This window comes from Corythoichthys intestinalis, chromosome 1 (assembly GCF_030265065.1).
Source record: "Corythoichthys intestinalis isolate RoL2023-P3 chromosome 1, ASM3026506v1, whole genome shotgun sequence".
Lineage (NCBI taxonomy): Eukaryota > Metazoa > Chordata > Actinopteri > Syngnathiformes > Syngnathidae > Corythoichthys > Corythoichthys intestinalis.
The window spans coordinates 54,646,418-54,770,337 of NC_080395.1; the positions used below are offsets into that span (position 1 = coordinate 54,646,418).

Sequence of the window (123,920 nt, forward strand, 5' to 3'; positions counted from 1 at the left end):
CACGCTAAGAAAGTTCACACTCGTTTTTTTTTCTGTTTGTTTGTTTGTTCTTAACTGTCAGTTTTCATCCTTATGGTATGTAATATTTTATGCGCTGTAGTTTATAATATTATCATTTTAATATGTATGATACATAAACAAACAAACGCCTGTTAACTGTGAAGTATTTTTTATGCATATTAATGTGGTTGGTTTGGTCAGGTTCCAAATGCACTCATATTCCAGTCCGTGGATTTTCTCCTTGTGGTTGTGGAAGGAAAACTGGCCGGTCTGGCCAGAAGGTGAGAGAGGGTCCAGCTGTCTCCCTGGGCTGGAACTGACTGAGGCCCCCTCCCTCCGCCTGCCCACCCCATCACCCACTTTATCCTGGGTTGTGTCTTGGCGTCGCCAGGGGCAACTGTCATCCCTAAATCCCCTCTGCTGTAGTGTGAGGCCAGGTGACTAGAGGGCAAACATCGCTGATTGGTCCAACAACAACAATCTGGACACTTGGGCTCGCAACAGTAGCAGACTGGGGAGGAGAGGTGCGCGGGATGGAGGGCTGCACAAGGGCAAGAGAAGATGGTGAAAGGCAGCGGGCAAGACAAGCCTCAGGCTAGGATAGGGCAGAAAGAGGAGAGCTCCCATGTCTATTGTTCATCTGATCCTATTAATGATATTTCTATCCTTGTGATCTGCTAAGTATTAGTGTGTCTGGACAGGCAGTAATAACTGTTTTATTTATTTTGTCATGACTTGATTGTCTTTTTTTGTTGTTGATTTGATTCTATAACTCATGTACTGTATGTATTGATGACTGATGACTCCATGAAGCGTGTACTGTATAAAGTCATTCAATTGGGTTAACATTCACTTTAACATTTGAAGTTTTACACCAATTTCTAGCCTCTATTGCATCCACAGCAGCCTTTGTTATCACATTGTCATGTGATTGAACATGTAAAATAAAGACACTCTTCACAAATTCACTGTGGTCTGCTGTATACCAAAACTACCTTTAATACAAGAGACGACAGGAGCACTGACTGCACGCGAAGGCAAAGTTAATTACGGATTCTGAAGAGCAATTAAAAGTCCCAGTCACGCTGAGCTTTGTTTCAAGGTTTCTATTATTTGGTGGGACTGCGAGATGGGGAAAGATAGGACGGGAAGCCAACTAAGATAAACATGGGCTGAGATGATGCTGGATAACCAGTTATCTCAGCTTTCACATGCCTTTCAGCTTTGTCCTTCTTTTACCCTCATTCCACTTCCTCTATCTCTGCCTTTCTATCATTTTAGATCTCTCACAAGTAATCTGTTTTTCCCCACATTCCTTGTCCCCATGTCGTCTTTCAATTTAACATGCTCATTTCCGCTATCTGATTATATCCCACTCCCTTCTTCCTATGCAATACTGTAACTCCTTTATTCCATAGGAAGCATGCCATATCTCAATGTGCTACCAAAGCAAAACCAAAACTCTTTCCCTCACCTGGATGAAATATAAGGACCATTACAAGCATTCTGTGTTCTTACTAACAATGATAAATACTTGCGGCTAAACATAAAGTAAAATAGTGGAGATAGTCCACATGGGAAAGGACGCTGTCAAAATTATACATTAGCGTGCACATTGTAGATAAGTAGCTGCGAGACAACAGATGGATATGTCTAAAAAAGCCCCAAGCTCCCAACATCAATCAGGGGTTGAGACTGATTTTAAAGGAGCAAACACGTTTCAGTTCTACAGATGAAAGTTGTTTACAAGATAGACCCAGGAAAATATCTTACCGCTAATTTGACATCCACTTAAATGACAATTACAGTGTTCTTCTGTAAGCGGAATGACTAGCAATTAAGCAAAAGATCTGTATCCAGAAATTCATTCCAATTAATTTGCATATGTGTACATTAAGCATTTGAGATGAACATTTATGTACACTTTGACCAAACAGCTGCTCGTTGCTCAGCTCATATTTCTAACATGCAGCAGTTCATCAGTTCATTTCTTGCTGTGTCAGTCCATTTCGCATGTGCGTGCATGTGTGTGTGTGCACGTGCGTGTGTGGCAGATGAACATGGACTAGTGTATGAGCAGAGCCTGATGACAATGACAGGAGTTGATGAGCAGATATAGCTGGCTGCTGATGCCCTGACCATATGGACGAGCATTGTTGTGCCTCCCCCTCACTACCACAGATGGTGCCCGCAGCAGCACAACACAACAAAACCTAAGCTATTGTTTTACCACTAGCAGTCATAATAAGGGGAAGGAGGGAGAAGGACAGAGAAAATAATTACTTCTGCAGCCAGGAAAATCTGTCCTTCTTCCGAGCTGGTGTCCAGAAGGGCAGATTCCTGAGAGAAAGAAGCCAGAATGCTTGTTGGTAATTGACTGATATGGTAATGAACCCCTAATTATACCCAGTACACGAGCGTAGAGAGCCGCCTACACGGTGACTGCCCCGTGACCCGCTTTATGACAAACTGTCACTTCTTTTTGCCACATCACTCGATGGCCTATCAAATGTGACCCCAAAATAGACAAGTCAAATAATATGTCAACTACAAAATTTCGGATAATTGCATATACATTTACATACACATGAAGGGTATTTACAAACACATAGGCATACTGTATGCTTGTACACCATAGCATCTTAAAGTAAATGTGTCAAGATCTACGGAAGTGAGTAATAAGCATCGGCTCATACATATTAAGAAAAGTCAAACTTACAAAACATAAATTTATAGTTAACGGAAGGGTCACCATGGCAAAATTAGAACATGACAGTCATTAATGAATTGAATTCTAAATAAATATCATAATTTCAGATTCTTCACATTTCAATTGGCCCCAAGGGGAAAAAAAAGAGGGGGGGGGGTCGGGGGGCATGTCACTTCTACGACTCATTCATTCAAATTGGTTTCCATTGCAAGGAAGGCATTCATGGTCTTGTTTTACTTTTGACTGTGATTTGAATAGTTGTACAAATGACTCTGCAGGGCTGCCAAATTAGAACTGCCTTTGACGGAAAGCAATTTGAAAGGAGTCCCAAACATGCATATACTTGAGAAGTAAAAATCATGACGGTGGCCCTAAACAGTTGGTAAGTTATTCATAATTTTTTTGTGATTGGTGACATTGATCCTTACTAAAATATATTGCCCAAAATACAAGACAAGACGGACAAGACCTGGAATAAATGACTACCATTGGAAAAATGGTTTCTCCACGAATATGCTAGTCCTGCTTTTTTTAATTTATTTTTTTTAGAACTATGATAGTGGAGAAAATAATATTTTTATTCATTCATTTTCCATGCCCGTTAACACAGAAAATAACAGGTCACAGGCGCTAGCTACCATTTTGGCGTCAATGTGACGAATGTTATACCCACGCTCTTTTGCACTGGAATTAGCCTCCGGACTGAGAGCCAAGAGCCAAAGAATGCTTATCAGTTTTGGACTGCGAGGCAAAATAAAACGAACTAATGATGTACAGTGCCTTGCAAAAGTATTCGGCCCCCTTGAATCTTGCAACCTTTCGCCACATTTCAGGCTTCAAACATAAAGATATGAAATTTAATTTTTTTGTCAAGAATCAACAACAAGTGGGACACAGTCGTGAAGTGGAACAACATTTATTGGATAATTTAAACTTTTTTAACAAATAAAAAACTGAAAAGTGGGGCGTGCAATATTATTCGGCCCCTTTACTTTCAGTGCAGCAAACTCACTCCAGAAGTTCAGTGAGGATCTCTGAATGATCCAATGTTGTCCTAAATGACCGATGATGATAAATAGAATCCACCGTTGTGTAATCAAGTCTCCGTATAAATGCACCTGCTCTGTGATAGTCTCAGGGTTCTGTTTAAAGTGCAGAGAGCATTATGAAAACCAAGGAACACACCAGGCAGGTCCGAGATACTGTTGTGGAAAAGTTTAAAGCCGGATTTGGATACAAAAAGATTTCCAAAGCTTTAAATATCTCAAAGAGCACTGTGCAAGCCATCATATTGAAATGGAAGGAGCATCAGACCACTGTAAATCTACCAAGACCCGGCCGTCCTTCCAAACTTTCTTCTCAAACAAGGAGAAAACTGATCAGAGATGCAGCCAAGAGGCCCATGATCACTCTGGATGAACTGCAGAGATCTACAGCTGAGGTGGGAGAGTCTGTCCATAGGACAACAATCAGTCGTACACTGCACAAATCTGGCCTTTATGGAAGAGTGGCAAGAAGAAAGCCATTTCTCAAAGATATCCATAAAAAGTCTCGTTTAAAGTTTGCCACAAGCCACCTGGGAGACACACCAAACATGTGGAGGAAGGTGCTCTGGTCAGATGAAACCAAAATTGAACTTTTTGGCCACAATGCAAAACGATATGTTTGGCGTAAAAGCAACACAGCTCATCACCCTGAACACACCATCCCCACTGTCAAACATGGTGGTGGCAGCATCATGGTTCTGGCCTGCTTTTCTTCAGCAGGGACAGGGAAGATGGTTAAAATTGACGGGAAGATGGATGCAGCCAAATACAGGAACATTCTGGAAGAAAACCTGTTGGTATCTGCACAAGACCTGAGACTGGGACGGAGATTTATCTTCCAACAGGACAATGATCCAAAACATAAGGCCAAATCTACAATGGAATGGTTAAAAAATAAACGTATCCAGGTGTTAGAATGGCCAAGTCAAAGTCCAGACCTGAAACCAATCGAGAATCTGTGGAAAGAGCTGAAGACTGCTGTTCATAAACACTCTCCATCCAACCTCACTGAGCTCGAGCTGTTTTGCAAGGAAGAATGGGCAAGAATGTCAGTCTCTCGATGTGCAAAACTGATAGAAACATACCCCAAGCGACTTGCAGCTGTAATTGGAGCAAAAGGTGGCGCTACAAAGTATTAACGCAAGGGGGCCGAATAATATTGCACGCCCCACTTTTCAGTTTTTTATTTGCTAAAAAAGTTTAAATTATCCAATAAATTTTGTTCCAATTCACGATTGTGTCCCACTTGTTGTTGATTCTTGACAAAAAATTAAAATTTTATATCTTTATGTCTGAAGCCTGAAATGTGGCGAAAGGTTGCAAGGTTCAAGGGGGCCGAATACTTTTTCAAGCCACTGTACTTAAACATATGCAGAAATGCGAGGGGTGTAGTCACTTTTGTGATACACTGTATACATTTTAATAAATGTTTTTAACCACTTCAAATGTAATAATTATGATAATTATTTTAAACATATTATTGTCCCACCAAAACATTTTTAAACAAGAATAAAATAGTAGTAGAAAAATGTTTGGCTTTATTAAATGCGTCACTGAGTGAGTCTACTCAAATCCGCTCGGAGCTGCTCACTTACACATAATGAGTTGCCAGAGAAACTGTTTAAAAAGTTAAATGATTTTTGAAGTTTGCTGTGCTTCAGAAGGTCGTGACTGGGAAGATCAAACACATTCATCCGTCAATCATCGTTAACTTTAATAAACAATTCCAGTGCACATGCACTACCTGCCTGAAGAACAAAGAGCAGGGAGAGGGAGGGACCGAGAGGGAAACTGCACCATTGGCTTGAGGGCTTGAAGTTTGAAGCGCGAAGTAGCCAGGGATGACTGTACTTTTTTTTCTTCGATCAAAATATGTGTGTATATGACTGCTTAGGTGACAACTCGCATGTAAACAAAATCGCTTTTGCAATAGTCTGGGAAATGGTGTGTATAACTGAAACTGCAAGCGATCGAAGACCCTTGAATTGTATTGGATTATGGCAGATTTTGTACTATTGGCAAATATTCTATGGTCGTTATGCAAACCCATATCATATCGTACTATCATGAAATGGTGATTTACACAACTACCCAGTATACTATAGCATAGCATAGCAGCATGCAACAAACAGTCCTTAAATTTGTCAGTTATTACAGATTTTTTAGATTTAAAAAAATCAACTTGCCTGCATTGGACGGAGAGCTGCTCCCTTTTAAGATACTTTTTTAACTCATTTCACCAATGCTATATTTAATTTTCATTGAAAATTTCAAGCTATAGAGTATTCAGAAATTCATATATTTCTAGTAGTTCGTCTTTGGCAAGTTTGTTCAACATTCCTCACACTTCTTTCTAGCTGTTTCATCATGTTGACAGTGCAGGAGGTTGGTGATGCAGGAGTTGTGGTGTGAAATGATCTTGCTCATTCGGTATTCAGCAAACGTCATGTCCAACAGGCAACAAACAACTGTACAGCAGTCACAAAGGTGCCTTTCAAAATGTTACACCCGGAATTTGCTAAGAACTGCAAGAAATAATCACGAGGTACTGTCTGTTGTTTCCTCAGGAGACATTTACTTTTGTGGGTAAAATCTCCCTCTGACACAATCAATCTCACATGCCTCAATCAGGAATGGTGGAGAGATCACAGATAAATACTGTCACTGATGTGATCAGCAAGGAAATGTTTGAATACTGTAGTTAGAAAAATTATGTTTAAGAATTTTTTTAATCATTTTTTTAAATTCATAAATTAATATTCATAAAAAATAATATTAGTTAATATGGTTCTCCTTTATATTTATTAATACAGTATATATATTTAATCATACTGATTTATTTTAGATGACAAATGATGAATTTATTAAACTATACAACATATTAAACCAGCTCAGAATGAATACATTTGATATCTATCTTAAGGGAACCATGTATCGAAAGACATGTAGTTCTTAAAAGATAAATGTTAGTAAGACTTCTCATAATTTTATATTAAAACCCCTCATTTTTGTTTCAATAAAATTTGTAAAATTAGTTTAACTAGTTGGTCGCCATTGTTGTTTATTTGCAGGGCGGTGACGTCGGAACTCACTTCCACAGTGTCACTCTTTAACTACATATATATGTTGGTTCTGCCCTTCCAATTTAAACCCGAGTGGAACATTTCGTCAGGTTCGCTAGTGACAGCACTCTCCTGCTCCGTCGCTAGAGCAGGAGAGTGTTTGATGTCAAAAAAAATGTTTGCAGATCTTAATGGTAAACTATTGTGTGATCCAACTAATGCCAATATTATTGTGGAGATAGTTAGCATCCAGAGCTTTGAAGTGCTTTTCATATGATTAGAGTATACAATGAAACACAGCAGTTTGATTATTTTTGCAGACAGCCCGTGCATCACAGCACACGAAAACGTTGATGCAGTTTGCCTCTACTGGGACGTCTAATGGCGTCTAATGATGTTTTTCTGCTTATTTTTGTCACGTAAAAGCGCTGTCCATACTGTTGATCATCCTGCCTTTGTTGTCGGATTTATCAGATTCAGATTTACTGAATCATCAGACTTATCAGATGTTGATTCCAGGAGCAACATCTGATAAGTCTGATAAATCGGCAACATGGCCATGTGACGTCACCGACCTGCAACGTCAACAACAATGGCGACCTACTAGTTAAACTAATCTTATGAAATTTTATTTAAAAAAACATTAAGAGGGGTTTTTAATATGAAATTATTAGAACTCGTATTAACATTTATCTTTTTAGGAACTACATGTCTTTCTATCCGTGGTTCCCTTTAAAAGCTCATGTATCAAATTAACATTGAAAAAGACTAAAACAGTAGATATTTTACCCAAGTCATAATTTGTTTAATAAAAATCAAACCTCATATCAGTTATTCTTAGGGTTTTTTTCTATTTAGTTCAATGTAATAGGCTTTGTTTGTGACAAAGGTAAATATGCTCAAATAGTTAAATACATATTTGTGAAAATATTCCGAGCCTATCTAAGGAATGCAGCCTGATCCATAGTACCAAAACCATTGGTGGTTCTATATAACAACGCGTGATTAGCTCTTAAAAGCAAATTACTGTATCACACAGGCTCACATTGGTATGCATTCAGGTTAGCATTGTCAATAATTTGAATACAGCATATTCTATTTTAGATGTCTCAGTATAACACAACAATATACTGTATACATATTCTTTTGAATAAATACCCAAACATGGGTTTGGATGTTTCCTATCATGTATCAATACCGTGCAGTTCTGGGTCAGACTTGGCCAAAAAGGGTCCGCCCACCAACCAGATGGCCTTGATCCAACAGGTGGTCTCTTATCAGGGGGTGGGCCTGAGAAGTCTGACATCTGCCATCTAATCAAGACCCTTACACAAGATAGTCGGAAGCATCACACTTTCCAACTTTTGTGTTTCCTCCATGGACTGGACATATCTTATCTACTGCTTGTACATCTGAAGGCTCCATCTCCAATGCTGTGTGTTTCCCCAGTAGCATTTCGCACTCATCACAGCCTAGTGTGTGCTCAATTCAAATGCTCAGACTTGAAACACTAACAAGCGGTTAGCATCTATTTTGAATGTAATCGTTACGGGCAACACATTTTCATCGCTTTCTTAATCACAGATTATTGTGTTTGTTTGGGTATGAGCACATTAATACAGTATTGTGGGCATTATTGTAATTGTTTCCTGATGTTTGTCTACTATGACTGCTCCTATAGCAGCCTGAACATGAAGCGACATAATGGCAATGGATTGCACTTTTCAACTTAATGGTCATCATTAAAGAAAATTGTGTAGTTGTTTTTTTTTCTTTTTCAAAAGGAAATTCCCATTGCAAGGACTATAATAAATTACATATCTTCTCCATTGCTCCTACAAATTGAAATGTTATGTTACAATAGTAATTCAGATCTGCTGTATTCCAGCTGCTTACAAAGTGAAAGGCAAGGTAAAATTCTCAGGTTACATTTCTATGCTATTCCGACTCTGTGATTTTATATCATTTTTTCAGAAAACAATCTATTTGTCAGAGACACCATGGCACAAGTTCTGCAGTTTGCAGAATTATGGTCCATGTGCTGTCAGAAAAGAGTGTACTGTGACCTCCATGCAAAAGTTCAGCCAAACTCGGCACTGAAGATGAATTATTTATCAGGCATCAATGCCATTCATGCCTACCTTTTAATTGACAGGTGTCTAGGTGAGTCCATATGGCACATGTGCATGGAAGCACATATACAAGTAGGACACACACCAGTGCACACACTGGAAGGGAGGGACGTGCTCTGGGTTCACAACAGATGATTCACACTGCGTATCTGTGTGTGTGGTGTAGGAGAGGTCTCGTTAGCACTACAAGTGTATGGCTAAATTAGTCTCCTCGATCCCCCCCATCACCTGCTCTCAGACTCTGCAGCTGTCACCCAGTTATCTGTCTCTGGATTTATTTATGAGAGGTTTAAAATTGCATTCCATATACAGTATATTCATGCATCTGCTCCAATGAAGTAGCTCATTCTTTGCTAGGATAGTAAAATATCTTATTATGAATAAGTAATATAGTAGTTCAATTCTTGAATCCTTTTCTTTAAAAAAAAAAAAAAAAAAATGAATATTTGGACCACTGAAGTTGTTTGCCATACTGTATTAGTAAGAACAATATATGAATAGATGTCATTATAATTTGTAATAATTTTACTACAGGTGCGTTTCAGGTCACTCAAGATCACCTTACATCAGAAGTATCAAATTCATACATCTACACAACAAATTGATTAATACTGTACCTGGTTTTAAAATCAGAAGCTAACAAAATATTTCAAAAAGAATTCAATTTATTTTAAAAGAGGAATTGGTAATAAACAGATTTTAAAATATTAACATTTTAAGTACAAATATCATTCATTTATTTTAAATATTTGCTATGATTTACCATTATTACTATTATTATTTATTTTTTTAATATTTTAACCCTCTAGTGCATAGTGGTCACTACCGAGGACAACGACTGAAAAGTACCTTTTTTAACTGCATAGCAACCTCAAGAGTGCTCTCTGCTGCCATACTCCATTGAGGTCTATTCAGTGGTCAGTGAGTGTAACTGCAAATAAATATCCGCTGAATCCAAGATAGCCTGCCAACCGGTGTAAACTACAACTGGCATATCCTGTCAATACTTATATGCTCGAAGAGCTACAGTGGTTAAAAAAAAAAAATGATGATATACAGTAACATCAAGGGAAAGATAATATCTGGAATATGAAATGTTTGTGTATAATAAAGTGGTACCTCGACATACGATCGCTTTGACACACGATCTTTTCAACATCCCATGTAAATCTTGACTTGGCATTTGTTTCTACATCTGACGACATGCTCGAAATACGACAATTTATGACAGCGCCGCAATTTCTTTGTTTTCCCGCAAAACGAACACACAGCAGATTTTCTTGTGAGAAATCAACATGGGTTCCAACAATGTTAGGAAAAAGGAAAAAGGTGAGGCTTACCCATTGAAATTAAGATGGAAATGTGCGTGTCCGTGCACTGGCTCGACAATATGGCCATAGAATGTCTCCTATTTCAACGGTCCTCCTGCGACCTCCGTTCGACAGTCTTTATAAGTTAAGGTGACAATTATAATTGTGGTAACATCGGCAAGGAAGTCGCCAGCTTCGCCAGGTTTTAATCATTTATTTCAGAACTTGTGCAGCGCAACACTCCTTCTGTCCCCTGCAGTATACGCCAAAAACAAAAGTACATTAAAAGTGAAACTAAAATCTCTCTCTCTTTTTTTTTTTTTTTTTTTTTTTTTTTTTTTTAACAAACTAAAATCTCTACTGCACACCCCTATCTCACTGTGACGTCAGCCACGTGGTGCGTTCAGGTGCAGTACGCAAAACACATCCGCCACATTAGAACCCGATTCTTTACATTATTACAGGAATGATTAATATTATATTATTATTCCGATTTTTATTTGTAATTTCTTTGTTTTGCTCTTTGTAATTGCTATTTGCAATGGTAACAGCAGTAGTTATTAAGGATTTAGTGTAGGTTTTGGGCTGTTATTCTTATGGGAAAATCCTGCCCCACATACGACCATTTCGACTTACAATAAAGGTCCTGGAACGAATTGACTTTGTATGTAGAGCTACCACTGCATATATAAATTTATGATTAATCATGTGTCCAATGAAGTGGACATCATACAATCACTAGTATATTTTTGAACACATGTCACATAATTGTGTCACTGTTTTTATGACTGTTTTGGTTGTAAGTTAGTTTGTAACATTTATAAGCAGTTCATTTAAAATATAGATTTTTGTGCAGATTAGCTGTAGTTAGCATTACTATATTCATTTTATCATAGCTGTAGTTTGCATTACTGTATGGATTTTATCATATTTCGTAGATTTCAAAAGCAGAAAAGAATAAGGCAGTTTACAGAATAGCCCAGGAATAGCCCAGGTGTAGGAGTCACAACTAGAAGTGTCATTGGTTATCTTATCCAGGCCTATACTTTGTACCTTTAGACAAGTTTCCTGAGCGAAACATGGGCGGCGCCATCTTGGACAATTTCTGCTCCATATTTCCGGTCTAGTAAGAACAACATGAATTGCGGTTGAAATAAGCAGTGTGTTGACAAAGTTAAAACTGCGAAATAATAGCAGAGGAACCCACAGACTCTCCACAAATGGATTCAGCACGACGTAAATGAGTCTCTGAGACTTTCTGTGCTGTCCTGGAAGCGCCTAAATATATATGGTTGGAAGTGAAATGTTTTCATCAGCGACCAGCTAGTAGCTACAATGCGCCAATGAGGGTCTACCTCGCCATACGAGTTAAATCGAAACCAGCTGCAAACAACGAGTTAAGGATATGATTTAAACCTGAGGATATACCTAAAAGATTGCATGATTGTTGTTATTACTTCGCTGATCATTCGTCGACAAAATTATAACAACCTACCAGCCTGTGTTGATTTGAGGTGTAGATTGATACGCCGGCCATTTGAGTGATCAAAATGAGGTGAAATTGTTAAATTATATTACAATTCCCGAATGCAGAAGGGCTGACACAGATTTTGTTGTTGCAAGGAAATACTACAAGGTATGGAAATATACAGTGCCTTCCATAATTATTGGCACCCCTGAAAAAGATGTGTTTTTTAGCTTCTAATATTATTTTTTTTTAATACAAATAATATGGGACCTTAATGGAAAAAAAAAAGAAAAATCCAACCTTCAATACAAGTGCATTCATTCAGTGGGGAAAAAAATCCCACATAAAGAAAAAATTATTAAATTATTTGACATCTTGGTCTCATCTGACCAAAGCACACGGTCCCAGTTGAAGCCTGGGACCGTGTGTATTTTTGTGTGAGACCAAGATTGAGCTTTTTGGCAACAAACACTCTAAGTGGGTATAGCGTGCCACGAAAGATGCGCATGCCGAAAAGCACCTCATACCCACTGTGAAGTATGAGGGTGGGTCAGTGATGCTGTGGGGGCTGTTTCGCTTCCAAATGCCCTGGGAACCTTGTTAGGGTGCATGGCATCATGAATGCTTTAAAATACCAGGACATTTTAAATCTAAATCTGTTGCCCTCTGCCCGAAAGCTGAAGATGGGTCATCACTGGGTCTTTCAGCAAGACAATGACCCTAAACATATGGCCAAATCTTCACAGAAATGGTTCACCAGACACAAAATCAAGCTCCTCCCATGGCCATTTCAGTCCCCAGACCTTATTTTGTTGGCAAAAGGGGGTTGTACAAAGTATTAACACCGGGGTGCTAATAATTGTGACACACATTATTTGATGTCAAATAAATTTTTCTTTATGTGGGATTTTTTCCCCACTGAATGAATGCACTTGTATTGAAGGTTGGATTGTACTGTTTTTTTTCCCATTAAAGTCCCATATTATTTGAATATATATATATATATATATATATATTAGAAGCTAAAAAACACATCTTTATCAGGGGTGCCAATAATTATGGAGGGCACTGTAAACAAAAATAGTATGTCATTGTTTTTTATTGCAGATATTGATCACAATAAAACATTTGGACAACATGATTCCATTTCTTGTTTTATTTAAAACGATTGGTGCATGTGCAAAACAGGTCAATAAATCACAAATTATAAAACTATTAGAAAAATAGCATATGAGAATGTGATATCAGACAGCAGAGCTCCGGAGCCTCGCCAAACTTTCACTCGACATTACAGAGACCCTCAGCGGCCTCTAGATGGGCTTTCTTCCACTGTCCTCGGTAATTCCAGCTCCAATAGCGTATATTTAAGTTGCTGCAGTTAAAAAGCTCGTAGTTGGATCTCGGGATCGAGCCATCGTCCCATCCTCTTGGCCGCCCCCGGGAAGAATGCACGTAGTGTCCATATACAGTATGTCCATCGACGTACAGTAAGTGTTGATGTGAGGCACATTAACTTGCCTTCCCTTGCTTAACAGCATTTTCAACCTGTAAGCAAACGAACAAAAAAGTTGTAACACTTGCGTTTATTCGTTGACATAATTGTGCCATCCTACATCTACTGATTAGCAACAGGCTAGCAGCCACAGCAGTACAGTAGTTGAAGTAAATACTATTAAACATCATCATAATTACAAGCATCATTGTAATAACAATATCAAAGGCAACAAGTTGTTTCACGCGCATTATTTTAGCTTCAGTGTTTTTGAAAATTCAGGTATAGGAAGAACATACCTTACATAACACAGTGGCAACAAAAACACCCGGTCTTTGTGGTGGCACGAGGTTGGTTCCATATCTGCCTTCATGAACATGTTGTCCTCCCTTGTCGTGATGATGGCAGATGGATGCAGTTTTTCCAAATTGTCTTTTTTAAAGAGATTTTGATGAGTAATGTTACTCCAGCGTCACTGTTGTTTTGAATGGAGAAATTCTAAAGCAGACGTTGCTAGCAGACATGCGGAAGTAAAGTGGAAGTAACCTCGGAAACTTGTCTATAATGTTGAAATTTTCCCAAAAATGTTGAAACGTTTATCAAAGCATAGAAGGGATCAATGGTTTCTATATTGACAATAGAACACACAGAAGTTAATTCATTTTTGATAGCAAATTTACATTGTTTTATGTTGAGTGTGCAGTTGCATGGAGTCTGGATTGGACCTGACTGTAACTTCATGAAAAAAATACTATTTTTTAAAAATAAGAAATCGAACAGTATTTTCATGTCCTAAAATGAATAAAAACACAAAAATCTAGACCAAGGATTTCATAATTCATGCATCAGAGGGTTAATGTCCTTTGGATCTAGCTACAATTAAGGGCACTGTAAATAAAAGTGACATGACTTAACAACAATCTGCAGGAAGGCTGGCATCGACTTCATGTTCCTTGCTAAAATACCAAAATTGCATTGGACATCTAGTGTCGTCAATGGCACAACTGAAAGATGAGCATTCACAGCACTGGATGTCTTTCGCTATTTAATGATACCTTTAAATATGAGGACCAGTATCTTCCATTTCACATGGTGTGTAATGGGCAGTCAAGATATGTTGCTGTAAAACTGGCGTGATGTGACTTTTTATGACGGGAACTTAAGAATCCAAAGTTTCAAACTAGAATTCTTCAGTGAGAAGTTACTGCTATCAAGACGTGGTGTGAGTCATGATGGGTGTATGGTGTTTGGCCAGAATGATGGGCAGAGACTGCAGATGAATTGGATGTGAAAGTAGGCAGAACATGAATATATGTGGATGTGAAATGAAAAAAACTTGAACGAAAAAGTTTACAGAGTGGATTTTGTGACAATGAACATAACTTTCAAAAAGAAATGACTGAATAATTGTTTGTTTTAAGTTTTTTTTTTTTTTTTTTTTTTTCAATTAATATAGTAGGGGAAAAACAACGTGCTTAATCTCGAACTTTTAAATTTTTTATTTTTTTAACATGCTCTATCTACTTCAGATGTTTGAATGAAGCTCCCCCTAGGTGACAAAGAGCAAAACGCTTTGAGTGCATGATACGACTATATATTGCGAATCTTATCATGGCTTAAATATTTTATCCTCTGTTTGCCTGATAAGACATAAAAAAATGTCCTTTTCCATCACAAGATTGGATAAAAAAATGTATTGGCTGTTTATTTTCTGACTGTTTTAATACTGGAATTGTTATTTGACTAAAAGGTGCCAAACTAAGTGAAATGAAATCAGACAATCAGTGAAAAAAGTAATCATGGGTAAAAGGTCACACAGGTCACGACCCTGCTAGTTGTGTCAATATGATGTCACCAGCTCAGGACCTTTTATTGACGGTCAAGTCATCTGTATCTGTCATGTCAAAGAGCCAAGGCATATGGTCACATTTCAGGAGAATAGACATCATTTGTTTCCATTTCTACATAGCTTGGTTTAAAATGTCCTACTTTTATTATATGTCCCCTCCTTCACTAATTGGCATGTGACCTTGCTCCCACAGCCAAGAGACACCCTCTCAGTACTGCTCCAATAAACAGACAATTACAAGAGAGGAAGATGTATCTGGCGGACGTGCTTCACAATAGCAAAGCGTTTAATTTCTGATTTCACAGTCGTTTGGAATAGGAAACTGGGGGCCAGGCCAAACAGCAGTCTCTTTCCCAGACACGCACACACACATACACAGTTCTTTTCATGACCTACTGTTTTTAAACACCATGTAATTACATCTCTAAGCTTCGTGTCATGGCTCCCGTTTTCAATTTAATGTATAGATGTAATGCAGTGTGGCTGGAAGAAAACATCCATCTCTATCTGGCTTTTTACATGCTGCTCATAACTGAATTGCATAGTGAATAATTCAATTTGCAGCCATATACAATCACAAAGTGTTGTGGAGAGTAACCACAGTTTCAATGCACGTCTAATGGATTGATTCAGTGATAACAGTAGGCTGGACTGAGTACAGTAGTTTTCCTCCATGCTTGTCTAACCACAGTACAGCTATAAAGACATAGATCAATATGAGCCACCAGTAGACCAGATTGAAGCCTCTCTTCATTCACATATTCACACCAAGTAAAAATCCTTTAATCCTCATCTTTGGCTTGCCTTCAGGTTCGTTTACAACAACTAATCCAGTCGCGTGCCTCCCATGTAGGGCTCAAACATTGTTGATGAATAATAATGTGTTCATTTTTTTGTGTGTATTTAGTAGTCATTTTTTAATGAATATCAATACTTCTGTGTTATTGGAGTTCCCACTCAAACAGTGGCATCAAGGGTTCTTCATAATATCCATCCATTTTCAATATTACTTATCCTCATGAGGGTCGCAACCAGAGCTGGGGTCTACGTGCATCAGACCACACCCTGAAATGCTTGACAGTCAAAACCTGGTGTATTTATTTATAATGTGGCATTGTGTGAAAAAAGAATTTCAAAATCTCTGTATTTAGCGTATTTTGTATTTATTTTAATGCCTTGTTAGAGAAGGAAAGAAAGAAACAAAGTAAAATAGAAATATTTAACCATTTCATGCACGAATTATGATTTTTTTTTGTTTTTTTCGCTTAATGTTTTTTAAAAATTCATATGAAACAGTGTTTTCCAATTTGCAGGCCAGGGGCCAGTTGCGGCCCATGGAACAATATTTTGACATTCAATTGCAGTATTAGTGTTCACTTAGTATTTTGCGATGGGAAATAAAAAAACAAACAAAAAAACAAACAAACAAATAATATAAAATAAAAAAGATTAATTGAAAGACACTTTTTGGGGGAAAAAAATATTTTATTTAAATAGTAAGAAAGAATACGATATCTCGTTTGCCAGTGAATTACTGTAGACCAGTGGTTCTTAACCTTTGCTAAAGGTAACCCCATGAGTTTCACAGGTGCATTCACTGAACTCTTCAGAATTTCATAATAAAACCATGTTTTTTACGGATTCAAAACCTAGAAAGCTAACATCGAACTGAATTCCTGTTCAAATTTCTTCCAGATTTCAAAATTACTACAATTAATTTTGCCTTTTGCAGTTGATTTTCACGTTGGGAAATGAAATGAAACTCACTTAACTTCACACTGCTCCTTTAGTTGTTTTCATGTCTACATTCTTTTTTATTGTCGCATCCTTGCATCACATACTATTTTCATGGCGTAAAATGATGCAAATGTTTTTTGTTTTATCAAAATTATCTACACAGTTCACGCTGTCTGTAGGTCTGTTATACTTCCTCATACCAAGTGCCAGTCATACCAAGTGCCAGTCAACCTTTGACACAGCATACCGATCTCTTCTCCCATTAGAGGGCTAGCATTCAAAAGAAATGGAATAAAGCCTCTAAATTGAGGCAAACCAGTCTAAAACCTCGTCTAAAACGCCGCTTTGCCTACATTTAGTGAGCGTACAAATAAGGCTCTCCGTTTCTAAACCTTCACCGAACCCCTGAGGCTTACTCACCGAACCCTTGGGGTTTGATCGAACCCAGTTAAGAACCACTACTCTCGGCGCATGTAGTGTAAATACTGTAAAGAAGCATTCACAGTCACAATCACAACAATGAAAAATTCCAAGTCTTCAATTAACAAAACATGCAAGTTTTTGGAATGTGGGAGTGCAGGATCCCCCTTTATTTTAATGCATCACACACCGAGGTTGTGGGATGGATGGGACCTGCCTGGGGGGGGGGGGGGGGGGTGTCACATCACAGTTGCCTCCACAAGGCAGGCCCCCCCATTCTCGTACCTCTTTTAATGCACCACATACACCTTACTCCACGGGGTAGATTCAGCAAGGGGTGGTTGGACAGAAGGCTGGATAGAACCTCCATGTGCCGGTCCTCCTGCCCTATTTTAATACATACACAGCACTACCCTCCCCACACAGTCCCATCAAGGTGCTGGGTAATGTCTGTCAGTCGGGGACCTGGCAGCCACAGTAATAGGGTGGTAGGTAGGTACCACACTTTTCTCTATGGCATGGCCTCCTCTCTGCCTGGGCTGCCGTCCGCGGGGGCGTGGGGAACGGGCCTCCACTTCTCGGCGCTCTCCTGCTTCCACCTTCCCCTCTCTTTTCTGCCTGGGCATCCTCCCTGTGCTCCGGCGCGGGTGCTGGCTGGGTGCTGGTGAGCCGGCTGGGTCGCCTGCTCCAGGTGGGGATCCTGCCCTGCCAATGGGCTTGGTGGGCCACTGGGGCTCCCCCCCGTTTGCCGTGCCGGGTGGGGGCTGCGGCGGTGGCCCGTGGGCTGGGCTGTGCTCCCCCTCGTCCCATCCCTGAAGGCCGGTTGATGGCACGGATGGCCTGGGGGACCACCCTGGATCCCGGTGGGGATGACAGCAGCCCCCGTGCTGGGCTGCGGGAGGAGAGATGGGCTGCGCTGGCTCGCCCCCCCCCCCCCGGTTGGCTCGAGAAGGGCCAGGGCCCCCGGGCGGCTCCCGCCTGCATTTCTACTCGTCTGCAGGACTATCACATGTCTGATGAGATTCGCACTTGACTAGGTGTAATTAGACACACTCAAGTAGTAAAACTCGGTGTCAGGATAAGCGATCAGATAGCATAGAATAGGATACCAGCACACTCAGACTCACAAGGGATTTATAAAAATACTGGGTTCTACACCTTACATGGCTGATATGTGTACACTCCACCCCTCCCAATCTATTATCTTTCTGACTCTCCCCCCCTCTTATTTTTTTCCCTTGGTCATCATCAGGCCCCACACATGGTTTCAACTGGAAATACAACTGGCTAACGATAGCACCAACATATTTCATAGTTAGTGCAGGGGTTCTATGTATTTCTTGTTTTTGTTTATACTTCTTCTTTGTCTCCTTCTTTTCTGCTGTGCGGGTACTATGTATTTCTTGTTTTTGTTTATACTTCTTCTTTGTCTCCTTCTTTTCTGCTGTGCCCCCATAACTCCTTCCTGTTCGCTCATTTCCACTAATAAACGAGGCATGTTGAAAGATCACAACTCCAATCTGATACAGTAAAACTGTTCAGAACAATCGGACACTCAGATTTCTATTCTCTGTGTCAAGCAGAAGAACAGGACAGGTAAAAAAAAAAAAGGGGTGTGGGAGGAAACCAGAATACCAAGGGGAAAACTATGCGAACGGCTGCAATCGCCACAAAAATATTGGCTTACCAAATTGAAATTTCAATACCTTGTCTTATAAAAAGTTAGGACATATTTGTCTAGCCACAAAGGAGAGTGGTTCCCAATCTGTTACTGAGTGGTTTGAGTGGTGCTTATGTAAAACTCAATTTGCGTCCTTGTAGGTAGTGATACTGCTTGACTGTGAATTCACAATCATCCTTGTTTGAAGAATATTAGACTTAAAACACTTTTTATTTTCTCCTGAGATATGTCCAAAATAAAGCATTCATTCATTAATTCATTCATTCAATCATTCATTTATTTTAAAAATCTGTTTACTTTCTCCACTGCGTTTTCCTTCTGTTTTGACTCTCCCCGGAGATACAGTACACTCAGGCTCTTCACTTTTTTTTGTCCATGTGGTATTGTTCTCTGTGTCTTTGTGTGGGTATTATTTGCCGCCCAGCTACATCTGCCAGCACTGATCCATTGTCCAGCAGCGTGCCACACAAACAGACGTCAATTAGGCAGCGTGTCGCAGTGTGTGGCAACTTGATTGCTTTGGCCCAGCCCCTGCTTCAGCACCTGTCTCAAACATCCTTTGATGGGCTGTAACTTAAGTCCTGTTCAACTCACCCGTTGCTAAAAATAGCAGGATGCAGGCAGGTCATGCTCGGCAAATGATCACTTGTCTTTTTACAGGTCAAACTACTGTAGAAGACTAACAACAGTGTAGACAGTTGTGAGGTGATCATTGTTTAGACGTCTCGCATATCCTGTTGAAAATAGTCAGTGGATGTCTAGAATATTGTTAATGTGGAAGATCTACCACCTTTTCAAGCACATCCTTGTCTAGCACTGCATGTTTTGTAACTTTAGTTACTGGACACTAAACTGTAAGTGATAGCCTGATAATTAACCCCCCCCCCCCCCCCCTTTGTACTATATCATCGCAAAATAACCACAATTTCATTAACACTTTTGAGTATGACCTAGTGCAGGCCTCTCTTTGTTTAAATTACTTGTACAGTATGGGGCTGCTGCTGCTACAATATAATTCAATGAGAGACATACGTTCTCATGCTATAGACCCTACTCACCCACGTCACAGAATGACGTGTCGCTGTATCCGGCCGCCATATTGTCCGTCATTGTTTATTCATATTCTCAATGGTTTCAATTTGTCGTGCAATTTATAGTGCAATTCATGGAAGACCCGGTGCTTTCAGACGCTGTAAAATCATTGGATGCGTTGCATAAAAGGCGTTATGTGGAAAAGCTTCAGTCTATCCATTCGCCAGATCCATATTTGATGCCTAAATCGATATTTTTCGACCCGCTGTCTTCGCCCTCTTTGCCTGACATCTGCTACCCTGATATCTACAACTATCTTGTCCACAAAAAAATCAGCCTGTTATCACGAAAGTTTGAAAAACTTTAAGAGCAGCACTCTAAGCAACATTACCCCGTGTGACCCTTTACTTCCAATTTTCTAAAATGGCGACAATCAATTAAAAAAAAGTTGACTGCGATGGCTGACGCTTCAAGGATAGGTGGATACTGGACTATTTCTTCAATAAAAAACGCAACAACTGTGTCTGCCTCATTTGCAAAGAGACAGTCGCTGTTTTCAAAGAGTTCGATGTGACGCAATATTACCGAACAAGACACGCGGACATGTACGACAACATTACAAGGAAGATACGCAGCGAGAAATTATAGCAACTTGAAGCTAGTTTAATTTCACAGCAGCGGTATTTCGCAAGAGCCCGAGTGTCGAAAGAGAACGCCACAAAGACAAGACTGTTGAAATTATGAATTAAAAAAAATAATAAAGCAAATGTGACACACAGAAGGGATTGCTAAAATTTGTTTAAATATACTGTTCTGTGTAAATCAGCCAAGGTAGCCCCCCGCATTTTTACCACACCAAATCTGACCCCTTTGCAAAAGGTTTGGACACACCTGTTTAACTGATGATCCGTAGACGAGGCCAGCTTTTTTCACTTGGTACCAGCTAAATATTATTCAAAATGTAATGATGGTGGAAGAAATAAGCATCTTGAATTTGAAACTGTATGTTGTCAGCAATTAGCCTCGCAATGATCTTAATTGTGGTTGTCAGCCCAAAACCCTCTAAATATATATTAAATGCATCTTACCAGATATAAAATGACTACTACATACTCTGTGGTAATCGTTTGGAGCCCAGTTTTCTCGTCGAATTGCAGCAGTCCAGCAGTCGGAATACGGTAGAACTTCAAGTCTCTCCGTCTATCTTCTCTGTTATTGCAACCAACCGCCACACACGACTTCACCATTTTGATTAATAATGTTAACGAGCAGAAAAACATGCCATAATAGGAGGAATTTACGTAGCGGTAATGCGTCAACACGACCAGTAGACGGACAATATGGCGCGGAGGCGTGGTTGTGACGTCATGTGAGTAGGGTCTATTGAGCGAAGAAGTGAAAATTGATTGGTGATAGTGTGTGTTTGACAGGATTACTAATCAAATTGATTCATCCTACGCTTCAAGCAACTATTTTTAACATTTTTATTTTAATATGCCATCATACAGAAAAATCAAACAAGAAAAGCCAAATCACATAAAGCAAATCAACAATAACTTGAAAATCCATATTTTCTTCATACAAATATTAGACAATTGAATATTTCATGTGTCAACAGTTAATCCTTAAAATAATTAGCATTCACAAAAAGAAAAAAATTGCATATGTCAACATCAATTAACATATATTTCATCTATGTTTACACGGATGCTAAATATGTTGTTGCACAAAAAGATACTGTTAATCTGTCTGCAAACTTCATGGTTTAAAAGAACCGCAGCTAATTAACTGCACACCAGTACAGGAATATATTTTAATATTGATCTCTTTCTGTCCCTGGGGCATTGTCTGAAAAGTGTGTGAGTGCAAGTGGGTGTGTGCGTGCGTGTGCAAGTGCGTGTGTGCATGCAAGAGTATGATTATGAATATTTTAAGAGCACATTTAACATGGCGAAGCCAGAGCAGGCTCTGTGAAGGATTTGTGCCCACTCTTCAGCTAATGACCTCAGGCGCTTCCAGCAAAGCTTCTTCATATTTTAAAGAAAGTCGATAAAGCTGCAGCCCAGTCAGCAGCATTAAGATTCATACAGACGCCACAGGGACCCTGAAAAAAATTAATAACACGCGTGTCTAACAATCCGTCCTGCAATTTAGTGGAGTAACTAAGATCCCAGCACTCAGCCTCAAATGCAAAGTAGCAATGAACACATAGATGAGATAAATTCTGAACACGCATTCCTTACCTCTCAAGTCAACGTAGTACAAACACAGTTTTGCTCCCTGCAGTTCCTTTAGGTCTCCTTTCACACACAAACTCTTGAGCAGTCCAAGAATGCACTTCCTCTATACGCTATTAGCTATCGAAACAAGATAAATCAATTTTTTTGTTGTTGAGATTTTTATTTCAGCGTACATGATGAGTCCTCTTGATGCAAGATCAATTGTGCAATATCCATCTGAAATAGCTATTTGCAGTTTGTTTTCTCTCGACTAGTGACACTTTCCTGTCAGCCATTCGGACAGTGTCCATGGACTGAGGCACTCACATGAATGCCAACTGTAGGTACGTAAACAGTTAACAAAGACAAAAGTGAGCGAGGACAAATCACATCAGATGTACTCAAATTTATGCGCGTAGTTCGGGTGGCATATGTCCTTCATTGCAAATGTGACAAAAAGTTAGTCTTGTTAAAAAAATTAAAAAAAAAACGCTCTATCAGATGCTATATGTTTTAGGGCTGGGCGATATGGCGTAAAGTAAGTATCATGTTAAATTGAGCAGATTTACCGTGATAACGATAAATGACGATATATTCGCCCAAGTGCACATATTTACAGTAATTTGAAAATCTGAATCAATACGTGAAATGCAAATTAACTGTTTCTCGTTGATTTATTTACCAGATTTCAATTTAACATATTTACACAATTTTACATGCAATCTAAACATTAAGTATATAAAAAAATCTTGTAAACCATAAGAATTCAAATACGAACATTTATAATGGTTTGTATGACTTGAACAATGTAAAACAATATAAAAATCAATACGATGACTGTGCAAACATGACATTGTAACACTTACAAACTTACAGTTTGATCAAACCCTTCAAACAGACAACTTATTGTTAATGGCTGCTGTGACATAATTACTCAACACAAGTGTTTACTTCAAGGTTTCAGTTTTTTTTCCCCAGAGCATTTTTAATACATGCATCCCCCACACAGACACACACACACACACACACACACACATTAAAACTATATTGCTCATTTGCCAATAAAACATTTCAGATTTTATCATGGCAGTATTAATGACACAGAATGAAGCAAGCACATTCAGAAAAATAGCTGTGGCCATTAAACGGTCATATTATATAGGCTTCACTGTTGCATTATAATTTATGCTGAATGCTTTACCATCATAAAAGTTATCAAAGAAATCACACACAGATACAAAATAACGCAACATACTAATTGCTATATGCAGTCCGTGCCCAATCCCCTCATTAAGTTCAGCGGTTTCGACAAGATTAGAGCTGCTATCCGACTCCATCACGCTCATTTTATAGCATTAGCTAAGCACCCTCTCCTGAAATCGTGAGAACCAGGGAGGAAAGCGGGTGAAAGCCCGTTTGGAGGCCGCCAAGGGTCTATGTAATTTTGGGGTGAAAGTTTGGCGAACTCCATCACGTTTGCTTGTAGCGATAGCCGCTAGCGTTAGCAGCTAGCGTTAGCCTACCGGGCTTCTGTTCATTTGAGTTCCTGATAACCATGTGACTTCATACGTAAGCACACTGACTGCTTTCTTGAAGGGGAATAAACATAGCTGAAAAATACACAGTCAAAGCGGGATGAAAAGACTATTTACCGACATGGTCAAAATTACGTCGGTCATCGTGAAGAATTTCGGTAACGGTAAATTTTCGGTATACCGCCCGGCTTTAATATTTTTACATTATTTATATTGTCCAGTACCTGTACATACAAGATTTGAGTCAACAATACTGTATATCATGTTTTTCCCCAAGGATGTGTTTTGGACAATAGGTGTGTAGTGGGCATCACTTAGAACGGGGACAATCGCACAGCGGTAAGATCAGTCCACCGTGACAGACTAGACAGCATATGGCATTGTCTCCTGGAGAACAACACAGCACCCAAGCTGCCTGGCAGTGGTGGGAGTGCATGTGTGTGTCTGTGTGAAAGGCTGTAAGAAAAATTGATGTTGTCTTTATGGCAAACAAGTCAAATATCAATTCTCCCATGAAATTTGCTGTACATCATGAACAAGTCATTGAAAAACAGGGTAAGGCATTGTACAAATGTAGCAAAATACTGTGAAAAAAAGAGAAAAAAACAAATATATATATATATATATATATATATATATATATATATATATATATATATATATATATATATACATAACGTAATTGGCGCTTATGCAATTCTGTACCTCCCTGAATGTTGGCAGGCTTTAGACACTTAGACAGAAGGCAGCGATCCGATTTAGACTCAAGCAGCGGAAGTCCTGATCATCTGCTTGGCAGAATAGTTTCCATTTCCTTGTGTAGGAGTTAAAAGGGAAAGGAGTGAATCAATAAGGTTTGAGTGGAAAGCCATCAGGAAATTCTAATGCATATTAGAGCCAGAAGGCCAGGAAGCTCAACTGCATTTATTTAGGGTGAGTTACCTTAAGACTACAGTTGAATCAACTTTATTCCGTCCATTTGACCACTCTGAATACCTCTGTTATTCACAGAACAAGTAAATAAAAATAACTCGCTGCAGACAAATAATATGTATCTAGAAAGGATTCCTTGTAAGTTTTTCTGGAGATTTTAGTGCAAACTGGATGAAAAACCTTCAGGCAAATATACCTGCTGTCTAAGCTGTTTGAAAGCAAAATTCTATGCCAACCCAAACAATTTAGACCTGCAGCATATAGCCACTTCAAATCCTCTGGCACAGATATCTCCCGCTCTCTCTGAGGCCACAATGAGAGGCTTGTTTAAGCAGCTCATCAGCAGCCTGGTACCCCATATGTGCCTCACACCCCACGATCCCCAGTGGGTTCCAGCTCTGTTCAATGATACTATCTCATCTGCCAACATGGAGCACTTGGAAAACCCCCAATACCTCCTCTGGTTTGCCTCGTCTGCCCTTACTGGCTAATGTTATGAACTGGACAGCTAGTGGACTTTGTGTTTCTGCCAAAAATAAGGGCCTAAATAACATTAGTCAAGGTAGAGATATCATTTCAGCCCAACTAAGGTAATGCACAACTGCCTACGAAAACAGACAGTACTTAAATGATCATGTTTTGACACACAGATTGACATATTTGTCAAATAACCAAGGTGTCAGTGAACCTTCTAGGCCAGTTCAGACATGTGTGGTGAGAAGCAGTCAGACAGTGATGCTGGGTCCAGTGTCATAGCGGAAGTGTGTCTGCAGGTCCCGCACGCCGGCGGTCCGCTTATACCCTTGCCACCGCACATATGTTTGGGACATGGAACAGTTGGACGTGGCCGATGGCTAAAATGGGTCAGGCAGACACAGATGGAGAAAAAAACTCCCACTAGATCATTGTCAGATGACTTACATCCTCGAAAAAAATGCGAGAATGTGTGAGATTGTTGTTGTGTCCTTCTACAGGGTTACCAAAAAAATAATTAAAAAAAAAAAAAAGTCTTACACCTCTTTACAGTAATTCATTCAATCTCATAGCAGCCTCCAAAGAGGAAGTTGCACTCAGTGTTGTTTGTCTCTTAACAGAATTACTGTACATGAAGGGGGTCATTAAATATTCATCACATTGAAATTTTTTGGATTTAGTAATATTTAGACAAGCGGAGGATTGTTGTGTCTATAAGGGTGTTCAAATAGCTTGTCACCTTGAAGGAGGTTTGTCCTCTCGTCGGTGTTGTTCAAAAGGAGAAGAAATATAATTACTTCTACCATTAACAGACAATGTATAAACTGACATTTGTGATTGGGGTTGCTGACTTGGCCTTGCCTGTCAAGTTTAAAGAATACAACAATAAAAAAAGCTCAATAACAATTAACAGCAGATAGCCGATAAGATACAATATTTGACACATACACTTATAATATACAGTGGTACCTCGACATACATTCAATGTAAAATTTGACTCGCCATTGGTCTCGACATGCTCGACATACCACGATTTATGACAGCGTCGCAATTTCATTGTTTTCCCGCAAGACGGACAAGTTCAGTCAGATTCCAGGGATGTCTGGCATGAATCACTGTCTTCAGGTCATGCCACAGCATCTTGCAGCATCGTGACTTGGCCACTCCAGAACGTGTATGTTGTTCTTCTGAAACCATTCTGAAGTTGATTTACTTCTGTGTGTTGGATCATTGTCTTGTTGCGGCATCCATCCTCTTTTTAGTATCAACTATCTGACGGACGGCCTCAGGTTTTCCTGCAACACATCCTGATAAACTTTTGAATTCATTCTTCCATTAATGATTGCAAGTTGTCCAGGCATTGAGGCAGCAACACAGCCACAAAACATGATGCTCCCTCCACCATGCTTCACCTTGTGGATGAGGTGTTGATGTTGGTGAGCTGTTCCATTTTTCCTCCAGACATGGCGTTATATGTTACTCCCAAACAATTCCACTTTGGTTTCATCAGTCTACAAAATATTTCGCCAAAACTTCTGTGGAGTGTCCAAATGCCTTTTTGCGAAAATTAAACGAGCAACAATGTTTTTTTAGACAGCAGTGGCTTCCTCCGTGGAGTCCTCCCAGACCACAATTCTTGGCCATAGTTTTACATATATTTGATGTGTGTACAGAGATATTGGATTGTGCTAGTGATTTCTGTAAGTCTTTAGCAGACACTCTAGGGTTCTTTTTATTACCTCTCTGACTATTCTGCGCTGAACTCTTGGTGTCATCTTTGGTGGACAGCCACTCTTTGGGACAGAAGCAACAGTGCCAAACTTTCTCCATTTGTAAACAACTTCTCTGACTCTCGATTGATGAACATCCAGACTTTTAGAGATGATTTTGTATCCTTTCCCAGCTTTATACAAATCATCAATCCTTAATCGCAGGTCATCAGACAGATCTTTTGACCGAGCCATAATGCACATTTGACAATGCTTCTCATCAAGACAATTCTTACCAGGCACACACCTGACTTAAATTGTTTGGTAAAAATTGGTTTCAATTGCTCTTTAAGTCTCCTTAGGCAGAGGGTTCACTTACTTATTTTTCCCCCTTCTGTTATTATTTGCATGCTATCCCTTTTCAAACATGAAAACCTATAAATGTTTGGGTGGTTTTAGTTAAAGCAGACACTGATTTTACATCTGTGTTATTTTAAAAAAGATCAGATCACATTTGATGGTGATTTTATGCAGAAATGTGAGAAATTCCAAAAGGTTCAGATACTTTTTCATACCACTGTATTATTTTGATTTGTATTTATAATATATTTGTTTTGCTATGTGTAATTGCTATTAGCAATTGTACCTGCAGTATTCATTAAGGATTTAGGGTAGGTTTTTGGGATGTGGAACGAATTAATCGAATAACAATGTATTCTCATGTGAAAATCCCGATCAACATATGACCATTTAGATTTACAAACCAGGTCCTGGAATTAATTAAATTTGTCTGTAGAGTTACTACTGTACAGTAAAATAATACACCATACTGTACTGCAACATATGATACCAATATGTTACCAAATACATATGCAAGAGAGCAAAACACATTTCTGAGAATATGCAAAATGCAGATTGAGGATTAATCACACTTTCCAACACAAAAAGGGAGGCCACAGAAGAGCTACTTAGCAATAAGCTGGAAAATTACCCTTCCTTCACCTTTTCAAATCACAATCATCACAAATGACATGTCTCACAAAGGTGGTAAAGTGGAGGTCATCTTCACACAAAGCAGCTCCACACTTTCCCTGCAGTCCGTGTCACAGATAAAAAAGATTCTCCTCAAACGTCCTTGGTATGCCTAAACCATTACAAGAAAACTGATGCGTGGCAATAATCATGGAGGTGAGGTCCATCCATATGTTCATTATTGCTTATTTACTGTACGTGATCGTATAAAGCCATTTTCTGAGATGTGAATGTAATGTTGGGTAAAGTCATTTTCACTGCCTTTTGTGAGTCAGTGGTAAAAATTCCATTGGGTCTGAGGTTCATTTTTATGTGTTCAGTCAGTGCATTCATAATATCGTGCATCGTTCACCTCAACTGAAACATCATATCACATGCTGTGATTGCTGCCATGCATTGATACGTATGTGGATGACACATGCTTTGTATGGCAGTCATATGTTAACAATGAATCCCTTGGATTAAAGTCAAGTTTGCATCTACAGCATTGGAATAATTCATCGGCCACTTTTTACCCCGGAGGAGCCACAGGTAGTTGATGAAGTGGCAGTGCCAAGACTCCCAACTGGCGAAGACGAAGCGCAGCTGCCGGGAGTCAGCACGGCCAGATGCCGTTGCTGATGTACCATGTGTTCCAAGCAGGGCAACAGTGTGTTTGTGCGAGAGCCGGGTGGGAGGGAAGAGTGCGAGACGCTTGCCAAGACATTCTCACGCTGATGCCAACCTGACACATGCTCGGGTAGTCCCCGTGGTTCACGGTACCATATCAGCCTCTCTCACCAATCTGGAGGGGGTCCTCTCTTTCTCAGATGCAGCCCTTTGCCAAGTTAGATGCTGGCACCTGCTCGTTCTCATCCTGCACGCCGTTTCAGGTGGTCCTCGGCGAATGAGTGTTGGCAGCAGGCCACCACAGATATACTTGGTACGCTCATGCCACTATGATATTTCCTTACCCTCCAATCCTTACACCATCCTGTCCATATACACTGTACTGTATCTCTAAAAAGTGCGCCACTTCTGCTCCTCGAATCTCCTAATGTCGTGCCAACACATCCTTCTGTAGCGAATCTATTGATGGCTACGATTCCTTTGCCCGCAAGACAAACATATGGCTCACTTCCAGGAGACAAATCCCAAAACATTGATCGTTTGTTCACAGGAGGCATCGTGCACCCCTTCTCAGGTTGTATCCTCGTAAAACACGTCACCGCCATCTCCAGTAAAAATACTGGACAGCAATAATCACGACGAATGAAGGGCTTTCAAGAAATAACGTTATTACTGATGTAGCATAGCATCCTCTTCAATAGTGAGCCGCACAAACGGCAAGGGCTGGTCTATGACGATACTATTCCTTAAGAGCGGAGGGGTTCTCAGATACAAAGACATCATATTCATTAGGAACATGCCATCATCGTTTGTGGTGTAGGGGGTTTGTCGGGGAAGCGAAAACTTTTTGAATGTGTGCCATGTCTGTACCATTCTTTTATCTGAGGCCCTCGACTGCCAGCTGGCGGCTGAATGTGCCCACTTGCACATTGATGCCAAGCTAGTTGGCACACTGACATGTGATGTAAAGCCAAATGTGTCTTTTTGCGCTGGCTACATATATGCAGTAGCCTACTCACACCTCCCAGCTCATGCACCCCCACCCACTCTTTTCTAATGAGCACCTCCCCACTACATCTGTAGCTCTTCACAAATGGGAGATGTCTAACACAGTATTGCTGATACAGTTTGAAATACAAAAACATTTTTAAAAAAGCATTTTTTGGGTTAATTCCGTTTCAAACAGAATAGATGATCACATATGTGGACGTCAGGTCTCAATTATGAGTACCGTATTTTTCAGACTATAAGTCACATTTTTTTTTCATAGTTTGGCTTGGGGTGCGACTTATACTTTGGAGCCACTTATGTATGAACTTATTATAACATTATTATATCATTTCACATATTATTTCGATGTTTTGGAGTGACACTGATGGTTTAGTAAACTTGTTAGCATGTTCTTTATGCTATAGTCATCTGAATAGCTTCGTTGGACTGTCCTATTCGCCCATCTTAATATGTGAACTGCTAGCGTTTGATCATGTACTGTATTTTGATGTGCGAATAAACTGAAACTGAATAACTCTTAATAGCTATGTTACATTAACATACCGGCCACGTTCACATTTCGTTGTTCATGCATCATGTAACATTATAATACTGTACACTTATTCAGCATGTTGTTCTGTATTGTATTTTTGTTTTAAATTGCCTTTCAAGATGACATATTAATTTCCCCCCAAAATGCGAAATACTCCGGTGCGACTTATGTTTTTTTTTCGCTCTCTATTGCGCATTTTTGGGCTGGTGCGACTTATACTCAGGTGCGACTTATAGTCTGAAAAATACGGTATATCATTATTTTTCTTTTATTATTCATTGTTGTTTTTTCTTGTATATGGTGGAAAACACTCAGGTGACTTGAAGTTCCGATCTGAGACCCCCAATTTGGCCAAATTTCCAAAATTGTCCGATATACATGTGTACGGCGTCATTGGAAAGCTTAAAATCTCAATTTTCTAGGGAAAGAAACATTTTATTTGGAGGGCATTTTAAAAAAAATGGAGGATGCCATGCTTTTAACAGGATATTATCGCGTACTTACTTTTCTTCGATCCAAAAACTCCATGTAGCATGTATCACCAAGTTTCAAGACACAGCTGTGAATGGCCACAGCCGGATTTTGGGGGGATTTTATGGGTAAAACATTATAATAAAACAAGGGTCGCGATGCAGTAATCGCAGACATCAAAGAGTGGTCGAGTTTTTTTTTTTCCATACATTTACCCTTTAAAACATTTTTTTTCTTCCAATTTTCCTTGGTTTGGATCGATTATTTATCATCTAACATATCAGAGAAAATGCAACAGTAACAAAAACAAAACAAAAAAATACAATTTAGCGATAGTTATGAGGTAGATATCAGTGACTTATTTTTTTTTTAAACGAAATTTTAGACATCAATTAATGATTCCAAGCTAAAAACAACAGACATTTTGAATAATAAATATAATAATAATTACTTACTTTTTATGGCTGTGTTGAAACAAAGTGGTTGCGCAACGTCTGTAAACCGTGGTTTCCAGGGTAAAACGGACAAATTAAAAATAGTTCGGGGGCTCAATGGGCCATAAATCTGCTATGGCCACATATAGACATATTGTTCTATTAAACACAACAGTTATTTTGGCTTAAAATACAGCAGTTTATTTTAAAGAGGAGTGCAAGAGCAGAAACTGCTTTTTCAGTCTTGTCTGTGTTTTCCGCCATATATATTATTTTTACTAAATACATATAATCATACATTATTAAAATGTTAAATTTAAACAAAATATGAATAATAAATATTATGAAAAATAAATAAAAGCTGAAATACACTCTGGTTATGGCTCCCCAATAACATTCTGTAACATGCTTCCTATACAGGCTGATACGTAACTTATAAATGTTTTTTAAATTAACTAATTGCCTGCCATTGATATCGATAGTCTTCCAATTCACTCCTAACCCTGGGAGGACTATCTTTGAATGCCTATGTTCTAGTACTATTGACCGTGCAAGTCTCCGGTCCAGTCCATTTTTACTACGAGAGTCTGGCAGTCCCAAGCAAAACGGATTGGGCGACTTCAAAGGCAACCAATGAGTTAAATGAGTGCCGTGTAAAGTTTAAAAAAAAAAAAAAAAAATTAACCAAAGCATAAAGTTTTTTTTAATTTTTTTTTTAACCAAAGCATTTTATGTTATTCATGATTGACTACTAAAAAAAACAGCATGCAACTGAAAATATGAACTGTGCTATACCTCCACTTATTTTTCTTTTTCTTTCTTTCTTTCTTTCTTTCTTTCTTTCTTTCTTTCTTTCTTTCTTTCTTTCTTTCTTTCTTTCTTTCTTTCTTTCTTTCTTTCTTTCTTTCTTTCTTTGCTTCTTTATTGTATTTCATTTTATTTATTTATTTTTTATTTTTTTTTGCAAATGTAAAATTAGAAATACACCATTTCTTGTCGACTGCAGTAGTCACAAAGTGGAAAGCGCTTGATACAAGGCGGAACCATTTAAGAACGTGTCCGTGTTTCATGCCGGCACCATAATTGATTACACCGTCCTTCTCAGTGAAAGAGCACCGGCTTCTAAGGTAAGGTGAAAATAAATACACTTTACAAGGTGGCTTGCCAACAGCGGTGATATTTTTTTCCCCTAAAGATTGCACTCCTTATAAAAATACTTTTAAATTTATATTTTTTAATAATGCAAAACATCGTCGTAAATTGGTTTACTGCACTGAAAACCTAAGAAATAAGGGAGGACTAAAGAAAAAGTTACATGAGAGTTACCCTGGGACATCTTTTATTTTTCTTACCATAATCCTTTTGTTATTTACTACATCAACATGCATAAAATAAATCTGCCATACAGGTAATTAATAGCAGGTTTTAGGATTTGAAATAAGCTACTACCATCAACGTAAGATGCTTTTTTAAAAATAATAAAGCATAATTTAAGATGATCTTCCCTGTTTATTTTTCTGTAATCTGTGTGTAGCTTTAGATAATAATAAACAAATAATTAATTTTAACTATTATTATTATTTTATTTTTTATTTTTTTTTTTGGCTGTAATTCTTTTACAATGGTTCTGCTTCACAGTTCTGGTTGGGGTTCTATTCTTGACCTCAGCTTTCCCATGTGGAGATTGCATGTTACATCCTGACTTGTAGGAGTGGGAACCTCTTGGTACCTCACGATACGATATGGTTTGTGATACAAAGCTCACGATAACGATGATCTGACGATATGGCGATACAATGATTATCGATACATTGGTCAGGAAATCATTCTAGGATAGTCTAAAAACAACTAATAAACAAAAAGAAGCTACTGCTGTGAATTGGAATGAGTTTATCACTAGTAGACGTTCAATCCGTTTGAAGTGGGAGGGATGGCAGCGAATGAACGAATGTTCATGAACGAATGTTCATTCGCCGCCATCCCTCCCACTTCAAATGGATTGAACGTCTATGGCCGTCAGTACCAGCCAATGCCAGGCAATGAGGTAATTTTGGGCCATTTAAGGTGATTTACATGTTGATTTTTAGTTACTTCCTGTTGATTTTGGGGTATTTTATGGATCGCTTCCTGTTCATTTTGTGTTACAGAACGGGAAGTGACCTGGGAATCACCCAAATTAATAGGCAGTGACTCAAACTCAACAGGAAATTTCCTGGAAATGCCCTAAAATGAACAGCAAGTGACCTATAAATGCCCTGAAAATCTTACAGAATGACTGTGAATGCTCTGGTTTCGGATGAACGAACGTTCCCAGTCTAAATGGATTGGGTGTCGAGCACCTTCAAGGCAGCCTTAGAGTTAACTGAGACACTATTATGGTGGAAGATTTTGGTAACAACTTGTTTGTTCCTTTCTTTTGTTTTTTTTAGACTGACACCTTTTTAAAATGATATCTCGATTCATGCAGGAGCATATCGATAACCTTTTGGGATACAAAGTATCACGATATATCACCATTTTGATATTTTGTCACACCCCTACTGACTTGTGTAGTTTTTTTTTTTTTTAATTATTTTTTTATGAATTCTGTTTCCAGGGCCCCAAAAGATATGTTTGGTTAATTGTTCATTCATCCATTTTCCGAGCCGCTTATCCTAATGACCGTAAATTGTCTATTCATATGAGTTTGAATGCCTGTTTGTAACTTTGTACCCTGTGATAGATTGACGGCCATTTCTGGAGTAGGCTCCAACTCACTGATGGCAATAGACGTCCAGTTCATTTGAACTGGGAGTGTTAGCAATGGGTTATCACTGCCACGATTCCCAGTTCAATTACATTGGGATTAGACATCTATAACCGTGAAATTGGCAGTTCAACCAAGGGCGCTGTCGTGTCAATGGTAGTGAATAAGTTAACTAGCAGTAGATAGAAATATTTGTCCTTTTTTAGCATTGGGACTAAAAAATCTTAAATTAATTATAAGCAGTAAATTAATGTTGATTAATAGCATGGAAATTTTTGTCCCAAAAAACTATATTTTTATTTCTTTGAAAGGACGCAACATAGTGACTGTGTGGTTAGCACATTCACCTCACAGTTCTCCCACATGCCAAAAACATGTATGTTAGGCTGGCTGACTTCTTCAAATTGTCCCTAGGTTTCTGTTCGGATGTGAATTGTTGTTTGTCTCCTTGCGCCCTGCGATTGGCTGACAACCAATTCAGGGTGCACCCAGCCTATTCCCCATAGTTTGTTGGGACAGGTTGAAGCAACCACGTAGATAAGCGGAACGTAAAATGAATGAATGAATTAATAATTTGAAAGGATTTTAGTATGCAGTGATTTGTATCATAATACAAAACAGTAGAAAAGTAATTACCCTGGTAAAAACCTGTAAGATCAGATATTTAATTAATACTATCTTTAATGTTTTTATCTGAGCAGATGAAGAGAAGATTTGTTCATCACTGGCCCATCAAGAAGTTGTCCACAAAACTGGATTGCTAATTCCTTGTCAATCAAGTGTCATCCTGATGTTCACATATTCAAACAAGAGAAGATGCCATTAATTTTGACATTAAAAGTCTGGATAGTCTGAGCAAATTGGATAAATCATGTTGTCAAGCTTTGTCGGCATACGACACTCTCTGAAATGGAAGTGCTGCTGGAGATCCTGTGGTAGTATTAACTATTGTTCTTCCAATCGAAAGTGGTTTTTCATAAATGTAGTCCAGAGGAAAGCTCATACACGGACAAGAGCACCATCATCAAGGATAAACCAGAAGCCGGTGTTTGCTCGAGCTCCAGCGTTTGGAGACAAAACAGCCGTGATAGACAGTAGTTGCAGCCACAGCTACAAGCAGTTGTATGCGAACAGCTTGGGCCTTGCAAGGAGAATCAATGACGCACTACACTCTGACTTTGGAAGGCTGGAAGGCAAACCAATATCCTTCCTGTGTGCTAATGATGCTTCCTATACAGTAGCCCAGTGGGCTACTTGGATGAGTGGAGGGACGGCGGTTCCACTATACAAAAAACACCCACTATCAGAACTGGAGTACATAATCACAGACTCCCAGAGTGCGCTGCTGGTAGCGGGGCATCCTTATGCTGAAACCCTGGAGCCACTGGCACAGAGACTGGGTCTGCCTTGTCTGACACTTCCTCTTACTTCAAAACTCAGCACTTTAAACAACAGCGACAGCCAAGACATGGAGGAGGCCAGTACAGAATGGGGTTCTCGACCAGCCATGATAATTTACACTAGTGGTACTACAGGGAGGCCCAAAGGTGTTCTTCATACGCACAGCAGCATCCAAGCCATGGTAAATATTGTATTTCTCCTCTTAATTTAAGTACTGCAAGTAAATATTGCCAGCCATCTTTTAGAATCCACAAGTGTTTTCTGTTACATAATGTATACTGTATAGCAGTGGTGTCCAAACTATTCCACATAGGGCCGCAGTGGGTGCTGGATTTCATTCCTACAAAATAAGACCACACCTGTTCACCAATCTGGTGTCTCACAAGTGTAATCAGTTGATTGCAGTCAGGTGCTGCTTGTTTTAGAACAAACTTCATTGGTTAAACTGTCTGTGCTCGATTGGTAGGAACAAAAACCAGGACCCACAGCGGCCCTTGCGGACAGGTTTGGACACCCATGCTGTATAGGATTGGTGTTTTGCATGAATGTGTTATAGGAACGATCGTTCATGAACATGTTCATATTTTGGGTGGCGGAAAACACTCAGGTGACCTGAAGTTCTGCTCTGAGACCCCCAATTTGGCAAAATTTCAAAATTTTCCTATATGCATGTGTGATACATCATTGGAAAGCTTAAAATCTCAATTTTCTGGCAGAAGAAACATTTTGAACAGGAGGGCAGTTAAAAAAAAAAAAATTAAACAGCAAAACTAACAAGGCGAGAGCACGCAAGAGCAGAATTTAAGACGCCATGATTTTAACGAGATATTATCGCGTACTTACCTTGTTTCGATCCAAAAACTCCATGTAGCATTTATCATCAAGTGTCAAGACACAGATGTGCATCACCACAGCCGGATTTTGGGGGGATTTTATGGGTGTGGTAATATAACAAGGGTCGCGATGCAGAAATCGCAGACATCAAGGAGTGGTCGAGGTGTTCCTTTTTAATATATTTACCCTTTTAAACTTTTTTTATTTTTCCAATTTTTCTTTGTTTGGATCGATTATTTCTCATCTAACATATCGGGGAAAAATAATAATAATAAAATTAAGCCATAGTTATAGGTAGATATCTATGACTTATTTACAGGCACCATTTTTTCATTGTGACATAATGTGTTTGAAAGTCTAAAACGTGCGAGTGAATAATGTTTTAAAGTCGTTTTTTTTTTAAACAACAATATTAGACATCTATTAATGGTTCTAAGCTAAAAATGACAGACATTTTGAATGATAAACATAATTACTTACCGTTTTTTTTATGGCTGGGTTGAAACAAAAGCGGTTGCGCGACGTCTGTAAACGGGGGTTTCCAGGGTAAAACGGACAAATTCAAAATAGTTCGGGGGCTTAATGCGCCATGAATCTGCTATTGCAGCTTATAGACATATTGTTCTATCAAACCACAGTTCTTTCTGCTTAAAATAAAGCAGTTTATTTTAAAGAGGCGTGCAAGATCAGAAACTGCTTTTTCAGTCTTGTCTGTATTTTCCTCCATATACACTAGTAAATGTGTATATACTGTGTAAATATATTTTTGGGGGGGTTGTTCATTGTATTTAATCAGATGTAACAGCAGTGGAAAGAGATAAATATAAGACATGTTTTAAAAAAAACCTTATATGTACGTACATCTATATTTTGATAAATGGTTTTAAAGCACTGCAAATGTAATAATTATATATAAAGAAAACAATGATTTTTACATGTATACATGCATATATCTGAACATTTTTAATAAAATACTGTTGTTGTGTTTTTAAACGTAAAAAATCCACGATGGATTGAAGGCGCGAAGTTTGAAGCGTGGTAGAGGGTGGGATCATTTGACAGGTGTTGTGCAGCACTGAACAAACGTGACTACTGCGAGAAATGTCTTTTTTATGCACCGTAACTCTCGCGCGCATTTCACTGAATATTCATTATTTTCCAATCTGCTTATCCTCACGAGGGTCACAGGGGTGCTAGAGCCAATCCCAGCTAACTATGGGCGGTAGGTGGGGTACACCCTGAATTGGTTGCCACCCGATCGGAGGGCACAAGGAGACGAATACCTATTCACGCTTACACACGTACCTAGGGACAATTTAGATGCCGTGCTTGTTTTTGGGAAGTGGGAGGGAAATGGCAGTACCCATAGAAGAGCCACGCAGGCACGGGGAGAACATTCAAACTCCACATAGGAGCCCAGGATTGAACCCTTGATCTCAGAACTGTGAGGCAGACGTGCTAATCACTCTTTGACCGTGCTGCCTTCACTAGATATCATATAACAAAATAGTTATTTGCCCCATTACTGTATATCCCCCAAGTCCATTGGCTGTGTGAACCCAGAGTGACCATGGGACACGTAGTCCATAAACTACACTTCAGAATTCACAACTACATTATTATTACATTACATTACTACATTACTAGTAATTCTGAACTACAGTAATTCTGAACTACAGTTCAGAATTACTTACTGACAAAACTGCAGATAAAGCAATAGGCTAAAACAAACCTGCCACGGCTGTGTTGTCTTAGCCAATACAGCAGCGTGGCCACAGGAGACGACAGCTCTTGTAACCCGGTATTCTGTCAGATTTTGCTCCTGAAGCTTTCATGGCGGCGAATAGGCATTCTTTTACATTCAGTTGGACTCTCAATATTATCCAAATGTGCTAAATAAATAAGTTACATCATAAACATACGTGTACAACATGAATATGGTGGAAATAAATGCTTAACAGACGTTGACAGAGAGAGATTGATGTGCAGTCAGCGTTGAGCAAAGCCACATGGTGGGATATGTGTAAGGAGATTTTTCCTTCATGTGCATCCATGACCAAAAGACAGTACATATTCCTTTCTTTATTTAAAGTTTTTGGTGTTTTTTTTTGGGATGCGCGCATGCGCAGAACTGCAAAGTTGCAATTCCTGATAGGGTGCAACATTTAAGCAAGTTTTACGAACAGGTCTGTACCGACGCGGATGTGAAATTGAATATGAAGATCAATCTGATAGTTTCAGTGTTAAAGTGGATTAAATAATTGCTGTCTTTGGTTCTACATCGACCTTTGTCAATAATAGCTTGCAGCAATTATTGGGGAGAAGAAAGACCAGAATTACAGAGTTGATTTTTTAAAACATGAACTTTAGTTTAAAATCTTGAATTATGAACTGTGAACTGCAGTTTGAACTAGTTCATGCAGAAAATGAACTTTCCCAACACTGATAAGCACTTACCAAAAGACAGATTTTTTTTCTTGCTTTTCCATTTTTTTTTTTTTTTGTAATTAGCTGTAGACGATTGATTGATTTTGTCAAAAACACTGGTTTATGACCAAAACATGTCGTAAAAAGAGATCTGTTGAGCAGAATAGGGAATATGACTCTCACATTGTTTTCTTTTGTGATACCTCAGATTACAGAATAACAAAAACTGAGAACGGGTTTTTGATTGGAGAATATTTATTTAGACATTCAATTATGGAACATTCCGTAAGGCTTGTTGACAAGGAGATGCTCATTCACTTATGACCTGCCCCATTTTTTCTCACAAATGGCACAATTTCTACCACGGCTATTTTTTTTTAATTGAGCATCCTACTTAAAATTCCACTGAATAAATGAATATACAGTGGGGTAAATAAGTATTTAGCCAACCACTTATTGTGCAAGTTCTCCCACTTGAAAATATTAGAGAGGGCTGCAATTGTCAACATGGGTAAACCTCAACCATGAGAGACAGAACATGGAAAAAAAACCCAGAAAATCACGTTGTTTGATTTTTAAAGAATTTATTTGCAAATCATGGTGGAAAATAAGTATTTGATCTATACCAAAAGTTCCTCTCAATACTTTGTTATGTACCCTTTGTTGGCAATAACAGAGGCCAAATGTTTTCTGTAACTCTTCACAAGCTTTTCACACACTGTTGCTGGTATTTTGGCCCATTCCTCCATGCAGATCTCCTCTAGAGCAGTGATGTTTTGGGGCTGTCGTTGGGCAACATGGACTTTCAACTCCATCCTCACCCCGTGGCGTCAAAATGATAACAAGAACGGGGAGCAAAAATCCTAGAACCACACGGGGGGACCTAGTGGATGACCTACAGAGAGCTGGGACCCCAGTAACAAAGGCTACTATCAGTAACACAATGCGCCGCCAGGGACTCAAATCCTGCACTGCCATATGTGTCCCCCTGCTGAAGAAAGTACACGTCCAGGCCCGTCTGTGGTTCGCTAGAGAGCATTTGGATGATCCAGAAGAGGACTGGAAGAATGTGTTATGGTCTGATGAAACCAAAATATAAGAGAAACAAGAAAAACACAGGTTCTCTTGTTTGGAGGAAAAAGAATACTGAATTGCACCATACCCACTGTGAAGCATGGGGGTGGAAACATCATGCTTTGGGGCTTTTTTTCTGCAAAGGGAGTAGGACGACTGATCTGTGTAAAGGAAAGAATGAATGGGGCCATGCATCGAGAGATTTTGAGTGAAAATCTCCTTCCATCAGCAAGGGCATTGAAGATGAGACGTGGCTGGGTCTTTCAGCATGACAATGATCCTAAACACACAGCCAGGGCAACAAAGGAGTGGCTTCGTAAGAAGCATTTCAAGGTCCTGGAGTGGCCTAGCCAGTCTCCAGGTCCCAACCCCATGGAAAATCTGCGGAGGGAGTTGAAAGTCTGTGTTGCCCAACGACAGCCCCAAAACATCACTGCTCTAGAGGAGATCTGCATGGAGGAATGGGCCAAAATACCAGCAACAGTGTGTGAAAAGCTTGTGAAGAGTTACAAAAAACGTTTGGCCACCGTTATTGCCAAAAAAGGGTGCATAACAAAGTATTGAGATGAACTTTTGGTATTGACCAAATACTTATTTTCCACCATGATTTGCAAATAAATTCTTTAAAAATCAAACAATGTGATTTTCTGTTTTTTTTTCACATTCTGTCTCTCATGGTTGAGGTTTAACCATGTTGACAACTGCAGGCCTCTCTAATATTTACAAGTGGAAGAACTTGCACAATTAGTGGTTGACTAAATACTTATTTGCCCCACTGTACGAATATTTTTTTTTTTCATTTGTTAAAAAAAAAAAAATTAAGGATACACAAGAAAATAGGGCATTTCACATAATAATAATGAACAATCAATTGCTTTCCTTATACACGATGATCCACTTCAATTGACTTTTAAAGAAATTAAATAAAACATGAATATGAATAATAAAAATTCTCTGTAAATGAACCATTTCTTATATGTAATATTTTTTTAACGCATTGAGAATTTGGGAGATAATTACAATTTTTTAGTAGCATTCAAATTTTTGAAAACCCTCAAATACTCATTTTTAGTTTTGAGCCTTTTTAAAGAAGTGTCTAGCATAAAGGTGTACTCTACTTTTTCATTCCATTAATCCAAAACATGTTTTTGAATTAAATAACTGTTCAGACATCTTCACATTACCTCTAACTCACACGTGCACACACGTGCACACACATGCCCACGCGCACGCACATATACGCACCCTCTTTGATTAGCATAATTCCTCTTTTGTTCCAGTCTAGCTTTCTTAATTAGCTCTAATTTATGCCATTAAAGATCTCTCAAAGATTTTGCTGTATATTTTCAAGGCAAATTGACCCACTTGTCCATTAGTGTGGAAAATCAAATCATTCCGAATGATGTCAGAGCTTCATTTGTCTCCACTTGATCTGTAGTGGTGAAGTAATCATTAAAGGAGTGTTTTCTCGGAACACAGCAATTTGAAGTTATCCGAGTTCTTGAAAAACTTCTCTGTCTTGTTCTAGGTTATGATACTAATGTAATTATAAATTAAAATTTTGAGGTCACAGCTAGACAAGTTGAACTGCTTGAAAGTTTTAACTTATCTAATGGAAGTAAAAATGGGTCTTGAGCCTGACTTTCTACAAGATTTACCGTGGCATGAGTGGACTTTGTGAGTCCTATTTAAAACAAGTTTACCCATGGGCAATATAAAACAAAAACGTTCTCCAAAAAGATACATTTATCAGACATAAAATTAAGAATTCCTTCCAGACCAATCATCCAATCCAATATATTTCTACTGGGACTGACAGCCCTCCCTGTTTAGACAGATTGGTTGTCTCTTGTTGTCAATGGCACAGAAACATGACCTTTCACTGCCACCCCTTCCAGCCAAAGTGCATTAGACACCAATCCCGGTCAATGACAACCAGTGAATTAAAATTAAATGACACACCATCAGTTATTAACAGTATACAAATCAGGATGAATTTAAATGTTGAATATTTTGGGTATGAAACTCTTGATGGACAACAATTATTCAGAATAGCAGGAATAACAGTGACCTGATTATATTCACTGCAGTAGGTATTATTTTTCCAGCCCTGCATCATGATAACCATACTAATTTTGTTTGACTCTGCAGTTAGTAGTCACAACATGTTTCGATGCTACTGTTGCAAGGAATTCCAACAAAAGTACAAAACCAATGAATTATGTTTTTAATCTTCAACTTGAACTGTTCAGTTTTACGTTTTACAGTCATCTTACTCATTCTGTCCGTCTTTTGCTCAGGTCCAGTGTCTGGTCTCTGAGTGGGCGTGGTCTCAAGATGACGTCATTCTCCATACACTGCCCCTCCACCATGTGCACGGCATTGTAAACAAGCTGCTGTGTCCTCTCTGGGTCGGCGCTACTTGTGTCATGCTGCCAGATTTCAATCCTCGAAAGGTTGAGAATGCGCTTACTTTGCTCATTTGCTTATTTTCAACTGCTTTTCTTAAAGAGGTCGTTAAAGTAATCACACTCTGGAGGCTTCACATAATACTGTACTAGTGATTAAGGCACAGGCAAATGTACAACCCCAGTTCCAATGAAGTTTTGACATTATGTTAAATCTAAAGAAATACAATACAATACATAACTTACAAATCATGTTCAACCTATATTTATTTGAATACAATACAAAGACCAGTTATTGAATGCTCAAACTCATAATGAGTATTTGTTTAAATAAAATCAAGTTTAAGTTTTTAATTTTATGGCTGCAACACTTTCCAAAAAAGCTGGGACAGGTTCATGGTTACATAACCTTGTCATTTAGCATCATTCAATTAACATTTGGGAACTGAGGACACTCAATTGTTAAAGCTTCTAAGGTGGAATTCTTTCAAATTCTTGCTTGATATATAGCTTCACCTGTCAGTCACAGTCAGGGGTCCCTGTTGTCATATTATACACTTCATATTATGACACACACATTCAATGGGAGATAGGTATGGACTGCAGGCAGGCTGCAGCTGTAGTCGTAGCTGCACTCTTTTACGACGAAGCCACGCTGTTTTAACAGTTCTTTTAATTATTATTTATTATTCATATAGGTCTTAATATTTCTTGATACTTGTTAATTATTTTCCTGTTATGTTATTAGTAAAAAGCATTGCGTAAACTCATGCATTTTTAAACGTGATGTGCTAGGTGCGGGAGGTTTTTTTCATGATTCAATGAAATGCACTTCAAAAAAGTCATCGCTGCCTAAAAGTTGGTCAGAAAGATGAACATTTGGGAAACTGTTTTGTAGTCATAACCCTAGTGTAAAATATGGCTTGGCATTTTCGTACTGAAATAAGTAGGGCGTCTATAAAAAAACAAACAAAAAAAAAAACGTTGGTTGGATGGCTGTTTCTCCAATACATGAATATACCTTTCAGCATTAATGGTGCCTTGATATTTGTAAGTAAACAATGCCGTTAGCACTAGTACAGCCATCATATGGTATGGGGCTGTACCATATGATGGTACAGCCAGCAAAAGCCAATGCTGGCTTTTGAACTTTGCGTCCATAACAGTCCGGATGGTTCTTTTCCTCTTTAGCACAATGTCCACAATTTACAAAAGCAATTTGAAATGATAACTCATCAGACCACAGAACACTTTTACACTATGCATCAATCCATCATCGAAGAACTCGGGCCCGGGGCCGTCAACGTTTTTGGGTGTTGTTGATAAATAGCTTTTGCTTTGCATATTAAAGTTTTAAGTTTCACTTAAAGATGGAGTCCCTAACTTATTTACTAACGTTGGTTTTCTGAAATGTTCATGTGTCCAGTCCATGTGGTGATATCCTTGACACATTTATGTTGGTTTCGTGTTAGAAAGTGAAAAATGTTCGAAGGTCACAGGCATTCAATGTTTGATTTTCGGCCTTGCCACTTACATGTCATGATTTCTCAAGATTCTCTGAACCTTTTGATGATATTACGGACTAGGGATTTCCCGATCCAATCACGTGATTGGAAATCGGTCCAATTTTTCAGAGGATCAGAATCTGGTGAAAAGGATCAGGTTTTCAATTTAAAAAATATATTTATGTTTTCTGCTTCGTGTTCGTAGAGCCTCTTACTCTCCCTCCAGCTGCTCTCTTAGTCAGCAGTGCACTGGAGTTTGCTAGTTAAAGTTAACGATAATTGACAGGTTTGTAGCTTTAATCTTGCCAGAGCAGCCTGGTAGCTCCACGATCAAAGGTGCAAATCTGCCAATCATCGTTTAGTTTGTTACACACTAGCGGTAGTGTGCTGTGGCAACTCATTATGTAAGTAGGGGGCTGTGTGAGCGGATTTGAGTGGACTCACTCAATGAAGCATTTAATAAAGAAAAGCATTTTTCTACATTATTCTTATTTAAAAATATTTCACATGATGAATGTGGCACTGTGGAACAGTAACATGTCTAAAACTTTTTTTTTTTAAATACAACTTTTTTTCGGTATCAGATTGGGACACGGTATCGGCAGATTCTCAAAATCAGGTGACTCGAACTCTGATGCAAACATATGTGATCGGGACATCCCTATTATGGACTGTCAATGATGAAATCCCTAAATTCTTTGCAATTGTACATTAAGGAAAATTGTCCTCTATTTTCTTGCGCACTTGTTCACAAAGATGTGAACCTCGCCCAAGATTATCTTATGGATGACTGAGCAAATCAGGGAAGTTCCTTATATACATAGTCACCTGTCACCTCTGTGGGATATTCCAATCAGGTGTTTTATGAGCATTTCACTTTTTGCTGCTTTGTTCCAGCTAAGAATGATTATTATTTATTACTATATAACTGTATTGTTTATGGTTATTTGCTAAAGAACGATCAAGTTTATTGGTTTGAGCATTTGTAGTTCATCCAGTCCCAACTTCATTGTGTCATGGTTTGACTTTGGTTCTGTGTTTGTTCTTGTCCATGTGATTACCCATTGATTTCACCTGTTGTGGCCTGCTCCTTGTGTATTGACCAATCCGCTGCCTCTTGTGTCACCCAGCTGTGCCTCATTGCCTCATTACCCCATGTCTGTATTTAATATCCCCATGTGCTGTCTGTTCTTGTTGTGTCATTCTGTTCTTCTCATGTTCTGCATCCATGCCTGGTTTGTACTGAATCCCCGTATGTTTTGATTCTTGGTCTTTTGTTTGATCCCCACAGCTTTTGTTTGTACTAGGAATGTCCCGATCGCATATTTTTGCAGTGGAGTAACCAGACTTTGAGAATCTGCTGATACCGAGTCCCGATCCAATATTTAAAAAATGTTGTTTATTTAAACAAAAGTTCCAAACATGCTACTGTCCCACCGTGCCGCCTTCATCATGTGAATTATTTTTAAACAAGAATAACGTAGAAAAATGCTTGTTCATTGAGTGAGTCTACTCATGCTTTGACGCTCATGCTTCAGAGAACAGCCTCTCACTTACACAATGAGTTGCCACATTCACACATTTGTGCCTTTGATCATAGAGCTACCAAGCTTCTCTAGGAAGATCAAAGCTACAAACCTGTCAATCATCATTAACTTAAGTACCAAATGCAATCTTGACAGTTTGGCGCACTGCTTAGCAGGAGTGAGAGGTTGTACGAGCATGAAGCAGAAAAACAAATATATTTTTTAAATGAAAAACCCGATCCATTTCACCGTTATCCGTTCCTCTGGAATATGGCAGGATCGGCCCGATTTCTGATCACGTGATCAGATCGGAACATCCCTAATTTGTACTTTGTTTTTTGTTAACTAACATTAAAAACAGTTTTGAGTTATCGACAGCGTGCATTGCGTTCCGGTTTTACCTGCACTTGGGTTCACCTCGTCCTCACACCGTGACACATTGGAATTGGGGTTGTAGAAGTAATGAGGAGAAATGGTAAAAAGGTTTACTGTTAAGGCAAGGTAGGCAAAGTTGATGTGGACCAAGATGCGAGCCGGAAACAGATGGAGTGTGAAGTGATATTTATTGTACAAGGGCAAGGTGTTGAGCGGCTGGTGGGTTGAATGGTCAATGGCTGTGGCTGTGGCTGTGGCGGTTGCTGCGAGGGCTGTGATGGGTGGATGTCCTGATGGCAAAAAAACAGAATTAGTTAAGAGTTCCAAGACAAGAGTTACAAACTACAGGCGTAGTTGGCCGATGTACCAATGGTGACTGGCAGAATCATCTGGCACCTGCTTGCTGCCCGGGCCGCTCCTTATAAGCAGTGTTGATCAATGATGATCATAACAATAAAAGCCAGCAGAGGGGAGTGTGGGCAAGGACCACCACAGTTTACACCAGGGGTCCTCAAATACAAATGTTGAAGGTCTACAATTGTTTTTTTTCATACAAGCATGGGGCCATTTATTAATGTCGGGCAAATACAAAGCCGGTCGAAGGTGTTAAAGGTGGTCTTCTTTTGATCAAACAAAAATACAATGCACAATTCTGATTAAATTAAAATAAATTGACAAAACATTTTCTTGACTTAAAATAAAAATACAAAAAAAAAAAACATGCAAGTACAATGTTTACTAGAGGTGGGAATCTTTGGGCACCTAACGATTCAATTACGATTACGATTCAGAAGCTCCGATTCGATTTATAAATCGATTATTGATGCACCCCCAGCTTTTGATGTTTTATACATTAGTTACAAAATTGTTCAAAAGTCCTCTCAGGCTAAACCAAAGTACTATTTTAGTATCAAGTTAACAGTTCAAAACAGTAAATAAAATACTCAAGTCCCCATTCTGTATCAGCAGCTTTAAACTACATTCAATTAATTTAATGTTGTGAATCAACCGTTAAAGTTGTTAAAATTGCTCCCGTTATTCCATAATTTCCCTTCTGTCTTCTTTCGACATGTCAAAACTGTTTCATCATTTAAAGATAGATTCAAAATTTGGCCGATTTAGAGGCATTTTAGATAAAAAGTAATTAGGTTCACTACAACAGAACTTCTAGAGAAGTCTACTGCTTTAAGATGGCGGCTGTTTACTAGTGCCGGCAAGTCTGTCATTTCGCATCTAGTTCTTTGTACGTGTTCTAACGCTGCCATCATCGGTCATTTCAAATCTAGTTTTACAAATATATGATATCTACCATAGCCCTATGTTGTCGTATGTTTGTAGCAACTAGCAACTGGGCGCTGTTTGTAGCAGCTGTCGGCCCAGTCAGGTATTAATTGTTTGGGTGAGCACTTGGTCTCGGTATAGTTGACCATCAATGAAAAGTTTGTCGAGCGTGATAATTGCACGTTTTTTTTTTTTTTTTTTTTTTTTTTTTTTTAAAACCTGTCCTGTTCAGCTGTTTGACACAGAGAATGGAAGTCTAAGTGCCCAGATTCTGAACAGTTTTAATGTTTCACATTGAGAGTCTGACATACTCCCATTGTGATCATTCAAAATACCTTTTTATTATGATAAAGCAGCGAACAGGAAGGGATTATGGGGGGACAGAAGAAAAGAAATACAAGAGAAGAAGGAAAAGAAACACATACACAAACAACAACTAGATATACATTGAACATCTAAACTAGTTACTAATATGCTGGTGCTATCGTCAGCGAGATGTATTTCCGGTTTACACCATGTGGGGGCCTATTGGCCAGTGAAAGAGGAGAATGGGGGTGGGGGTGTCTATAAGCCTATAAGCTAAGTGATTGAAAGGGGTAGAGTGTGCACAAATCAGTTCTGTGATCTAGAACCCAGTAATCGTGTGAATCTCTTACGAGTAAGCCCGTTGGCGACCAACCCTACGCCGCCGCATCGCCAATCCCGGCACCGGGACCCCCGACCCGAGAATGCCCTACCACATCCAGCAGCACGCAGGCCCCACCGGGCGCGCGACAGCCACGCAGACGGGCGGAGAAGCCGCGCGGGCGCCAACCCAGGGCCACAGCCCCCACCCAGCCAGCCCGGGGAGGGAGGGAGGGCGGGCGCGGGGGCGGGGGGCCATGCGCAGCCCATCCCTCCTCCCGCAGCCCAGCAAAGGAGCCATCGTCCCCCCCCCGGGACCCAGGGTGGTCCCCCGGGCCACCCGCGTACCCATCAACCGGCCTTCAGGGATGGCAGGAGGGGACGCACCACCAACCCCACGCCTACACCCACTCCCGCCCGCCCACCCGGGCCACGAGCCACAGCCCCCCAACCGGCACGGCACGCCACGGGACCCCCAGTGGCCCACCAAGCCCCAGGCAAGGCAGGGTCCCCCGCCGGTGCAGGCGACACCCCGCTGATACACCGGCGCCCAGTCAGCGACCCGCGACGGAGCGCAGGGCGGATGCCCAGCCAGAGAAGAGAGGGGAAGGCGGAGGCAGGAGAACGCCCAGGAACTGCCACGGGGCGATGCAAGATCGGGGACCCGACCCCCCAACCTACTCCCGCGGCCGGCAGCCGAGGCAGAGGGGAGGCCACACCCCAGGAGCCACGCCATATAAAAAAAGTGTGGGACCCACCTACCACCCTATTACTGTGGCTGCCAGGTTCCCGACTGGCAGCCATCACCCAGCACCGTGATGGGGGTGTGAGGGGAGGGTAGTGCAATGTATGCATTAAAATAGGAGAGCTTGGCTTGGGGCAGTGGGACCGCAGCATGGAGCTTCTGCCCAGCCGCCCGTCCCACCGCCCTTTGCCAGAGCTCTCCTGTGGAGTATGATGTGTGGTGCATTTAAAAAAGGTGCAGAGATGGCGGGGCCTGTGGTGAGGAGGCAGCCGTGAGGTACCCCCACCCCCAACAGGTCCCAACCATCCCACAACCTTGGTGTGTGGTGCAAATAATATAATAATAATAATTGCACGTTTGCCCTCTGCTCTGGACCGCTTCAGAATTGGATAGAGGATTTTCCGTCTTTCGTTGATCTCGCGCGGGAAATGATCATTCATACCGAATCTTGTTCCTTGTAATTCTCTTCCTTTGGATTTCACCAGTACTTTCTGCTGGTAGAGCTCGAACTTGGCGATTATTGGACGCGGACCGCTTCCTCTTGGCTTCCCAAGACGGTGTACCCTCGCAAACTTGATCGAATCCACCATTTCCTTGGGCAGCTTGAGAGATGTTGCCATAAATGACTTAACGAGGGCTTCTGGTTTGTCTACTGTGTTTTCTTTGATGCCAGAGAAAATTAAATTGTCCCTCATGCTCCTTGATTGAAGGTCCAAAATAGATTCTTTCATTATCTTGTTCTCTTTTTTAAGGGATTCTAATAGACCTGTCGTCGACTCGAAGGCGCCTTTAAGGATATCGTTTTGCGACTTGAGATATACTACCTCCTGCTGAGTAAACACGAGGCTTTCTTTTAACTCTTTAATCTCGGCTTGAAGGATTTATAATGCTATCGATATTTTCTTATCGATTGATCCACTTCCCTCGCTAAGTGACTTTGTGTATTCGGGTGGGCTTGCAAACAACAGATCATCGGTCGATGTAGCCGAATCAATAGAATCTGCCTTTTTACGCTTCGCCGGGAGATCACTGCGTTGACTGGATGTTGCCATGGCGTTTCCTTGATGTGTGGCGGAATCGGAGAAAAAAGGTAAATCACGATCGTGAAAATTTTTAGGGAAAAATTAGTTGAAGTCTTCTTGAGCAAAGTTACTTGCTAGCCTAGCCAGTTGATTGTGTCATGCGTCTACGGAGTCTCGCGAGAGTAACGACGTCACAGCATGCTCCTCCTCACCTCCTCCCAACTTTTCTTGTTTTTGTTGTTGCTTAGAGTAATGTTGCTTTTTAGTGGGTAAATGAGGAGCAGCATTTAGTGTGTAAGCTACTGTACCTCATATGCTGGTAGCAGTACTGCTGACCAATTTATTAAGTCTGTGTGCGGGCCAGACGTTATTGATTTTATGACAGAGGCTGGGGGCCGGATGAAATTTGACCACGGGCCGCATTTGGTCCACGGGCCGGTCTTTGGACATGTCTGGTCTAGCGGCATGAGTTGAACATGATATTTACTCTCGGTCCGTTCCTCATTGTGTCCCGAACACCGCGCTGACTTTGTTTTATTTCCGCTTTACCTGGTATAATTCAATAATCGGAATTCAGATGTTTGTCAGTTGTTCTCGAATCTTCCACACAAATTGTGAATAATCTAAGAATCGGAAATTTCGCACGCCCCTAATGTTTACACATATACACTAAAAAATTGACAAGATCTGTCATAAAGGTGCAAACAATAACTACTGACAGTACATTTTGTAACTGTAAAACACTGCTGGACAAAAAAGAAAACGTGCAAGTAGCACAGTACATGTTCACATGTACGGAACATAAATGACAAGCTATTGTCATTAAGGCGCAAACAAGTCTTAGTTCTCTTTTAATAGGGTCAGATGCCTGTTGCACAATTGGGAAAGACAACACCTTATAATGTGCAACCCAGCGAAAAAAATCTTAAGTGAGGAAACTTTTGATTAATTACGATTAATGTTTAATCGCCGATTAGTGTATAAATAGGAACGTAAATAAACACTGTTACTTCCAGGAAGTGGCCACCCGACATGGAGGCTGACATTTTGTCACTGTTGGTACTTTTCTAGCCAATCAAATGTGGGTATCCCAGATCATCCTTGCTTTCTCGTGTCGTCATTAATACCCATTATCAGATGCACCAAAGCTAGAGTCTGTTAGTGTGTATCTGCATGGGTATTACTGATGTCACAAAAGGACTGCGCTCGTAAGCAGTCTTTAAAAAAAAAAAAAAAAAAAAAAATTGCATTTAAATATTTCCTTCATACTTAAAAGTATAAAGATGAGTAGTTTTCATATTTAAATACTTAGAGCAATTGCCTATCACCTCGAAGTCATTTATACTAGGCGTTATCTTTCCCTGTAATGCTCCATGGTTAACATTCTTCTCTGTTGCTGGTCTATTTTCCACTTGAAATGACCTCTAGTTACATCTTTTTTACAATGTGTCATCGGAGGTTGAAAATTGTAACTTGGCTTTTTTGACATAGAAATAAAAAGTCAGAAAAATAAGCAATCTACTAAAAATATCTGAAAATCTACCTCAGTACTGCAACAAAGAGTTTGTACATGGGTTTTTACAGCCTCTGTTTTCTTGGTGCACTTTAATGGTTTGAAAGCCTCAGCTCCATCCACATGATTTCCTGTCTATAATGCTCTACGGTTGTCAGGGTCTCTTTCTCTATTCTACTTTTCTTCTCTGCTGGCTTCATCTCTTCTTCCTCTCTCCTCTGTCAGTCCCCTCCTCCTATCCCTCACTTGATGTCAGACTAAGTGTTTTGGGCCCAGTGATTAATTGCCCTGTGTGGCTTTGTATCTGACCAATGCCGACTCACGGTAAGAGCTTAAGCAGCGGATCAATCGATGAGCTGACATTGAAGAATGATGCCGCTTGTTTGGCCCTGAGAAAGGAGGGGAACAAGGTGTGTGTCTATTCAGAATACAAAAGGAGTGACAATTCAACTGTTTTCTAACAGTATATATATATATATATATATATATATATATAGGTGTTTTAGGAAGTCAAGAGCTTTAATTGCATATATCGTAAGCAAAGACCATTGAAGGACACTTGGATCTGTCAGAAAAGCATTGCTATACTCTCATAGCCATCAGTATTCGACTGTTATCTCTGACCTTGAGTAACAGACCGTAAAGCCCGTTCACAGAAAAAAAAAAGCTTCATTGTTCCTGCCTAAAGTTGCCATTGCTTGATGAAATGCTCAACAGTCTGTTTGTTATATCCCCTCAAGTTCCCTGAAGGGTAGGATGGGCTGTACATTTTCAAAAATACAGTGGTACCTCGACATACAAATTAAATTCGTTCCTGACCCTGGTTTGTATCTCGAAATGGTCATATGTCGAGACGGATTTCCCCAAAAGAATACATCATAATTCAATTAATTTGTTCCACAGCCCAAAAACCTATGATACATCCTATAAATAAATAAATAAATAGTGCAGGTACAATTACAAATAGCAGTTACACAAAGAAAAACAAATACACTGTAAATTATAAATAAATAGGATGAAAAAAGGCATATTTATTGTCACCTTAGCTTATAGATATTGGCGAAAGGAGGACAGAGGAGGATACTGTGAGCCGTGTTGTGTCTAATTTAACAAATGTATTAAATCAGTAATCGTGTACAATAAATAATGAATAAATAAGAATTTTTTTTAAAGCATTTTTGTTGTCACCTTAACTTACTGGCAAACCGTGGTCGGAGGAGACGGCGGGTGTGGAGGTAGAGGAGGAAATGGTGAGCCGTTTTCTAATACCAGTTTCAGTTCACTTACACACACACGCTGCTTATATTTTTCTATGATTTCTTACTTCATTTCAATTTTAAGCGCCACCATCTTCCTCTTTTTACCACTACTACAACCTGCACTAAACTTTTTGGAACCCATGATGATTTCTCTCGAAGAAAAAATCCGATGTGCTGCCGTCACCCAGGAAAACAATTGAATTAGGACGCTGTCGTAAATTGTATCTCGTGCATTTCGTCATATGTTGAGACTGATGACGGGTCAAATTTTACGTCATAATTTAAAAAAATGAGATGACAATGCGTTCATATGTCGAGGCACCATTGTATTACCGTATTGGCCCGAATATAAGACGGCCCTGATTATAAGACGACCCCCTCTTTTTCAAGACTCAATGTTGAAAAAAGACTTTTTGAACACCAAATTAATTTTTATACAGAAAATAATTACAGTACGTCTGAAACAAATGATAATAACAATATATTTGAGAGAAAAAGCATGTTATTTTGCCTCATTCAGATCTTAATACCTGAACATTTAGATGTGTAAACTAAAGTGCAATCACATTCGTAAATGAATGGCTTCTCGTTTTTTAATCGTAAATAAAAACCAATCTATTGTGATAAAACAACAAAATTGCAATAACTGCATTAACCATCAAAGTGAAGTCTAACTGTTAACTGTAGTCTTGAAACAAATCTGAATAAGGAAAAAATTGCAATAAAATAATGCAAACTGGTTAAACTAGTAGCTGAGATCTGCCATGACAGAACATCGCCTCAATGATATCTGGCGCCATCTAGCATCGTGAATGGGGAGAGTAGCTGAGATCTGTCATACCAGAACATCGCTTCAATTATATCTGGCGTATCTAGCATCGTGAATGGGTATAATATCTAGACCGCGAATATAAGACGACCCCTTTCAATCTTATTTCAATGCAAAAAAACACAGTCGTATATTCGGGCCAATATGGTATATTCGATTGTATTCTATAAGGCGGCTATTAAGAGTAGAGTGGTACCTCAACATACAATCGCTTCGACACACGATCTTCTTGACATCCGACGTAAAATTTGATTCACCATTTGTTTCTACATCCGCCGAAATGCTCGAAATACGACGATTTATGACAGCGCCGGAATTTCTTTGTTTTCGCACAAGACTGATGCATGGCGGATTTTCTTGTGAGAGAAGTCAACATGGGTTCCAAGAATCTTAGTGCAGGTGGTGAAAAAAGGAAAAAGGTGACGCTTACCATTGAAATGAAGATGGAATTGATAGAAAAATATGGGCGTAGTGTGCGCGTCCATGAACTGGCTGGACAATACTGCCATAGAATGTCTACGATCTCGACGGTCCTCCTCCGATCTCCATTCGCCAGTCTTTACAAGTTAAGGTGACGATTTTTTTATTGTGGTAACATCGCCAAAGAAATCGCCAGCTTCGTCTGGTTTTTAATCATTTATTTCAGAACTTGTACAGCACAGCACACCTACGGTCCCTCGCAGCTAACTCCAACCACAGAACATGAAAAGTGAAAGTAAAAACTCTAATGCATCTCTCTTACTCCGTCACGTCAGCCACGTGGTGCGTTCTGGTACGCCACACTAAACACATCTGCCACATTAGAACCCGGTTTGTTACATTATTACGGATATTTTATTATTACTAGTATTATTCCAGGATTTTTTTTTAATCTGCGGTGGTGGGCTGCATTGGAGTCGGACCGCCTCACTATGTCATGCCACGACAAAACTGCGTCATATCATGACAATTTTTTTCCCAAGAAGAACCATAACAAAGATCTATTTGAAATATTTCATTAGCCAGGCTACTGTCGTAGCTCTCAGCTACGGTACATGTACGTAAAAGGCGTTGCTGATTAGAGCTACATTACACTACGTAATAATACGATTTGTTTTTTTTCTTGTAGCAATAGTACGACCCTTCTTTTTCCTTTTATTTAGCCCTAATATGTACTACATTAACACAACAATACTAGTCCCTCTGTTAATAGATCAATGGCTTAGGTTTGCATAGGGACTTTAGGGACATGACACTAGGAACTTTTCAGGATGCTCAAATTGTCCCTACCAACTTTTAGGAAACCTTATTTGCATTATGTAATGAGTTCAGTTATAGAGGTCCTTTAGATTGTCTTCACATGTTTTGTAATGATAGAAATGACCCTACCATTACTAAGTGAATTACTTTCATTATGTTCAGACTTACCTATGACAGATTGATAGATTGGCCAATGACTAGTTAAATTCCCTTGTTTTCGGTGTAAATGTAATAGAAATAAGTGAAATTATCTGCCAGTGCCTCAAGTAAATTTTACTCAGATTTCTTGAAATAAGAAAAATAGCTATCTGAAAATAATTTTAACACTTTTAAGCAAAAAGTGAGTACATTTAATCTTAAAAAAAGCTTTTTTTTTTTTGTCAGAAATGTTCTTAATTCAAGAAGTGATGTCGTTCGACTTCAAAACATTATTTGATATCATTTTTCCCCTTGATTTTGGTGAAAAATGACCAACCTTTTGATTTATGGGCTTAATAAGAACAAATGGTAATATTTACCTAAAGTAAATGGAATAATCTGACCCATTAATCTGTTAACTGGTCTTTAACACTCAAAACAAGATGGAAAAAAAAATATTCGAATAGATTTAAGAAAAATCATCAGATTAAAACGTTATAAATTTGCAGTGTGAAAGTTAGTACAAGTCATTCATTCATTCATTCATATACAAATTTATTTTTGCATTGACCACTCAGCCTATCAATTAATTAGCTTCATATTGGTGAGAAATGTAGCCCTGACCCCCGTTCACCTAATCAGTTTGGTTTTATTAATGTCCTGTCCCCAGCAAAAAGTGTACATGCAGGTTATGCTGTTATATCGTCCCCACCAATATTGAAACCAAACCTACGCCCTTGTAATGGACCCATTTCAAGGTGTAGGGGGAAATTCTGATTGCCATGTAGAGCTTTACTAGTTTCGGTGAGAAGGTGATTAGTTTTTTTGTTGTTGTTCGTGAACTACATTTCCACACAAACGCGCATCGAGGTACCATTTAGCTTAGCAATGACAGGTATGAGAGACATTTTTCAAGTGTCCCAGAGCTCGCGGAACTTGGGGAAAAAAGCGCATTCATCAAGGTTTTGGCAGCCATGATTGGGTATGCCCTGCCCCTCTGCTATTGAATGCATTGTTGACATTAGCGTGGCGGCACTCTGACCCGCCGCTCGGCGCAGATTCATTCAAATTTGCCTTTCCGTCCAAAACGGCCGTCCACCGCTCACTTTTGCTGAAAAGTCCTATCCAAAATACAGTAATGCCCCGGATGGGGGGAACAAAGAGAGGAGTCGGTATTGGCTTAGCCACTTTATTGTGGCAACAGTAATAAAGAAAAAGAATAACCAAATAACAGCGGGCTTCTGCGACATGCGACCGCTATCTCGTTCTCGCTTCCCTGTACGTCACAGCTTCCCGTCCGGTTGTCTCAGCGTCAGTTACAGACATTACAATACACAATGAATAGGTTGCCGCTGAACCCTTCACACTAGGCTGCCGCTAGTTTGAAACTGCCTTAAAATAAATAAATAAAATAAAAATAAATAAAACTTTTGCACGGCGTAGCGGCTTTTATTTTGGTGTGGCGGTGCGCCACGATATTTAATTTGTAGGGGAAACACAGTATTCTGCTTTTTATTTGTTTTGCTCTGTATAATTGCTATTTGCAATAGTACCATCAGTATTTATTAAGGATCTATTGTAGGTTTTCTGGCTGTGGAACGACTTAATGGAATTATAATGTATTCTCACGGGAAAATCCTGCTCGACATACAACCATTTCGACTTAGAAGACAAGGTCCAGGAACGCTGTCTATGGGTGTCTTGGATATTTAATACCAGAAAATGGTTTACTCTCTCTTTTATGTTCAATTGTTTTAATGCAAATTTATATTACAAAGTGGGAGGATTAATGAGGCGCTGGTTTCACTGACACTCACTGAGTTTTTCCATTATCACCTAATCTACTGCCTATTTAATTTTCATAAGCAATATACAGATCAAGTTTTAGAATGTTAGAACATGTTGAAAAATGTCCCTTATAATTTCAAACCAAGCCAAGGTTTATTCTTAAAATGGTGTTTGTTTGATCTTTTGTTTGTTTGTTTGTCGTGTTTTTTGTTCAAAGCCAAATTACATTAGCTCCGTTATACATTAAAAGAGAAAAGGAACACTATTCTTTTCTCTTGCTCTTGTTTTTTCTGGTGGGCTGAATTTAATTTAGACACTGCGGTGTTATGTATCCATATTCTTGTAACACTCATGCTTGTTCAAAGTGTGATTCACTACTAAATGCACTGACCTATGGGGTGTTTGGATAGCAAGTGATGATATAAAATAATTGCATACGCAAATTTATTACTTAGAATAAGACGTTTTGGAATGAGCAAGAAAAAATCTATATATTATGAACTATATTCAAACATGATTTTAGTCATGCAAGTGAGCACCCTCTTCAATGCATCTGGGACGCTCACTGTGCCATTTTATTGAAAAAGCCTGCATTTGTATTTCACTCCCACCTTAAGTGCAGTCCAAGCAGCTCACTGAGGTGTTCAGCATGCAGCCCGAACATTTAAGTTCTCACTGCATCTTGTCCCTGAGGTGGAGGCCGGCTCTTTGACGGACATAAATTGCCTTCCGCTCCCCTTCTGAGTGGACTTGGTGGAAGCGCTCCACTGGACTTGATGGACAGTGCCTACAGTGGTCAAGTCAGAGCCAGTTAATAATTTGCCAGTCACTATCTACCGGTAGCAGGCACACCCTCCTGGTTTGAGGAGCTTGTAATACTACTGTGTTAGAAAAGGAAGGAAGTATAAGAGGTGATCAAAAAGGAGTAGCTGATTTGTGCATTATTAAATGTTGATTGTGTCTTTAATATATGAATTGTGACATTTGGACTGGTAATGAGATTATCAGTTCTGTTCACTGGTCGTCCCAAACCAATTTTAAGACTTTTTTTTTTTTTTTTTTTTTTTGAAGTACTGCCATTAGAGTGGTTGTTCCACCCTATTCCTAACACAGTGGGTTTGCCTACGATGCACTTAGCCAGACCTGCCAAACATTATTTCCCTGTGTAAGTTCCTTTTCTAACCAATTGAAGGTGTACCCTACCTGCTGCCTATAGTTAGCTGAGATAGGCTGTAGTACCTCGTGACCCTTGTGAGTATAGCGGAACAGAAGGTAAATGAATGAATACGTTTCTTTTTTGTTGCTGGTCATATTCTACAGAACAAGAAGGCTTCTTTATCACCAGAAAATAATAACCTTCGATCTCTTAATAACTAGCTTTGTGGAGAGTAAAACATTATATGCATATTTTCATTCCTATGGCAGTATATTAAAAATATGTATGCTGCACTGCATACTGTGTACTGTATGTGTACGTTGATTATTAGATTGTGTGTGTGTAGCAGTGTAAATAATCATAATTAATCACAATATGCCATGCATCGCGATTAAAACATGTACATGTTAATGTATAGAGCAGTATTTTTTTCGTCAATGATGATAATAGGGGAAATATTTCATCAACCGACAATGTTTTCATTACGATGATGTGACGATGACGAGTTTAAAACGTGTCTTGGGGGGGCTAAAACATAATGAGATGAATGTTTCGTCTGACGAGATGAAAACGAGATGAAAATTCACCGTTTCCGTCATAGGTTCACAATGTTTGACATTTTCTTATCGTATGTGTAGTTAGCACTCATCTTAGCTTACTTAATGGCTGGTCAATAAACATGTGTCCACTCCAGGCTCCTTTCGTGAAACACATGTGTCAGGTGCTACTTGGTAAGTTTTGTTTTCTTATTTCGGCTAGATATGCCATGCTGCTTTAGCCTGTGTGTTGAGTGATCATCACACACTAAATGTAACTTGTAGTGTTAGCATAGCTTTTGCGTTAGCATTAGCATTTAAAGATTATGTGGTCGTCTGTCAATGTTCACTTGAAATTGTTGGAAACCTTTATTTACCTAAAGTATTTGTTTATTTAATCATTGACTTTCACAGAAGTTCACAGGCGAAAACATTTTGAGTAATTGTTGACCAAAACTAGATGAAATTTGAGTTTTCATTGACTAAAACTAAACGAAGATGAACACATTTTGAAATGACTGAAATACCTTTTAGTGTTATAAAAGGTATTTTTGTCCAAAAGACTAAGACGAAAATTAAAAGGGCTGCCAAAAACAACACTGGTATAGAGTTAATTGCAATTTCTTCCTAGTCCAATTTACCTCAAAAACTATCATACATTACCATTTTCATAGATCATTTAGGGACTATTTGGTTGCTCAGCTATATCAGGTTTTATTGTATGCCAACTTGCCCAGTGAGTGAACACTAGATAAAAGGATTAATCTAAAAGGCTCAATGAAAAGTAGTGATGCTATTAACTTGATGCATGCATGCGTTTAGGTGAGAGAAAGAGACGGCTGAGATAGTGTGCGGAGACATGAAGGAAGCAGAGTACTTTGTAAATTGAGGTAGAATGAATGTAGACGAAGTGTGGATAGGTTGACAGAGAGACAGCTAGGGAGGAGCGTTTGTCAAATTGGGAGTGGGAGGGGAGTCGGACTTAAAAAGAGATGTCATTCACGTTCACGTAATACAGTACAAGCTACCGCCCCAGCCGCCTATCGTTGGTGCTGACGTGATGCAAAAGCACAGGTAGAACGGGTGGTATGGATTGTTTTTAAATGATTTATCCTTTATGATCTGTTTATGTTATTTAAACAGCATTCATCTACTGTATATGCTTCATGTTCAGGCTTCAATTCCGTGAATGAATGTATGTTTAAATCTTCTCTATATGCAGAAGGGCATGTGTAGCCTGTCCTATACAGTCAAAAAGCACATTTGTCAAACGTAGCCGTGTGGAAGGCCCTTCAACTGGCCAATGTGTCAAGCTGTGCCCCACAGCGTCTGCTGTTTTCCTCTCGGTAACCTTTTCAAAACCTGCCTTTTCTTTTTGCGTGTTGACAGCTTTAATGTGAAGCTGCTTCCTTCACCTCAGCCTGCCATTTGCATCAAATAAAAGAAATAAGGGGGGAAAATAAGCACTTTTCTGTTGGCATGAAAAAATCTGGATGTCACCATTTCTACTCCGTTCGTCGTATTGGTCCTGTCCAACAGAATGTCCTTATCATGCTATTCCTTCTGCATTCCTATTCCTTCGGAAGCCAAGCTCATTTCCCTTTCCCCTCATCTCTCATTCTCTTCCTAGGTATGGGAGATGCTGCTTAGCTCCAAAGCACCAATGGTTAATGTTTTCATGGCTGTTCCAACCATCTACTCCAAACTCATCCACTATTATGATCAGCACTTTACTCAGCCCCATGTCAAGGACTTTGTCAAAGCAGTGTGCAAAGAGAGGATCAGGTATGGATCAATGAAAGAACCAGTCCATATGGATATTAACGTGTGTGTGGCTCAACTTATAACATATTTAAGAAAACAATTTTTATCCACACATTGGATGCAATTTTAGGTGCGTAGGAACAATATATTCAAAGCCTACATGAAAATGACTACCGTATTTTTCGGACTACAAGTCGCACCTGAGTATAATTCGCACCAGCCATAAAATGCCGAACAAAGAGAAAAAAAAAACATATATGTCGCACTGGAGTATAAGTCGCATTTTTGGGGGAAATTTACTTGATAAAATCCAACACATAGAACAGAAATGTCATCTTGAAAGGCAATTTAATAGAAAAATACAATAGAGAACAACATGCTGAATAAGTGTACAGTGCATGAACAACGAAATGCGAATATACTGTCCTCACCAGGACGCTACGGCTCGGTCCTGGCTATACAGCGAGCTAAACTCCCAAATAACGATGCTGGACGTACGTATAATTTGCTGAATCAATTTCGTCCTCGATACCAAACAGGTTCGCATCAACGTAAATAAATGACAATTAGGTGCTATTTTGGCAGTGACACAAACGGTTAGCATGCGTTCGCTAGCATTAGCACATCGTTCAAACAACCACACAACTGGCTCTAAGTGTCTGATAGCAGTGAAAAACACACAACAACAACAGAAAAGATGATACACACAGGCATTGCCTCTGTAGAGATATTTTTCAAGCATAAACAATGAACATCGGTTCGCAGCCATGTCTCGCTCTCTCTCTCACTCTCTCTCTTGCTCTCTCTCTCGCTCTCTCTGTCTCTCGCCCACTCGCTCATTGACGCTGCATAGCTGTCCGTCTTCTTCTGGCGTGTGAGCGCTCTTCTTCGCGTAAACAAGTGCGAGTGCGCCCCTACGTGGGCGTGAAAGCGCCACAAACTAAAAGAATGCATTTCAATATAAAAAAGTCAATAATACAATTGAACACACATTGCCAAAGGCAGAACGTGAAGGTGGCCATATCTATTAAAAGTTATTCAGATAACTATAGCATAAAGAACATGTTAACAAGTTTACCAAACCATCAGTGTCACTCCAAAACACCAAAATAAAATGTGAAATGATATCATAATGTGTTAATAATTTCACACATAAGTCGCTCCTGAGTACAAGTCGCACCCCCAGCCAAACTATGGAGAAAAAAAAACAAAAACTGCGACTTATACCCCTTTCCCACTGGCCAAAAAACCCCATGTCAACCCACTAACAATCGGCTTTTAGTGGCAGTGGAAAAGGTGCAGCGACCCGCCTCGACCCGTGTCAATCAACCCGCCAAGTGACCCGCGTTAAAATCACCTCGGCTCTGATCGTCATGCAGTGTGAAAGCAAAACCCCGGGTCAACAGTCAACACCCTAATCCCTGATCTACGTGGTGACGTAGGCTCTTACGTGATGCGTCATAACAACGTGCCAGTCGCCTCCCATTTAACACGCTCCACAACCGTAGTTACGTCGATGCACATAACAAAGCTAGTAGAAGAAGAAGAATTCACGTCGCCTACGTTGCCTCAGCACAAGCAGAGTGTTGATCCTTTGCTGCATTTCGATCATTTTGAGGGCAGTAAAAAGCATGAAAACAGACAACACAAACGGAAAGGAGGCTTCCATGTTGCTCTGCATTGTTTACTTCCTTGAACTGAATGAATTCGGTCACACTTGTCAACGCGCATTTTAGCGTAGTGACGTCGCGTAACCTTACGTACGACTGAGGTGGGGTGGGGCGTTAGACTGGTGAAAAAAAAAAAAAAAGAAGACACGGCTTTTTTTTTTTTGTCAGTGGGAAAGGTGCCAAATGCCAATTGCTAGTGGGTTGCAACGGCTTGGAAAAAACGCGCGTTGACCCACTAGTTTCAGTGGGAAATGGGCATTATAGTCCGAAAAATGCGGTAACTACTATACTTTCTACAGGTGTAGTTTGTAGTTACCCCACTAGTTCTTACATAAAGGTTACCAACACCCATTCAGTGTTGCAGTGGAGTTCAACAGAGCATTATTATCTTTAACAAAATTCTGATACAGCTCTTGCATTGTATTTGATCAGACAATGTTTGGCCAGTAAGTCCAGGTTTAGGGCTCAAAATAGCTTATGTGATTTATTGATGTATTTCCTGATTTAAAATTTGCACAGTAACGATGACTATCAAAGTGAGAGTTACAATTTTAAAACTGTCTTGCTTCAGACTCATGGTCTCTGGTTCTGCCGCTCTCCCGCTGCCCACTCTGCAGCGCTGGGAGGAAATCACAGGGCACATACTGCTGGAACGCTATGGGATGACTGAGATCGGCATGGCACTGTCCAATCGTCTGAAAGGCCCACGCCCACCAGGTTCTCACACTCTGAAACCACACAAACACAAGCAAATGAAAAAAAAAAAACATTACTATCAGGATCAGTAGCTTTCCTTACGTACATGTTTGAATTACAGTAAATTTATTCAGGACCTTTTATTTTCATTCAGCAATAGTAAAAGTATTTTTTGTGTGTTTCCTCTGTATAACGCTGCACATTCTTGTTTATTGATAAATTATGTAAACCTAGGGGTGCAATAATTAATCAATGGGCCATCTGGATCTTTTAGATATGCCATTTTGTTGAAAATTAAAACCACTAATTAAAATGTCTGAAATAATTAAGCAACAAAATGGTCCAAAATTCAAAATTGCTTTGTACTTTTTGTTTTCGTGCCTCTAGTTTATTGGGAAAAGATGTGGTAAACGAGTACAAAATATTCTATTACATCGTTCAAAGGCCCTTGAATCAAACCGAAAAGTAGACAACTTCGTAATAATGGCAAATATTGTATTATTCACCAAAGAATTGATATCATATCTTCATGAAATCGGTAATTTGCACCCCTTTTAATTCCTACGATAGCTACATGCTGTACAGGTGGTCCCCAGGTTATGACGCACCTGACTTACGTGATTTTGATTTTACGATGCCAGCGTCTCATCCGCCATTTTGTCTCCAATCGTTATTTTGTATATATATTTTCTAATCACCTCATATTATCTTTATTTTTATTTTTTTTTACTTTATTTTATTAATATGACTGTTATGCCCTTTGGTGAAGCGTGTATTTGATTATAATGTTGACTTTTGTTTTTTGATGCATTCTTTTAACCCTTAGATGCATAAGTGGGTCAAAAACAGTGAGGTTGTTTTCTTGAAATATCTTAGTAATAAAAAATTGTTTTCATTTCATATTCCAGGTATTCCCTACTTATAGTATTTGGTATTTATATATAAAGCCATTCACATATTTATCTTACCTTTTATAGATCTTGAAAAAAAAAAGTTTTTGTATCACTACCCCAAGTTTCCATAAGTGGGTCAAAAATGACTCACATGCATTTTCTATGGAATCCAATCGGAACCGTTGATTCTTATCAACTTTGGCTGTCAGGAATATATTTACTGTGGACCACACAGAATAGGTATATCAGAAGTGTCACCCCCTCAGGAGGACTTTTTTTACGCAGAAACAGCTAATACATGTAAGAATGATCTTCATACAATATTTTATGTGTGTCTGTTTCATGACTGTTTGTTGAATGACGATTATTTATCAACAAATTAGCCTACTTCATAACAAGCTAACACTAGCTAGTTAAATTTATTAGCATTATGGCCTTGGACCAAAATACATGCTTGACTTGTTAGAGTCCTATGAGACATCTAGACCCCTAAGGTCGTCAAGAACAAGAACCAAGCAGGGTGAGGCAGCATTTAGTTATTATGCTCCTACCTCTGGAACAAGTTACCCGAACGTCTGAAGTATGCTCAAACGGTTAGCTCTTTTAAATCAGGGCTAAAAACGCTTTTGTTTAGCACTGCATATCTATAACCGTCTATATATTTCAATCTACCTGCTTTCTATTCCTCTTGTTTTTATCTCCATTGCTGATTTCAATTATTATTAGTAGTAGTAGTTTTTGTTTTATTTTTATTTTATTTACTTATTTTTATTCTGTGATTAAATGCGATCTTTTGTCTTCGTTTCTACGTTGTGTTGATTTAAATGTGATTTTTATGATCTTCATGTGATGTAAAGCACTTTGAATTGCCTTGTGTTGAATTGTGCTATATAAATAAATTTGCCTTGCCTTGCCTTGCCTTGCCTTACTGTATATGTAGTGTGTGTGCATATTTATTTATATAGCTACATATTGATCCCTTGAAAACATTACGCTTATATTTTCATATCCAATGTGTCAAGGCTGCTCGATACACAGCTGATATGGTCCTATAGATGCTGGATGATGGAGAGGCAGTAACAGGGTTGGATTCAGAGTCCGAAATTTCTGACTACGAGGACCTAGACTATTGTCCAGGTGGCAGTGGCAGTCGTCCACCTGGAAATCCAAATGAAAAGGATCCGTCTGACTCACAAGATTCCACTTATGTGTCCTCTCAAGAAGAAAGTGTTCAAATTATTGGCAACAGAATGAGTAGGTAGGGCTCTTATTGGAGGAAGTTACCTCCCACCAAGGGCAAAACACAGACAAACAATATCCTCAAAAGTCGGTCAGGACCTGCACAAGGGCTTAGCACAACTGTTTTACCAAAAAGATGCATGGGAGCTCTTCATCACTGACCATGTAATACAAGAGGGGATGAAGTCTATTGTTGTTCTTGTAATTTTCTTTTTCCAAAATGTTAAAAATAAAGATAATTCAAACATGAAGTCATTCTTGTGTGGTCCTAAATATAATACTAATTATTATACAAGTGATTATTTTTAACCAAAATGGCATAAAAACACTATGATTTGGTATTTTTGACCCACTTATGTAAGGATGGGCTCCAGTCACCGCATGCGAGTAAGAGCGCAAGTACACACGAAGAAGAACATATTTGCGCACACGAAGAAGAGCACACGTGCACACACAAGGAAGAGCGCATTTACGCCCTTGAAAAGTCATGCAGCCGAGTGAGAGAGACAGAAAGAGGGTTGAAAGATTACAGCTTAGCTCGCTGTCTAGCTGGAATTTAGCTACAACGTCTTGGTGAGGACAGTACAATGACGTATAATGTTTTCGGATCATTATTTTGAAATTTAGGGGGTATATACACGGTTAATGCTGATTTACGCGGAAATTCAGGTTATGTTACCAGCGTAGGAAAAGAACTCGTTCGTAACCCCGGGACTACCTGTATTTACGGATTTTAGATTTTTAGCACTAAATAAACAGTGACTACCATATAGGGTTCCATTTGAATCTGTCGATCTATCCATTTTTTTGTAATGGAATTTGGCCTTGGTTGAGATGAAGCCCATCCAAGCTATTTCATAAATCTTGGTTTGATCCACAGTCAGGTAAAATCCAACGATCCCTACTACCTCCTTTACACATGCACAAGTAAAAGCAAAGTCTTTAAAATGAATTTAGATCAGAGGCTCGCTTCTCTCTTCCTCTTCTTCGCCTCTTCCATCCACCTTGTCCTCCCCTATCCCTCTCATCCCACCATTCCCTGGCCACCTTTCCCACTGACAGGTAATTAGTTTTGAGGTTGTCTGGTGTCTTCATGGAGATGCTGCTCTTTTTGTTTGTTGGGAGTGTGTTGTTTGGCAAAAACCAGGCTGTGTTTGATTCCTCTCAGGTGTTTATTAGGAGTAGTTTTAGGAGATGTGTGCTTTTGCGATTGACAGCAACATAAGCACATTCACGGCAGAGTGTGTTCAGGTGTGAACATAAACAGACATGGTGGAGGGAAGCTGTTGTTGTTTTGTCTTAAAGTAGGTTAAAATAGATCAATAGCAACTAAAGAAAACACAAAGAAAAAGTAGAGGATTCACCCGGTAGGGTTCTATTTCATTTCTTTTTCTTTCCATTTTCTCAAAACAAAACCGGTGTAGGTCCTCTTACATTTTATTGACAGTTTTGTTGTTGCTGTTTTTAGATTAATTCCTCTCTATGTTGGGCATCTATCTGTCTGGCCTATTTTTTCTGTGCGTCTTTACAGTTTTAGAGCATTATAGATATACAGCAGTATGTGATTCTAGGTCATACTGCCCTTGCAGAAATGTAAATATGTGCGATGAGCTCATCCTCATCTTTTGCATCTCATAAATTAATGAATGCAACATTGTTTAACCTGTATATCTAAAATGGCACATCTTGTTTTCATATTTTTTGATATATGATGACAAGAAAACAATCATGCATACATTCACCAACATAAATGTATTAAGCGTTCAATTTGGACTTCCTCTTGTACTGTACAAGTAAAATAACAATATTGGAACACACTTTGATATCTTTTCTGAGTGTAGATTTTCATTATTGCTGTTCTTACCAGACCCATTAGTTGGAAGCATCCGATTCTAAACCCACTAAAATTCTGATAAAGGTTGTTTGAATGAATTTTTTTGGATGAGTCCTATCGAAAATAAGGAGACGGGCAATTCTCTTTTCAAAATGATTTGTTGTATAAGTCTTGTATATAAGTGCTGCAATGATGAACTCAAGTAATTTGATTAGGAAAATAAGCTTTTTAATCAAAATGTGTTGCTTTGAGGATTCATTTAGTTTTACTGATTTGGGTGGATCCATTGCCCTCTAGTTTTAACAGTGAATATGTGTTTTCCGAAATTTCCGGGTTCGCAGTGAGTCAGCAACAGGCACACTTTTGCGAAATATACGATGTTTATTGATTAGAAAATGCTGAATAAATGAGATTTATTGATTACAATCCCACAAGTGCAAGCAAACAAACATCAAAACCAGCATACCAAGTAGTAACGATGATGCTAGATCTAGCTTGTCAATCCCAGAATCCCCGCTTACCGTTACAGCACAACAAGATGTTCCTTAGCAATGAAAATCGCTTACCATGACAAATGGGCTGGGAGCCAACGCTCCGGTAAAGCGGCGAAGGAACAAAGCCGAGCAATCCGTACGTGATCCTCCAGCGGACTTCACGGGTTGCCCGGAAATGTCCGGTTCTTGTAGGAACGCGCCCACTATTAAACTGCCAGGACGCCATGCTGCTTCGCCATTTAGACTACGTTAGCCAACGGGTACAGTTACAGTAAAGCTAGGCAACTAGCGCCGCGGCGCGCGCCTTGCCCAATGACAAATATTGAAGCTACTTTTGGTTCAGCCCCTTGAAAAAGGGCTTCTCACAAGTTGTGCCGTCTTGGTAACAGATGTTCTGTCCCCGCGGTAAATATTATTGGTGCAAAACAAGTTATCTCGTGAGATTCCCTCCTAACTATGGAACCCAAGCGCGTAAAAAAAACAATACTATGGTGCAAAACAAGTTATCTCGTGAGACTCCCTCCTAACTATGGAACCCAAGGTGAAAAACAATAACAGGCGTCGAAGTGGAAACAAGGAGAAGTTGTTACAATCTAGGTCATAGAGGCAATCATACATCACAAAGGCATAATGTGCTAATGTTAAAGCATCACATAATATTTTCTCCCATCATTCCGCCCTTTGACCCAGATTGAAATATCATAAGGCATAATGTGCTAATTCTCTTCGGGTCACATAATATTTTCCCCCATCAATATGACATAACTCCTCTAACATGGCTGGATCCAGCTGCTCCCTGTTAAGACCAACAGAAGGTTGTAAGGTTTTGTTTGAGCTAATATGATTGTTTATGCATTCATAATTTAGTTTACAGGTATGTTAAGCAGATATTTTGTGGGAGTGTGTGTTTGAATGATTTGTTAAGAGCATGTTAATAAAAAGTGAGCATTTTATAGCATTTAAGCAAGAGGACTTTCATTTATTGCATGATTTGAGGCTCAGCTCAGGTATTTTATCTTCAAATTCATTATTTGTTTGTCATGTACCAATGTAACAGCATATTGCATCACAGTCATGCATCACAAAGCTTCCATTACAAAGACTGTGTACTCTTTAATATGTCACAAAGAACAACTGAGAACAGTATATAAGGCACGAAAATATAGCATTCAGTGTCAGGTCGTCAGCAATTCAGCATACGTTTGCATGCCAACTAGCCATTACCGCGTGACCTGATTGTTTTCTTTGCCTGTCAACATCAATAAAATCCTGTGTCTGCGATACGCAACTGGTTCCTCCGTCTCGTACATGATATTGTTAATGTGAAATGAAACAGCAATTCTGCATAGTTAAAAAAAAAAAAACTTTTATTTATTTTGGTATTTTATTTTGTATACTCACATTTAATGCTCTTTTGAAAGTGCAATTTTAGCTAACCTTCGATTTGCATCTCCTAAAATTTATTCTGCAACACATTAAATGTTCCTAATTATTCAAACTAATTGATAGATTAATTGATTACTTAAATAATCAGTAGCTGCAGCCCTATATCCTTCTAGATACCTACTGCAGCCCTTGAGAACTGGTTTGCCCACGCCTGTCCAACTTAAAACTGTAAAACTAAATCGTAAATGTAAAAGTTCAATCTAAATTTGAACCTCAACATAAAAAATTGTGACATTGCTTTTAGTGTGAGCCACTTTACGAACGGCACTCCATTTCCAGATTTTTTGAAGTAACACTCGTCCACAAAGACCTTCATTGGCTTCCAGAACATTAACATCTTTGTTTCACACATTTCAACATTATGTGTTTGTTGTACTTAAACATGACTGCAACTCGAGTATTACTTCAATTTTGTCAGCTTGTCTTTATTTCCCCATAGAAACCTTGTCAGCTTAATTCAACCATTTTAACAAAACCACGCTGCACGAAAAGGCCTTGTCAAGCACTCAGGCAGCGTTGGAAAGAAGAAAAAAATGCTAAAAGGAGTGAGAGCTAGTGTAGAGCCCTTTTACGTGGTTTTATACATGAATTAAGTACTTTAGGTATTCAAGAAAATAGGGTGTTTTGTTTATCTCTTAATTGAAGTATGATTGATTGAGCAACCCTTAATTGATTAATTAAGAGTCACAGTCACATGGCATTGATTATTGATGCCCTCCTGACATTGATTAAGATACCCACGTGTGCAAGGAAAGGAGACAAAATGGTTTTTACCTAATCTACTGCATAGAGAGCCTTTTTGAAAAAGAGTTTTGTAAGTGTTTAATCTGCCTCTCATTGTTTATAATTGTAAGATAGAAAAGTCATTAAAGATGAATACAAACCGAATTCTAAATAAGTTGGGAAACTATACAAATTGTGAGCAAAAAGTAATTGTCAAATTTCGATATTTTATTCAGAATAGAACATAGATGACATCTCAAAAGTTGTATAATCGCAAATGTATAATTTTAAGGGGACAAAAATCCATGGTCTCAAAAAATTTCCTAAAAGTTTTCTCCACCGTGAGGCATCCCCTCATCCTTCAAGAAAATCAGGCAACTTTGGGCTTCAAAAGGTTAACTGTTAGTATCGTCATAACAATGAAAGTACAGTGGTACCTCTACATACGAAGTTAATTCGTTCCAGGACCTTGTTTGTAAGTCGTAATGGTCGTATGTCGGGCAGGATTTTCCCATAAGAATATATTATATTTCCATTAATTCGTTCCACAGCCCGAAAACCTACCCTAAATCCTTAAAAAATACTGCTTGTACTACTACAAATGGCAATTACATATAGCAAAAAAATATATATAAATAAAAATCGGAATGATAACATAATGATACTAATAATTACTGTAATAATGTAACGAATCGCATTCTAATGTGGTGGACGTTTTTTGCTGTACCTGAACGCACAGCGTGGCTGACGTGAGAGTGAGATTTCTCTTTTAATGTTTTGTTTCCGACGTGAACTGCAGCGGACAGTTGGCGTGTTGTGTTGCCCAAGTTGATGGAATAAATTATTAGAAACCTGACAAAGCATACGATTTCTCTGGCGATGTTACCACAATAATAATTGTCACCTGAACTTATAAAGACAGGCGAACGGAGGTCGGAGGAGGACAGTCGAGATCGATATTCTACGGCCGTAATGTCGAGCCAGTTCTCGGATGCGCACACCATGCTCATATTTTTCTATCATTTATATGGTAAGCGTCACATTTTCCTTTTTCAGCACCTTTACTAACCTTCTTGGAACCAATGTTGATTTCTCTCACAAAAAAATCCGCCGTGCGTCCGTGTTCCGGCAAAACAAAGAAACTGCGGCGATATCAGATATCGTCATATTTCAAGCATGACATTGGATGTGGAAACAAACAGCGAGTCAAATTTTACGTCGGATGTCGAAAAGATTTTGTGTCAAAGCGATCGTATGTTGAGGTACCACTTTATGTTGCATTGCTGCATATATGTAGCAACAGCATTACAAAAGACAGCACCTGATTGATCAATTAGAAGTGGAACGCCTTCAGTACATTTGTGAAGAAATTGCTGGTGTTGTCATTATTCTCTCCATTCTGAATATAACAATATAAAAAGAGTATCCATCTTTCTATATTCAAAATTTTAAAGAGCAAAATCCAATCTGTTTTGTGACCTTTCCTGAATAAAACTAGACTAGTAAAATGTAACCTCTAACGGACCGCCATTAATTGAAACATATAAAATAATGTCCAATTAATGTATTGAAATAAAAAGCAATTACTTTTTTGTACTTTTTTTAAACATAGCTATATTAAATAATTATATGACTCTTCAATTTTTACACCATTTTTAAAAAAAAATCTTGTGTTTGCATTTTTAACTACTTTTCTTGTAAGGTGATAATGGGAGTTCTGAAAATAAATATTTCAGATTAAACATTTAAAATTGTGGAAAGAATTTGTCAATTGTCAATTTGTCAATTTAATTTTGACAATTAAACATGCTATTTATTCTGGCATTTTGTGCAATTGGAAGATTACAGTATATCGTTTGTTTAGTAATGCAGGTAATGCTTGACTGTAGATGTCAACAAAGAAAATGGTGACTATTACTGGGGTTGAAGCATTTTTTAAGGTGGAGCAATTGTAATGTGGTTCTCTTAAACAGAGAGTTACTTGGTTGTGGTACAAACGGCGACTCCAGTACTGCGTGTGAGCTGGCTGGTTGCAGCTAGGACAAACGGCTTTTAGCTCATTGTGTTTTCCAAGCTCAGCAAACCATTTTGTGTCCAATTATACCTTGTAGAATGAGGTTTCTACAGTATAATGCTGGAAGAGTGCACTTGTTTATATGGTGGGAAAACTTGTTCACAATGATAATTTAGGATTATTATCTTTAGGCTGAAACCTTAGAGATTTCAATGTTTGCACAAGACTGATAGATGTATGTTAGTTTTGCTCATATGATGAGAAAATGGATGGTTTGATGGATTTTGTTTCTTAGTTGAGAGTTCAGTATGGACCAAAAAAGTGTCGCCTGTTGCATTTCGTGGAATAAATGCCAGTGGGGTAATCCATCACCATATAACTTACAGTATTACAGGTTCTCTACATCAGGGGTCCCCAACGACTGGGCTGCGGACCAGTACCGGTCCGTGTCGCATTTGGTACCGGGCCGCGCAGAAATAATATATAATTTATTAAGGACTGCATTCTGGCCGATTGACTTTGCCCTGTGCCGCTTAACACACCAATATCCCTGTCTACTCTAGATATACAACTACAGGATAGGAGGTCGTCATAGAAATGCATTGATTAAACTGTTAGCAGTACATCTTGTTTTGTATATCTATGTGCGCTTGGCCTTGATAATAACGAATGACGTAGGTCGTCGCCCACCACATTTGTTCCCGGAAATAGTTAGCCCCCACAATAGAATGACTGAAAAACGGACGTCTTTGGACAGATTTTTTACGGGGAAAAGGGAACCTGATGAGCCTACAACCTTGAAGAAAACAAAATCTACGCTACTTCCCAATCACTAAAGACCCACGAACTGCGAAGGATTGGCTTCGTGACCCGTATGTGATAAACCGAGTGATTCGAGCATGTCTGTGCAACAGAAATATCAGCTTGTAGAGATCGCAAATCACGGCCACCTTAAACGTACATTTGAGACAACAACTCTACCGAGGTTCTGGATTAAAGTCATTTCGGAATATCCTGACATCGCTAGGAGAGCACTGAAAACTGTGCTACAATTTCCAACATCGTATCTTTGTGAACCGGGCTTCTCTCACTCTCCCATCTCGGGACCGTCTCGTCTCAACGAAACAAGCTCAGGCCTCCCACTTATTCGGCGGGTGAGTTGTATTTTCCGTGCACTTAACACGACGGGGCTAAAAACAAATGTTATATTTGCTGTACTTTTCTGCCGCACATTGCCAGTGTTCTGACAAATTTGGCATGCGGGTAACGTTGAAAATGACCACGAATGCAGCGATTCCAAAGAACACACTACAAACTTTCTTTAAAGAAAGGAATATTAACTTAGGTTTGCTATGTTAGCTGCACACAACAACTGCATGCAGCTCTCTCACTTAATGACTTAGCCGTGTTGTTAAGCATTAATTTACGCCATTTTCGTGTTGCACATGTATGTTTTTGATGTTAATAGTTTTTTTAGCACCCTTGGATAACATTGAGAGTTCAACTGAATATAAAAGAGGGCTTTTTTTCACTGCCACAAAAGATGTGGGAGTAAAATTTTATAAGGGTGCAAAATTTGACAAAACACCGGTCCGTGAAAAAAATACCCAAATCACACCAGTCCGTGGTGCAAAAAAGGTTGGGGACCCCTGCTCTACATCACGGCTCATCCGTTTTTGAGGTTTTTTATCTTGGTGCATAAAATGCAAGCAATTTCACGCCAATTTCGATTGTTCTTCTATCATAACCTTTCTATTTTACTGGCTGAAGGCCTGCCAAGTTGCCAGTCAACTAGTCTTCTTGTGGCCACAAACTAAAGTTCTACTCCTCTGTTATTTGTGACCCAATCGTCTTGAAATGATATGTAGCATGGGCCATTAGCTATCGATCCTCGGTGCCCATTTTTTTATTATTTGTATCATGGCTGTTTGAATAATTGCTGACTTACATGTATTTTTGCTTATGGGTTGCAAGTTAGCCAATAGAAGACATGAACGCTCTTCATTGCAGCCTTTCGCATGTAGTGTTCTGTAGCACACACATTATAAACTGCCTGCACAGGAACCCTGCCTTGTCCTACCATATTCTTTCCTGTCCTTCCTAGTCCTGTCCTATAAGTTAGCTGGTGTGTCCCTTTCTCCCAGGGTGGCCCCTTTGTAAATGAATAAATGATGAATGAGGATTTTGTCACACTACTTATCTGGCAGCATAAACAGTAATTGATTTATGCTTTTATTGCACTAGTTATCCTATTTCTTTCTGTCTTGTCCCCTAAAATCCTGTTCTGTTTGGCTGTATTTTCAATTAACACCAACAATGTAAATAAACACAAAGTAAGTATGGAAAATTTCCCCGTGTTTATTTTATTTAATAATAATAATTATTATTATTTATTTTTTAAAGTATAGTCATATTGTTACTACAATGCATGATGATGCGACACGCAAGCGCACCTCTTAAACTTTTGTCACTTATGGCCAGAGGTGAAAGTGGCTCGAATTTCTTGCCGGAACAGGGGGGGGGATGGACCCTCCTAAAACCACCGAAATGCTAAAACTGCTTTTGGCACAGTTACAAATATAGCACACAATAAAACAACAGGTTTCACAGTGGTTTGCACGTTCCCCTCACAGTTCTGAGATCAACAAGTGTTCAATCACGGGCTCCAACCTTCCAGTGTGGAGTTTGCATGTTCTCACCATGCCTGCGTTGGTTTTCTCCTGGTGTGCGTGAAAGCAGGGCTAAACTAAACAGGAAACAGGGCAAGCTGAAAATAGCTAAATTAAACTGAAAACATAACGAAATTATACGTTCGGTTCGGGCCAGGGTTCTCGCTAACTTTTTAAAATAAATATATATTTATATATATATACTAAAACGATGTATGAATGTTAACTAAGGAATACTTGTTATCAAATAAATAATTTGGAAAAAAGAGAAGGCGCTGTATGGTCATTGCAGAGCCAGAGCGTGCCATGAGCCCTCTTTTTAATATTCACCTCTGCAAAACGGCAAAACCGCGTCTCTTTATTTATATTAAGCCAACTTTTCCAGCGTTATTTCGTTGTGTAAATGTATTTATAATGATCATAAAAATATGTAGACGATTTCAACATTAAGAAAAGTTGCATTTTTTCTCTGCCAACTGAGAATTCGTTACAAAAGACAGGCGTTTATGCATAGGAATTGTCACCAAAGGTGATCACACAAAATGCAACCAGTCCGTTTTTCCAAGCAGCAAGGAGTGCTTTGTCCATGTCTGACTGGCGCATCCCTTCCCTCTCCTTCTCCTCCTGGGTCCTCACAAATAATACAAGAATTTTGAGGTTTTTATCAGGCTCGGGCCTACAAATAAAATATAACATTTGGTTTTTTCCGGGCTCAGGCCTAAAAATAAAACATAACATTTTGGGGGGGGGTTCGGGCTCGGGCCTGCAAATCCGGTTAATTGAATGGGCTCGGGCCGTGTCGGGCTACAATACCCGTGGACCCGAGTCGGGTCGGGCTGGATTTTTCAGCCCCGATCTAACCTCTTGATGACCTTAAATTGGTTGCAGTTACATGTCGGGAACGCTCCCTCCGGAACAAAACACGACACGATTTGACCAACATTGTTACAACCAATGCTGACCAAAAATGACGTAATGTCCAGGTTATAAAATTGCGCCAGCAGCCCTCCACGCACAGAGAGCGCCAGTAAGCAACACGGGACAAGTCCGTGAAAGCGTCCAACCTGCTTCATTCTCGAGACATCTTTTCATGTGAAAGCAATGACGAGAGTAGATCCCGCGTCACCTGATACGGGAATTTCCCTGGATATATGTGTGAAAAGGGCTACAGGCAACGCGACTTGTCAGATCGAGATGTTGGGAAGAACTATGTAGAATAAATGAATAATAAAAATCAGTGAAAACGGACGACGCTAAACAAGCTCTTTATTAGGCTTGTTATTAACACTTGTGGATGTACTGTAAATCTGACGTTAGTAGATTGTTCTTATTGGTGATGCGTGTGTGGCAGCGTGGCAGGTTTTTTTTTTTTTTTTTTTTTAATTTTATTTTATTATTATTTTTTAATGGGGTTTGACAGTTGCCGTCATATTTTCGGGATCAAAGCACCGTATGCCGGATCGGCGTTCCGCCATCGTAATTCTTGGCGGAACGCCGATCCGGTGCGTTCCGGCTCACTTTCACCCCTGCTTATGGCATCTACAGTATAATTATTCTCTTATTTAAGTATGTGTTTGAGTGTGTCTACATGTGTGTAACAGGGGCTGTAGGGTTGCCACTGCCTGGTGTGGAAGTGCGGATTGTCATGAATAACACAACAAACACCGTAATGGTAGAAGGAAACCACACGGAGAGTAAGGTAGGTAATACTTGTTAATAATGTATAAATGATACCCTAATGGCCAATCCACACTTTTCCAACCACAACATTAGGTACACTTACACTCAAGTACCGGTAAGTGTTTATAATAATGCTTGCATTTTGTAGCATTGACCTGCTAAACTGCATCATAATAATAGATGAATTTGCACAATATGGAAAGGAATGGAAAGGAACTTTTCATATGTTCCAAATGTTATCAGTTGTTTTACCCATAAATCTGCACTATTGGTAAGGGAGGATCTGTTATTTCACTTTTGACCAATCGAAAATGTTGAAAATAGCTTGCCCTCTTTGACGAAGGAAAGTTAATGGAACAACAAATATGCTGTTGTCTTGGTTTCCTAAAAAAAAAAGGTTCTGGCAAGGATTGTGCTCATTTTCATTGATATGTTATTGTATGTCAATCATCGTCCTAGGTCTAGACTTAACATTGCTAAGGTGGCCACATTTAGATACACTCAATATTCGGGTTGAATGTTTCTGTTCTTTTTAAAAATTTAGAATAACCATTTACATGCGCGAGCATACAGGCTTGTAATCTATCGAGATATACCGATCCTAACTGTGAGGCATGGACTACGTCATTCCGCATGGAGAAAGTCATGACGTAAATCGCATCATTTCCAAATTGCACTGAACCCAGCTGCCAACCTTTTTGCTTGCCTTTGTTTAAATCTTGCTCATACAGTACTTTCTCTCACAAAAAATAAAATACAGCAACAACATTAAGTTCGAGTCTTTCACTACAGTAATGAAGTCATGAGTTTCCTACTGACCACAAAGGTGTTTCACTGGTTGTCAAGTAAAAAATACTTGCTCTGATTGTTAGGGTTAAAGGGCTAAGGCTAGGTTCACACCGCAGGTCTTAATACACAAATCCAATTTTTTTGTGTTTTTCGGACTCAAGTGAGACATTAACTTAACGGTCTGAACAGAAAAAGTCGCATAAAGGTGGACCATTTCAAATTCGATCTAGGTGACTTTCTTATGTGGTTAAAATCCGATTTGGGCCACATTTTTCCAGAATGTGGCTGCGGACTGAACTATTAAGTCCCCCATATTGGAATTCATGCAGCAATCACGTCAGCAAAGAGCGAGAGAGACAGGGTGATACGGTAGTGGTGCAGGTGTGCATTAGCGTTAGCGCCTTGCTTGAACGCGACTTTTGGGGAAGGTGCGGGCTTGACAACAGTCATAAATTTTTTTTTTTTTAAATGGGTTGAGCCTGAAAATACTCAGTTTTCTCCCTGCTCGAAATGAGCAATATTTCAAGATTTCTTACATGGCCAAGAGTTGGGGCAAACTGTCCTTATGTGTGTGTGTCATGCACAGACAGTGCGTGCATGCTATCAATTTAAATAAACTTTGAATATAAGACTTATTTTTGCCTGTGTGTCCTCTTTTTGGAAATCAAAATATGATCACTCTTGCATTACGTTAAGCCAGCCTATGTGGTCATTTGTTTTGCGCATGCGGCTTAGTTTGCTCAGTGCATCTTGGACTGCAAATTAGTGCGCTGCGAGATACTTGAACGGGCTCAGTGGACAAAGGCAGTATGAACGATGACCCCAAAAAACAGTTATCACAAAAAAACTCAATTGTGCATTAAAGAGCATACGACACCAGAAAAAAAGTCTTAAATGGCATTATTATGTGAATTAGAATCATATTTTGAGACGATTCGACCATATACAACAATTTAGCAAAGCGCAGATGACGAGAAATTAGTCTTTTAATCTGCCGGTTAGCCACGCCTACAATTATAGGGCTTTAGCGTCCCCAACAGGTGGATGACGTCAGCGGTAGACTAGGCTCATCGGTTTTACTATTCAGCCCATTGAGGGGGAATTGTTCAGAACGAGGAAAACGAGACGAAAAGAGCTGCAAAATGTCATTGTTTCAGTCTCTCTACTCCCAATATTTTTACAGGATATTCATTTTATCCAAGTATTTTCCCCAATAGCTATATAAATGGCTTGAGAAGGACCAGTCAGCCCGTCGAGGGGGAACTATTCACAATGAGGAAAACGCGACGAAGAGAGCGGCAAAATGTCATTGTTTCTGTCTCTTTACTTCAATATTTTTACAGGATATTCTTTTTATCCAAGTATTTTTCCCCAATAGCTATATAAATGGCTTGAGAAGGACCAGTCAGCCCGTCGAGGGGGAACTATTCACAATGAGGAAAACGCGACGAAGAGAGCGGCAAAATGTCATTGTTTCTGTCTCTTTACTTCAATATTTTTATAGGATATTCTTTTTACCCAAGTACTTTCCCCAATTGCTAAATAAATGGCATGGTCATGACAAATAACTTGTGCTAAATGGAATATAAAATAATAAAAATCCATTTATTCAAGACGACATGGCAAAATTACTCCATAATGGTCAAAACAGTCGACTTTACCTTTACTGTCACACCTGCGGAACGATATTTTATGACACCTAAATCGGACATATGTCATTTCCCTTCCCCGGCTTCGGAGAATGTAAACAGACCAGAAGGAGTGACAGCTAGCCGACATGCTAACCCGAACCGAGGGATGTTTCAAAGTCTTCGAGGTGGAAAATCACACATAACTAGCCTGGATTATTTGACATGACGACCCGGTTGTCGAGTTTCTTTGCGGATCGGCAAACCGCCCGGCGGAGAGCAATTTACAGTTCGTTCCCTGGAGGAGGGTGGCTGGAATTGTTGTGTAGCTAACGTGCTAACAGCTAACTGCTAATGAGCGTGAGGATAGCTTTTTACATGCCTATCAATGATCAAACGTAAGTAGTCCTTTATTTAAAGGAATTTTATAGTGTTTACTTTGTAATCACTGTATTCGTATTTGACATAATACAAAACAAGATGTTTACTCACTTCCTTGTAAGTCCAATGGTCCCACAGTAAATATCCACGGTGAATGGGAACCTTTTGAAACTCCAAAAAGGCGCATACGCCTCTCCCGCATACAGAATGATTTTTCTGCAGCCGTTTGGCTGGCGTGATGCAAAAAATAAAAGTATTAATCCGCAAAATCAGCTGAATCCTTCGTCCTCATACACAACAGTACACTGTAGCGTGAAGAGGACGTCTTCTACCGTACACGTCACAGCGCCCTCCTCCTCAATGCGAGACCGAAGCCGGAAGTCACTCAATTTCCTGGCGCGGGATTCAAAAAACTAAATAAATATAGCGATCACTTCCACACACATTCAAGCGGTCCATATCATTCAGGAGCATAAAATACCGCGTGTATTATGAAATAAACATGCTTTTTCGTGTCACAAGCACTTTAAAACCTGCAGTATGAACCTAGCCTTGGACTCCTCGACATTCAGTTTTAAAAAGAGTAACCAAAGGGTAGTATTTGAGTTTTTCTAACATGAGCATTACGTATTTTTAAGTGGTTGTTTCATTGGCCATTCATAACCAGGTTACTAACAATATTCCGATTCTAATAAGGCCACTGACTGCCAAGTAAATTTAGGCAGTGTTCAAGAGAATATTATCGGCTAGAATTCTTCCCTGGTATGGTGGGCCGAGACAACATACAGGTTACAGACAAACCTTGACTGTCCAGGTATAAGTACTAGTACATCTATCGTATAGACCCTACCCACGTGACGTCACAACTCCGCTCTCCTGAATGGTACCGCCCAATTGTCCGTCAAAACATAGTGTTAACCTGTTACGGCTACGTACATTCCTCCTATTTACGGCGTGTTTTTCTGCTCCTTAACATTAATAATCAAAATGGTGAAGGCGTGTGTGGCTGTTGGTTGCACTAACAGAGAAGATGGAAGGAGAGACTTGAAGTTTTACCGTATTCCGAGGGATCCAAAGAGGAGAGCAAAATGGACGGCTGCAATTCGACGTGAAAACTGGGCACCAAAAAATCACCACAGACTATGTAGTAGTCATTTTATATCTGGTAAGATGCATTTAAGATATACTTAGAGGGTTTTGGGCTGACAAATAACCACAATTAAGATCATTGCTAGGCTAATCGCCGACAACATACACGTATGTATGTAGTGAGAGTGCTATCGCTAAACCATATAAACCAGGGGTCAGCAACCTTTTTGGTGTGGCGTGCCACTTTCAAATTTTCTTGTCAATCAGTGTGCCACACCAAGATTAATGACGCACATCCGAATTTTTATATCCAACATAGCTGTAATTTTACTCCAAAGAAAACAACATGAACATACGTTGAAATCTTACAACTACCATTCTTCTTTATCAAATAACTAAAAAATAAAAGTATATTGTAGAAAATATCAAAACTTGAGCATCATCTTATGTAAACATATAACACACACACAACCCATCAAGAAAAGGGGAAAGAGCATGATTCTCAGTGCAGGACTCTCACAGTACAGAGCGGGCTGTTTTAACCTTCAAAGTCAAGCGACTACTTTGTCTTTTTCACTAACAGTGAATTCTATGCACAATTTTAGATTTTATATAACAAATACAAAAGATGCCTACCTTAATGTGATCCCTGGCCCTGTTTTCCATGAATTTCATGTTTTGTCTCGTAGTTGCGTTTGACACTTGTTGTGCGACACACACACAACGCTCCCGAGGCATAATGCACAGAGCAAGCGGAAGTAACCAGCCAACCAGTTGTTACCAGCACCCCCAAGGGGCCGCTGTCCCCTACAGTATGACCAGCTTACTAGTTAAGCGTAAGAAAAAGAGAGGCAGGGAGCAAGGTGTTGAGAGAGAGTTGTGCGAAGAGCGCCACGAAAAGTGTCTGTGTCCCATGCTGGTTTTAGTTTTGTTAATTAAAGTCTCCAGCAAAATACCATCCAACGTGTCACTGTGTTTTTATACACATCACCACCTCTCTGAAGTAAGTACCGGGCGAATCGACTACAACAAGCCACGTTAATCGCCTGACCACTACACCCTACGGTGCAGAGTTGCAATTACCAAAAAGTGCAATTGGTAACACAGTGTACTTCCGCCAGCTCTCTGTTTGGTCGGCTTCGTGACATGTTAGTAGCGTGGGCTGAATTAAACGCGCAGGGAAAAAAAAAATCCGACAAGCGCAGGAGTTGAGAAATTGGGGAAGAGCTGGAGGTGTGCTCAAAATCCATTATTGCTCGCATATAACGCCACAGACAGAGTGGGTGAGAGGGGCGGTCCCGTAAAACCCCTAAATAACAGGGCGCGCAACTGAAAATGCCTTAATTTCCGGTAAAAAGGCACATTGTAAATGGGCTCGCTTCCGCTATCCAAACAGCTAAACATGAAAAGGTTCACACTCCGGATGTTTTCAGTCATCCTTTATGTGTCGCTTTTCTTTTTTATGAAACTAAAACAATGAAAAAATACATGCAATCAGCAACAATGCTGCAAATAACAAAAAGGCCATCCATATATGCAAACACAATTAGCCTGTATTCAGTAGTTCTTAATTAGAAATATCAAACACATTTCCCCTCAAACATGCAACCTAAAGACAATATAAAGAGTGTAATTCTCAATTTGACAACAAAATACTCACAGACGTTGCTCTAAAGAACACAAATGCCACTCAAGTTGTGAGAGTGGAGCTGCCATGTAACACACTGAATCCCATTTGAAGAACTTCCTATTTGCATTTTTCTTCTACTGTTTTAGAACCAATAAATAAAACGGCCACAAGATGGGGCGCTTCAGCAAGTGATAAAGATACAACCGACAATAAACATAACACGCATTTTTCTTTTTTTTTTTTTTTTTTTTTTTTTTTTGCCATGCCCTCGCGTGTCACTGGTTAACCCTTCGCGTGCCAGTGCTGACACGCGTGTCATAGGTTGCCGACCCCTGATATAAACATTAAAAGCCTTCACTCCATTGACAAACGACATGAAATACATTAGACTTGACAGTGGATGTTAGCAATAACAAAAGATTTTGAATTGAAAATTTCGTAACTCACCTTTACAAGCACAAGATAGATTCCTGCCGAATTTTCGTGGACGAGGACCTGTTTCACCCAACCAGCAACGAAGTATTTATAAGCCTCCAAGCTCTTGAAGTTTTTCAAATTTTCGTGAGAATAGGCTGATTTTGTGTGGACAAGATAATTGTAAATATCAGCGTAGCAGATGTCAGGCAGACAGGGCGAAGACAGTGGGTCGAAAAACATCGATTTGGGCATCAAATATGGATCTAGCGACTGTGAAGCTTTTCCACATAACGCCTTTTATGCAACACATCCAGTGAGTTTACGGCATCAGAAAGCACCGGGTCTTCCATGAAATGCATTTTAAATTCCTCGATCAATTGAAACCAATGCTAATACAGAGACAAAATGACGGACAAGTGGGCGGAACCATACAGCGAGCACGTGGTTTTGTGACGTCGGTGGGTAGGGTCTATACAGGTTTTTAAGAAGTGCTGGAACAAACCTCAAAAAACCATAGAGTCTTTGACAAATGACGGCTGGTACTGATTTTAGTGCATCCTTATTTATTACCTTTGCAATGTGGCAAAGTCAGTGTTTGATCCAAACCTTTGCTTCTACCAAACTGTGTTCGTCTCTCGTTTTTCTCATCGTGACAGGTACGACCAGGTCTGGAAGGGAAGGAAGGGGAACTCCTAGTTCGAGGTCCGTCTGTGTTTAAGGAGTACTGGAATAAAAAGCAAGAAACCACAGACTCTTTTACGGATGACGGCTGGTTTAAAACGGGTAACAAAAATGTCTCCTCAGCTCTTATTCATCTCTGTCTCCTTACATGTTTTCCATGTACAATGCTCTTGAACTAAATATTTATGCACATGCTTATTGCTTACACACCTTAGACTAGAGAGAATAAATTCTAATATCAATTCAATTAATTTCAATGTTAGAAGGAATCACAAAATGAACAAAAATAGATATGCTGATGCCTGGAAGTTAGTAGGAGCTGAAGGCAAAGAGCTGCAAGATGAGGTCGGGGGGGGGGGGGGGGTGTTGCGGTGATAGAAAGAGCCAACGAGGACAAGGTGAGCATGACTAGTGGATGATAGGAGCTGGAAAACAGCAATGAAGAAGTGATTGAGAGCAAAGCTGGGAGAGGAGAGTGTGTTTAATTGGCTTTGCAGCCTGGAAGGACAGAGATCCAGAGCACAGCATGCTGCTGTCACACTCCATTACAGCCAGTGGCCACATAATGAGAGCCTGGGCAATCAGCTCCCCACAGACCGGTCAGTACCTCAAGCCACCCGTACACACACACACACACACACACACACACACACAGACACACACACACACACACACACACACACTCAGATGTAATGTGTCACAGGTGAAATTGAAAAAAACTTGACTGACTAGTGAATGTCAGTTAACCAAGATAATTACATAGAGCCATGTCATTAAGAAGTTGGAACTTTTCAGAAGGACAAACTTGGAGTAAGTTAACAACAAAGCAACACATTCAAGAGTGTTGAAAAAAAGGCTTTCATTCTCTCTGGTTATTCAAAATCCGGAAGAATACATTATAGACCTGTCAAGATACAGCCAAAATGTAGGTCATGTAAAATTAGACCTATTAAAGGGCAGCTGAAGTGCTTTTTGGATTTTGGTGTAATTTTACTAGTATAAACTTTGGACGAGTTTGTCAAAACAACCATGTCATGATTAACGCGTAATTGCAAGGATAATTTGCGCTATTTTTTTTTTGTTTTTTTGCACTCTGTTAATGGTCCCTTTGCAAACCCGGAAGTGTGACGTAGATTTCCCGACGCAACAGAGAAGACTGTCCACAGCTAGCATAGCAGCAACAACGATGACAGTGATATTTCCACCAAAGGTAACCATTCAGGATCACTTTTTCGTGACGCTATCGATGGCAAAGGCTTCCAGGAAAGATGATCTACAATTAATCCCTACATGTTTGTACCTGAGGCGTCAGATGATGATGATTTACTTGACACAGCGGACGTCGTCATGACGCCAATTGAGAGAGTGGTAAGCCTATGTTTAGCATCGTGATTTTTCTATTTGAGAGAATGCGATTACATGGTTGTATACATTTTCTATGCTCTCCACATAGCTGAAACTGGATATTAGGTTATGGGACAGCTCCTATCCATCTAAATATGGTAAAAATAGCTCAAATATGGCTAAATAAATGATTTATGGTAGTGGTTTTTCAAAATAAATGACAAAACAAGTTTATTTTCCAGGTGTTGTTGTAAACCTTCAAGTAATTCCCCTTCCAAGAGAATACCTGTGTCGTCAGGAGATCCCAGATGTGAGAGCCAAACTTGAGGAGGCTGAAGCACTGACAGGGGCATGAATTACATTAAAATAATAAAACCATAAATTGTAAACAACATTGAAATATTTTGTTGACTGTGTCTATTGGCATATAATATATTGTAATTACATACATTCTGAAACAATACTCAATAGGCCACAATAATAACAATACCAGATTTATGTTGAATCAGCTTTCACTGTCAGATTGTGACACAATATAGAAAGCTAAGTCATACCAAGTAAACAAAGAACATAGATTTAGTAAGCAACACAAAGTTAGGACAGCAACGGACTAGCATAACATTGAAAAATGATAATGGCAGAAGACTGAGAAGCAGTTTAGAGTGGGGAAAAAATGTATTTACTCTTTTCTGTAGCATTAGGTGTCTTCTCAATACAAAGATAAGTCATTATAATTATTAAAATATGAAGGTAACTAGAGTTTTCTTTTAAAAATGTGTACTGTATACAGTGCCTTGCAAAAGTATTTGGCCCCCTTGAATCTTGCAACCTTTCGCCACATTTCAGGCTTCAAATATAAAGATATGAAATTTAATTTTTTTGTCAAGAATCAACAACAAGTGGGACACAATCGTTAAAGTTTTTTAAAAAATAAAAAACTGAAAAGTGGGGCGTGCAATATTATTCGGCCCCTTTACTTTCAGTGCAGCAAACTCACTCCAGAAGTTCAGTGAGGATCTCTGAATGATCCAATGTTGTCCTAAATGACCGATGATGATAAATAGAATCCACCTGTGTGTAATCAAGTCTCTGTATAAATGCACCTGCTCTGTGATAGTCTCAGGGTTCTGTTTAAAGTGCAGAGAGCATTATGAAAACCAAGGAACACACCAGGCAGGTCCGAGATACTGTTGTGGAGAAGTTTAAAGCCGGATTTGGATACAAAAAGATTTCCCAAGCTTTAAACATCACAAGGAGCACCGTGCAAGCCATCATATTGAAATGGAAGGAGCAACAGACCACTGCAAATCTACCAAGACCCGGCCGTCCTTCCAAACTTTCTTCTCAAACAAGGAGAAAACTGATCAGAGATGCAGCCAAGAGGCCCATGATCACTCTGGATGAACTGCAGAGATCTACAGCTGAGGTGGGAGAGTCTGTCCATAGGACAACAATCAGTCGTACACTGCACAAATCTGGCCTTTATGGAAAAGTGGCAAGAAGAAAGCCATTTCTCAAAGATATCCATAAAAAGTCTCGTTTAAAGTTTGCCACAAGCCACCTGGGAGACACACCAAACATGTGGAAGAAGGTGCTCTGGTCAGATGAAACCAAAATTGAACTTTTTGGCCACAATGCAAAACGATATGTTTGGCGTAAAAGCAACACAGCTCATCACCCCGAACACACCATCCCCACTGTCAAACATGGTGGTGGCAGCATCATGGTTTGGGCCTGCTTTTCTTCAGCAGGGACAGGGAAGATGGTTTAAATTGACGGGAAGATGGATGCAGCCAAATACAGGAACATTCTGGAAGAAAACCTGTTGGTATCTGCACAAGACCTGAGACTGGGACGGAGATTTATCTTCCAACAGGACAATGATCCAAAACATAAAGCCAAATCTACAATGGAATGGTTCAAAAATAAACGTATCCAGGTGTTAGAATGGCCAAGTCAAAGTCCAGACCTGAATCCAATCGAGAATCTGTGGAAAGAGCTGAAGACTGCTGTTCACAAACACTCTCCATCCAACCTCACTGAGCTCGAGCTGTTTGCAAGGAAGAATGGGCATGAATGTCAGTCTCTCGATGTGCAAAACTGATAGAAACATACCCCAAGCGACTTGCAGCTGTAATTGGAGCAAAAGGTGGCGCTACAAAGTATTAACGCAAGGGGGCCGAATAATATTGCACGCCCCACTTTTCAGTTTTTTATTTGTTAAAAAAGTTTAAATTATCCAATAAATTTTGTTCCACTTCAAGATTGTGTCCCACTTGTTGTTGATTCTTGACAAAAAATTAAAATTTTATATCTTTATGTTTGAAGCCTGAAATGTGGCGAAAGGTTGCAAGGTTCAAGGGGGCCGAATACTTTTGCAAGGCACTGTATATGACTAGTTTATGATTTTATTTCATCAAAGTTTGCTACATATATTTCTTCTAAGTCATCATCATCTGATGTCGCAGGCAGAAGAAATTCAGCATCTGAGGCGTCTGTCGTCATCGCTGGACTCCGCATCACTTTTCATCATCTGACTCGACCCACTCTCTTGATTTCGGGAAACTGGGTGGCGACTGACTTGCAATGCTTTATTTGTCGTGTTGAGGGTTTCTGCCGCTTTATTTTTTATGTTTGGCATCCTCAAAAAATTACAGTAGCATGAAAATACAGTATGACTCCTAATTTTGATTTAATAATTTTTAATAATTTCTTGGTGATCAAATAATAATGCTCCAGTCAAAGCAGCATCTATTTGACGCTACTGTTCCCTCTTCATATAGGCAGACCTTGATGTCGATGTTGTAGTACAATAGTCATTGTTTTATTGAGATGTATTTGGTACATCAGAGCCTGGCAGGTGGATTGTTTTATATATAGGCTTTATATTTACCCTGTGACAGGCCAAAAAATAACTAGCCAAGGACCTATTTGGTGCTGGGGACATTTTAATTTACATTATACCTTTTGATATAGTAATAAAATCACATAGGTTTGCTGACAGGTCGTCTACTTATCTACTTATGACAGGCCAACAGCAACAACAACAAAAAATGTCGCACTTCAACAAACAGGCAATATGATTTATTTCCCCTTGTTTATCAACAGAAGTGCATCAAATTTTAAAATCAGAAAAGCCAGTAAGGGTCTACTTACGTCCTTGTAAAACCAACGTTGCATTGTTGTAGGTTTTCAAAGCTGTCGTCGCTGAGATGATGAACACAATGAGCAAAAACGGTCCAAACCTTTGCAGGAGAAGTTTTTTTGGACCACTCATAGAATCTAGAGTCTTCCTGTGAGCAATTCATTGCTACACATCGAGATGGCATGACGAATCTCGTGAGTAAAACCCAGAAAATGTTTGCAATATATGGCAAGGATAGCGTGATGCTATATTTCCGTGTTCAGAGTGGTGGCGAGGCTCCCTGGAAGGTGTTGCTATGGCCGTAACTTAAAAACTACGCGATCAATTTCTTACTTATTTTTTTAATGTGACTTTTTGAGACAGCAAATGATGCATTTAATACAATTCAACAGAGTAAAACACTCAAGAACGAAATCCGAAAAGCTCTTCAGCTGCCCTTTAAATACAATACCATAAATAAAGTACTAATTTTTTGTATCCCTTCTAACTGTAATGTAATGTTTAATGTATGTTAAAAATAGCTAGACGGCTTGAATGAAAATGTAATTTCCTTTGTCAAATCATGTATTAACTATGGTGAATCCCCTTTTTTTGAAATAAAAAAAAGATGTTAATTTCTTCTGAATTCTTTTACAGTTGCCTTTAAAAAATGATCCCTTTGACAGGGAGAAGGATCTTGAGTACTTTCAGCGCTCTTATCACATTTGGATTTTGCAGCCAATCTTTTATAGGCAACACAAAGCCCTATTTTTCAGTGCGTCAAACCTCACTCTGAAAGTACACGTGTCTGTTTCACTATTTTAAGCACACATGCACACACAAGCTGAGAGACAAAAAAAAATCAGATGCCCTTACTACAAGGATAATTTCACCAAGTGATTATTGAAACAATGATCACTATTAATTCCTTTTAAGCCTGGCATCCAAATTCTCAGGCATACGTTTGTGCTTGCTGTTCAGGCAAATCCTTGCGTGTAAAACTGCGAAATTGGTGCTGACATTGTTTATCTAGCTAGTGCTGCAACAATAATCGATTAACTCGAGTAATTTGATTACAAAAAAGATTCGAATTAAATTTGCTGCTTCGAGTATTCGTTTAATTAAAGTGGTGTTGTAATGGTTTGTTTTAAAAGTGTTTGGATTTAGTTTTATTGATTCGGGTGGATACACTTCCCTCTAGTGGCAACAGTGAATTTTACATAACTGTGACATTTCACATGGTTGAATCCAGCTGCTCCCTGTTATAACCAACATAAGCTAAGTTTTTCTTTGAGCTAATGTTTTTTTTTTTATGCATTCGTAATTTAGTTTATAGGTATATTTAGCTGTTTTTTGTCGGAATATGTCTTTAAATCATTTATTAAGAGCATTGTAAAAAAAAAATAAAAGTCAGCATTTTATAGCATTTAAGCTAGCAGACTTTTGCTATGTAAGTTAGCAAACTGTTCTTTTGTTGTACTTAGATTCTCATTTATTTATACCGTTGAGACTCAACTCAGGTATTTTAATTTTTTGTTTCTTATCCGATTACTCGATTATTCGAAATAACTAGTTAATCGATTAATCGACGACTAAAATAATCGATAGCTGCAGCCTTACATCTAGCGTTTGCTCTCTGCTTTGCCAGTGCCTCACTTCAACCCCACACCTCACACCTGCTCTCTGAATAACAGACCAGCTTTCTCTGTCTGGTCCTCACACTTCTCTGACTCTCAACTCGTTGCATGTCCCCTTGAGCTGTCCCCTACCCTGCCTTTTTGACGTTGTCTGGCATTTTTTTGCCGTAAGGTCACACAGAATAATTGGGTTGGCTGTTTTCCAGACATACAGCGGTATGAAAAAGTATCTGAACCTTTTGGAATTTCTCACATTTCTGCATAAAATCACCATCAAATGTGATCTGATATTTGTCAAAATCACACAGATGAGAAAACAGTGTCTGGTTTAACTAAAACCACTCAAACGTTTATAGGTTTTCATATTTTAATGAGGTTAGTATGCAAACAATGACAGAAGGGGGAAAATTAAGTAAGTGAACCATCACATTTAATATTTTGTGCCCCCCCCCCACACACACACACAAAACTGCTTTAGTTTAGTCAGATTCCTGGAATGTCTGGCATGAATCGCTGTCTTTAGGTCATGCCAATGCCTTCCAATGGGGTTTGGAAGTCTGGATTTTGTCTTGGCCACTCCAGAACGTGTATTGTGTTGTTCTGAAACCATTCCAAAGTTAATTTACTTCTGTGTTTTGGTTCGTTGTCTTGTTGCAGCATTCATCCTCTTTTTAGCTTCAGCTGTCTGACAGACGGTCGAACGTTTTCCTGCAAAACATCCTGATAAACTCTTGAATTCATTCTGCCATTATTGATTGGAAGGTTTCCAGGCCCTGAGGAAGCAAAACGGACCCAAATCATGATGCTCCCTCAACCATACTTCACGGTGGGGGTGAGGTGTTGATGTTGGTGAGCTCTTCCATTTTTCCTCCACACATGACATTGTCTGTTACTCCCAAACAATTCAACTTTGGTTTCATCAGTCCACAAAATATTCAGCCAAAACCTCTGTGGAGTGTCCAAGTGCCTTTTTGCGAACATTAAACGAACAACAATGTTTTTTTTGGACAGCAGTGGCTGCCTCTGTGGAGTCCTCCCATGAGCACCATTCTTGGCCATAGTTTTACATATACAGCAGTTGATGTGTGCAGAGATATTGGACTGTGTCAGTGAGTGCTGTAAGTTTTTAGCAGACACTCTAGGGTTGTTTTTTTACCTCTCCGAGTATTCTGCACTGAACTCTTGGCGTCATCTTTGGTGGACGGCCACTCCTTGGGAGAGAAGCAACAGTGCCAAACTCTCTCCATTTCTAGACCACTTCTCTGACTGTAGATGTATGAACATCCAGACTTTTAAAGATGGTTTTGTATCCTTTTCCATCTTTATACAATTCAACAATCCTTGATCGCAGGTCTTCAGACAGCTCTTTTGACCGGGCCATGGTGCACATTAGACAATGCTTCTCATCAAGACATTTCTTACCAGGTGTGTGTTTTTGTAGAGAGCAGGGCAGCATAAAACCACTCTTCTTTTGTAGTGGGCAAGGCAGCATAAAACCACTCTTCAGTGACTAGGCACACACCTGACTTAAAATGTTTGGTAAAAATTGGTTTCAATTGCGCTTTAAGTCTCCTTAGGCAGAGGGTTCAATTATTTATTTTTCCCCCTTCTGTCATTGTTTGCATGCTATCCTTATTAAAATATGAAAACCTATAAATGTTTGGGTGTTTTTAGTTAAAGCAGACACTGTATTTTCATCTGTGTGATTTTGACAAAGATCAGATCACATTTTATGGTGATTTCATGCAAAAAAAGGGGGAAATTCCAAAAGGTTCAGATACTTTTTCATAGCACTGTATAACTAAGATGTGTTCTATTCATTTTGTACATCATCCACGTTTATCAGTGTGATGATTCTAATATGAGAGGAAGCCTTTGTTGCAGCCTGAAAGAGGTTCTGTAACTGGATCCTCAGTCTACACAAACAGAAAAAGATGAATACTTGTTCTTATCCCTAAGAAACTCCTGTAAATTGATAGCATGTGCTTTACTTGAGGGCTCTCAAGGCATACTTATCATTCTCTTTTAAGCATAAGTTCGGTTAAGAACAACATAATGAAATGCATTCTTTCCCCTTATTTTTGTTCATTAATTTCTCCTCATTTTCATATGACTGTACAACTGTTTCAAAAGAATAATTAGCTGCGCACAAAACTACTTTGAAGATGTATGTACTTAATTTCAGATCCAATAATTGTATGTGGAGGACTACAGAGATCATCTACAGATCTATTTTCTGTAGAATGATTTGCTTGTATAATGAAATGTACGGCATCTTCTATAAATAGCTATAGCTATAAATATCATTACATTCATCCTCTTCATTTGTACTGTGAAGGAGTGCTCCATGAGTCTTCATGCAGCGCACGAACACTTAAGATGAAACTTTGCTTGCTCCTTTATTACTCTGAGCCAAACAAAAGTGCATTGTATTAGATAAACCAGCAGAATTGTTGAGTTCAAAGAAAGAACTCATTGGTTTTAGACAATCATTGTTTTAGTGCCAAAACCTGGCATGCAAGATGGAAGACCTGGTCGAAAGGCGCTTCACTGGAGATGCTGACAGGCAAAGAAAAAGAGAAGAAATGACCAAACAAACATGGAATTTGAGAAGGAAAGGAGTGTGAGAATTAAATCAATAACTCCTCAGCCGGCGAGAGGTGTCTCCACTAGTGTGAGTGGGCTGTGAAGCTTGACTGGCAGCTCTATAGGGAAGCTGTCGCCATCCCCCAAGTGCTCGCTCTTTTTACTCAACCTCACAAACATCTCTAAGCACATTGATTCTTTCGTACTTTTTAACACCCCTTTTTGTGCTCTTTGCTCAAGTCTGTCCATCCTTCCAGAGATCTGTGGCGCTCCCAATGACAGTTCATCTTTTGTCGTCGCAAATACACACGACAGCCCGTCACCTCCAGCTGATAATTGAACCATAAATAAATTGATGAACTTGTAAATAAGCAAGGGAGAGTGAGGATGAGCGATCATCTCCATTTGAAAGTTCAGTGTCAAATAACAGCTTTTCGTTCTAGCAGGTGCTGAAAATGAAGTTTGTCATATATTAACCAATTCGTTACAAGGCGAAATTTTTACATTGACCTAAAAATCTTGCTGTTTTACCTTCATTTCACTCTTAACTGAGCCAATAAACTATTTTGGAGATTAAATTTTGTGGACTATAACCACCAATGAGGATATGTTTCCGTTGCTTGATGTGGTTTCTCTTTTGAAGTTTGAGGGGGTTTTCTACAATGAATAGATAATTTCCAAAGTTGTTTTGTTGTTAAATTTCAGTGATAAAGGATAGCTTAAAAAAATGTATTGGAAACATGATTTCATTGCCGGGTAAAGCTACTGAGCTTTAAAGTGCCTGTGACGGCATAAAAAAAAATCTTAAATAGCATTATTATGTAAATTAGAATCATATTTTGAAATGATTCTACTACTGGACTGTCTCAGAAAATTAGAATACACAATATTCTAATTTTCTGAGACAGTCCTGTATATTGTTCTATGTAAAGGACGTCAGCCAAGGTCGGCCCCCCACATTTTTACCACACCAAATCTGGTCCCCTTTGCAAAAAGTTTGGACACCCCTGCTTTAAATGGTGGATTAATGTACAGGACTGTCTCAGAAAATTAGAATATTGTGTATTCTAATTTTCTGAGACAGTCCAGTATATACAACAACTGGCAAAGCGCAGATGACAAGAAATTAGTCTTTGAATCTGCCGTTTACTCCCACCTGTCATTATAGTGCTGTAGCTTCCCCAGCTGGATGATGACGTCGGCAGGTTAACGATTTCACCTGATTTAGAATTCAGCCCATTTAGGGGGAAGATTTAGAACGAGAAAAATGCCACAGAGAGCAGCAAAATGTCATGATTGTTTCAATCTCTCTACTCCAATACTTTTACAAGATATACTTTTTATCTAAGTATTTTTCCCCAATTGTTAAATAAATGGTATGGTCATGACAAATAACAGTCTTGTGCTAAATGGAATATGAAATATTAAAAATGCATTTATTCAGTACGACAGGGCAAAATTACTGCATAACGGTCAAAACTGCCGACTTCTTCCTCTCACGAACGGTATTTTATGCCACCGGAGTTAGTCCGGCTTTTGTCATTTCCGTGCCCCGGCTTCAGAGACCGAGGAAATAGCATAAACAGAACAGGAGGCGTGACAGCTAGCCGACATGTTAACCTGAACCAAGCAGCTTTTCCAAGTCTTATTCTCGCCTTTCAAAAACGAAAAATCACACAAAACTACCCTGACTCATGTCACACACGGCGGCGGGGTTGATTGTCTTCACCGTTCGGCCAGCCCCTTGGCGGCAAGCAAGTTACAGCTGGTCATTCTGCTGCGGCTTTGGTAGGCAGGCAGATAGAGGAGGGAGGGGAATGAACGCCGAAAATAGTGGATTTTCGATGGACAAACCGGCCGAAGTCGGAGCGGGGGGCTGCCCGAGCTCAAGCCGAGGATAGTGGTCTATTTGCGGCCACACGAAGAAGACCGAGGGGTTGGAAGTCTCCATGGTGTGTGACAAGCCGCCACTCGTCACCTGAGTAGCCTTCTCGGTGGACAGGGAGCATTGTCACCCACAAAATGCAAGCCACTTCCTTATTAAAACGTGTGCCATGATCGTAGTATTTGACATAATATAAAACACGTAGCTTACTCACGTCTGTGTTGGTTCAATGGTCCCACAGTTGTCTGACTTGTTTTGGCCATTATCCGTGGTGAAAAGGAACTTTTGAAAGCCAAAAAGGCTCACACGCCTCTCCCTGGTGCAGCAACAAAAGCCTGCAGCACATTTGGCTGGTGTGATGCGACAAGTAAACGAAATAATCCACAAAATCAGATGAATCTGCAGTCGTTCTGCATACTGTAGTATTGGCTGTACACTGAAGATGATTAGCCCACTGATGTCACATTCACATTCTTCATCAATCCACAATCCAGGAAGTTACTCATTTTTATGGCGTCGGATTCAAAAAATTGAATAAATATATCGATCGCTTCCACACACATCCAAGCCATTTCACACAGGAGCATAAAATACTGCATGAAATATGAAATAAACACGCTTCTTGCTGTCATAGGCACTTAAATGTGGGGTATTGCTATTTCCATATGTTTAGGCCATTATGCCTCAGTTTATCAGATCAAATGTAATTGTTAGTCATTATCTGGTCTTATAACATTTTGACCCTTGTTAAGGTCAGTTATGTTTTTCAGTGTATATGAATCAAGATTAAATTTGCTGTTCATTCATACATTTCATACATGTCAAAAGTAAGGTATTTGGTGACAGTGACCTTGTGCTTTCATATGGCATGTGACGGACAGATGAGGCGATGAATTAAACTATGTGACACGTCTTTGAGAACATACAGCCAGATACAGTATTGTTGTGTATTTGTGGGTTTGTGTGTCTGTGTCCCACAGTAAAGGTGAATGTACTTGCCTACTGGCTCAGCACTATGCCAGTAGGCCAGCCAAATTTTATATGAATTTCCTGCAGACTTCAGCCATAATGTGGATGGTAGCTCTCTTGTGCCCAACAGTTCTTTTTCTGCCCTCTCCCCTTCTCTTTGTCTCCCAATGTCACACTTCACCCCCAGTCACATTATGTCTTCCCAAGCCAAATGTCACAACTTCCAGCGGGACCCTCTGTCTTCCTAGCAGTTTGCTCAAAGGCACCTTCCCACCCTCCCATTTACAGCCTGCTTGTTATGCCTGGAGAGGGACTGGGTTTTCCAAGTGGGCACACTACTCCTTTAACTTTTTGGAAACTGGTAAATAATTTGTTAGTCAGCTCTGTCTGTTGTGAGTTTGTAACTAGGTTCAATTAACCTGTACAGCATCCACTGGCGTGGGAAGTGGGGTGCTGATTAAATTTTTAATAAAGATAAATAAAACATAATGAAAAAATATTTATTTAATTTTGGAGATTAAATATATAAGTTGAAAAAAATTGTTTTTTTTTTTAATTTTTGGTAATAACACAAACTGACACCTTGCTTTCTACCAGGTAACAATAAATAAGGCGCTATTGGAACAGAAAAGTAAACAGTTGACAGAGGAGGCGTTAACATCGCACAAAAACGAATTAGCGATTTTTTTCTGTACAAAAGCAGTGCCAGTGACATTTTCTAAAATTCAATTCAAGGTCTAAATGAAGATGATTGTCCTTTGGTGTCTTAAAATAGGTAAGACTTGCTTGCATTGCAGCCATATTATTGTTGTTGTTGCTATTGAGCTGCCGCCGTGCAGAGTGCTGTTAGATAGTCGTGTGCAATTTATTGTAGTGTTGTGAAAAGGGGGTGTTAAACCGAGGCTTACTGGCCCTCTTAGTTTTGCAGGGATTTGTATTAGAATACACAGGCATTTTCATTTCCAATATAAAAATTCTCAGACACAATGTAGGTGAAATACTAGTAGAACGCTGTCTTTGTAGTAGCCTAGTAGTAGTAATACGTAAACGATCCAGCATGCATGTGTACTGCCATTGTGCAAGCCGTGTGTGGAGAAAACATGCGAGCATGGCAAATTTGGACCGAAACGGCTGTTTTTGAATGATAAAAGCTAAAAAAGTTCCTCAGCACCCCCTGCAGTGAGTGACTTCCAGCGCCCATGACAGCATCCTGGTTTGATCTTGTCAATGTGCTGCGACTTCTATTTTCTGTAGAGGGGCGTGACATGAACCAAGGCAGACATAATTTAATAATGCACATCTGGCATGCTTTAAAACGTGATCGATTGTGAAAAGATTGATCCACACATGGCGGGTTTTGTCTCTTTTTTTTTTTTTTGCAGTAGGATACTTTAATATACACATAATCCCCAATCAAACTATGGTTCAGTTTTATCTGCTATAATGAATTCATCAGCAGTCTGACTACTTTGTTTCATAATGTATTTGAGCAACTTTCCACACCTTGTGAGCATTTTCAATATAATTTATTGTTTCTTTCCTCTTCTTTTTTTAGGAATTATTTGCTTTCACAGGCATAATTTGTTTTTCTGTAATCAGTGTTTCTAATGTTTCAGGTGTCATTGTCATCTCCACCTTCAGATTTGTGTGTTTGACTGTAAAAAAAAGGCAGGCATATACTATAAATGGCGGTTAAATCACTTTCTCGATGAACATAGCAGATCTGAGACAGACATCAATCCTCAAGTTCAGCTTGTTATCGGCTTGCGAAGAGGCAGAGAGCAAGCAATCTCATCAGTAACATTACCATAAAGCAATTCAAGCTCCTTTAATTGCATTATATTAAACAAATTAGATCAGTCATCCAAGTGCAAAGTGCTGTTTTGTGTGATATTAATTACCAAAAAAGGAGCTGTGACAAAAGTTAAGGATGATAAATAATGTCAAAGCTGAGATTTCAGCGCTTTGGCTGTCTGTTATTTATCCTCATTAACTCCTCCATCTTGGCTTTGGGGCTTTAATGTAGAACATTAATATTCATGTATGCTAAGTGTTTACAGTCCCCCTGAAAAGAAGCACGACTCACATTTCGACTGCTTGTCTTGGAGGAGATAAGGCTCTTCTCGTCTCAGTAATGGAGGGCACTCTGCTTGAACCCCATTGCTGTGGGTTCTGCTGAATATTGCGAGCAACCATGGCTCCACTTGTACGCTGTCGATGAGGAATGTCATCCAGCTGACACTTCACTAGTGTGAACAAGCACGATCCTCCCAAATATCACTTGCAATGTCAACTGCTGTGTTGGCATGCACTTTCCTTAAAGTGGCAAAGACCATTCACACCATGTACTGTACTAGTATGTTCATCTTGACACGGGCATGGCATTTATGGCAACAACTCAGCCACATGTGTGCACTGGCTAGGCAAGTGATTTTATTGTGTCAGACATGGGCGATCTAGACTCAAAACTCAATCCCAATATTGCAACAAAAAAATAAAAGGGCAATAATATTTTGGATGATATGGAAATAAAAATGCATACAAAAATGTGTAATATTTGCTTCGTATTTACATCATTTTATTTCACACAATATTTAAGGCACCGTTTTTTTTACTCAATTACACATGTAAATAGCGCAAATCTGGTGAGATGAAGAAGTGACACAACTTGAAATGGAAACAAAAATTGGCCAAGTGTTTAGCTTCAAAAGTAAAATGTAACATAACAGTTTAAAATATTTTTTATATTTTACATTTTAGCATCTAACAGCAAAGAACACCAAGATGTCAAATGACGTTTCTAGCCCCACCCGCCACTTTTTGTTGTGTACTTCATCAATCTAAGTACATGTAAGGCCGAGACTTGAGTGGAACAACACTTCTTTATTCAGTATGCTTCTAATCACATGTGCACACGACTCATCACTTAGGTTCCTTTTTACTGTAATACCACTCCCACAGGGAGCACATACCACACCCACAGGGAGCACACAATCATGGCAACAGCAGTGTGACAAATAAGTTACTTCTCCTCTGACTTAACTTGACACACACACAACACAGACTTTCAACGACAGAAAACTGATTTTGCCATAGAAGCGCTTACCGTTGTGGTCAAAAGTTTACATACACTTGTGAAGAACATAATGTCATGGCTCTCTTGAGTTTCCAGTTATTTCTACAACTCTGATTTTTCTCTGATAGAGTGATTGGAACAGATACTTCTTTGTCACAAAAAACATTCATGAAGTTTGGTTCTTTTATGACTTTATTATGGGTGAACAGGAAAAAAGTGATCAAATCTGCTGGGTCAAAAATATATATACAGCAGCGCTAATATTTGGTAACATGTCCCTTGGCCATTTTCACTTCAATTAGGCGCTTTTGGTAGCCATCCACAAGCTTCTGGTTGAATCTTCGACCACTCCTCTTGACAGAATTGGTGCAGTTCAGTTAAATTTGATGGCTTTCTGACATGGACTTGTTTCTTCAGCATTGTCCACAAGTTCTCAATGGGGTTTGAGTCAGGACTTTGGGAAGGCCATTCGAAAACCTTAATTCTAGCCTGATTTAGCCATTCCATTACCACTTTTGATGTGTGTTTTGGGTCATTGTCCTGTTGGAACACCCAACTGCGCCCGAGACCCCATCTTCCGGCTGATGACGTTAGGTTATCTTGAAGAATTTGAAGGTAATCCTCCTTCTTCATTATCCCATTTACTGTCTGTAAAGCACCAGTTCCATTGGCAGCAAAACAGCCCCAGAGCATAATACTACCACCACCGTGCTTGACGGTAGGCATGGTGTACTTGGGGTTAAAGGTCTCACCTTTTCTCCTCCAAACATATTGCTGGGCATTGTGGCCAAACAGCTCGATTTTTGTTTCGTCTGACCGAAACAGAACTTTCCTCCAGAAGGTCTTATCTTTGTCCATGTGATCAGCAGCAAACTTCAGTCGAGCCTTAAGGTGCCGCTTTTGGAGCAAGGGCTTCCTTCTTGCACGGCAGCCTCTCAGTCCATGGAGATGCAAAACACGCTTGACTGTGGACACTGACACCTGTGTTCCAGCAGCTTCTAATTCTTTGGCAGATCTGCTTTTTGGTGATTCTCGGTTGAATCTTCACCCTCCTGACCAATTTTCTCTCAGCAGCAGGTGATAGCTTGCGTTTTCTTCCTGATCATGGCAGTGACAAAACAGTGCCATGCACTTTATACTTACAAACAATTGTTTGCACTGTTGCTCTTGGGACCTGCAGCTGCTTTGAAATGGCTCCAAGTGACTTTCCTGACTTGTTCAAGTCAATGATTCGCTTTTTCAGATCCATTTATGTATATTTTTGACCCAGCAGATTTGATCACTTTTTCTGTTAACCCATAATAAAGTCATAAAAGAACCAAACTTCATGAATGTTTTTTGTGACAAAGAAGTATCTGTTCCAATCACTCTATCGGAGAAAAATCAGAGTTGTAGAAATAACTGGAAACTCAAGAGAGCCATGACATTATGTTCTTCACAAGTGTATGTAAACTTTTGACCACAACTGTATGTGACACTGACCGTGTCACATACTGTATTATATTATCGTATATTATTATATTTGTAGCAATCAGTGTAAAAGTCGTATAAAGATTTGGGAGGTGCGCCTACGACTACAGCGTAGATGACAATAAACTGCAAGTGGAACCTAACTTGATTTTTAAGCACCTTATGAGCGATGCGTATGCTTTAAAGTGCCTGTGACACGAAAAAGCATGTTTATTTCATAATACACGCGATATTTTATGCTCCTGAATGATATGGACCGCTTGGATGTGTGTGGAAGCGATCGCTATATTTATTTAGTTTTTTTGAATCCCGCGCCAGGAAAATGAGTGACTTCCGGCTTCGGTCTTGCATTAAGGAGGAGGGCGCTGTGACGTGTACGGTAGAAGACGTCCTCTTCACGCTACAGTGTACTGTTGTGTATGAGGATGAAGGATTCAGCTGATTTTGTGGATTAATACGTTTATTTTTCGCGTCACGCCAGCCAAACGGCTGCGGAAAAATCATTCTGTATGAGGGAGAGGCGTATGCGCCTTTTTGGAGTTTCAAAAGGTTCCCATTCACCGTGGATATTTACTGTGGTACCATTGGACTTACGATGAAGTGAGTAAACATCTTGTTTTGTATTATGCCAAATACGAATACAGCGATTACAAAGTAAACACTACAAACTTCCTTTAAATGAAGGACTACTTACGTTTGATCATTGATAGGCATGTAAAAAGCTCTCCTAATGCATTAGCAGCAGCACGTTAGCTGCGTTAGCTCCAGCCACCCTCCTCCGGGGAACGAACTGTAAATTGCTCTCCGCCGGGCGGTTTGCCGATCCGCTAAGACATTCGACAACCGGGTCGTCATGTCAAATAATCCAGGATACCTATGTGTGATTTTCCGCTTTGAAGACTTTGAAACATCACTCGGTTCGGGTTAGCATGTCGGCTAGCTGTCACGCCTTCTGGTTTGTTTACATTCTCCGAAGCCGGGGAAGGGAAATGACATATGTCCGATTTAGGTGTCATAAAATATCGTTCGGGAGGTGCGACAGTAAAGGTGAAGTCGACAGTTTTGACCATTATGGAGTAATTTTGCCATGTCGTCCTGAATAAATGGATTTTTATTATTTCATATTCCATTCAGCACAAGACTGTTATTTGTCATGACCATGCCATTTATTTAGCAATTGGGGAAAATACTTGGATAAAAAGAGTATCCTGTAAAAATATTGAAGTAAAGAGACAGAAACAATGACATTTTGCCGCTCTCTTCGTCGCGTTTTCCTCGTTGTGAATAGTTCCCCCTCAACGGGCTGACTGGTCCTTCTCAAGTCATTTATATAGCTATTGGGGAAAAATACTTGGGTAAAAAGAATATCCTGTAAAAATATTGGAGTAGAGAGACTGAAACAATGACATTTTGCGGCTTTCTTCGTCGCGTTTTCCTCGTTCTGAATAATTTCCCCTCAATGGGCTGAATAGTAAAATCGATGAGCCAAGTCTACCGCTGACGTCATCCACCTGTTGGGGACACTAAAGCCCTATAATGGTAGGCGTGGCTAACCAGCAGATTAAAAGACTAATTTCTCGTCATCTGTGCTTTGCTAAATTGTTGTATATAGTCGAATCGTCTCAAAATATGATTCTAATTCACATAATAATGACATTTTAGACTTTTTTTCTCGTGTCATATGCTCTTTAAGGGGCATACCACGAACTATGTCCAGACATTTCACACCTTTTTTCTAAAACCTAAACCTTCATGGCGCTTCGCCAGCAAGCCCACACTGATTCCCCAGTCCCAGGAAATCATAAGTGCTCGGCCGAAGATTTTCTGTGCATTCCCGCAAAATAATCATCTGAGGACAAATTCGGCAACGTTTTCCGGGTAACTTAGCATTTGACATCATCATAACACAGTTCCGTGAGATTTCAAAATTCATATTACCGCCAAAAAAACATTGGTAATATCAGCAATGATATGATATAGTGTGTGTATTTTTAATTGGACAGTGACTCATTTCATATAGTAATTTTACACATATTTTCACACATATTTTGTCTTAAACTGCGTTATGCAGATCTTTTCCAAGTTGTTGATGGAGTTAAGTTTCCAGAAAAAGTGAAACTTTGTCTGCCCTTCATTTTCAGTTAAAGTCTTGATCTGTTTTTATTTCTTTTTCATCCTATCCACTGTTTGCCTTCACTTTCTTTAATGCCTCTGAATGAGATGAAAGCCCAGTGCAATTAGGCTTCTTATCGTTTTAATTAAGAAAGCCATTCGGCCATATCTTCCTCTGACGCCACGGCGCATAATGGTGGAGAGTCTCTGATGCCTGAAGTAGTTTGCGCGTGCGCGTCTGTGTGTGAATATGTGTGGTTGTTTATGTGTATACTGCCTTTGTAAACCCTATATATACAGTATGGTGTGGGCAGGTTGGTGTTTGTTTGGCCCAGTAACACAGTTACCACGTTGTTTTATTATCATTGTTTTTATCAGCCAGTGTTCTCAAATTACAATTCCCTCTTGTGCCACTCTCTGAACATGCGGTTCTCGCTTGAATTATTTCCCGTCCAAGAGGCAAGGTCAGAGAGTCTTGCTTAAGTACTCGAAACTCAGCACAAACATGTTATGAGTGTTAGTTTTTGAGATTAGCCACTGGCATTATTACTTATTTTAAGAGTGATGGTTACAGTACAAGATTTATTGACCTCAGCTTGCAAACAAAGAGGCCTGCAAACACAAGAAACGTTAAAAAAAAAAGATAATAATAATGATAACAAGCTTGTAGTCGATAGCTAGAAGATTGCTTTTGTTTTTTCCTTCTGCAAACTCAAGAAAAGTTGAAAATAAAATAATACCTATAATAGTAATTAAATAACACACGATTGCTGTCAGGGTAGACCACTGGAAGATTGTTTTTATTTCCTGTTTTCTCTAAAAGCAAGAGTAAGAAAGGTAGAGAGTGTAACAACCCCTTTACTGCCGTTAACACCTGAATTCCCCCTTGGCTTACCCCCATCTTTCCAACCCTCCCCACTTACCCTGCCCTATCAGTGCAGAGCAGTGGTCTGTGAAGAAATTCCCGATATCTAAATTTACACTCTGTATCAATCTTGTTTAATAGACTGGAAAGCTTATAGTCACAGTGGCAAGCCGGCAGAGAGAGCAGCAGTGATAAATTGTCGGTGTGCAGGCGACAGCCGCCCGTGATGTATAATGAAATATTTATGATTTATCCCAGCTAATAAACTGAAATGAAGTGCGTGATGTATGGGAGCAGATGGGCCCTCTATTGATGCAGACGCATAGAACCAAGTGGAAGGAGGAGACACAAAGATAGGTGGAGAGAAGGAAACAGATGATGTGATGAGAGATGCTTCGGAGAGGTCGAAGGAAAGGATGAATGATTAGTGGGGAAAAACAGAGGTAGGTGTATTTGCTGGGCGCAGGAGAGTCTGATATAGGGTGGGGTATTCCACATCCACAACAATACTTGTCTTGCACCTGTGCAATCTAATGCAGTACTCCAAAGGTAATGCTATTGTTTTGACACTGTCAAACCGGTAATAATTAAGCATTGTGTATTATTGTTGGTAGTCTACGGTGCATCATACTGAGAACTCTTTATGTCAATGCTGCTATGTCAAAGCTAAATAAAAATTGCATACACAACTCTCAGCAGGATGCAGAGCAGTCCCACATCAACACGCACTGTAAACAACCCAAGACGCGTGTTTTGGGGAATGTGGGAGGGAGCCAGAGAAAACACACACAAATGAGCATGAGAAGCATTTCATAATATCATAAGCCTAATAGCATTGTTGCTTAAGTCATATTTGAATTGATTAAAAAAAAAAAAAAAAAAAAAAAAAGGTACCTCACAACAAATTAATGTCCAAGATGTGGACGATTCTGAAATGCTGAGGGAATGCACGTGTGATATATTTCACTGATCCCTCAGCCAGCCACCTTTTTGTCAATTGTGACTCATGTTGCCCCCCCCCATCCCCTTCCTTCCTCAGTCGCAGCTGTGGGTGCACCACCTGTAATAAGCCAAAGGAACATCTTCCGGTACTGACCCATTTTCTCTGCTCACTGTCCCCTAGCCCAGCTGAGCCCTTCAAAGTGTATGCTTTGTCCCTACACTTGTCCTTTTGTGTGTGTGCGCATGTACAGTCCCTGGCCACTTTTCTAGGCGCACCTGTCCAACTGCCTGTTAATGCAAATTGCTTAGCAGCCAATCACATGGCCGCAGCTGAGATGGTCAAGACGAGATTGATGAGACAATTGAGATTAGGGCTGCAGCTATCGAATATTTTAGTAGTCGATTAATCGATGGACTAGTTAGTTCGAATAATCGAGTAATCGGATAAGGAACATGAAAAAGTAAAATACATGAGCTGAGCCTCAAACGGTATTTTTTTTTTTTTTAAATGAAGATCTATGTACAACAAAAGAACAACTGGCTAACTTGCATAGAAAAAGTCCACTAGCTTAAATACTATAAAATGCTAACGTTTGAAGTAACAAATGTTTCAGACACATATTCCCTCAAAAAACGGCTAAATATACCTATAAACTAGATTAAAAATGCATCAAAAAACATTAGCTCAAACAAAAACTTAGCTTACGTTGGTCTTAACAGGGAGCAGTTGGATTCAGCCATGTGAAAAGAGACAGACCAGAGGGCAGTGTACCCACCCTCATCAATAAAACTAATTGCAAACACTTTCAAAATAAACCATTAAAACGCCACTTCAATTAAACGAATACTCAAAGCAACAAAATTTAATTCGAATATTTTTTTTTGTAATCGAATACTCAAGTTAATCGATTAATCGTTGCTGCACTAATTGAGATTCTCACTCCCTACCATCTCTAGGCTTTACAGAAAAATAGTCTGAAAAAGACAAAAAAATCCAGTGAGCAAAATGCCTTGTTGATGCCAGAGGTCAGAGAAGAATTGTCTGACTGGTTGGAGCTGATAGGAAGGAAACAGTCATTCAAATATGCTCAAGAGCATCTCTGAACGAATAACGAAAAACCTTGAGGCAGATGGGCTACAGCAGCATAAACCCACACAGGGTACCAGTACCACTACTGTCAGCTAAGAAAAGGAAAGTGAGGCTAGATTTTGCACAGGCTCACCAAAATTGGACAATAGAAGATTGGTAAAACGTTACCTGGTCTGATTCGTCTTCAGTTCTGCTGATACATTTGGATTGTAGGGTCAAAAGTTTTTTTCACAGGCTGACAATTTTTGACAGAAAATGCCAGTAAATTTAGTACACTGCTGGCCAAACGTATTGGCATCCCTGCAATTCTGTCAGATGATGCTCAATTTCTCCCAGAACATAATCGCAATAACAAATGCTTTGGTAGTATTGTAAATTAAAACTCCAAAAATGGGCCGGACAAAAGTATTGACACCCTCAGCCTAATACTTGGTAGCACAACCTTTAGACAAAATAACTGCGAACAACCGCTTCTGATATCCATCAATGAGTTCTTTACAATGTTCTGCTGGAATTTTAGACCATTCTTCATTAGCCAACTGCTCTAGGTCTCTGAGATTTGAAGGGTGCCTTCTGCAAACTGCCATTTTCAAATCTCTCCAAAGGTATTCCATGGGATCCAGGTCTGGACTCATTGCTGGCACTTTAGAAGTCTCCAGTGTTTTTTCTCAAACCATTTTCCAGTGCTTTTTGAAGTGTGTTTTAGATCATTGTCCTGCTAGAAGACCCATGACCTCTAAGGGAGACCCAGCTTTCCCACATACATTATGCCGCAAAATTTGTTGGTAGTCTTCAGACTTCATAATGCCAAGCACACGGTCAAGCAGTCCAGTGCCAGAGGTAGCAAAGCAACCCCAAAACTTCAGGGATCCTCCGACATGTTTTACTGTGGGGACTGTGTTCTTTTCTTAGAAGGCCTCGTTTTTTTTCCTGTAAACTCTATGTTGATGCCTTTTCCCAAAAAGCTCTACTTTTGTCTCATCTGACCAGAGAACTTTCTTCCAAAACCTCTTTGGCTTTCTCATGTAAGTTTTGGCCAACTCCAAACTGGTTTTTTAATGTCTCTGGGTCAGAAGTGGGGTCTTCCTGGGTATCCTACCATGGAGTCCCTTTTCATTCAGACGCCAACAGATAGTACGGGTAAACACTGTTGTATCCTCGTACTGCAGGACAGCTTGAACTTGTTTGGATGTTAGTCGAGGTTCTGTATCCACCATCTGCACAATCTTTCGTTGAAATCTCTCATCAGTTTTTCTTTTCCACCCACATCTAGGGAGGTTAGACACAGTGCCATGGGCTTTACACTTATTGATGACACTGCGCACGGTAGACACAGGAACATTCAGGTCTTTGGAGATGGCCTTGTAGCCTTGAGATTGCCCATGCGTCCTCACAATTTTTCTTCTCAAGTCCTCAGACAGTTCTTTGGTCTTCATTCTTTTCTCCATGCTCAATGTGGTACACACAGTGACACAGGACAGAGATTGAGTCAACTTTAATCCATTTTAACTGGATGCAAGTGTGATTTAGGTTTTGCCACCACCTGTTATGCGCCACAGGTAAGTAACAGGTGCTGTTAATTACACAAATTAGAGAAGCATCACATGATATTTCAAAGGGTGCCAATATTTTTGTCCGGCCCATTTTTTGAGTTTTGTTTAAAATTATCTTTATTTTTCCAGTCTTTTTTGTGTTTTTTCATTGCAAGCAAAATAAGTGAAGATATTGCTACCAAAGCATTTGTAATTGCAATCATTTTCAGGGAGAAATTGAGCATTATCTGACAGAATTGCAGGGGTGCCAATACTCTTGGCCAGCAACACGACGGCGCTAAAAACACACATTAAGTGCTGGGAAAATATAACTCATCATACGCTGAATCAACCTTTTTTAACGGCGGTCTCTCCTAAAACTTTACGGCATACATCCTTGGTCCCAGGCATAATGAGTTCTTCTCCAGTCGTGAAAGGTTTCTTGGCTTTAGGAGCAGAGTTCGCCACGAGGTATGATGCTATCAGTGCAATCGCTTTTGTTGCCTTGTTTGCTAGCTTTTAGCCACATATTATGTAGAACGGACTTGGATGTAGGGTCTTCTTATGGCTCAGCAGGTGGCCTTTTCCCCATATAAAAGTTTTCCGAAGACGTCACCGCCCACAGCACACATCCAACAACAGTTAGCGTACTGTTTACATTGACTGACGCTGGGCTGATATAGGTGTGCAAACACCCCAGTAACCACTGGACCACCACTAGAGGACGGCATTTGCAAATCTCTACTCAAATTAGTAAAGGGGCACAGGCCAGATTGCGGTCGTTAACAAAGTATTTATTATTTCTCTGGGGCCCAGTAGCAAATGCGCCACGGACTGGTACCGGTCCCTGGCCCGACCGTTAGGAATCCCTGCTGAGTTGCTGAGCCTATTACATGTGACTGTATTATGCCAAATAAATGGCACAAAAATCATGAAATTTAGACCATTACACTACGACCCATTATCGTCCAAAGATCATGAGTGCACTTTGGTGGAGAAGGAAATATTGTTACGTCTGAATGGTGTAATGGAGACATGTTTATTGTTGCGACATCTTATTGGTTAAACCGGTAGCACTACTGTCGGCATCTATGGCAAAAATAAAGTCAATATGTAGAATAAAGAGAAAAAAATGTAACTAGTGTAGTCTAGTGTAGCCCAAAGTAGCAGAGTCGTGTTTCTTCTTCACAAAACTACTCAAGTAAAATTCAAAAGTATTGTGTCGTAAAATTACTCTAAAAATTACCGGTACATTCTTTTCAAAAAGTAAATGTAACGGAGTAAATGTAATGCGTTACTACCCACCTTTGCTTAGTACCAACTGAGCATCGTTACAACAACACACCCTACATGTGTATTGTTGCTAAACATGTCCATCCCTTAATGACCAAAGCGTACCCACCTTCGAGCATGATAACGTTCCATGTCATAATGCCTGAATCATCTCAGATAGGGTTCTTGAATATGACATTGAGTCCACTGTACTCTAATGGACATCAGAGTTGACTCTGCAGCTCAGGAGAACGTTGACCTAAGTGTGAGACGTGACAAACTCATCAATGACATGTGCTCCAACTTCTGTTTCCATTTCTTTTTTAGAAAATGATGCACAAAAATGTGTAATCACCTGTAAAACAACATTTCTTCTGCATAATATTTTAATGTTTTACGTGCTCACGAAGGGCATGTGTCACAAAATAGAAGGAAAAAAAATGTGCTGGTTTGCCAAGAGGATATCTTTAACTGTGATCGATTGCTTCCCTCCAAGTGTATGTGTATGTCACAAAAAATTTCAATCTGAATTTGTTTTTGTTTTTTTTCATAGTGAATTTGTATCGTGATACCTGAATGTGAAAAATTTAAAGGAGTCAAATTTTTCGTGAAAGTGAATTGCAAATTTCAGATTATTTGTATTCAGGTTTCAATGCAATGATTCAAATCAAGCAATACAATCTAAAATTACGGGATTCAGATACAGGTTTATATTTTGACTGTTCATGTTAAATATTTCAAATTCGAGTTTAGCATTTCAGATTCAATATAGAATTTCAGATTGTTTCTGATAGCACAAATTTCATCATCCCATATGTTAAGTCCCACGGACAGCTCGCTAAGGGCGCAACATAAAACGAGCCACACAAGGTACGAGTGGACACAAATTTATTTACACAACAATCAAACTCGCAATGAATACAAAATGTGGATGAAGCGCGGCTTCAGGGTAAGCCCAGGCCAAAACAACAAACAAAAGGAATCTACACTTAAACCACACCCGCTAGCTAAACCCTGATCATGTAAAAGGAACAAAGAAAAGACAGCCACTAACCTAGCTTTTTACACTAAACAAAACAGGAGAAAACGGGTTGCACAGAAATGGCGACTTACCCCTACTGCTTCAGTGCAGTTATTTACAGTGGTGAACAAAAACGATCCAATAATAGAAAAACACAAAAGACCTCACCGAAAAAGTGGGAGTGTATTAAACTCAAAGCAAACAGCTGGCGAGGAGGACCGCGGCGGAATGCTGTCAAATGCGACCTCCCAGAGCGGTGCCAGCAGCAGGTTTAAGAAGCTTGGCGCCTTTCTTCGTGGCCAATCAGCGGCGGCGACGTCGTTGGTCCGTCCGTCATCGATCAGCTTTCGTCATAGTGGGAGGGGAAGCAGCCAGCTGGCAGAGGTGACGATCAGCTGACTGGAGGCTTCTCAAAATAAATCAGCAGTTAAACGGCCAGGGCCGTCACGCCATAAAAAAAATTGGATTTGACCTGAAGTGTAACTGTAGCTTTGGTGAAGTCAACAATAACATCCCTCTATACTAAAGTGTGTAGCACAATTTTCCCATTTCAATCAACTCTTAGAGCTATTATCATTTTCACAAATAAAACAATAAATTGGAATTTCTACTAAAATTAGCTTGTGGTGCATATGCATGTCTGCCTCCCAGACCTTCCTGTTCCTGCATGTTCCCTCACTACTCGCATTGGCCTTTTCTGTGTATGACAGCTTCTTCCTACATTCCAGTTCCATAAACTAAGCAAAACAAAATTCTGAATTGCCTGTAGATGTGAATTGATGTGTACTTGTTTCCATAAGATCCAGCTCACTCAAAGCCTTGATCAGAATAATCCAAGCCATAGAACAAATCAGGAATTTAACAATTTTTTTTTTTTAATCTTGTTGAATGTTCATGTCACTGACATTCACATCCATGAACAGTTCTTCCTGAGAATTAACCTATCATGCCATTTTAAAGAAGGCATGCAGAAATTCAAGTGTCAGTTTAGAAAAAAATGGTAAATGTAAATTGTACACACTTCAGCCACGGTTCAGAGTTCTCCCAGGGAACCTCTTGACTGTGAAGCACACCAGTCTGGCTGTGCTGCTGCCAGGGCAATCCAAGTTATATAATTTTGACTAATATTCATCCACAACTGTCCATTTAATGTGACCATTATATTTTATTTATTGGCTACCCCATTGTATTGCAGTGGACATACATCATTCTGTATTGATTCCTGACCACTGCATAGAATCCAAATCAATGCAGACTTCTTGACGTCGGCTAATTTGAACATGTCCGAGGAATCAATGCAATATTGTAATGGAACACTGTGAGTGATTTAAAAGAGTCACTGGATTACACATGGAAATGGTTGGCATTGTTATTGTTTTGAATGGAACTTCTATTGTACTGTCCTTGTTTGAGTAATGTCAAAACAACATTTTTTTGTTTAAACTATTTTACTTGATGTTTACATGATGTTTTCGTGAACGAGCTGATCGTAAAGTTATGATATATGGCAATTCTAAGATCTGAGCACATGTTTTTTGTTCATTTTATTTGTCGTACAGGAGACACAGCAGTATTTAAAGAAGGTGCTTATTGGATCATGGGCCGCACAAAAGTTGACATAATCAAGAGTGGTGGCTATAAGATCAGCGCCCTCGAAGTGGAGCGCCACTTGCTGTCTCATCCAGACATCATAGGTAAATAAATGCCTTGGTCAACTTCTATCTGTAGGCAAAACGTTTGTAAAACTCAGTTTAATGCCTGAACAATGCTTTGAACTCTACACGCACAAAAGAATAAGTAGTTAAAGTTTTCTTTCATCTCAAAACAACTTGCAATGAGAATGTGCAATACTAGAACCATAAGTGACAACTATGAAGATACTTGCATGTTATATTAAACAACAATAGACAGTGTTTATATGCCTTGAAAAAACGAGTAAAAAGAAATAAGCATATGACAACCAAAAATACACAGACATTAATTATTAGTTGTGGAGTGACAACTTCTTGTTGTTGGGTTTTTTTTTTTTTTCATACAGACATCGCTGTGATTGGGGCACCAGACGATACGTGGGGACAAAAGGTCACCGCAGTGGTTCAGCTCAAGGAGGGTCAGAGTTTGACCCTACCGGATTTAAAGAAATGGGCAAGGTATTGCACCTTTTCTTGTCGTTTTTTTTTTTTTTGAAAATATTAATACAGTGATCCCTCACTACTTCGCGCTTCAAACTTCGTGCCCTCAGTCCATCGCGGATTTTTTTCAATTAAGAAAATAAATAAATACGGATTAGCTGTCCCGAGCGGATCGCATAGTCTCATTCTCCATGCCTCCCTCCCTTCCTCTCCCTGCTCTTTGTAGGTCAGGCAGTGCAGTAGAATTGCTTATTAAAGTTAACGATGATTGACAGACGTTTAATGTTTGATCTTGTCACAGATGCCTGGAAGTCAAAGCTTCAAAGCACCGCATGCATCATTTCACTTGTTAAACAGTTGCTGTGGCAACTCATTGTGTGTAAGTGAGCAGCTTGAGAGCATTTGAGTGGACTCTCTCAATGAAGCGTTGAATAAAGACAAGCATTTTTATACTTTATTCTTGTTTAAAATAATTCGGTGGGACAGTAACATGTTTAAACTTAATAACATTTGAAGTGATTAAAAACCTTTTATTGATCTATATATACATACTAGAGCTGAAACGAATACTCGAGCAACTCGAGTAACTCGAGTTTAAAAACTGATCCGAGTAATTTTTTTCACCTCGAGGAATCGTTTAATCTTGCCAGCTCTAAGCATCACATTTTGCCCGGACTAATTTTAATGAGGGACAACGTGCTGACGTCACGTGCGTAGAGGAGGAAGCAATTGAAAAAAAAAAAAAAAAAAACTTACCGCAGCCGACAGTCGCTACAAACTACGCCGACGTTGCTAAAAACTACGCCCGCATGATGCTAGTGTGGTAGCAGATAGTGTCCGATGCGTCTCAAAGATATCGCATGCATTTAGGACTAGATGCGAAATGACAGACTCGGCCGCGTCTGGGCAGCGTTAGTAAACAGCCGCCATCTTTAAGCAGTAGACTTCTCATCGCTAGTAAATATAACGTTACTGTCACTCGATCACGTAACATTAGCCCCTCGGAGGGCTAGGTTTCTATTAATTATGACCACTGTTGATGCGTGGCTAATGTGTCTTACATACAGGCTTTATTTAATCTGTAAAAACACAGTGCTGTAGAGTGATGAGGGTGTAAAATTAAAACATAATAAAGATCACTGTCAGTTTTAGCTCAGTAGTCACCAAGTAGCACTGGTCCCTAATGTGCTCCAATACAGCAGGTATCATACATTTATTTTGAACACTGCAAAAACTCAAAATCCTATCAGTACTTACAGTTTAGACTAACTTAAAACTTAAACAGAACTTAAAAATAGCTTGACACAAATGGAAATTAAGTTGAAACACGTGGGAAAAACACGTAGCTTTCAAGTGATGTGTGTTATCAAGCGTAATTGCAGCCCTAATACATACCTCTACTTACGAAGTTAATTTGTTCCAGGACCTTGTTTGTAAGTTGAAATGGTCGTATGTCGAGCAGGATTTTCCAATAGGAATACATTGTAATTCCATGAATTCGTTCCACAGCCTGAAAACCTACACTGTCCTTCATAAAAGGTGCTGGTACTATTGCAAATAGCAATTACACAGAGCAAAACAAATAAATTATGAATAAAAATCAGAATAATAATATAATAATAATAATAATACCTCTAAGAATGTAACGAACCGGGTTTTAATGTGGCGGATGTGTTCTGTGTGGTGTACCTGAACGCACCGCGTAGCTGACTTGACAGAGTGAGAGGGGACTTTTTCCTTTTCCTTTTCATGTTCATCTGGGGCAGACAGTAAATGGTAAATGGACAGTACTTATATAGCACATTTAACTATGTGGTTAAGTCATGTTGTATTGCACAAGTTCTGAAATAAATGATTAAAAACCTGACTAAGATTGCAATTTGTTGGCGATGTTACCACAATAATAATGGTCGCCTTAACTTATAAAGACTGGCGAACGGAGGTCGGAGGAAAACCGTTGAGATCTTTGACATTCTACAGCAGTACTGTTGTTACGTGCCAAAGACGGCTCGCGAAGGGCGTAACATAAAACAAGTCACACAAATGTACGAGTGGACACAAATTTATTTACACACAATCAAACTCGCAATGAATATGTACAGAATGCCGACGAAGCGTGACTTCAGGGTAAGCCCAGGCCAAAACAACAAACAAAAGAAACTACACTTAAACCCGACCCGCTAACTAAACCCTGATCATGTAAAAGGAACAAAGAAAAGACAGCTTCTAAACTAACTTCCTACTCTATACAAAACAGGAGAAAACGGGTTGAACAGAAATGGCGACTTACCCTTACTTGCTTCAGTGCTCTTATTTACAGTGGTGAGCAAAAACGATCCAATAACGAATAAACACAAAAGACCTCACCGAAAAAGCGGGAGTGTATAAGACTAGCGATCAAATGCAAACGAGCGTGAATGGCGAGTAAAGAGCTGGCAAGGAGGACCGCGGCAGAATGCTGTCATATGTGACCTCATAGAGCGTTGACAGCGGCAGGTTTAAGAAGCTTGGCGCCTTTTCCCGTGGCCAATCAGTGGTGGTGACGTCGTCGGTCCGTCCTGCGTCAATCAGCTGTCGTCACAGTGGGAGGGGAAGCAGCCAGCTGGTGGAGGCAACGATCAGCTGACTGGAAGATCCTCAGAAAATTAACAATTAAACGGCCAGGGGCCGTCACAACTGTTAAGCCAGTTCACGGACACGCACACCACGCTCATGTTTTTCTATTATTTTGAAGGAATCTGACTTTTTAGCCAGACTGCAAGAATCAAGCCAGCCAAATCGCCAGACCCGCGCTAGCGCAGATCCAACGACCCGGGACGCCGAGACCCCGACAACCGAAAGGCAAAAGTCCGTGCGTTACCCTAGACTTAACCCCTTGTACCGACTCCATTTTGAAAGCTGGAAAAAGGCTTTGAAACACAAGTTGACAATTTATTCTGGGTTGACAGCAATCATACAGCACAGAGGGACCCAGGCGAGGATCCAAGGTCACCATATCACAAGTCAACAAAAGGTTCACGAGAAAAATGACAACGATTAGTTAAACATTCAGTCTTTTTGAAGGCTCTCGCGGGGTAGGCTGTGGGCAGAAGAAGGATGTGTTTGGGTGTTGTTTAGGATTATTTTCTGTTGGTGGATTGGACAGGCGGATTCGGGAGTTACTGTTGTCAGGGTAACGAGGGTTGTGGATTTTGCCACCTCAGCGTCAAAGGGGCTCTTGGAGTCTTATCAGTCGTGATATCAGTTGGATATCGGGCGTTCTCCTGTGTTCCTTTTGTTGGCACAGGGCTTCCTGCCATTTGCTCTGGGCTGTCAGGGAGCACTGATTGCTAGAGTTGGTGGTGCGGTCGTGGGCTTGTCAGCGTCAATCTTGTTCAGTCAGTTGCATGATGCACACGTTGGGCTTCCGTGATTAGAAGGCGTCATGTATCTCTTATGCCCTATATTCTGCTCGTTTTCCTTAAACTATGGTATAAGTGATATTTATTTTATATTGGGTGTGTTAGAGTAATACAAACAGTAAATACGAGAAACGATGCTATTCCCTGATTGATTTTGTTAAGCGTGTTAGAGAAATACAAGCAGTCGATCGGTAAATACGAGAAAATATACTATTCCCTGATTGATTATATCAAGTGTGTTAGAATAATGCAAACAGTTAGACGTGCCTATGAGAAAAGGTACTATCTCCTTCAATTTAAGCCTCACATTTTCCCTTTTTCACCACTTGCACTTGAACATTCTTGGAACCCATTTTGATTTCTTTCACAAGAAAATCTGCCATGCATCGGTCTGGCGGGAAAACAAAGAAACTCCGGCGCTGTCATTAATCGTCGTATTTTGACCATGTCGTCAGATGTAGAAACAAATGGTGAGTCAAATTTTACGTCAGATGTCGAAAAGATTGTGTGTTGAAGCGATCGTATGTCAAAGTACCACTGTACGTAAGCGATTTTGCACTTATCGCGGCGGGTTCTGGTCCCCAGTAACTGTGAAAAATGAGTGATCACTGTAATAATAATGTGAGGTCGCCTGCAAAGATATTGTTTTCCTGTCAAAGTACAACTCATGCATATACAGTGTATCACAAAATATATTTATATTTTACACAAGATATTTAAGTATCTTTTCATGGGACAACACTGACAAAATGACTCTTTGACACAATGAAAATTAGTCTGTGTGCAGCTTATATAATAGAGTTAATTTATTTTCCCCTCAAAATAACACAAAATATAACCATTAATATCTAAACCCCTGGCAACAAAAGTATGTAAACCACTTACAAACGACATCCCTAAATGTCCAAATTGAGTAGTACTACTTGTCATTTTCCCTCCAAAATGTCACGTGACTCATGTTACTAGGTCCACGTGTGCATAGGGAACAGGTGTGTTCAAATTTGTAGTGCAGCTCTCACACTCTCTCATTCTGGTTACTGAAAGTTTCAACATGGCACCACATGGCAAAGAACTCTCTGAGGATCTCAAAAGATGTTTTGTTGCGCTACATGAAGATGGCCAAGGCTACAAGAAGATTGCCAACACCCTGAAACTGAGCTGCAGCACAGTGGCTAAGATCATCCAGCGTTTTAAAAGAGCACGGTACACTTAAAACAGGCCTCGGGTTGGTCGTCCAAAGAAGCTGAGCACATCCAGATGCTTTCTTTGAAAGAACGTTGCAGGAGCGCTGTCAGCATTGCTGCAGAGATTGAAGAGGTGGGGGGTCAGCTTGTTAGTGCTCAGACCGTACGCCTCACTCGACATCAAGTTGGTGTGCATGGCTGTCACCCCAGGAGGAAGCCTCTTCTGAAGACGGTACACAAGAAAGCCCGCAAAAAGTTTGCTGAAGACATGTCAACAGAGCACATGGATTACTGGAACCATGTCCAATGGTCTGATGAGACGAAGATTAAATGTTTTGGTTCCGATGGTCTCAAGCATGTGTGGCGGCGACAAGGTGAGGAGTACAAAGATAAGTGTGTCATGCCTACAGTCAAGCAGAGTGGTGGGAATGTCATGGTCTGGGGCTGCATGAGTGCTGCAGATGTTGTAGAGTTACATTCCATTGAGGGAACAACATGTACTGTAAAATACTGCAGCAGAGCATGATCCCCTTACTCTAGAAACTGGGTCGCAGGGCAGTGTTCCAGAATGACAATGACCCCAAACACACCTCCAAGATGACCACTGCTTTACTGAAGACGCTCAGGGTAAAGGTGATGGACTGGCCTAGCATGTTTCCAGACTTGAACCCAATAGAACATCTTTGGGGAATCCTCAGGGAGAAGAAGGTGGAGGTGCACTAAGTCTCAAATATCCAGCAGCTCCGCATTGTCGTCCTGGAGGAGTGGAAGAGCATTCCAGTGGCAACCTGTGAAGCTCTGATCAACTCCATGCCCAGGAGAGTAAACGCAGTTCAGGATAATAGTGGTGGCCACACAATATTTTGACAGTTGACATGTTGTATGTTAATATTGACAACTTTCACTAAGGGGTGTACTCACTTTTGTTGCCGGGGGGTTAAATTTTAATGGCTATATTTTGAATTATTTTGAGGGGAAAATAAATTAAATCTATTATATAAGCTGCATACAGACTACTTTTCACTGTGTCAAAGTGTCATTTTGTCAGTGTTGTTCCATGAAAAGATATACTTTAATATCTGCAGAAATGCGAGGGGTGTACTCACTTTTGTGATACACTGTAGATACTGTATGCATTGAATCATCCTCATGCCGAAGATTCCCACTCCTAATTTAAATACACATACATTACTGTTGTAAAATATTACTGTGTATACTATATGTGTGTATACCGGTAGTTAAAGCTTTAAGTCTGACAGCTTCAACTTTTAACTATGTTCGTGAAGAACGCTCTCTCTGTGAGTGTGCGTGCGGGCCTGTATGCATGGCATGCATCATTGCTGTGGGGTTCATACAGTGGTGTGTTCAACGCTGCTGTTATAGCCTATTGGTCCTACTTGCTGCATGCTGGTATTGCCACTGACCAATAAGGCTAAGACGCACACACAGTCTAACTCGGGGTTCAGCCTGCGGATGGTTAGCACCAGCCCACCACCCACCAGCCAGTGAGTTGATGCTAACCAGGAGGAAGAGGGAAATAAAATGGGACATAAACAAGTAGATGGATGCTCACTCTTCAGTGCCCTGGCTGCAGCTGTCACTCTGAATCTCTATCACACGTGCCCAGCTTCACCACACAGTCTTCCACGCATACGCACATACACAAACGCACTGGCCCAAAAAAGCTGGCAACACAAGCAAACACCATTCCAGATGTGTAGGCATTGGCATGTGCTCGGTGACACTTTGCTCAGACGTGCTGAGAGCGCAGGGTGAGTCATTCTGTTCACAACAACTCACACACGCGCACAAAGTAGGTTAAGAGATAATAAAAGAGCTGCAGGCTGCAGCTCGACTTGACGTAACAACTGTGCACAGAGTATGGAAATATAAAACACTTTTAATTAGCCCAGCCTGCTGTTTTGCGGTTGACTTTTATTTATTTTTTGTGTTTTTGTTTTATAATCTCGTAATGATTATGTTGTTTTGTTTGGACTCGGGAATTTTCTGTGTCTGGAAGGTAAATTTGGGTTATTAGCGAGAAAAGCTGCAGCGAAGGATGAAGGACATTTCTTATCTGGACTATTCTGCCACAGGCCTTGCCTTTGTTGTGCAATTGTTTTCTACTCTTGTTGTCTTTGTTGTTGCAAATACGCACACACAATTATTGACACTGGTGTGCTACACTGTTGTGTGTCCTCACATGTGCCATTCTCAGGCTCGTGTGCATTTACGTATCTCCTCACCGCAGTGAAGAGGAGACAAGTCTTTAAGTGCATTAACATCCATGCGTATTGCGGATGTCTTTGCAGAGAGCACATGGCGCCCTACTCCATCCCCACAGGCCTGCTTCTGGTGGACGAGATACCGAGGAACCAAATGGGCAAGGTCAATAAGAAGGACCTTCTAAGACACTTCTTCCCATGAATGCATCACAATGAACTGTTTGACACTACTTCTCTGTTTATTGCTGAACTTTGCTTCCTCTATTCAAGTATGGCGGCATAAGTATTTTTGAGAAGAAGAAAAAAAAAAAATAGTAGCTCAAGTGCTTAGCAAGTCTCTTTCAGTTCTGAAGGTCGGGGTTGTAATCTCGCCTCCAGCTTGCCTGTGTGGAGTTTGACAGAAAATTAGTTAGCTTTGTACATGTTCTGATTTAAAGTGGTATGAAAATGTAACTGAACCTTATGGAATTTCTGACATTTCTGCATGAAATCATCAAATCTGATCTGATCTCGGTCAAAATCACACAGATGAAAAAACTGTGTGCTTTAACCAAAACCACCCAAAAATTTAAAGGTTTTCATATTTTAATGAGGATAGTATGAAAACAATGACAGAAGAACCATCACATTTAATATTTTGTGCCCCCCCCTCCCCCCCCCCACTCTTTGGCTGCAATCACTTCAACCAGACGCTTCCTGTAGCTGCATATCAGTCTGGCACATCGATGGGCCGCACAAAAGTTGACATCGTCAAGAGTGGTGGCTATTAGATCAGCGCTGTCGAGGTGGTCCGCCACTTGTTGGCTCATCCAGACATTATAGGTAAATAAATGCCTTGGTAAACTTCTATCTGTAGGACTAATATTGGCCCATTGTTCTCTACAAAACTGATGTAGTTCAGTCAGATTCCTGGGAATCGCTGTCTTTAGGTCATGCCCCAACATCTCAATGGGGTTCCAGTCTGGACTTTGACTTGGCTACTCCAGAACGTCTATTTTGTTCTTCTTAAACAATTCTTAAGTTGATTTACTTCTGTGCAGGGCCGGCCCAGCCTATGCGCAGACTATGCAGCAGCTTAGGGCCCCTGACAACTTGGGGGCCCCAATTTGGCAATTGTTTAATTTATATTCTAGTTTGTTTAGTACAGTTTGCTTTATTTGACTTTTGTGAGTTTTGATACTTGATTACAAGCTTTAAAAAATAAGTTATTCCTTAACTTCTTTGAAGTTTGAAGTATGCAGTGCAACAGAATCGGATTAATATACAAAATATGGGCGTATGGGTTGGATTGCATGTATGGGTTTCACAGTACACTGTGACGAAATGGTGGGCCAAAAATATGGGCCCCTTTGCATTATTTTGCTTAGGGCCCCCAAATGGCCTGGGCCGGCCCTGCTTCTGTGTTTTAGATCATTGTCTTATTGCAGCATCTATCCTCTTTTTGGCTTCAACTGTCTGACACACGGCCTCAGGTTCTCCTGCAAAACATCCTGATAAACTTTTGAATTCATTCTTCCATTAATGATTGCAAGTTTTCCAGGCCCTAAGATGTGTAGTACTCCCAAACAATTCAACTTTCATCAGTACACAAAATATTTTGCTAATACCTCTGCGGAATATCCAAGTGCCTTTTTTCGAACATTAAACGAGCAACAATGTTCTTTTTTTTTTTTTTTTTTTTAGATAGCAGTGGCTTCCTCCATGGAGTCCTCCCATGAACACCATTCTTGGCCATAGTTTTACATATAGTTGATGTGTGCACAGAGATATTGGGCTGTGCCAGTGATTTCTGTGAGGCTTTAGCAGACACTATAGGGTTCGTTTTTACCTCTTTGAGAATTCTGCGCTGGACTCTTGGCATCATCTTTGGTGGATGGCCACTCCATGGGAGAGAACCAATAGTGCCAAACTCTCTCCATTTGTACACACAGCTTCCCTGACTGTCGATTGATGAACATCCAGACTTTGAGAGATGGTTTTGGATCCTTTCTCAGCTTTTTACTGATCAACAATCCTTGATCACAGGTCTTCAGACAGGTATTTTGACCGATCAATGATTCACATAAGACAATACTTCTCATCAAGACATTTCATACCTGGTGTGTGTTTTATAGTGAGCTTTAAACCACTCATCAGTGATTGGGCACACACCTGACTTAAAATGTTTGGTAAAAAATGGTTTTGATTGCTCTTTAAGCCTCCTTAAGCAGAAGGTTCACTTACTTATTTTTCCCCCTTCTGTCATTGTTTGCATAATATCCTCATTAGAATATGAAAACCTATAAATGTTTGGGTGGTTTTAGTTAAACCACACACTGTATTTTCATCTGTGTGATTTTGACAAAGATTACATCACATTTGATGGTGATTTTATGCAGAAATTCCAAAATGTTCAGATACTTTTTCATACCACTGTACATTCTAGTATACAGTAAATGACCTTCATTTGAAAGACGATTTCTCAAAGTGCTAAACGCAAACACAAAAAAATCATCACTTAGAATCACAGCCACTGTGTGACTTCTATTATTAATTTTCCTCCACTATTAGTCATATTGTTTTTGCTGGGATACTCTTGATTTAATTCAATTCTGATATGGCCCTGGGTTTGTGATTATGATCAAACAGCAAGGCCTAAAAATGATGTTTGGATAAGAATACAATTTCATATTTTGTATGCCTGATAATACAGTGGTACCTCAACATACGATCGCTTCGACACACGATCTTTTCGACATACGACGTAAAATTTGACTCGCCATTTGTTTCTACATCCGACGACATGCTCGAAATACGACGACATGACAGCACCGCAGACGAACGCACGGCAGATTTTCTTGTGTGAGAAATCAACACAGGTTTCAAAAAGGGTTGGTACAGGCGGTGAAACAAGGAAAAAGGAGACTCTTCTAAATTAAAATATAGAGAAATATGAGCATAGGGTGCGCATCTGTAAACTGGGTCAACAATACATCTCCACGGTCCTCCTCCGACCACCATTCGGCAGTCTTTATAAGTCAAGGTGACAATTCTTATTGTGGTAACATCGCCAAAGAAATCGCCAGCTTCGTCACGTTTTTATCATTTATTTCACAACTTATCCAACACAAAACGCCTACCGCAGTTGACAGTGTTCTCAAGAAAACATTGGAAACGGATGTAAACACAAGCTTATCACTCCCTCTCTCTGTCACGTAAGCCACGCGATGCGTTCAGGTACAGCAAAAAACGTCCGCCACATTAAATTCCTATTATTAAATTATTCAGATTTTTATTCATAATATATTTGTTTTGCTATGTGCATTTGCAATTTGTAATGGTACCTGCAGTATTTATTAAGTATTTAGTGTAGGTTTTTGGGCTGTGGAACGAATTAATGGAATTATAATGTATTCCTATGGGAAAATCCTGCTCGACATATGACCATTTCGACTTAAAAACAAGGTCCTTGAACGAATTAACTTCGTATGTAGAGGTACCACTGTAGTTGGAAATGTACGTTTTTGTATATCTGCTGCTGGAAAATAGATAGGAAGCAGTACAATTTCAAATGTTGCTGTTTTTATTTGCTACACTTGCTTTATGTGCGCACATGTGCAGCTGGGTGACACAGGTGCGACGAGACCCTGGAGGCAGATTCTTTAGCACCGCAGCTGGATGCCCAACACTTCATCTCAAATCTTGCACTGCAGGCTCTTCTCGTCTCTCATCCTTTCTCATCGCAATTTCCCCAACACTTGGCCTCCTCCGTCTTCATCAGTTCTCATCACACATTGCAGCGGGACCAACTTGATTGAGATGCCTTTTTGAGTGAGCCCTTGTGTGCAAAGGCACGAAAGAAAAGACACAGGAGGTGTTACGTGAAGGCTGGACAATCAAAAATATTGGAAGGAGGGGAATGAATGAGAATCCAGTCAAGATAAACAAACCTAATGAACAGCCAAAGAATTCCTGGATGGAAAGACAAACAAGTGCAAGCATCACATGGAACAAGCTGCTGTCTACATACACACACACAGACTGGTCTGCCCACAGCCACCAGAGACCTGATTAAGAGAGCAGAGCTATCGATCTGTGGGCTGGCAGACTAGGATGGATGAGCAAGCAGAAGCACCAGAGGACAGCGTGGGTGCCCCCAAATCCCACCCCACTGCACCACCCAACCACCCACGCTGCAAATGGAAGTGGGCCAAGGCCACGAGTGCTAAGGCATTGTCTTTCACGCTCACCCGGCAGCACTGGGTTCAGACTCTAAATGTATAGTGTGCAGTAATAACTGAGCTATAGTCGTGTGTGTTTGAGGGCAGTTTGCTTAGGTACTGTATGCTCAGGACGTGTTACTGTGCTCACATGGAGGAGGGGAGCCTGTTTATTCCCATGACTGAAGTTTGATCAAGTACTCGTGCCCTTGAACTACACTCCACCTCTCTCTCACACACACATTTCTTCCAGTGTTTCCTGGTGCATGGTGAAAGGGGTTGTCTGCAGATGGTTGCTTATTGGACCCCAGGGTCCAAGGGGATGGCTTATGGGGGACACTAGTAAGCTTGTTTATGTGTGACACACACAGTTTGGTCACGTGTGAGTGGCGTTCTACATAAATAGCTCACTTTGGGCTGCTTTGGTGCCCCTTTGTCAATATTCTGAATTTTACAGCAGTGTGCCTGTGTGATGATTTTTATGAGGGACACATTAGATCTTAACAGGAACCAGCTGGCTTCACAAATGCACCAAAAATGGAAACAGCACTACATTTACAAATGAGATTTTCATATTTACTGTGTTTAAATGACGCTTCATTCAAACTGTGGGTAGACATATTAGTTGTGGCCGTTTTGCCAAGTCATATCAGTTTATAACCTAATCTATTGATTTTCAAACATCGGCACATTCATCACGTTCACATTTCAACACCTGTGACAGTAATGAAACAAGCGAAACAGAAAGCGTATGATAAAATGGTACAATAAAATGAAAACATTTTACATACTCTGTGTGATAAATATTGAGGCTGTCAATATTTCATAAATTATCACTATTTGTTATACCTTACTGTTATCAGTCTGGTACCTGTAAAATGCGTGAGGCCATTGATATGTGCTCTTCCAAATTTGTTTTTACTCTTTATCGGGCATGTGACTACAGTGGTACCTCTACATACAAATTTAATTCGTTCCAGGACCTGATTTGTAAATCGAAATGGTCGCATGTCGAGCGGGATTTTCTCATAAGAATACATTATAATTGGATTAAATCGTTCCACAGCCCAAAAACCTATGCTAAATCCTTAATAAATACTGCTGGTACAATTGCAAATAGCAATTACACATAGCAAAACAAATAAATTATAAATACAAGTCAAAATATTAATAATGTAACGAATCGTGTTCTAAAGTGGCAGTTGTGTTTTGCATGCTGTTCCTGAAAGCACCGTGTGACTGACGAGAGAGAAGTGTGGAAGAGTGGGAAGTTTTTACATTTTTTCATGTTGCTGTTGGCGTCAGCTACGGCAGACAGTGGGCGTGTTGTGTTGCACAAGTTTTGAAAGAAATGATTAAAAACGTGACGAGGTCGGCGACTTCCTTGCCGATGTTACAATGATAATAACTGTCACCCTAACTTATTAAGGCTGACGAACGGAGGTCGGAGGAGGACCATCTAGATCGTAGACATATTCCTGCCGAATTGTCGAGCCAGTTCGCTGACGCACACACCACGCTCATATTTTTCTATCATTTCCTTCTAAATTTCAATCTAAAGCCTCACCTTTTTCCTTTTTTTCACCACCTACACTAACCTTTTTGGACCCGTGTTGATTTCTCTCACAAGAAAATCCGCCGTGCGTCCGTCTTGCGGAAAAACAATGAAATTGCGACGCTGTCATAAATCATCGTATTTCAACCATATCGTATGTTGAGGTATCACTGTATTTTTTTGTTTTTTTTTTAAGATTAAGACCTGGTGCTGGTGTTCATTTACTGTACATAGACATCGCAGTCTAGGTCATGTAGGCCACATGATCCATAATGTGGTGTCCATATATGGGGATGCCAGGTCTCAACTATAATTATTATTCTTAATGGTTAATTATTATGTGTATTTTGTAAAATTTCTTAATATAATGTCCATCCTTATGGATAAATACAATTATAAGTCACTGATGGTGTAGTATTACATTCGCCTGACTTCAGCACAGGCAAGTGTGGGGTCGATTCCCAATCAGTGGCGGTGTGATTGTGAGTGCGAACGGTTGTCTGTCTTTGCGTGCCCTATGAAGGACTGACCAGTTTAAGGTGTAATCGGCCTTTCACCCAAAGTCAGCTGGGATAGGCTCAAACACCCCGCGGCCCTGACAAGGATAAGTGGTGTTGAAAAGGAATGGATGGATAGAATACAATTAAAAATTCGTAAAATGTTAAAAACTATCAGGATTCAGATTAAATGAATAAAAACAGAAATGCACACTGACTGCGCCCCCTAAATCACACTTTAAAGCAGTATTGTTTTTATCCACGATGACGATAACAAAAAATATTTTGTCAACGAACATTGTTTTTTCATGATGATGACGAGAGGATAACGAGCTAGAAACATGTTTTGGGAGAATTAAACGTAACGAGATTAATGCAAGTTTTTCGTCTGACGAGACGAAAATGCACAGTAGTTTCCGTCACGTGTTTACAATGAGTGACATTTTATGTGTAGTTAGCTTTCATTGCAGCACTGTCTAGTTGTGTCACTTTTGTGACGTGCTGCTGTTCGCCAGTCTCCTGGCTTGCACTCACAGTAAGATTTGTTTTCTTATTTTGAGAAAATATGCAACATTGCGTTAGACTTTAAAGGTCTGTGCTGAGTGATCATCACACACTATATGTAACTCGTAGCGTTAACATAGCATTCATGTTCGCGTTAGCATTAGGCTGATGCTAATGGCAAGCGTCCTCTTAAACTCTCGGACAACTTTTTTTACATACAGTTCATGGCGTCCACGTAAGTATAATTAATTGAAAATAACGTACTGTTTTCCTGCCGAGTGTGTATGATCACCAAATTGGCGTTGTCCTTGTAGACCAGGTGTGCCCAAGTCCGGTCCTCGAGAGCCCCTATCCAGCTTGTTTTCCATGTCTCCCTCCTTGAACACACCTGAATCAAATGATCAGCTCATCAGCAAGCTCTGCAGGAGCCTGATAATGATCGTGATTATTTGAGTCAGGTGTGTTAGAGGAGGGAGAAATGGAAAACAAGCTGGATAGAGGCTCTCGAGGACTGGACTTGGGCACCCCTGTTGTAGACGCTACAATATGTCTCTCAATGTTAATTCGAAATAGTTGGAAACCTTTATTTATTTCATTTTTTGGGAGTAACATTTTGTAATTTTACAGACGAAAACATTTTTACGAAATGTCGACTAAAACTAGACTAAATTGGTCTTGAGTTTTTGTCAACAAACACATTTTGAGATGACTAAAATATGAATAAGATTAATACTTAATCAGTATTATCGTCCAAAAGACTAAAACTAAAACAAAAATTAAAAGGGCAGCCGAAAACAACTCTGCTTTTAAAGTTTATTTTCTTTTTCATAATAGATGCCAATTATTGACAAGGATAGATGTCAGTTCATTTAAAGTGAGAGGACTGACTCTGAATGCTCATCTTTCAGTGCCTTTGACGGCACTACACGTCCAATGCATTTTGACTGAGAGTGCTGCCAGCCCTCTCCCAATCAAAATGGAATGGGCATCTAGTGCCGTCTATGGCATCCACTGAATTCAATAAGTGCCCTATATGCGAGACATTAAAGCTTGCAGCAGATTGTCAAAGTGATATTCATGTTTGATAATGTAGTTTTAAACTCACGGTTTTAGAAGTGCCCTGCATCATCCTGAGAGCTGTGATACATTTCCCCCACTAACACGCAGCTAATTAACATTTATTATAAACACCTCTCAGGATGATTCAATGCCGTTTTTCACCATGGAGCCTAATTTAGTGCATTGTCTTAGTGAAGCCATTGGCTGGAGTCATAGGGCGGTGAGCATCCATCATGAAGCTCTTGTTACTACGCAAATATGGACTAACAAACAATATTAAGAAGTGCCTCTGGATTCACAACAGCACGCCTACTTCCTGCTGACCCGTTCTATTTGGCAGACACACACATGCAGTCAAAGCGCATGCACACTTTTGACATTCACAAAAGGCTCTATGACCACGAGGGGCTTTATTCTTTGGAGGTGTGTATGAAGAGTGGAGGAAAGACGGGAACATGACAGGCCTCTGGGATCCCCGCAGTCCAACTATACACACATGGTGAAGACCGACTCCCAGAAGGCCTGTGTGGGTGCATGCCGGATGCTTGTAGGTGGCCTCTTGTTGTTTACATGCTGCTCATGTTTATTCTAAAGCTACACTCACGTCGGTGGCTTAGCCTCAGGCTTCAGCTCTCCTTTCCCTCTCTCGCTCTCTTATTTTTTCCTTCACTGCTGTTGACCTTTTCCCACTCCTTCTCTCCTGTGAACTTTTACGCTGCCTCATTGCTCTGCATACAGTCAAGCTCATAAATATTGGGATGTCGACACAATTGTAATATTTGGGGCTCTAAACATTTCAAGTGGCTTTCAAATGAAATAAGATGTGTTTCAGCTTTCACTCATTTGCTGGTTAGAATGGATTGGACGTCTATCGCCATCAGTGGCGGGGAAAGTGTTATATTGAGGTTACTTATGGATGTCCACTTTAGGTGAATGATACGGGATGTAACAATTAATTGATCTGGATCGATATAACGACTGCTTAAGCACCTCTCTTAGACAGAAAAAGAATTGTTTTCATCAAAAGGTGAGAAATGTTTGGGTAACAAAATTGTCCAAAAAAACAAAACAAAATTGTAGCGACAAATCCAGCGACTTTTTCTGGTGTTTTTTTTTTTTTTTTTACTCATTTTTTGCTTGTCCCAAAACATTGTTCCTCTCTCCTACAGCGTCCATTA

At 39.8% G+C, this 123,920-nt stretch overlaps 1 protein-coding gene across 3 annotated transcripts; it reads left to right on the top strand.

The window, feature by feature from the left end:
• The first annotated feature begins 31,965 nt into the window (after nucleotides 1–31,965).
• acsf3 (acyl-CoA synthetase family member 3) lies at nucleotides 31,966–119,872 on the top strand. 3 transcript variants are annotated; one of them, XM_057831532.1, is made up of 11 exons: nucleotides 31,966–32,025; nucleotides 34,346–35,226; nucleotides 41,681–41,836; nucleotides 58,955–59,109; nucleotides 61,330–61,475; nucleotides 74,368–74,465; nucleotides 81,037–81,163; nucleotides 107,546–107,680; nucleotides 108,025–108,136; nucleotides 115,016–115,091; nucleotides 118,529–119,872. In XM_057831532.1, exons 2-11 carry the CDS (start codon nucleotides 34,516–34,518, stop codon nucleotides 118,571–118,573), a joined length of 1,761 nt encoding a protein of 586 aa, XP_057687515.1. In that variant the 5' UTR covers nucleotides 31,966–32,025; nucleotides 34,346–34,515; the 3' UTR covers nucleotides 118,574–119,872. The 3 variants fall into 3 exon arrangements, with proteins under 3 accessions (XP_057687515.1, XP_057687523.1, XP_057687532.1); XM_057831540.1 differs by lacking the exon at nucleotides 118,529–119,872 and having other exon boundaries at nucleotides 115,016–115,482; XM_057831549.1 differs by lacking the exons at nucleotides 107,546–107,680; nucleotides 108,025–108,136; nucleotides 115,016–115,091; nucleotides 118,529–119,872 and adding an exon at nucleotides 84,874–85,666.
• The last annotated feature ends 4,048 nt before the right edge of the window (nucleotides 119,873–123,920 follow it).

Coding starts and splice junctions, on each gene's coding strand:
- acsf3 (XM_057831532.1), top strand. CDS start 34,516: ATGTTGTCAAGCTTTGTCGGCATACGACACTCTCTGAAATGGAAGTGC. Junction 107,681..108,024: donor GTCTCATCCAGACATCATAG/GTAAATAAATGC, acceptor TTTTTCATACAG/ACATCGCTGTGATTGGGGCA. Junction 108,137..115,015: donor GATTTAAAGAAATGGGCAAG/GTATTGCACCTT, acceptor ATGTCTTTGCAG/AGAGCACATGGCGCCCTACT.